The sequence below is a fragment of the Gopherus evgoodei genome, chromosome 21 (assembly GCF_007399415.2).
Source record: "Gopherus evgoodei ecotype Sinaloan lineage chromosome 21, rGopEvg1_v1.p, whole genome shotgun sequence".
NCBI classification, from domain to species: Eukaryota; Metazoa; Chordata; order Testudines; family Testudinidae; genus Gopherus; species Gopherus evgoodei.
The window spans coordinates 2472963-2598959 of record NC_044342.1 but is presented as its reverse complement, the minus strand read 5'-3'; the positions used below and the strand labels follow the sequence as shown (position 1 = coordinate 2598959).

General features: G+C 42.2%; 3 protein-coding genes and 4 pseudogenes across 3 annotated transcripts; 5 read left to right on the top strand and 2 right to left on the bottom strand.

Moving 5' to 3' along the window:
• The first annotated feature begins 8643 nt into the window (after positions 1-8643).
• Positions 8644-9632, top strand: LOC115638422 (annotated as a pseudogene).
• Positions 9633-20482: 10850 nt separating this feature from the next.
• Positions 20483-21456, bottom strand: LOC115638421 (annotated as a pseudogene).
• Positions 21457-30944: 9488 nt separating this feature from the next.
• On the top strand, positions 30945-31550 carry LOC115638420 (olfactory receptor 5A2-like). Its single transcript, XM_030540000.1, has one exon. It carries the CDS (start codon positions 30945-30947, stop codon positions 31548-31550), a length of 606 nt encoding a protein of 201 aa, XP_030395860.1.
• Positions 31551-38037: 6487 nt separating this feature from the next.
• LOC115638419 (olfactory receptor 10A7-like) lies at positions 38038-38982 on the top strand. Its single transcript, XM_030539999.1, has one exon. It carries the CDS (start codon positions 38038-38040, stop codon positions 38980-38982), a length of 945 nt encoding a protein of 314 aa, XP_030395859.1.
• A 12105-nt stretch (positions 38983-51087) lies between these two features.
• Positions 51088-67753, bottom strand: LOC115638418 (annotated as a pseudogene).
• Positions 67754-91546: 23793 nt separating this feature from the next.
• LOC115638416 (olfactory receptor 6N1-like) lies at positions 91547-97623 on the top strand. Its single transcript, XM_030539998.1, is given in 4 exon segments — positions 91547-91682; positions 96711-96898; positions 96900-96917; positions 96919-97623. Coding segments are annotated over 4 exon segments (1047 nt in total).
• Positions 97624-109018: 11395 nt separating this feature from the next.
• On the top strand, positions 109019-109963 carry LOC115638415 (annotated as a pseudogene).
• The last annotated feature ends 16034 nt before the right edge of the window (positions 109964-125997 follow it).

Here is a 125997-nt window from a genome sequence, read left to right as displayed (position 1 = left end):
TTGAGTGCTGAAACATTGGTTGATTATGTTAAACTTCATGAATCTTCACTATTCACACTGGTGTTCAAGTCAGACAGTGCTCTGGGGAGGCTGCAGTTGTTTGTGGAGATCAGTGAGATCACCCATAGGGACTTGTATTCCTAGACATGTTCTTTGGCTCACACTTATATCTGCCTGCTGAGCCACAGAAGAAATGGCCCTTTGTTCTCAAGGCAGGTGAGAAACTTTCTTGATTTTATTAGAGAACTAATAATGATATTGTCTCACGTTGTTCTTTAAGCTGTGTATTGAGAGCTAGGTGGGATGCACTGTGCTTTACAATGGAAGTAAAGACATGGTCTTTGTCCTAAGAGCCTATTGACTCAGCTGATCATGGCAAGACAAAATGCTGGGGAGATAACAACAGGCAATGGATGGATGGAGTGGGACAGAACACACACAACTGGGCAATGAGCATTGCTTGGTTAGTAGCACAGGCATCTTTCTTTCTTTCTTTCTTTCTTTCTTTCTTTCTTTCTTTCTTTCTTTCTTTCTTTCCTTCCTTCCTTGAGGACTGGAAATATTATTGGAGACATTCTAGAATAAGGTGATGGTCCGAAGACTGAAATGAAGGTGGAGAGAGATGTTTTGTGCAGAACTGGTTCAGGGAAGGCAGTTCATGGCTTTGAGTACCATTTCCACTGAAGTGTAATGGGAATGAGGTGCCCAAACTGTCAGGCAGCTTTGAAAATCTCAGCCTGGCAGCCACGGAGAAGGTGCAAAGATGCTAGTGAGAGAAGGGAATAAAGGGGGTCTGGAAAGAGGTGGAATTAATGGGGTAGGGATCTGACGAGGAGTGTATGGTGTGGCCGTGTAGACCTGGGTCCATCCAGGAGTTGGAAGAAAGGAATAGGAAAGATTGACAGGCTGGGAATATTTTATGTTTTCCCATAAAGCTAGTGTGTGTTAGCTGGTGAAAGACCTGGTTTATCTGGGAGGGGGTTGCAAAGGAAAAGTGTGGGGGAGATGCAGACCTCTTCCTATCTTTACCCATTGTTACTGAACTTTTCTTGCCCACCGGTTTCATCCTGCCCGTAAGTTCTCTGGGGCAGGTGCTGTCTCTTTAATACATGTGTGTGAAACACCCAGCACAACAGGGAAGTGATTGGTAATTGAGGCCTCTATATACAAAATTGGTACATTCTCTTTTTTTATTTACTTGAATCATCCTTTTTTGATGGAAAACTGTTATTCTGGAAAACTTTCACCCAGCTCTAGTCAAAAGACTAGAGACATTCCAGAGACTGCTGTGGTCATGATACATATAAACATCAATAACATGGCAAAGGTGAAAAGGAGGCATGGGAAGCTAAAGATACAGTACTAGGAGTTAGGGTTAAATACTTTGTTAATAGCAGTAGCCAAAAGTATTGCAGTATGCCTATTATAGGCTGCCGTGTTTTGGATAATTACTGTAAAATTATTTAAAAGGATGAAAATTATATTTGTTGTTTTTTTATTATCAATACAAAAATGAGGAGAAAAAGCATGAAAAAGAAAATTTCCTAAGACATAATGTCTATCTAGCTGTCTAGCTAATCATTAATCATTAAATTAAACAAATGGGCAAACTCTATGTGTTTGATTGCTGTAATTGTTAATCTCTTACTATCAATTCAATAAAATCTTAGTATTTTATTTTTAAATTTCTTTTATCTATAAAGGTAAGATTTTCCATTGTTGATATTTGTCAACGTTTTTAGTGGTAAATAGAGTTATGATCATTGTGAGCGTAGGGTGACCAGACAGCAAATGTGAAAAATTGGGATGGGGATGGGGGATAATAGGAACCTATACAAGAAAAAGACCCCAAAAATGGGACTGTCCCTATATAATCGAGATATCTGGTCACCCTATGTAAGAGAGATGTCTATATTATTTTATGAATATTCTTCGTTTGTCTATTTGTTGGCTTGTATTGGTGTTGGTTGATATATTGTTACAAAGAGGTTAACTCTCACACAAGTGGACCACAGATAGGCAGGAAGAAAGGTATAATTTTCAGATTGCACCCTTCACCAATACTTATCAGGACAATTTAGGTGTCAATTCCTTTGATGTTTACCTGTGACTGAGTCCGAACCTCCAGCTTGATATGGGGGTCGGGGGAGAAATTCAAGCGGGAAAACTGAATCAAACAACTTTGCAGTTGATGAAAACCAGAGCCTCGGAGCTTGGCAGAGACAGACACAGGAAGAAAGGGAAAGTAAACTGAACTCCATTCCTAGAAGCATGGGTGTTTGGTTAAACTGTAAGTGAGACAGGTACATGTAGGCCTTCTGTTGTTTAATTGTTATGCTTTGATTCCTGCTGTTGAGATTAAATGATACCTTGTTTTGAAAAGGCTGTTTTGTGGTCACTGGGTTCACCACTAGTCCCAGATCCCAAAGAGAAGCCTTGCAGGGCAGCCAAATCCAACTGGGCCTGTGGAGCAAACACAGTTGGTACCCAACGGGCTGTACCCTTGTCTGATAGTGGGAGAACTGTCGGATTTCACCCCAGAGAGGTGAAGGCAAGAAGCCTGTCACCAGAACAGGTTGCATTCAGGGAGACGCTGAGAGAGGTCAGAGGTGCTGCTAGCCCTGAACTGTGACAACCATAATTAACTGGTCATTGGTTTCATGATGATTTCCATCAATCAAAGCATCTAACTGAAGCTGTAACCCTGCTTCTGAAACAAGATTCATGCAGATGTTCCCTTATGCCCATGCAGAGTAACATCCTTCTTAGTGCTAGTTACCATGTTTTCATAGATTCTAGGGTCAGAAGGGACCAATGTGATCATCTAGTCCAACCCCCTGCACAAAGAAGGCCACAGAACCCTACCCATCCATTTCTATAACAAAACCCTAACCTATTCCTGAGTTATTGAAGTCTTCAAATTGTGGTTTGAAGACCTCAAGCTGCAGAGAATCCTCCAGCAAGTGACCCATGCCCCACGCTGCAGAGGAAGGCAAAAAACCTCCAGGGCCTCTGCCAATCTGCCCTGGAGGAAAATTCCTTCCCGACCCCAAATATGGCGATCAGCTAAACCCTGAGCATGTGGGCAAGACTCACCAGCCAGCACTCAGAAAAGAATTCTCTGCAGTAACTCAGATCCCATCCCATTCAACATCCCATCACCAACCACTGGGCATACTTATCTGGCGATAATCAGAGATCAATTGCCAAAATTAGGCTCTCCCATCATACCATCCCTTCCATAAACTTATCAAGCTTAATCTTAAAGCCAGATATGTCTTTTGCCCCCACCACTCCCCTTGGAAGGCTGTTCCAGAACTTCACTCCTCTAATGGTTAGAAACCTTCGTCTAATTTCAAGTCTAAACTTCCTAGTGTCCAGTTTATACCCATTCGTTCTTGTATCTACATTGGTACTAAGCTTAAATAATTCCTCTCCCTCCCTAATATTAATCCCTCTGATATATTTATAAAGAGCAAGCATATCCCCCCTCAGCCTTCTTTTGGCTAGACTAAACAAGCCAAGATCTTTGAGTCTCCTTTCATAAGGCAGGTTTTCCATTCCTCGGATCATCCTAGTAGCCCGTCTCTGAACCTGTTCCAGTTTGAATTCATCCTTCTTAAACATGGGAGACCAGAACTGCACACATTATTCCAGGTGGGGTCTCACCAGCGTCGTATATAACGGTACTAACACCTCTTTATCTTTGCTGGAAATACTTCGCCTGATGCATCCTAAAACCGCATTAGCTTTTTTCACGGCCATATCACATTGGCGGCTCATAGTCATCCTGTGATCTACCAATATCCCAAGGTCCTTCTCCTCCTCTGTTGCTTCCAGCTGATGCGTCCCCAATCTATACCTAAAGTTCTTATTAGTAATCCCGAAGTGCATGACCTTGCACTTTTCACTATTAAATTTCATCCTATTACTATTACTTCAGTTTACAAGGTCATCCAGATCTTCCTGTACGATATCCCGGTCCTTCTCCATGTTAGCAATACCCCCCAGCTTTGTGTCATCCGCGAACTTTATTAGCACATTCCCACTTTTTGTGCCAAGGTCGGTAATAAAAAGGTTAAATAAGATTGGTCCCAGAACCGATCCTTGAGGAACTCCACTAGTAACTTCCTTCCAGCCTGGCAGTTCACCCTTCAGTATGACCCATTGTAGTCTCCCCTTTAACCAGTTCCTTATCCACCTTTCAATTCTCATATTGATCCCCATCTTTTCCAATTTGACTAATAATTCCGCATGTGGAACTGTGTCAAATGCCTTACTGAAATCGAGGTAAATTAGGTCTACCGCATTTCCTTTGTCTAAATAGTCTGTCACCTTCTCAAAGAAGGAGATCAGGTTGGTTTGGCACAATCTACCTTTAGTAAAACCATGTTGTACTTTGTCCCAATTACCATTGACCTCAATGTCCTTAACTACTTTCTCCTTCAAAATTTTTTCCACGACCTTACATACTACAGATGTCAAACTAACAGGCCTATAGTTATTCAGATCACTCTTTCTCCCTTTCTTAAAGATAGGAACTACGTTAACAATTCTCCAGTCGTATGGTACAGCCCCAGAGTTTACGGATTCATTAGAAATTCTCGCTAACGGGCTTGCAATTTCATGCGCCAGTTCCTTTAATATTCTTGGATGAAGATTGTCCGGGCCCTCCGATTTTGTCCCATTAAGCTGTTCAAGTATGGCTTCTACCTCAGATGTGGTAATATCCACCTCCATATCCCCGTTCCCGTTTGTCATCCTTCCATTACCCCTAAGCTCCCCATTAGCCTTATTAAAGACTGAGGCAAATACTTATTTAGATATTGGGCTATGCCTAGGTTATCCCTAACCTCCTTTCCATCCTCAGTGTGTAGCGGTCCCACTTCTTCTTTCTTTGTTTTCTTCTTATTTATATGGCTATAGAACCTTTTACTATTGGTTTTAATTCCCTTTGCAAGGTTCAACTCTACTTGGCTTTTAGCCTTTCTCACTTTATCCCTACATGTTCTGACCTCACTAAGATAGCTTTCCTTGCTAATCCCACCCTTCTTCCACTCCTTGTAGGCTTTCTGCTTTTTCTTAATCACCTCTCTGAGATGCTTGCTCATCCAGCTTGGTCTACAACTCCTGCCTATGGTTTTTTTCCCCTTTCTTGGGATGTAGGCTTCTGATAGTTTCTGCAGCTGCGACTTAAAGTAATTCCAGGCCTCTTCCCCATTTAGATCCAAAGTTCTTCAGTCCAATCCACTTCCCTAACTAATTTCCTTAATTCTTTGAAGTTAGCCCTTTTGAAATCAAAAACCCTAGTCCCAGATCTATTTTTGTTTATCCTTCCATCTAGTTTGAACTGAATTAGCTCATGATCACTCGAACCAAGGTTGTCCCCTACAACCATTTCTTCTATGAGGTCCTCACTGCTCACCAAAACCAAATCTAAAATGGCATCCCCTCTTGTCGGTTCTTCAACTACTTGGTGAAGGAATCCATCAGCTATCACATCCAGAAAAATCTGATCCCTACTATTCTTGCTAGCACTTGTACTCCAGTCTATATCTGGGAAGTTAAAGTCTCCCATGATCACACCTTTCCCATTAGTGTTTACTTTCTTTAAAACATCAAAGAGGTCTCTATCCATATCCAAATCAGATCCCGGCGGTCTGTAGCACACCCCAAGCACTATCTCAGGGGAGGCTCTAGTAGCTTTCTTTCCCAGTGTGATTTTTGCCCAGACAGACTCTGTCTTGTCCATTCCATCACTTCTTATTTCTTTACAGTTAACTTCCTCATTGATGTACAATGCTACTCCACCACCTTTGCCTTTATTTCTATCTTTCCTAAACAGCACATAGTCTTCAATATCTGTATTCCAGTCATGAATACTATTCCACCACGTTTCTGTTATCCCTATAATATCTGGTTTCTCTTCCTGCACCAGTAGCTCTAGTTCCTCCATTTTGTTCCCTAGGCTCCTCGCATTAGTGTACAGACATCTTAATTTTTGCCATTTGGCTTCACTCACATTCTGTACCCTGTTAGGCACAGACATTCTACCACCAACATCACCTGTTAGTCTGTTATCTACACTACCCTTCCTCCTTATGCCAATTCTTCTGTCCATGGCTGTATCCCCTCTTACTTTGTTTACTTCCCTCTCAAGGTTAAATTCTGGCGTGGAGATCTCCCGAACATCTCCCAACCATCTCCCCCAAATTTCTAGTTTAAAGCTCTCTTAATCAGGTCGGCGAGCCTCCATCCTAGAAGCCTATTTCCCTCCTTGCTCAGGTGAAGTCCATCCCGAGAGAACAGTCTTCTGTCCGTAAATGCTTCCCATTGGCCATACATCCCAAAGCCTGAGCCATCTGTTGATCTCCATAATCTTGTCACACCTTTGTCGCCCTTCTCTAGGAACTGGCAGAATCCCACTAAAGATCACCTGAGCCTCCATTTCCTTAAGCGTCTTCTCCAGTCTGGCATAGTCTCCCTTGATACATTCCAGAGAGTATCTAGCTGTATCATTCGTTCCCACATGAAGGACAATCAATGGATTCTTCGCCGCTCCCGCTAGTATCCTTTTCAGCCTCACGTCCACATCCTGTGTCTTAGCACCCAGCATACAGCACACCCTTCTGTTTTCCCGATCAGCTCTAATCACAGGCCTGTCTATTCTTCTCAGTAAGGAGCCTCCAATCACGTAGACCTGCCTTTTCCTGGTGACAGTGCGCTTCTCTGTTCTATCTCCCGCACCCACCGGCTGCAAGTCCTCTCGATTCCTATTCCCCCTTGCAATCCTCCTGGGGCTCATATTTGGTATTGCCTCCATTGACTCCTCCCCTCCTCTTGCAGGACTATCAGCTCTTCTCTTTTTCTTTGCCCTCTCTCCTACAGCGACCACCTGCTGTGCCCCTTCTTCATTTTTCAACTCTGCAAACCTGTTCCTGAGTTCTATTTCTCCTTCACTGGCCCGTCTTTTCCTCTGCCTGGTTCTCTTAGTCACATGCTTCCACTGTCTGCTTTCCTCCCCCAGCAGTCTGTCCTCTGAATTCTTTGGTCCTGCTTCCATCTGCGCATCTGAGCTTATCCCTTCAGCCCCCTTGTGTCTGTGCTCCATTGTCTGCTCAAACCCCCTTCTGAACTCAACCAGAGTTTGCACCTGCATCTCCAGTCCTCGGATCTTCTCTTCCATCAGCTCCATCAGGCGGCACTTCATGCAGACAAAGCTCTTTTCAGGCGCCCCCTCCAGGATCATGTACATGCCGCAGCTTCCACTTCCAGTCATCCTCATTGTGTCTTTCACTGCTGCCTCTGTATCAGTCATGGCCTTCCCACCTGACGCCTGGTAGTCAACACAACACAAGCCCCCAGCAGGCACCAGACCACCACCCTATCCCTTGACTTGCTTGTCAGTTCCTCTGTCTTAGTCTCCCCTGCAGCCTCCCCCTGGAAACTCCCACTGAAACTCCCCTGTTTACAGCTCCGGTTGCTGGCTCCTGTGCTGCTGCAGCTGTCTGTGCTGCTGCCTGACTGGCTGGCTCCTTATATAGGACCCCTAATCAGGTAAGCCCCGCCCCCTAATCAGGGCTCCGCTGCTCTCCCAGCACACTGCCCCTAGCAGCCTACACACACACACAACACAATACAATCCACAAACTACACACTACACACTACAATCCACAAACTACACACTACAAACTACAAAAACCTGCTCCTCCAACAGAACTCCCACTGAAACTCTGTTCATTATGCTACTTCTAGGGGCCAACCAAGCATGGGCCTTTTAGGGCTAGGTATGGATAAACATAGAATAAAAGAAAGTCTCTGTTCCAAAGAACTTTTAACCTAAATAGAGAAGTCAGCTAAAACATAGGAGAAAGGGAGAAAACATTGATTTCAGTTATCTCCACATGGGCTGCAGGTTAATCCACATGAATCTGATTATAAAATCAGGGCCTGAGAAATGGAGTGTGAATACATTCTGTGTGAAATATTTATGACTTTCTAGTATTAAACTCAAGAAAATCATAATCCCATTTTAATGGGATTTTTGTCTCAAGTAATCTTGATTGCGCAGGTCAACATTCTTATATATGTTGAGTTAGTATCTCACTGCTTGAATGGTCATATTGAAATCAGCAGTGAGACAGGAATTTTCAAGTGCACAAAGGAATGAGGTGCCCAAATCTCACTGAAATTAAGAAGCATAAATTTTTTAGGTTCCTTTGAAAATCCCAGCCTGAGAGAAAAGGTAACAGAATTTCTCTTTTGAAATTAGGGGCATGAATTGGTGACTAAGGTATTACTGACCAAAGAGGTAAAGTCTGATGCATAGTCCTTTATTTCCTCTTCATTCAAGCCCACTCGTAATGACTGCTATTCAGAATAAATACTTTGGCCAGCTCTAGTTATGAGTTGAGTTGAGGGAGAAAAGTGATTCTGTTTCATGAAAGATTTCAATATTTTGAAACTGAGTTTCATTCTAAATGGAAACCACCATTTTTGACATTTTCTGTGGAAAGAAATAGAACCCCGTTTTCACGACTATGTGGCTGCTGGGCTTTTCTAGAGCCACAGACTTTTGGAGAAAGGCATCTAATCTTGGTTGATAGAAGGCCTGGAGATGGTGGATACACCATGTAATACCTGTCTCTGTTTGTCTTCCAGTTGAACGCTTATGAAGAAATGATGAACTTGAATCAAACAGTGGTGACTGAGTTTCTTCTTCTGGGATTTTCTACCTCGCCAGAGTGGCAGGTTTTACTCTTTGTGGCACTGTTAGCCATTTATCTGGTCACTGTGGTGGGAAACCTCCTCATTATCCTTGTAACTTTGGTGGATCCTGTCCTTCACACCTCCATGTACTTTTTCCTCTCTAATTTGTCTGCCTTAGAGATCGGTTACACCTCAGTCACTGTCCCCAAAATGCTGGTGAGCCTCATCTCAGGGGATAAACACATCTCCTTTGCTGGCTGTGCCATGCAAATGGGCTTCTTCCTTTGCTTTGGGAGCACGGAATCTTCCTTTCTGGCCACCATAGCATATGATCGCTACGTGGCAATATGCAACCCCCTGTCTTATACCATGATTATGAACAAGAAGGTGTGTGTCCTTCTGGCAGCCACTTCCTGGACTATTGGCATCCCAGCCCAGGTAGTGCAGACCGGTTTGGTGTTCACCTTACCCTCTGTAGCTCCAGAGAGATCAACCATTTCTTCTGTGACCCAGTCCCTCTGCTGTTGCTGGCCTGTGCTGACACCTCCATGAATGAAACCTTGACTTACATCATGGTCACTTTCTTTGGAATGGTGCCCTTTGCCCTGATCCTGTTGTCCTACATCCGAATCATTGCCATCATTCTCATGATGCCATCAGCTGAGGGCAAGAAGAAAACATTCTCCACCTGCTCCTCCTACCTCATTGTTGTGGCTTTATTCTATGGTTCTGGCATCCTCCTTTATTTACAACCCAGATCCAGTGAATTTCCAGACTGCGCTAAACTTCTCTCCCTGTTCTACACTGTTTTGCCTGCCATGTTGAACCCTTTTATCTACAGCCTAAGGAACCGGGATATCCAAATAACCTTGAAGAGAAATATAGAACAAAATGGTTCCTCGCTAGCACTAAGTGGGAAATAGATTTTCCAGCTTGTTCTTCCTTAGGATGAATCTAAGGCCTTCTAAAATTTTTGACAAAGAACAAGAGCAAGACCCATCCACCCCAGAATAGCCGGGTCATTAAAGCCATGGGCAGCAGGTAAAATAGGCCAGGGGAGACTAATCCCCCAGTAACCCAGGCTGTGATCCCACCCAAACTCTGCTGCAAGGCTCCACCCTCTCCCCCAAAGCCAGCAGGGGCTCAGCTCTGGGTTTCCTGGTTCAAAACAGGGAGAGCAGGGATTTGAATTCAGCTCACTCACGTCCCTTGAAGCACCAAGCTATAGCCTCCAGCTCTGTAGAGCTTTAAATATGGAATTATTTATAGAAAGCGAACAGCTCCCACCAGCACAATTGATAGACTAACCCCAGACTCCTCAGATCAGTGTCCTAACCCCAGTCTACCCTTGGAGTGGGCTCTCTTCTTTAGTTCAGATCCCATTCTAGACCAATGTAACATTCATCAAAACCAAAACTTTCCCTCCAGAATTTCCATTTCAACAAATTGAAATTTTCCATTGAGAAAAAAAATAACTTTATTTGAAAAATCCCCAATGACCTCTAGTCCTCAGAGAATGTGACTTGTCTAATAAGCACACTGTTGGGGTCCCAACTGGCAGAAATCTATTGGTTTAGGCTTGGTTTGAGACTCCTTGGGCATGATTTCTGAGGTGGGCTGGGCTCTCCCAGTGACCTCTGCTGCTGTTGTGAGCACTCAACACTTCTGAAAATCGCACTGCAGGCCTATCAAGTTGGTGGCTGCCCACAAAAGTGCTGATGGGAAGTGACTCTCCAAACATTGCTTCAGAAATCTGTAGCAGAAGCAGAGGTAGAAGCCAATTTTCCTTGGCCTGAGGCCACTAGACCATCCCTTCTCTTCTCTTAGACCTGTGCGCCATTGGCTACACACTTTCTAGCTTCTGCAATGAACAAGAGCAGGGTGTAGAGCTGCCTGGAAAACAGAATTTCCTTCCTGTGGGTGTTGGAACAAATTTTAATCCCAAGTCAACAGCCCAGGGACAAAAAGTGAAACCTTGAAAATTGTTTGCAGGCTCATGGGGCTGCTTGACTTTCTGGGATGCCCAGGGAGATGGGAAGCTGCCTATCCAGTGAACTAGCTGCTGAGGCATTGATTGTTCCAAGGGGTGAGGTTACGGCTGCCCAGGGAGTCAGCTGCTCAGGGAGTTGGGGAATGTCTGCCCAGGAAGTGCGCTACAGCGGAGCCAGTAACGCTGAGTGACCAGCAGGCTGCCTGGGACCTGTGCAGCCCTGGTCACCTGGCAGCTGGCCTTCCAATTGCTAGGCTGGCTGAATGGTGGGCAAGTTATACAATTTGCTTCCCGGCCTGGTTACATCAAAAGCTGGGACAGAATCCACCTGTTCCCAGGGAGCACGTCAGATCTGTTGAATCAGCAACACGGGTCTGTCAGGAAATTTTCAGCCTGCTCTAGCAAAGTCTCCTCATCCCTATCCACTACAGATCTTCATTCCAGTCACTGTCCATTCTGGGGTCCTCTGGACCAAATCGCCATATGCTGTAAATCAGTGCGGTTCCATTCACTTCTGTAAAATGTCACTTGTGAAATGGAGTGGCTGATACTTGTCACTCTTCAGGGACAGAGGTCTGAGATCTTGCTTGCTAATAAGGTGTTTGGAGTGCACAGATTTCCTAATAGCAGTCATTCAGAAGAATAGGATCCTGGCTCCCAATCCAGTGCACCTTCCCCTGGGCCAAAGAGTAACCTGGTGAGGGAAAAGGTGCTGATGGCCATCTGTTTTATCTTCTGAGTACAGTTCTGTGTGTCTGCTTCAGAACAATTCAGGAAGATCAATGGAGCCTAGGACAGTGGTTCCCAAACTTTTCAGGGTCATCCCTACCCTTACTCCTGTCCGGATTGCCCCTCCAGGAACCAGGGCTGTGGCTCCTGGGGTGGGGAGGGAGTGCGGATGGGGTAATGGGGCTGAGACTGGGACTGCAGTTAGGAACAGGTCTGTGGCCAGAGCTAGGGATGGGGCTGGAAGTGGAGCCGTGGCTGGGCCATGTTGAAGGCTGGCAACCGGGGCCATGGCCAGGGGTGGGGCTGAAGTTGGGGTCCAAGGCAGTGGGCCGAGCTGGGCACAAGGCCAGGAACCAGAACCACAGCTGGAGTTGGGGCTGGAGCAGAGTTGGGTGCTGCCCCCTTCCCGCCCCACATGGGGTCTGGCCTGGGCCTCACCAAGACCCCCAAACATTCCTCCACACATGCCCCACAGTTTGGGTACCACTGGCCAAGGAGCATAGTTGGGAGTTGATATTTTCAAAGGGTTGAGCATATTTTACTCTCTTAGCTTCCTCTGATAAACCCCAGCTGGAATGTTAAGAACAGTAAGTCACAAAGGTTGAATGATATTGATTGAACTAGTATAAATAGTGATTTTCCATGACTTAGACCTCAGCCAAATCAAGACACACTTTTATGGCCAACTCTGAGTTCTAGACCATCTCAAATTTCAATTTCCTACTTGAATCCTTTGAAGTATTAGAGCTGTACAAATGTCTGTCCCAGGTAATTCTCAAAGGTGGCGAATTTCCACCCATTTGTCACCACCCTGCTTCTTGGAAACAGCTGAAAAATAGAGCCAAGGCACAGGCCAAGTCGCTATTGCAGAAATTTACAGCCCACATATTTAGTGGAGCATAAAAACTCTGCCCTGGCAATCATTTTCAGATTTAGTTTAAAGTGCTGATTTTTAGGGGTGAACCTAAAATATTACAGTTAATTTAAAAAAAAATATGGGACAACTAACTCACAATTCCCCATCCACAGCACTGAATTTCAAAACAGGAGTATGCCAAACTAAAATAAAAATCTCTGTTTTATGAATTCTTCAAATTGTTATGAAATACAGAAAAATATGTATTAAAAACAAACTGTTGAGCAATGGCATTTTTATGTGAATTTTTTGTGTGTGTGTGTTTTAAGGTTTTCAAAGATTCACAAACTTTGAATAGCCATCCTTTAGTACATGAAGTTCAAATCAAATGTATGACCACTACTACTAAATTAATTTATAAATAAATAATTCAGCATTGGTCATTACATTCTGAACCAGCAGAGTAGCAGGTTGGAGGTCTAGGTTGGCTATTAGGAAAAACTATTTGACTAGGAGGGTGGTGAAGCACTGGAATGGGTTACCTAGGGAGGTGTGGAATTTCCATCCTTTGAGATTTTTAAGGCCCTCTTGACAAAGCCCTGGCTAGGATGATTTAGTTGGTCCTGCTTTGAGCAGGGGATTGGACTGAGGTCACTTCCAACCCTAATCTTCTATGATTCTATGATCAACACACAGGCCTGGTCTACACTACGAGTTTATTTCAAATTTAGCAGCATTAAACTGAATTGACGCTGCACCCGTCCACACAATGAATCCCTTTATTTCGATATAAAAGGCTTGTAATATCGATATCTGTACTTCTCCCCAACGAGGGGAGTAGCGCTGAAATCGGTATCGCCATTTCAAATTAGGTTTAGTTTGGTCACAATAGGGACTCACTACAGTGCTGCGTGAAAGTTAAGGAGCTCAGACAAGCCTACCAGACAACCAAAGAAGCAAACGGAAGGTCCGGGGCAGAGCCGCAGACATGCCGCTTATATGCTGAGCTGCATGCAACTATATGGGGGGGCCGTCACCACTACCCCATCCCTGACCGCGGATTCCAAGCAGGGGTTACTCTCAGCCATGCCTGAGGATTCTGCGGATGGGAAAGATGATGATGATAAGGAGAACGAGCTTGCAGAGAGCACACAGAACTCCATTATCCCCAACAGCCAGGATCTTTTTCTCAGCCTGACTGAAGTAGCCTCCCAACTCTCCCAAGGCATTATCCCAGACTGTGAAGCCATGGAAGGGACATTTGGTGAGTGTACCTTTGTAAATATAAAACATGGTTTAAAAGCAAGCATTTTTTTAATGATTAATTTGCCCTGAGGAATTGGGATGCATTCATTTCCAGTACAGCTACTAGAAAAGTCTGTTAATGTGTCTGGGGATGCAGCGGAAATCCTCCAGGGACATCTCCATGAAGCTCTCCTGGAGATACTCCAAAAGCCTTTCCAGAAGGTTTCTGGACAGTGCAGCCTTATTCCATCCTCCATGGTAGGACACCTGACCTCGCCATGCAAGTAGCAAGTAATCTGGTATTATTGCATGACAAAGCCTGGCAGCGTATGATCCCGGTGTTTGCTGGCATTGAAGCAACATCTGTTCTTTTTCTCGCTGTGTTATCTTCAGGAAAGTGATATCGTTCATGGTAACCTGGTTGAAATATGGGAATTTAATTAAGAGGACAGAGGTGGCCATTCCTACTGGGCTGTTTGCCTGTGACTGAAAAGAAATCCTTCCCTGCAGTTAGCCAAGGGGGGAGGAGGTGGAAATTGGCGCTGAGTTTTTTCACGTTTAGCTAGCAGGGATCTTCCCTGATACCAGCCACGGAGTGGAGGGAGTGGTAAAGCGATCATTGCAGAGAATTGGAGGGGGAGGGCTAGTTTGGTTTCTGCTGCTGCACATTAACAGGAAAGCCACAGCACTCAACGGGCTTTGCTTGGTATGTGGGAAAGGAGGGCACTGGTTTTATGAAGGCTGCAGAAGCTGAAAGACAATGACTTACCATGGCCTCATGCAAGCCGAATTCTGTTGCCCGGACCTGCATTGGTGATCTATAACACCAAAGCCACAGGCACTCAATATTAAGATGCAAAATGCTACCTTATACTGAAATCACATGTGCTATGTAATAGTGTTGTTCACCGTGAAAGAGTATAAGCATTGTTCTGTAAAATATATCTTTTAAAATATTTCTCTCCCTTTTTTTCCCTCCCTCCCTCCCACAGCTGCAAATTTTTCAAACCTCCCTCCTCCGTCCCGAAGGCTATCTCAGATAAGGTGGTGGAAAAAAAGAACGCGAGACGAAATGTTCTCTGAAATCATGGAATCAATCTGCAATGAAAGAGCTCATCTGAATGAGTGGATGGACGCGGTGTCAAAGTACAGGAAAGATGCCAGTAAACGTGAGGACAGGAGGGATGGTCGAGATGAGAGGTGTCGGCAGGAAGATCAGCGGTGGCAGGATGCAACGCTGGGGCTGCTGCGTGATCAAACTGACATGCTCCGGCGTCTAGTGGAGCTTCAGAAACGGTAGCAGGATCACAGAGTGCCACTACAGCCCCTGTATAACCACCCTCCCACCTCCCCAAGTTCCATAGCTTCCTCACCCAGATGTGTAAGAATGCAGGGGGGGGGAGGCTCTGTGCACCCGCCCACTCCACCTCAGTGGACAGCCCAAGCAAAAGCCTGTCATTATTTTCCTTTTCTATCCTCCTCCCAAACCCCACCCAGACTATCTTGTCACATCTATCCCTCCTTTTATAATCAGTTAATAAAGAATACATAATTTTTAAATGATTGTGACATTATTTCCTTAGAAAGCAAGCTGTGATTGAAGGGGAGGGTGGGTTGCTTAGAGGGAGTCAATCAAGGGGACAGGTTTTCATCAATGAGAAACAAACAGAACTTTCACACCATAGCCTGGCCAGTCATGAAACTGGTTTTCAAAACTACCTTGTCCCTGGAGTGCAGGGTCTCTCCTCTGCCCCACATGGAGAGACTGAGCCCTCATTGCTCAGTGTATAACGGAGGGGTCGCCCGGCCTCCTGTACACCACGAACAAGAGCCTTGTGTCCAGCAAGTATAAATGGGAGTGGTTCCCCCGGGCTTTGTCTGTGGGTCCGGAAGCCTGGAAGGGCACGGCCCCTCACTCCTAGGCTGGGGTGGCCGCATGGCCGGAGTGAGACTGCTGCCTAGCCCCATCCCCATGGGGGACAGGACAGAGTGGGGGGGCACGGGGGCACCACCCAAGCTCCTCACCTGTGATACAGGAGCACAAGTCGCATGGACTTTCAACAAACACCTTATTATTTTCATCTTTTCCTTTTCTATATATGTAAGCAGAGTCAGGATAAGCTCTACCCTGACATCTGGTGGTGAATTATGGTGAGTGTGGAAAAGAACTTCAGGAGCTGATCTCGTTTGCACAGGCACACCCACCCTGCCTAGCATGAGCCCATGGCAGCCCAAAATGGTCACTTTGGCAGTTGTGGAATCCCTAGTTTCTCTGTTATTGGGGCAGGAGGAATAAAGTGTTGTTACCTTGAATATGTGAATCAAGGACAATGAAACTGCTTTATGACTGCATTGTTTCCCTCCTTTATTAACAGGCTTTTGCTACACTCAGACTCTGTGCTTGTGAGAGGAGAAGTATTGCCTCCTAGAGGAGCCCAGGGGGTAGTTTGTAAGTGTCCCAGGTCACTGAGTGGGGCCTCAAGCTGGTTTTGCATTGTGTTATTGAAACAGAACCCCTAGAGACTGAACCCGGCCCTTGTTGCTGCAATTCAGAGGAGCAGAAGGGTTTATATATATATATACATATAGTTTTTTTATGTATTACATATAATACAGTATTTTTATTTTATTTTACACTTTTATATATATATATGTGTATTAGTGTTTTGTAATTTTATTTTCATTTAGGTTTGGAAGAATATTTTTTTAAAATAATTTTAGAGTAATAACTGATTTTTTAAGCGTTTTTCAAATCTATATTGGCTTTAAATGTTCACATTTGCACAAAACTATGGGTTTTAAGCATTATTTATTTCTCTTTATTGATTTTTAATGTACACAGTGGGAAGAAATAAGAGAAGGGTTGTGATGACTGGGAGGGTGGTCAGACAATCATCATTTTATGACTGGATGTTAAGATTCAAAAATTTTAAAGCTTTGTATTTGTTAACACACCCAAACTGTCAACACCACACATCTAAATTTACAAAGGAAATATCCTTAATTAGTTCTCTCAAGCAGCATTTTTCTTTGCCTATCTGGAAATTTTGATTATTGATGGCATTTTCCTCCCTGCAGTTTTGCATGGTGTATGATGAAATCATTCACTGATTAAAATCTAATCCTTACAAGCCTCTGTATATTTATGCTTTGTCTAGCAAATCCAGCATGGCTCCCACTTTGGCCAATCCCACCCAGCCAGGCCCCTCGCTTCCAGTCCTCTTCCATTATGTTCTCCCCCAGTCTAGTCATCCCCTAAAGCCAACCCTTTGCCCCACCGATCCAGGCAGTTCCTTCAACAGGCCCCCTACCCCTCTAGCCAGACTCTTCACCCCACCACTCCAGCCAGACAGTCCTCCTCGCATCCACCTAGGAAGAGGGAATTGGACTGCCTGGGCAAGGAGACTGGGACTGAGATGACAAGCCTTAAGCAGTGAAGACCTGGACTGAGTAGGCAAGTAGAATGGGACTGGGACAAGGAGCCAGGGGTGGGTTTTCTGGTCTGTTCATAGAATCATAGAACATCAGGGTTGGAAGGGACCTCAGAAGATCATCTAGTCCAACCCTTTGCTCAAAGCAGGACCAATCCCCAACTACATCATCCCAGCCAGGCCTTAAAAACCTCTAAGGATGGAGATTCCATCACCTCCCTAGGTAACCCATTCCAGTGCTTCACCACTCTCCTAGTGAAATAGTTTTTCCTAATATCCAACCTAAACCTCCCCACTGCAACTTGAGACCATTACTCCTTGTTCTGTCATCAGGTACCACTAAGAACAGCTGAGCTCCATCTTCTTTGGATCCCCCTATCAGGCAGCTGAAAGCAGCTATCAAATCCCACTTCATTCTTCTCTTCTGCAGACTAAACAATCCCAGTTCCCTCAGCCACTCCTCGTAGGTCATGTGCTCCTGCCCCTAATCTTTTTGGTTGCCCTCCGCTGGACTCTTTCCAATTTTTCCACATCCTTCTTGTAGTGTGGGGCCCAAAACTGGACACAGTACTACAGATGAGGCCTCACCAATGTCGAATAGAGGGGAATGGTCACATCCCTCGATCTGCTGGCAATGCCCCTATTTATACAGCCCAAAATGCCGGTAGCCTTCTTGGCAATAAGGGCACACTGTTGACTCATATCCAGCTTCTCGTCCACTGCAACCCCTAGGACTCCTTTTCTGCAGAACTGCTTCCTCGTCTACTGTAACCCCGAGGTCCTTTTCTGCAGAACTGCTTCCTAGCCACTCAGTCCCCAGTCTGTAAGAGTGAATGGGATTCTTCTATCCTAAGTGCAGGACTCTGCACTTGTCTTTGTTGAACCTCATCAGGTTTCTTTTGGCCCAATCCTCTAATTTGTCTAGGTCCCTCTCTATCCTATCCCTACCCTCCAGTGTGTCTACCACTCCTCCCAGTTTAGTGTCATCTGCAAACTTGCTGAGAGTGCAGTCCACACCATCCTCCAGATCATTAATGAAGATATTGAACAAAACCAGCTCCAGGACCGACCCTTGGGGCACTCCACTTGCAGTTAGCTGCCTTTGATCACTATCCTTTGAGTCCGACAATCTAGCCAGCTTTCTATCCACCTTATAGTCCAGTCATCCAGCCCATACTTCTTTAACTTACTGGCAAAAATACTGTGGGAGACCATATCAAAAGCTTTGCTAAAGTCAAGGAATAACAACACATCCACTGCTTTCCCCTCATCTGCAGACCCAGTTATCTCCTCAAAGAGGGCAATTAGGTTAGTCAGGCATGACTTGCCCTTATCTCCCAATTTTTAAGTACTCAGCCATTTAGACTTTCAGAATTACACCCCTGTCACAGCATGTGCTTTCAGCTACATTCAGCCCAGGAGTCCTAGACTGTTGTGATATCTGAGGTATTTCAACCAATCCCCTTATCCCTACAGCTAATTTGCATGCAGCAATTTCATTGGCTGTACAGAGGGTGAATTATTTGACTCAGATGCCTCAGTTCATGGCACCATGGGCTCTCAGTTGTCTGTAAGTATATCTGCAGTTACTCAGTGCAACACTTCCATTGGAGTATTAGTAATTGTAACAAATGGGGGACCTGGGGAGTGCAAGAAGTTCAAATGACTGTATTGAAATGTTCTAGACTGGCATGGACTTTCGGGACAATATAAGCTCTAAGTGGGTTGTCCTGGGGAATCTCTGGGGGGTAGGTTAATGAAAATTGAACAATCTCAGCTAAGCCCTTGATGAATAGAAGGTAATTGGCTGGTGATTACCTGCTCCAATGGGCTTGGAGATCAAAGGCCATAGCTGCATAAAGAAACAGATGAACTGTCCAGTTAGGATCTGATTTCTGGTTTAAAAACTGACTTGTAATGAAGGGGACAAAACCAGTTGTGGGGGTTGAAAAACTGATACCACAGCCTAGGCTGGAGTGTGGGGGGGTGATCTCTGGTAAACTTTTGGCATGGATACAGATCAGTGATTCTCAACCTATTTATCATTACGGGATGCATGTGGGCCACAATGTATCATCTGGGTCTCAGGTTGAGAACCACAGCATGTCCTCCCCAGCTCTGTCCCCCCCCAGGCTCCCTATGCCCAGTGCCTCTCAAAGTGGGGCCAGGAGCGCAAGCACTATGGCTCCATCAGTGCAGGGCATGGTGGCAGCCCCGACACCGGGCTTGGCCACATGGGGCTAGGGCAGCCAGGCAGCAGCCCGGATACTGACTCCATGGGTTGGCAGACAGCCTCAGTGCCGACCCTGGACCCTCTGCCAGGCAGCTGTTCCAGAATCCACCTTTCAGCACTGGCAGGGCAGCAGCCCTGGACCCTGCCATGTGGGGCTGGCCGGTGACCCTGACCCCTAGCCCTGCTCAGCCGGGCATACCAGACCCCGTGGCAGTGGGCAGCAAGGCAGCTGGTAACTTGGCCCCATGCAGCCCTGCAGCCTTTAGCACACAGCTAGGCCGCAGGTGTGTGCTAATTAGGCCGCATGCAGCCTGTGGGCAGTGGGTTGAGAACTACTGATATAGATTCTTTTATTGTTTTTTACATGTTTTCTCTGTATGCTTTTGCTCTAAGAATAAATGTATTTTGCTTTTTGAAGGCTGGTTGGCAACTGCTATACACCGTTATCGCCATTGCAGAAGGGCAAGGGACAGCTCAGTGGTTTGAGCATTGGTCTGCTAAACCCAGGGTTGTGAGCTCAATTCTTGAGGGGGGCTACTTAGGGAGCTGGGGCAAAATCAGTGCTTGGTCCTGCTAGTGAAATCAGGGGGCTGGACTCAATGATCTTTCAAGGTCCCTTCTGGTTCTAGGAGATTGGTATATCTCCAATTATTAAAATAAAAATTGTTAACCACTGGTACTGGACACCAGTCAGACCTATTGAGGTTCAGGGGACTGCAAGCTTTAAACCCCCCAGTTTAAAGAAGTGACAGCTTGAAAGCCTTAAACCTTAAGGAAGGCTGGAGGTGTGGGGGAAGAGGGCCAATGTTGCATTTAACTGTGACAACAATGATATTAATACATAATATCCTCTCTATGAAATCTAATACACAAGGATTTTAAAGCTATACATTACAGAGATTAATAACAATACATTTTACACATAAGGAAACTGAGGCACCGAGAAAGGAAGTGACTTGCAAAATGAGACTGCCAGCAGAGTCAGGACCAGCACCAAAATCTCTTAACTGTCAGTCCTCTGTTTTAGCTACAGGGCCATTCTTAATTTACAATCAACTTCCCCAGCATTTGTATAATTTCCAAGGGTTATAGGTAGCTCCAGAAATTCTTCATCACAGGTTACTCAACAAATCCCCTAACTGTCAGCTTTTTCAAGGTCATTGCAATGTTTGTGACTGATTTCAAGAGGGGTTAAAAAAGAAGGATGATCACATAGACATCATGGTGTAGGGTGTATTGGATAGATAGATAGATAGACAGATAGGTAGATTAGATAGATGCTTCTATTCTTATTTGCATAATATGATCTTGAATTTGCCACCCTTCAAAACCATTGCCCTTACGAGTTTGTGCACACACTCTCGAACTTCCTGATTTCTGAGGCTATATATGATGGGATTAAACATGGAGGTCACTGTGGTGTACAGCAGTGAGAAGGCCTTGTTAAGAGCTGGCAAGTTATTTGCTGAGAGGGCTACGTACATGACAATCAGGGTCCCGTAGAAAGTGGTGACCACAATGAGGTGGGAGGAGGAGGTGGAGAAGGCCTTTGCCTCCCAGTGGTGGAAGGAATTCTCAGGATGGCCCTGAGGATGTGAGTGTAGGACACCAGGATTAAGAGAAATGGGACCAAGGTTACAACCGAGGACAAGATGCTAACAGTGGTTTCGACTGAGTAGCAGTCCGTGCAGGAGAGTTTTACGAGAGGTTTGAAATCACAGAAAAAATGGTTAATTTCATTGGGACCACAGAATGTCAGATGGGACACCACAGATACTGTTATTATGGGTATCAGAAAACCACATGCCCAGGAACCAGCTGCTAACTGGATGCAGACTCTGGCAGTCATGACAGCTGCATAGTGCAGTGGATAGCATATAGCCAGGTACTGATCTTAAGCCATCATACCAAGGAGCAAGCACTCCGTGGTTCCCAATGAAGCAATGAAGTAGAACTGTATCATGCAGACAGGGAATAATATTATACTCTTCTCCAACAGGAAACCAAGTAGCATCGTGGGGACGATATTTGTGGTGTAGCAGATTTCCAGGAAGGACAAATTGCTGAGGAACCACTACATGGGGGTATGAAGGCAATGCTGGGACAGAACTGTTACCACAATCAAAACATTTCCTGTGATTGTTGCAATGTAAATAATGAGAAAAGATAGAAAGAGCAGCACCTGAGACTCGCATAAATTGGAGAATCCTAAGAGGATGAATCCATCAATGTCTGTTTGATTTAGCCTGTGTAGTTGGGCCATTTTTGGTTTAAGAGAGGTGTCCTTGAGCCTTTGAACCTCAGTCCTGGGAGACACTGCAAGACACACTTTTGTGATCACCCTTTCATGATCAAATAATGTTATAATCACAGAATCATAGAACTCGAAGAGACCTCGAGAGGTCATCTAGTCCAGTCCCCTGCACTCATGGCAGGACTACGTGTTATCTAGACCATTCCTGACAGGTGTTTTTCTAACCTGCTCTTAAAAATCCTCAATGATGGAGATTCCACAACCTCCCTAGGCAATCTATTCCAGTGCTTAACCTCCCTGATAGTTAGGAAGTTTTTCCTAATGTCCAATCTAAACCTCCCTTGAGCAATTTAAGTCCATTGTTTCTTGTCCTAGAGGTTAAGAAGAACAATTTTCCTCCCTCTCCTTGTAATAACATTTTATGTACTTAAAAACTGTTAACATGTCCCCTCTCAGTCTTCTCTTCTCCAGAATAAAGAAAACCAGTTTTTTTTTTCAATCTTCCCTCACAGGTCATGTTTTCTAGACCTTAAATCATTTTTGATTTTGCCACATCACCAGTTAGTAGCTCCTCAACTGGCATCCTCATTCTCTCTAATTCAGCATTGTTCTTCTAATTCTCTTATCCCTTTCTCCCTCTTTTGCTGCTTCTTCATTTTCCGCTTCTTCTTCTTCCTCCGTATCAGTTTCCATCTCATGCAGATTAAGATGTTAACCCAAAAGTGTTATCTTACACTGCAATAAGATAACCCTAGAGCTGGTTGGAAAAGTCTGACACTGGGATTTTCAATGGAGCCTCAGAGAGTTAGGTGCTCAACTCCCATTGAAATTAAGCAGAATTCCCATTGAATTCCAATGGTCAGATTTTCCAATGAGCAAGGCAAATTAGGCGTCACACTGCCCTCAAGCTCCTTTGAAAATTCCAGCTTGAATATTTCAAAATTTTGATTAAAATTAGGATAAATCCACTTTTGTTTTTACTTTTGGGAAAAAAATCACTACAAAAAATGGAGCAGAGAAGGAAATTTATATACTTTTTTTGACCAGCTCAATTTTTCTTTTTCTTTTCCATATGAAATATTGACAAAATTTTGGGAGCAATATTAATATTAAAGTCTAAACTTTTCCAGCCACTGTTGTTCATTCCTATTGATTGAAGTTTTTGAGGCTACCTGAGTATTTATGTATTGTTGTGGTATCCCTCACCCCTGCATGCACATAACATGCTTAGTCTGAGCAGGGTTGGTGAAAACTTTTCCAATAGAATTTTTTTTAAAGGAAAATTGGATCATCTCATTTCTTTGATTTTCAGCCCAAAATTTCCTGTTTTCAGTTTGAGGATGAAAAGGAAAATTTTCTTCTGAAAATGTTGATGAAATTCCTGCCCCCCGATTTTTTTTGCAGAAAAAATAAGCCATTTTTGGACAGCTTTAACCAACCTGAATAAGATCCAAATAAAGACCCCTTGGGTTTGACCCTACACATTTTCTTTCTAAGCAAAAAAATTCAGTCATATTCACTTCTCGTGCTGCTTTAGAACATCTTACACTTTTCTTCAGTATTTGCTGATCACCCACTGGTATCTTCAGGTCCCTTTTCTTGCTTTTTTTTGTGATGCCTTCAATCTCTTCCCAGGGTCATGTATTGTCTGCTTTCTGCCACCGAGAATTTAGGCAGATAATATTTTCCCAGGGTTTGGGTCTTTTATAGGTTCTGATGCATTTTCCTGTACAAGCCTCACATTCTAATTTGCTTCCTCAAAGGCTTCATTAAAATGTTTCTTTTTCTAGCATGCGCAAGTTACCTTTCAATGCTGGTCCCTCTTCAGACAATGGAGGCCAGATACATAGATGGAGTAAATCGGCATACATCCATTTACACCAGCTGGGGATCTGATCCATTGATCCAATGGAACTATGGCTGATTTAACCTATCTGAAAAAAAGATGGGGATATGTGATGGAGAGCTTAAAGCTCTACTGTCTATTTTGAATGGTAGTTAGATGCCTAGTGGGATTTTCAGAAATATCTAAGCACCTAAATCCCGTTGATATCAATGAGTTTTGGGCAGATAGATGCTTTTGAAAATCCCACTAGGTTCCAAAATACCTTTCAAAATCTGGCCCCTAACCTGTTTGTGTGCTTTTAAAGAATATATTAGGTACTTGTTTGCATCTTCAGATGCCTGAGTACCTTTGAAAGTCTGGCCCTTAGCTGCTTAAGGATAATTGGAAAAGAATGGGATTTAGATTCCTAAATCTCATAGGTAATTTTGTAAAAATTTGCTCTAAGGGGATATTTTAAGAGTATGTAAGGAACTAGTTGAAGCACTCTCAGAACCGATAGCGGTTACTGTGTTTTCTGTAGTATTTTCATTAAGCCTCTGTTTGCCTCTGTTTCTCCCATATTTTGTGTTGCTACACATTGGGTGCAAAAGGGTTACGTCTGCTCTTGGAGCAGCAAAGGAAGTAAGATGGGTGTGTGTTGTCTTGCTTTTTGGAGCAGACTGAATTGGTCATTAAAGTGCTGGCCCAGGCTAACCCCTACCAGTGGAAAATCCAAGAAGACAATGAAATCCCCAATAGCCAGAACAATGATGCCTAGCAACCAACAACCAAGAAGGAGGTTTTCTCCCACTTCTCAATAGGGAAGTCAAGGAGAGGCCCAGCCTGAGAATACAGAGGTGACAGAAGGGAGAGCAGTTGGTTTTGGGAGTGGGAAAGGAACTGATAGAGAGAGAGAGAGACAGCAATTGGAATGAGTCCATAGTAGATTGGCTGGGTGGTGGCACTGGCTATGCCAGCATGAATTATGTCTTAACCTTTCTTTCCCTATAATAACCTACGGACTTTCAGAATCTGTATGCCAGAGGACTAATACATGGTTACCTTGTTTTGGAAGGAATGCCTGCTGTCACTGCAAATACTCACTGGGAGCATTGCGCCCTGAAGGGGTGCAGTACAAGCCACTGCAGGAGTCTGGCTAGGCTGGATTCACTGAGGGGAGTCATGGACAGAGAAGGGGGTTGTTGGTCTCAAAGGCACAGCCTGACTTGGGGGACACAGGCCTCTGTGTGGAACCTTGGAGCCTGGCACAGGCTGGGGCATAGACCAGACCCTGTGGATCTGTGACACTAGGGTACTTAAGGAACTAGCTGAAGCAATCATGAAACCATTAGCAATTATCTTCTAGAACTCATGGAGGACAGATGAGGTCCCTCAGGACTGGAGAAGGGCAAACATGCTACTTATTTCTAAAAAGGGGAAGAGGACCCAGGCAATTATAGACCAATAAGCCTTCAATACCTGGAAAGATACTGATATAAATGATTAAACATTCAATTTGTAAGCACCTCGAGGATAACAGGCTTATAAACAAGAGTTAGCATGGATTTGTCATTAACAAATCATGCCAAACTGACCTAATTTCCTTCTTTGACAGGGTTACTGCCCTAGGGATTGGAGGAGGGGGAATCAGTAGAAATGCTATATCTTGTTCGACCCAGTCCCACATGACATTCTGATAAGCAAACTAGGGAAATGTGGTCTAGATAAAATCACTATAAAGTTGTTGCACAACTGGTTGACAGACTGTACTCATAGAGTAGTTATCAATGATTCACTTTCCTAGTGGGAGGGTGTGTCTAGTGGGGTCCCACAGGAGTCATTCCTGGGTCTGTTAAATATTTTTGTTAATGACTTGCATAATTGAGTGGAGAGCCTGCTTATAAGATTTTAAATTGAGACCAAGCTAGGAGGGGTTGCAAGCACTTTGGGGAACAGGATTAGAATTCAAAAGAATCTGGGCAAATTATAGAATTTGTCTGAAACCAACAGGATGAAATTTGATAAAGACAAATGCAAAGGCAATAAAATTCAATAAATTCAATAAAGAAAAATGCACTTAAGAATGAAAAATCCAATCCAAAATTACAAAATAGGGAATCAAGTATCAGAGGGGTAGCCGTGTTAGTCTGGATCTGTAAAAGCAGCAAAGAGTCCTGTGGCAACTTATAGACTAACAGACGTTTTGGAGCATGAGCCTTCGTGGGTGAATACCTACTTCGTCAGATGTACATGCATCTGACAAAGTGGGTATTCACCCACGAAGGCTCATGCTCCAAAACATCTGTTAGTCTATAAGTTGCCACAGGACTCTTTGCTGCTAAAATAGGGAATAACAGGCTAGGCGGTAGCACTGCTGAAAAGGATCTGGAGGTTATAGTGGATCACAAATTGAATATGAGTCAAGAACCTGATGCAGTTGTGAAAGAGGCTGCTATAATTCTGGGATTTAACAGAAGTATCATATGTAAGACACAGGAGGTAATTGTCCCTCATTCCACACTATTGGTCAGGACTCATTTCATATATTGTGTCCAGTTCTGAATGCCACACTTTAGGGAAAATGTGGACAAATAGGAGAGAGTCGAGAGGAGAGCAGCAAAAGTGATAAAAGGTTTAGAAAACCTGACCTATTGAGGAAAGATTAAAAAAACTGAGCATGTTTAGTCTTGAAAAAAGAAGACTGAGGAGGGACCAGATAACCATCTCCAAATATATTAAGGACTGTTATAAAGCGGACAGTGATCAATTGTTCTCCTTGTCCACTGAGGATAGGGCAATAAGTAATGGGCTTAATCTGCAGCAAGGGACACTTAGGTTAGATATTAGGAAAAACTGTCTAACGATGAGGGTAGTTGAGCTCTGGAATTGGCTTCCAAGAGAGGGTTGAGGAATCTCTGTCATTGGAGGTTTCTAAAAACAGGTTGGATGGTCAGGGATGGTTAGGTGTAGGTCAACTTGTCCCTGCCTCAGCACAAAGGGCTGGACTTGATTATCTTCTCAAAGTCCTTTCCAGCTTCACGTTACTGTGTTCTGTAACATGTGAACTACAAAGGACTCATATTGACTCTCAGATCCCCCATGAACCTGCAAGGGTAGCATTTTGGGGGTGGGGTGGGGTGAGGAACTGGAAATCTAACCCAAAGCTCATTGAAGTCAATGGAGGACTTTCTATTGACTATGTTGAGTTTTGGATAAGGGCCTGCCTTTGTGAACAGAGCCCATTTGATCTAGAATCTGAGCTACACAAAAAGACTCAGCCCCATGGTGCCATTATTCTGAAGTCCTTCTTCCAGTCACTACAGATTTGAGGTATCCTGGCTGGATACATAGTCTAAGGGAGTTAGATGCTCCCAACTTCTATTTAATTTTGCTGTGAATTAAGTGCCTAACTCACACATACCTTGGCTGCTTTGAAAATCCCAGCCTGTGATCTTTATTTTTCTCTGGGGTTGTGACTGCTGAGAAGAGAAAAGATGGTCCAAGTGGCTAGGGTGTTAGTTTAGGACTTGAAAGACCAGGCTTCAGGTTCCATGTGTGACCTTAGGCAAATCATTTTAGGTGGGACTGTGAGAGGTACTTAGGTGCGTAAATCCCAATTTTCATCTCCACTATGATTCACAAAACTCCCAATGAGCCCTATAGGCACCGAAACTCACCCAATGCCCAAGTATTCTTAGTAGCAGTTCCCTTAGCACCTAAGTTTCTCACTTTAGACATGTGCATTTCTGCCTCACCTCCCACATAAGCTCCAGGGGGGATCCATGAACTGGGGGAAGATAGGGGTTTATCTGCGCAACTTGCATATGGGACCCAATCCATCTCAAAGACCACTTTTCAGATTGGGTCCCAATCAAAACATGTCTGCTTCTGTTAGAGCATTCACTGGGGATGTGAGAGGTTCAATTCTCCCTCATCCAAGATGGCTGTATTTTAAAGAAGCCTTTTTGAAGGCACAGGAATAAATCATCCCGATGTGCAGAAAGAATATCAAATATGGCAGGTGAACAGCTTGGCTTAACAGAGAAGTCTTAGGTGAGCTTAAACACAAAAAGGAAGCTTATAAGAAGTGGAAACTTGGACAGATGACTATGGAGGAGAATAAAAATATTGCTCAAGCATGCAGTGGTATAATCAGGAAGACCCTCACATCCCACATCAGTGTTCTAACCACTGGGCTAAAAGTTATAAGGTGAGTGTAGGCTCCATCCTCTTGCTCCAGACATTTTGTGGGTAGCGAGGCAGGCACCTAGCTCAGTGTCACAAGTAACAAGTGAGGTATCCAAGCTGCCTGTTACCAGGAGAGGGGCTCTTGGCTGTGAATCTCAAGCAGAGAGAGGCACCTCCACACAGCCTGACTCAGGCAGCTATCTCCAGGAGACTAAGGGCAGAGCTAAGGAGGCTCCCACCGCTTAGCTTAGGCATCTTCCTGCCTAGCGTACGTGCTTTTTGTAGATCACTCTGTAAGGTGTCTATCTCTCTCTATACATTGTATGGACAGCCCAGGCACCTAGCTCAGACTTTGCAGAACACAGAGTTGTTCCTGTGAATTTCTAGATGCCTGGAAGTTAGGTGTTGTGAGCATCACAACACCTCTATCCCCTTGTGAAGATTGTGAGCGGCTTAGATACTACCAGGATGGGGACTATCATAAAAAGGCTTCAATAAAGTCAGTTTGCTGTTCTTCTTAGGGTATTTAATACTCAGTTCATTAGTATTTATACATTATGTAATCAGGATCATCAACCCTAACAATTCTAGGGTCATGAGACAGGCCCCCAAAATCATGAGATTTTCAAAAATAATTATTTTTAGGTGTGTATTATTTGCCTTCTAGTGTCGGAGTCATTAGGAATTACTTATTCAAGCTTTTTCTACAACCATGAAGGCTACAAATGTTTCGTTGTTTGTTTTCAGTGAAAGCTGGGATTGTCACCTAATCATGTGCCTCCAGGAGCCGGGGCTTTATGTAAATAGCATGAGACTCATGATAAAATTGCAAGAGTTGGCGACAAGGCCTAACTCTAACTCAACAGTCTCCAAGGTATACTGGTATCTGCAACCTATAGCTTCCTGCAGTCCGGAACCTACCTTCCAAAATAGCCAATGAGCTGTTATCTCGTTAACCCACCCATGACTGTAGGAGCTGCTCCACATAACCATGGGATGAATTGGGAAGGAGGCCAGTGTGGAATTGGTGTGAGGGAGTTCAAATTAGACCTTGAAGAATTCTTCTTTTCACTATAATGTTGCAGAATTTCTCTTTTCAGTCTCTGGAGAATGCATCCCAGGTGCCATGTGAAAAAAAAATTACCTGGAGAAATATATAAATCAGAGGGCACAGCCAGTTCTGTTTAAACATGGATAATAATGCTCCTTGCAGAATGAATGAAGAAAGCAAATGAAGCAAATTGAGGAGGCAAGCTTATAAAGATCTAGGAAGCCAAACCAAACCAGAATAGCATTGCATAGGGCAAGCTTTCAGGGGGGTTGTGAGGATAAAATCCATGAACAATTGTGAGGTGTTTGACTACTCCAGTAATGGGGGCCACATAGGATAGTGAGATACACTGATGTAGCCAACAATCGGCTTAATTGAATATGTACACACATTACAGGAACATGTACACACATTAAGAAGTGAAATACCTTCTTCAGTCATCTGAGATGGAAAATCTGAATGCACAGAGATTCCCAATCAGCCAGTTATAAAGGTTCTCTATCTATCTATCTATCTATCTATCTATCTATCTATCTATCTATCTATCTATCTATCTATCTATCTATCTATCTATCTATCTATCTATCATGTTACATCTAGAAACAAAAACAATGAGAAGTCCAGTGGCATCTTAAAGTCTAACAGATTTATTTGGGCATAAGCTTTCAGGGGTAAAAGCCCACTTTTTCAGATGCAAGGTTTTTTACCCAGGAAAGCTTATGCCCAAATAAATTTGTTAGTCTTTAAAGTGACACTGGACTCCTAGTTGTTTTTGTGGATACAGACTAACACGGCTACCCTTTGATACTGTAGTATTGGAGGGAGACAAGATGAGTAAGGTAATATCTGTTATTGGACTAACTTCTGTTGGTGAGAGAGAGAAGTTTTCAGCTTACACAGTGCTACCATATATATCTATCAGTTACACTCTCTATCTCTCCAACTCTCCCTCGTGTTTGCCGTCAGAGATATCTAATACACTATATAAAGCATCCTCTGTATAATTTGTATATTATTTAATTATAACTTGCAAATTAAAGGAGGGCACACACAGATTTTGTATGATTGCACTTTTATTATTTACAAATCCAAATAAAGGGCAATAAATAAAAAGCTTTAGTTGGGTTACGTTTATAACTTCTGTTATTACTATTATTTCTTGATGTAAGCAGAGTCAGGATGAGTGCTACCCTGACATCTGGTGGTGAATTGTAGGGAATGTGGAAAGAATTCCAAGAATTTCAAAGAATGGGGAAAGATTTGCATTGGCATCCACCCCCCACTTAGCATAAACCCACTGCAGACTGGGATGGTTATTTTAACAGCTCTGGGATTCCCAATTTCTTTGTTATTGGGGCAGGAGGAAAAAAAAAGTTTGTCACCCTGATTGTATGAATGGGGAGGTGTGGGACTGCTTTGTGACAGAGATGACTCAACCTCAGTTGGGTGGTACTTGCTAAACATGGGACATGGGTTCCAAAACTCCATGATGAAAGAGAGATTGGGAACTGGTGTGTGTGTACTTGATGGTATGGGTCCTTTGTGAGGGCCTGGAACACCAATTGCACATTCTTCTCTCTCCACTGTTAAAGAGTAGAGCTAATTTTGATTCCATTAGGAGTCCATCTAAAGACTGCTGAGCTGACTTCATGTTGAGCCAATAGTGCACCAACACCAAGACTCCCCTACTAAGAGCTGAAATCACTGAGTGCTGTATTAACCTGTGGGGGAGCCTGAAGACCTATTGTTAAGTTGCTGGCAGAGCGGAGCTGTTTGCAGTATGTTGGAGCAGCCCATAGAGCAGTAAGCAGAGTGAAGTGGTTTGCATAGACAGCTGGAGGAGCAGCACAGCTGGTGTGGTAGAGCTGGTAGTGATGAAGGCTGCAGCAGAACTTCATGGAAAGGTGGAGCAGTTGGCCCTGGCCCATGTAAGGTGCCCCTTAACACCCTGTGTGGACTCTCCCCCCCCCTTTCCACCTAGGCTGGTGGGGGGGGTAAAACTCAGCAGATAAATTCTTGAATTCTGGGGTGGCACTGACCAGAGACTTTTGGGTTGTTGGACTTTGGGGTAATTGGACTTAAGACCCTAAAGGGGAAAGGACATTGCCAAATGTACTTGGAGGTGGGTTTTGTTTATGGTTTGTGTTATAATCCTGTTTGTGGTGTTTCTCCAATTGGATGCCGCATTGTTTCCTTCCTTTATTAAAAGGATTTTGCTACACTCAGACTCCATGCTTGTGAGAGGGGAAGTATTGCCTCCTAAAGGCGCCCAGGAGGGTGTGGTATGTAAGTGTCCCAGGCCACTGGGGGGGGACTCGAGCCGGTTATGCATTGTGTTATTAAAACGGAACCCCTGGATACTGAACCCGGCCCTTGTTGCTGCCAACTCAGAGGAGCAGAAGGGTTACATTTATTTGCATCTAGAAATAAATAATGGAGGACCTTGGAATTAAAAATGAAACCATTGTGGGCACATTGATACTCCTGGGCTTTGACGATCTCCATGATCTGCAGATTTTCCTCTTTCCCCTCTTCTTCATGGTGTATCTAGTGACCACGGTGGGGAATATCCTCATTATAATCACAGTATCAGCTGATCGGAGTCTTCACACTCCTATGTACTTCTTCCTGGGTAACCTCTCCTTCCTGGAGATCCTGTACACCTCTAACATTGCCCCCAGGATGCTTGTGGACTTACTGAGACAGGACAAATGTATTGCCTTTACCGGCTGTATCACACAGTTATATGTCTTCTGTGAATTAGGGACTTTTGAATGTTTTCTCCTGATGCTCATGTCTTATGATCGGTACCTGGCCATTTGTCAGCCTCTGCACTATGCAGACTCAATGAACTGGAATCTTTGCATTAAGCTGGCTGCTGGCACGTGGGTTTGGGGATTTCTGTTGGCTGATGTGTTGCAATTGCTTCTGGCAAAATCTTTAACTCTTTGTGGCCCTAATGAAATTGACCATTTCTTTTGTGACTTGACGCCATTGCTGAAATTGTCCTGTTCTGACACCTACATGGGGTGGAAGTAGCGATTTTTGTCTCATGTTGCCTTGTATCACTGATCCCCTTCCTTCTGACCATCACATCCTACATTCATATCCTCCTGGCTGTCCTCAAAATCCCATCAAAGAGTGGGAAGCAGAGGACGTTCTCCACCTGTGGCTCTCACCTCATAGTAGTCACCACTTTCTATGGGACGCTGACCATTACATACATTGTGTCCACGAGATCTCAGTCCATTCGTCTCAGCAAAATCCTTTCCCTGCTCTACGTCATTGTGATTCCACTGTTCAGTCCCATTGTGTATAGTCTAAGGAACAAGGAGGTTAAAGAAGCATTGAGGAAACTCATAAGCAAGGTCATCCCTTTCCCTGACTGATCAAATATTCCTCACCAATTCTTCTTTAAAAGAAAAACCTGAATTTTTTTTCAATGAAAATGGATAGTTTTTAGGAACACATCCATTTTGACAGATATATAATTTTCACTCCGGAAAGCCTTTCAACTGAACATTTTCAGCTAGTTCAATTCACTAAGACTCACATCCACCAAAGGACTAAGGCACTAGTGTGACAGATATTGAACCCCATTTCTTTGGAGACCGTGTTAAATTAAGTTTATGGATACTCGAAGATTGAAGCTAGTTCCAGGGGAAAGGTTGCCACAGCTTCTCCAAGAACCAAAAACAGAGAGCGACAGATTAAGGTGTCATCTCAGGTTGCAAACAACCCCAGACAGATGCTTGCATATACTGATTCAGACTGGGTTTCTAGAGACCAACACACAAAGAAAGGCCATTTAGTATAAAAAGGCTGTGTTTAAACTGACTCAGCATGGTCTTTTGATTCAGAAATCAGACAGGACCCTCTTTCAAAGAGGCCCCCAACCCTTTCAGAAGGGTTGGATGAACTTTGGCCTACTAGGAACCCGTAAGTTTGATGGGTGACCTCTGGTAAGCTTTGAGCATATGTAACTCACACACCACCTGGGTGTGTTGCTCTGTCCCATGTAGTGGCACCAAGACCACTTAGAGAGAGATTAATGAGTTTGCTACAGCTTTAGCTAAGGGCCATGTGGCTTTTAGCTCATGCAGTAGAGGCTCATGCATTTAGCTCCAGAGGCCCCAGGTTCAATCCTGCCTGCTGAACATATAAAACATGAACTTCTATTGTGTTTTTTTAATGTTGTCTCTGTGATGCTTTACCCCAAGAATAAATGCATTTTGCTTCATGAAGGCTGACTGGTGCCTGGGATAAACTGTTGTAGTCTCTGGGGAAAGGCTGATCACAGGAGTTTGACCCTGATCAGTCCTGCTGGGGAAAGCCCAGTGAGGTGTAGAGGGACTGCAGGTCTAAACCCTGGGTCTGGAGGGAGACAAACATGAGACTCCACTGCAGAGAGGGCAACTGGGAGCTTGAAACTTTAAGGAGGTGCCTGTGAAGAAGACCAGGTGTGAAGTGGAGTCAAAGGTGCAGTTAACTCTGAAAGTGACACCTCGCTTCCCACCTTAGGTACCTAAGTCTAACATTTAGGTGCCACTGAGGTCCTCCAAAACCCTGCTAAGATGCTGCCTGACCCTGCAGGCCCAAAATACCCCTAGTCACCTACATTTGGCCATTAAAGTCCCTGAGGGAGCTTAAATTTTTGTCATTGGGCATGCATCCTGCTGCCTCTCTCACACCTAAGCCCCACTGGGCTCCTCAAACCAGGTGAAACTAGATGTTGCACTGCCCATCTCACCTGATCTGGTAGGTGTTCTCCACCTCACCCCTAACTCCACATAACATGTCTGTGGGGGAGGAGAAGAGGCGTAGGCAATTTCCCTTAGGGAACTCACGTGGGATATGGGCAACCCCCAGTTCAATCCCTTTCTCTGTTTGATGAAGAGTGGGGATTTGAATAGGCAACCCACCTCAAAAGAGAGTGCTTAACAGCTGGATGGACACAGAGCCATTCTCATTCTCCCTTTGGCCCAAAGCATATTTATTTATGCATAGTAAAACCATTTCAACAGGAAGGACCCACTTCATACTATCTCATAGTTCAGTGGTTACAGCACTCATCTAAGAGGTGGAAGTGCTCTAACTTCAAATTCCTTAACCACATCAGGCAAGGAAGGGAACTGAACTGGTGTCTCTCACATCTCTATGTTTGTTCCTTAACCACTAGATTAAGGGCTATAAAGGGGCAGGACTCCTCATTCATATCTGTCCCCGATCCCCAGTCACTTTGCTTGGGGTTAAATATGGGCTGAAGCCTTTCTCATAAGAAACAGCTTTGTCACCTGACTCCAGGACATGGTTCCCAGCTGGGGATCCCAAGCATAAACAGATGCCTCCCTCTAACTTGGACTTAGGTGCCTAACTCTCCAAAGGGGTGCAGTTTATGACATATCAGCATCTGTTATTGGCTAGTTTAGGGAGCGTGCTGCTCAGTGTGCTGATTTTTGTGCATAGCATTGCTAGGTGTCTCTCTTTCCTCTTGCATTGCATAGGTAGCCCAGGCACCTTAGCCACAGTTTGTGAATTCACCGGGTAGCTAGGTGCCTAAATGTTAGGCATTGCAATAGTCAATGGTGCAACACCAAAGTGCCTTTGAGGATCCAAGACTAACCCTTCTTCCTCCTCTTGCTTTGCGTTGGGTACATGAAATCCTTGTCAGGGATCTACATAATGTACTTTAATAACCTCTAGAAATGATAGAGGAGAGTCAACACCTGAGGAGGTGCATATGGAGAGACCAGAAAGAGGATATAGGTGCAAGCAACCTCGTAACTCTGACTCCAAACTGAATTGTTTTTCCAACAAAAAATTAGGTTTGGGACTAAATGAAAATGTTGTGCAAACTGTGTGCTTTCATCAAAAACATTTAAATTTTGGTTGGAAAATAGAATGCAAGGCAGCTTTTATGGAAGCTTTTGAACAACACTATTATTCTTTTCTACAATTTTTTTGTTTATTAAGTTTTCTGCCAAAAAATTGTGTTTATGACTAAGAAAAATAGGCCGACATTCAGTTTTTTGTTTTTTTGATGCAAAGTTAAAATTTTCTGCAGAACAAACTCAGCATTTTCAGACCAGCATTAATTTCAAATCAATATTTTTAACATTTTTATTTCAGAATCAAATTGAGATTAATTATCTAATATTTTAAAGTACCCAAAATATGTAAGAGTAATGATGATTATCTTAGGATGGGGAAAAAAGGGAAATTTGGAAGATGCAGTCAATTTTTCTGCTAAAAGGTAAGTTTCGGAATATAATGGGATTTTTTGTTATAAAAACATTGTGTAAAAAAAATCATCTATTTCATTCTGTTCTACTCTATTCTACTGGCTCATTTAGATGTCATTTTGTTTTCAGAGATGGAGATTTTCAAAGACACAAATGGCAACTAGTCACCTAGAAGCATTTGACTTTTCCTGGGAGTCTGGTGCTTAACTACCATTTGTGCTTTTGAAAAATCTTTCCCAGAGTTGCTGTAGCTTTTTACTGAGCAATCATACACACCGGGCTCTGTCTCTCTCTCTCATGTGAAGACATGGCTTTCATTTTTTTCCCCTTTAATCGAAACTGAAAGCCAATTTGAACAGAAGGTTCCTGGCTTGCTCTTTGTGTACGATAAGACACCTGACTCTAGGAGAGTGCTTATGGTGTGGGTGCCAAGCAGAAATAAGTGCCAACTTCCCGAAGAGGAACAGAGCCTAGGACACCCTCCTCTCATCAGCATCTGGCTTAATGGGGGATCCACCCAGGTTGCTGGGTTTTGTGGATCCCATTTTTAGGTGCCCATCTCTCTCTTTGCATTACACAGGCAGCCTGGACACCTAACTCAGGTTTTTCTATTGTCTAGGTGCCTAAAGATTAGACCTCATAATGCTCAGCAGTGTGGTTCGTAATCTATCCCCTAGTGGGTGCGGAAAATGTGGGGAATTCCCGTATGGCTTCTGTACCAGCCCCCTTGGTGTCAGTACCCCTTCGGGGAAAGAAATGATGTTCTCCTTGGGACGTGGGAGAGCAGGCTACATGTCAGAGACATAGAGCCACTAGAATTATTTGGACTGGAATCAATAAATATCAATGGAGAATCTGGAAAGACGTTGGGAAGTCTTAATTGCTGAAAGTTGGGTACTCTCCCCCTCGCAGTGAAGCAGAGTAAAAACCTTGAGCTGGGGAGTAAAGGGAGAAGGTGTCCGATGTCTGTGTTAAGAACTGGGCTCACTGAAACTCAGCCTTTCAGTGGGGACTGAGAGACAAAGGGGATGGAGAGAGATTGAGCCAAAATACATCCTCCAACAGTATGGCTCAGAGGATCCCTGACTCTGGCCAGTGTGAACTCTCTCTTAGCCTTTGCTTCATAATGCTAACCTAAGGGCTTTCAGATGCTGTAGGCTACATGAATAGTCACCTTATTCTGAAAAGGCTGCCTGTTGACACCGCAGATACTGAGAGCATTGTGCTCTGAAGGGGCAGGGCAAATCTGGCTTGGCTGCACTCACTCAGGGAGCCACACTGACAGATGGGTATTTCTGATGACTGCAGGCTGAGTTTCGAAGTGGTGGAGGCCAGAGGATTTCCCCAGTGAGCCAATGTGTGTCCTTCGGGTCCAGTACCCTAAAGGGGCACTCCCAGGAGACTGGTTAAAGATTGGGACATAGACCAGACCTTGTTAATCTATGACAGTGAGATTTTTTATAGCACCTCAGTAGGGCAGGTGCTTATCTCTCATTTGTTATGAACCCAGCAGGACCTTGAAGCAGGTAAATACCATAAAAAATCTAGTCCTAAGTCACTTAGAGGTTTTTAAATTGTACCTAAATCTAATTGAAAGACAGTGGAAGTTGGGTGCATAAACCCCTCAGATCTCTTAGGAAATCAGTCCCTACATTGACTTTAGTGGAATTGTGTCAATGGAGAAACAGTGTGAATGAGGGGACAATTAGGTCCAGTTTGTTGCAAAGCCACCTACTTCCTTCCTCAATGTTCCTCACTGCTCTGGGGTGTGGATGATGGGGAGGAATTTAGATAGATAGAGAGATAGATAGATGCAAAATTGATGCAGGCACTTTACTATTTTTAAGGACTTTCCAACATCCCTGAAGGAACAAAAGACATGGAGAGCATCTTTATTCACATCTAAGCATCTCAATCCATGTTGTAATACAGTGGGTTGGGGGAATGTAATTGCCTTAATTCCCTTCTCATAGCCCATTGTTAGGGTGCTAGCCATCTGCGCAGAGGTGAATCTGGCCTCCTGTGAGAAAGGTAGCTAGATTAAGCCAAAAGGGGCATAATTTTCACCTTTTAACCTCAACAGCTTAGTGTCTGATCCAGTGAACCATTGGGAATCATTGGGAACCATTCCAATTAGTTCAAAGGGCTTTGGACCAAGCCCTGAGATATGGTGGCTGACAGGAGAATATCCCCACAAGGCCTAGTGGTCTGGTTTAAATAACAGTGCTGATCACAGTCTATAAACAGTTTAATTAGTCCCTTTTGGGTTATCAAATGAGACATTATGTCTTTATATATTTCTGAGTTGGGACTGCTAATACACAATTCACTGTTTGAAGGTCAAAAATGGGGATGATGTATATTTTCATGTGACTCTTATTTACATTAGAAGACAACATGCTGTGAGAAGAGGGAACCAGAGAAATAAGATTCTGATTGTTGGAGAGGTGAAAGCAAGGGTTACAATTACATATAATGCCCACAGCCAAAAGGTAAAAGCGGATTCAGTTGTTGATCAGGATAAATATAATCAGACTTTTCAGGCATTTGTGAACAACAGGCAACTGAACCATAATACAAAATTACAGTAAAGCTTTTGGGCTTGATTCTCTCCAATTTCATATTCCGTGTTGTCATTTACACCTGTTCAAAGCAAATGCATCAGAAGTGTAAAGTGCAGCCAGGGGTTTAAATGGGTGGAGAACTCAGATTTGGTAGCATTTTACCCCTATTTTGTATTAATTTCTGCATTTCTGCATGGGGATAACTACCATAATAGTCTATATCATATTGAATACTATTGTCTGTATTTGTTATTCAGTTTCTACTTCATTGTACTTACTGTATCTATGATAGCTAGCTAGCTAGATAGATAGATAGATCTATCTTTTGGGTCTCTTCTTAAGCACTATTGAAGTTGACAAACAATCCTACTAAACTTCACCCATATTTTCTGATGATATTGGATGTGCGTATGGGGTATGTTGAGATTCTTTCTCTTTAATTTTTGTTATTTCTAGGGTTGGAACTGGGGGGTTGGTTCAGATGAAGCATATTCTTGTCACTTGTACTTTCTTTAAGGGGATTGTTGTTGACGAGGTTCCACTGAATAATAACATTTATGAGATACGCTCTAGTTCAAAATGAATTATATCAGTGATGTTCTCTGGCCTGTGTTAAACAAGAGGTCAGACTAGATAATCACAAAGATCTCTTATGACCTTGAAATCTATGAATCACTTAATTTTCCTTTATGTCCATTTCCTTTTCTTTAGATGGAGCATATGGGCGTAACTGAAAAAGGGAATCAAACAGCCATCACAGAATTCATTCTTCTGGGATTTGGAGACTTCCCTGAAATGCAGCCCTTACTCTTTGTGACATTTTTATTCATCTACACCATAACCATGTCCGGCAACATTGTAATTGTTCTGGTGATAGCAGCTGATCACAATCTACATACCCCCATGTACTTCTTCCTAGGTAACTTATCTTTCCTGGAGATCTGCTACACCACCACCATTGTCCCCAAGATGCTAAGAAGTTTCCTTACAGTGAGGGAAGTGATTTTATTCATGGGTTGTGTAGCGCAGTTGTACATTTTTGGATCTTTGGCAGTCACTGAGTGCCTCCTTTTATCAGTCATGTCCTATGATCGATATTTAGCGATATGCCATCCCTTGTCTTATGCATCTGTTATGAACTTTAAGGTTTGCCTTCAGCTAGCAGCTGGTTGTTGGATAACTGGCTTCCTGACCCCTATAGCAATGATGGTCTTGACTTTTACATTGCCTTTCTGTGCTTCCAAGGAGGTTGGCCATTTCTTTTGTGATTTCATGCCTCTGTTAAAACTTTCCTGTACTGACACCCATTTGGTTGAATTTCTGTCTTTCACAGTGTCTGCCTGTGTGACCCTGGTCCCATTTCTACTAACCTTGACTTCCTACTGTAGGATCATTTTGACCATCCAGAGGATCCCTTCCACCATTGGGAAGCAAAAAGCCTTCTCCACCTGCTCCTCACACCTCCTGGTTGTTTCGATTTTCTATGGCACCATCATTATTGTTTATGGAGCCCCTGTAGGTAACCAGTCACCAGTTTTAAACAAGGCCTTCTCCCTGCTCTATACAGTCATCTCTCCCATGTTCAACCCTCTCATCTACAGCCTGAGGAACAAGGAGGTCAAATGTGCCCTGCGAAGGTTGGAAGCAAAATGTTCACTTTTCTAAAGAAGAGCAACATCCCATAAGGTGACCAAGTGACTGAAATCAGAGAGCAGTTAGCATTTCAGGTGTTCTGGAGGTTCAGTGGAGAGGAAGTCAAGAAGCCCTGAAAAAGTCTGCAGGTATAAGGAATGCTTTCAGAAATTTGATGTCTCTAAAGCAAAATTAGCAATGGATGTTAGCAATCAAGTGTGAATTTCAAAAAAGAGTCAAAATGACCAGCTCATGAAAGAACAACCCATAAAAGAGATTGACCATCCAATTTATTTGGCAAAACATTAAAAGAAATCAACATAAATTCACAAATAATTCAGTGGAGGAAAACAAGAACTCATTAACAATTACCATTGGTTTGGCTCTAATGAACAGCTGCAACATGTCTACATGTCTTTTCAAGAGATCAGAAACTATCCTATGCATCTCTGAACATTTCCTTCCGTGAATACTACTAATATATTTTTCTTTTTGAAGCTTTTTATTACTGCAAAGTTGCAATAAAACATTAACTTATTTTATTATACATTACTTATTCAGGGTCAAGTTAATATTCAAAGAATCTGGCTCAAGATTCTGGCTTGCTGGTTGGGGAGCCTTTCTTCTCACAGAATCATAGAGCAATAGGGTTAGAAGGAACCACAAGGGTCATCTAGTCTAACCCTGACTAGCCTCTCTTTGGTACTTCTCTTGTGCATGTACATGGTGTGAAAGCTTTTCAATTACAAGGAAAATCCATTGACAATATCCCAGTTCCGTAGGAGAAGACATCATATTTTTTCCAATATTGTGCAATATAGAGTATTACTGCTATCAATAAAATAAAAGAAATTAACATGTTCTGTTTAAAATGTAAAGCCTTTACTGGAGAATTAAGTAAGTAGTCCAAGGGATCTCTGGGAAACTGGCATTTTGTCATAAAGTGAATCTCTTTAATAATTTCCTCCCAAAATTGGCTAATTCCTATACACAATCACAACATGTACAAGTATGTTCCCCTTTTCTTGCAACCTGTCCAACAGTGTGCCTTCCTAGTAGCAAAAATGTGGTGGATCATGACTGGAGTCAAATGCCATACGCACATTAATTCATAAGCATTTTCTTCATGAGCTACACAAATTGAAGATGTATGTCTTCTTTCCTGTGTACAGACCCACTCATCCAGGTCAATTTCTACTCAATCCAGGTCCAAATCCCTCTCCCATCATTTTATCTGGGTTGTTTTCTTATTAACACCCTTTTCAAACAAAATAGCATGTATCTTACAAATTAAACTTTTTGTTCCAGCTTGCTCTTGATTCAGCTCCTCAAATGTGGTTAAAAGGCTAAATAGACACGGATTACACAGTAAAATGTTTGACTTGTAAATGCTGAAAATACAGGATCTTTATGTTATTTACATTTTTATATAACTTTTGGTTTGATTTCAAATCAGGATTCAGGAACAGCTGTCTGAATTGAGTAATCTCAACTCTTACACATGACTGGATTAGATAACCTCTAGTTCTTTGATTCTATGAATACTCACTTTGATATATTCTAGGGATAAATTCCTGATTATTAATGAAAGCCATTAAGGGAGGGTTTCAGCATCGGCAACAGAAATTTAAAACAAAGTTGGAATTTTTCTGCTAACGTAGTCTAGATGAATGGCTGATTTTTAAAATTTTTGAATGACCTAAATTTCTTTTTAACCCAACAATTACTATAAATAGCTTAATTTCTGCACCAGCCTTGTTTGATTTTAACCCTGTTTTTGGATGGCCTATTGTTAAGCCAGATGATCACGTCTTTTAATTATGATGAGTAATAACAATAAACCAGATTAGGAAAGATAATCCACCCCTCTTTGTAGGTTTACGCAGAACTTTAGAACTCCCTCTTTGTCTTTTATGTTTCCATATGAATTTTAATAGCACACTCTGCCATCTTTTTAATGTCATTTCAGGCATACCAACAGGGATGTACTGAAACAAAAATAATAACTTATGCGGGGGGCGGGGACATTCTTCATTACTGAAGCTACCCCACCTAGCCAAAAAAAAAATCATATTTGTTTAATTCCTCCAAATCTTTTACTATTTTATTCCATAGTGGAGGGTAATTTGCCTTAAACGGATTTTTATGTTTCTTCTCAATTATATATTCCTAAATTCTTAAGGACACCTTTACCCATTTAAATGTATGTAGCTGACAATAGTTGGTTTTGACCCTTTCAGGAATATTCATTCCTAAATTTTCAGATTTCTCAGAGTTTATTTTGAAGCCTGATCTCTGACCAATTTCCAAAGTCATCTTTAACAAGGCTTCTGGATCATCCTGCAAATGTAAGACATCGGCAGCATACAGAGCTATTTTGTGTTCTATACCAGAAGATGCTTTGATATCTGTTACCAAGGGGCTATTTCTCACATCTGTTGCAAATGGCACTATTGCTAATCCAAACAATACAGTGGTAAGAGGCAATCTGGTCTTGTACACATAACCAATTGAAAGGTGGGGACTGGTGACCATTAACCAAATCAGATGCTCCAGGTTGAATTTACAGGACTAATATGCCCTTAGAAAACTGATTTCCAAAACCAGAGCTTACCAAAATATGTCTGAGATACTCCCACTCCAGACCGTCAAAGGCTTTCTCAGCAATACTTCTTTTCTTTTATCCCTCCCCCTGACTTTCCTGACATCTAGAAACTTTATCTGTGATGATTTTATGTTTTCTTCTGTTATACCAATTATAGTAGACCAGTAAAAACCAGCAGGATCTTATTAAAGGGGATAAGACATTTGTCACATTTATTGTCAATACCATAATAAAAAAAAAGATAACAGCAAACAATGTTGTTTGGCTACTTATTCCTATGATTATATATCTATATCTATATCTATATCTATATATATATCTATATATATATCTATATCCATTCACACAATCATTCATACAGGTTCTATATAGATATTATAGTTACCAGCCTAAAGTTGCTTGTGACAGAATACTGGCCAGGTACCCTGTACACAAGAGTGGAGCCGAGTCCGGGTCAGGTGCACCTGATGCTCCTGGAGGCTGGCAGCAGAACCATAGACTCAAAGTCCTCAGTCTTTAGAGTCCAGTTATATAGGGATTTTTCCCTATGTTAGTTCATGGGAGTTGTTTCATTCTGCTGTTGCTTGATCAATCAGCAGGTGGCTGGCTCCATTCTGTAGGTGCTTGGGGTGGTTTCCAGTTCGCCCTCCGGGGGTCATCTGGTTGATTCCACTTGACACCTTCTTCGGCCGACACTGAATTTTTCAGGCTGGTAACTCCCTAACCATTCATTCATCATTTAAACTAGGCACTCATTCACATACACTCTTTATCTTTTGGGGTGTTAAACTAGGCACCCATTCAAATACACTTTTTATCTTTAGATAAAAATGAATTTACAGAGGTGGGTGTCTCTATTTGTAGTAATTACACAGTTTTGCCTGAGGCATAGGGTCAATTGACGGCTTGCGCGCTGAGTCAGTTACCCAATTTAGCAGCTACAGAGTCAATTGACAGCTCCCGCGCTGAGTCAATTGACCAATTGAGCACTACAAAGTTTCACTTAGAGAACAGGCGCTTAGAGTCTATTGACATTTAACAAGTTTTATACAAAGTATCTCTTTGGCTTCACACAGACACAGCTATTTCTAACAATAAATCATTCCAATTTTACTTCTAACATAAACCTTAAGTTCTAAAGTATTAATTAACAATAAATCAATAAATCATTTCTCACATAAACCATGTTTAATATAAACCTTTAAATATCCCTACATAATCCCCCTTTTGACACTACGATATACATATACTCGTTAGTTTCACTGTCTGTGTAACCTGTTTAAAAAAAGGTACTGTGAGGCAACATGGGTTTGTGATTCTAATCTACTGGACATTCTTTTTATCCAAAAGCACATGCTAAACATTCCAATAATACAAATACAATTCAATACTAAGACAACTATCAAGGGATGTAGCATCACTGATAGGATGCCAGTAGTGGTTGGGACCCATCCAGAGAATATATCATACCAATGATAAGTTGTTATTTGTTTCTCTGCAGTGGCAATCCTTAACATGTCCCCGTTGGCATGTATAATATGAATAGTCCGATTTCCTACTTGGTTATCTGTTTGTTCTAAAAATTTGGTCACTTCTTTACTTTTAATTAGGCCATTAGTAAGGTCTTGCCATTTAATTCCAAGGTTAATTGAGAAGTCGGCCGGCTCAGCTGTTAGTGTTAGCTGAGACTTTTTTGGCCGAGACAAATAGTAAGTGTGATTTTTAGTAAAAACAGTACTAACATTGCATTTACATTCATCTACTGGGGGGCTGCTAACACTCCCATCCTCCCAAAATACTTCCTCCCACGAGTGGATACATACACATTGTCCATTGTACAATACTCTGGTGTCATTATCCAATTCATCCACATACAGGATCCCAATGAGACATCTTTACTACAAGGCTCTGGGGCAACAGGTAAGGTGAGGCATACCCACTTTTGAGGAGTCCATTGTGTACAACCTCTAGTGTCCAATAGTTCCCCTTTTTCTCCAGCCCACTGGCTTGAGGTCCGAGGCAGCCAGAATGATCCCAGGTGTAATATGGGGAGTGCACTAACCTTCCACACCTTTGCCTCTAGAGACTGTTGATGTGCTATTTTTACAATTATTTCCCCAATTAACAAGTGTGGGTTTACAGTACTGGAAACATACTGCATCCAGTTATATTGATAAGTATTGAACAGAGATCTTTTCCTTTGGTTTAACAAATGTATTAAAACCTTAATATTACCCAAAATTACCCAAAACATTTCATGTTCCAAAGTAGATAGGGCAAGTATCTGCATTTCAGTGCATCCCATAGCTATAGCCGTGTGGTTTCCAATTTGTAGATTTTTCTTATGGAGTAACCAGGTGGTAGTATTTAGCCATTGCCATAAATTCCATTTGACTTTTAGGTTACCCAGGCCAATTTGGACTAAGTCTACATTCGCGTGTACTTGTTTTTGTATAAGGCTGTCCTGTAGTTGGGCCAGGGAGCTTAATTTGTTCTTAATAGTTTCCAAGTCCACTGAGTTTGCAAGTCCCTGCTGCAAATCCACCTAGCATAGTATCCATAATGTCTCTTTTGGTTCTGGGATGTGGTGCATCTTGGGGGGGGATAGTTTGTGTGTCCTTATCCAGGCTTGTAGTATAGGGAGGGAAAAAGGCTTACATTTTGGTTCTACCTTTGAGACATTTAATCTCGTCCAGTCCATGTCAATTTTTACTTCTACCAGCAGGGGGCTCACCAAGACTTTCACCGGAGAAGTCTGAATTTTAAATAAAGCTGGTTTTGTCATTGATAATGGGGTGTTTTTCTAAACATATGTTCTTTCTCCCATTTCCAGTCATATCCATCAGGGAATGGTATCGTATGTGCATGGTTTGGGCAGTAAACTATGATTACGGTTACAAGGGTCCCTGATTTCACTAACCCGTCCCATATATAAGGGAGCGAAGGGTAGTCTGAAAGCATCATGGTATCTCCTGCATATCCTTCCATGCGCACCCCTACCATCTAATATTTTTCCCATCCTGTGGGGACTGAGATATTTGCTTGCAGTCCCAGTTCCCCATCCCCAACATATACGTGAGTTTCCCCTAAGGGTTGTTAGTTAGTTAAATTGTTAAATTAGTTTTTAAATCGATCCATCTTAGGTGAATATCTGGTTGTCGTACTGGGGTCCATGGATGTTGTATATGTGTGAGTTGCTGTGTGTCAGAAATGCGGTCAGGATTGTTTTACCTTGTTCCAGGTATGTTGAAGTATGTCTATCATTGTTAGGGATTGGTGGAGATTTGTGCATTTTTCCTTTGGGGACAGGCTGTGTCTTTATCACTGAGATTAGGGCCAATGTTGTGATCCAGACCAAGAACTTCCATGGCTCTGTGTCCCGTTTTGTGTGAGGCATCGTTCCGTCTGATCTTTTACTACCCTTGAAGCCGGTGTCCTGGATCAGTGCAAGGACGTCCTCTGTAAGTCTCTGCACCTGCGTTTCGAGCTGGCCAAAAACCAAAATATCATCCACATAGGAATAGACAAGTGGTTGATCAGAGGGACTTAACTGGTCCAGCATATCTACCACATGTTTGTGGGCAATAGCTGGAGAGTCTTGGAATCCTTGGGGCAGGCGCTGAAATGTGTACCGCTGGTCTCTGATAGTGAAGGCAAATAGGTCCTGTGAATCAGGATGTAATGGGATGGCAAAGAAACAGTTAGCCAGATCTATAACTGAAAAATACCTGGAGGTGGCTTGTACCCTTTGGATGACCTGTTTCATATCTGCCACGATGGAGGCCATGGGTATACTTCCTTTGTTGATTCTTCTATAATCAATGGTTAGTCTCCAGGATTGCCCGTCTGCCTTCATGACTGGCCAGATAGGGGAGTTAAAAGGTGAGTTAGTTTTTCTAATTACTCCCTGCTCTTCCAAGTCCTGAATGATTTGGACAAGCTGTGTTTCTGCTTCCCTGGGATACCGATATTGCTTCTGTGGGGGCACCAGTTCACCTACAATTTTAACACAAGTGTTAATTCTACCACAATCTGTTTTCTTCTGGGTCCAGACTGTGGGGAATTTAGAACGCCACTTCTCCTGCTGTTCTGCCGAGAGCGCAGCAACTAGTTTATCACTTCTGTTACTGACAAACTTATCACGGCTTGCTGTAGGGAGATAAGGGGGGAGGGTTTCCAGTCTCCACAGAGCGCTTCTGGGGAGATCAATAATAATGTTATTTTTGAACAACCAGTCCGTGCCCAGGATCACGGCGTCTGTCATGTTTTGTTTGAATTAGATTCCCAGTGATGTGGAATCCTTGTACAGAGAATGGTACCTGTACCCATTCTTGTCCGGTGCTGGGTTTTCCCTGAAAGGAGTGTAATGTCATATTTTGCCCTTTTGTTCCTGCTAGAGGAGCAGTTTTAATTAGAGAGATGGAGGCTCCAGTATCAATTAGAGCCATCATAGGAGCTTGATTTCCCTGCTGGACATAGATATAGGGTCTTCCTCCTGGATCCCAGGTTAATTCCCCTATAAACCTCCACTGTTGGGCTCCTACACCAAGTGGGGATTTCACGTCCAGTGGGCTTCCCTAAGGGTATTCCTGGTAATCTAAAGGAGCACTTGGGGTGGTTGCTTCTGATACGACTCCTCGCTGGTCCTGCAATCTAAGAATCTCTGTCATAATATTAGCCAAGGGGGCCTTATCCCATTTTTGTCCATCTCCTCCCATCTGTAATAATAGCCTCCATGCCAGGTGGCATACATTAGCTAAGGGTTTTTCCCGCTGATAATTGTTTTCTGCTCACTGAGATCTTTGAAGGTCTGGGTACAGCCGACCCCTAGAACGGTTATTCCCCCTTCCCCTGAATTTGACTTTTGAGTGCCCTCCACGGGATCCTGCAAATCCCTTTGTTCCACTTTCATTTGAATAGGTGACTGTTGGCTCCATTGCCACCACGTACGCCACTCTTTCCTTTTTAATATTGGGTTTGGATCCAGCGTGGGTAGTCATCTGTTGTACCATCCCTTTTAGTTCTCTTAAAGTGGCAGGGTGCCCGTCCTGCCAAATGGCAAGCTTGCCTGAATAATAGGGAAGTAGTGAGGCAGCGCAATCCCTGAGAGATGGTACAGAGAAGGGGATTAAATCTAAATCTGTATTAGTGGGTACGGTTACTATACCGGCCATAATCTGCATTAGGGCCCACCGAGTGAGATCATTTTCAGGATCTTCATTAGTGTCCTGAGTAGAAGCCACGGCTTGGGCAATAAAATTTTGCCTGCCTATCTGTTCTCCAAAGATGGCCATTAGGGCCAGCTCACTATCACCAGCGCCAATTCTTATGTGGTCCAGGGCTGCTCGTATTTCTGGTGCCGCACATATGCCCATAAGGCGATAAATTTCCATAGTGGTGAGTGCTTCTCTCCCTGCCAACAGGATGGCATTGGTACACCATTGGGAAAAGGTTTCTCTATTTAGTGTTCCCAAATGATCAGCCATTGCTTTTAAGTCAGAGGCTGATGCTGGAACGATAGCGACCTGTTCAATTCCCCCACCGTCTACCGGGGTGGTCACAGTGCGCCGTTCTCTGGCTGCTACCGGAGCCAAAAGACCCTCTTGTGGGTCATGCCAGATATCTCTCTGTTCAATTTCCAAGGGGTCCCAAATATCTATATCCAAATCCAATTGTATTTTACATTCGGTTGGGTTCCATTCTCCTGATGTGACAGCCGCTACTTGGCGGGTCGCAAAACCTAATTTGTGTTTCAACTGTTTGATAATAGAATCGCAGTGGGTATGGTTTCCCGAGGCTTTGCCCTGTTCTAATGTTAATTTCTTAATCATGCCTTGTAGGATTCGGTTTTCTTTGATCAAAGCCTGATTTTCTTTTTCTAATTCTGTGAAGGCTGTCATTCGGTCCGTCAGGATTCGTTCTTTACTTTTACTTTCCTGTAACGCTTGTTTTATTATTTCCATTTGGTTGTGAGAATTTGTTGCCATCACTTTCCAATTTTTCACCTCTTTTTCTAATTGGGATATTTTTTCTGTTAAAAATATTTTTTCCTCTTTACAGGCTGTTAGTCAGAGGTAGCTGTTATTACAAGCCTCCCAAGCAGCCAGATTCCTGCGGCGTCTCTTTTTGCCACAGTTAGGGGTTTGCATATGAGGATATATTGGGCCAATCTATCCTCTAGGTCCGAAATGGTGCAGGTATCTGCAAGGGCTTGTTCAGTCCAAGGACTGTGCCCATATCTTTGAAGGATGTGTTGAAAAGGCGTTATCTCTTTTATAAAAGATGAAGCTACTTTTGCCTTCATTTCTTCCTCTAGGACTATTTTCCCTTGTCTTTTCTTAAACATTTTCAGCAAGCAGCACTGTCTGGTCCCTGAGACCCTCTTGTTGCCCCTGATTTGATTTTTTTTCTTTCTTTCTGTTACCTCTTCGGAGGCCAGCAGGTTTTGTTAAAAAAAAAAAAAAAAGTTTTCTGCTACCTACGCGGAGGCCAGCAGGTTTTGTTAACAAAATATGTTTTCTGCTACCTAAGCGGAGGCCAGCAGGTTTAACAATTTTAAGAGCTCTTTATTTTCCTGCTACCCACACGGGGGCCAGCTGGTTTTTTTTGGTTAACCAAAAATAGAACCGTGCTCTGTAGAGCCGGTTGTGTGCACACAGATTGGTTTACAATAAGTGAGGCAAAAATACCAATAATCCCCCTTTCGCTATTCTCCACTAAAATGTTATACCAATTATATTAGACCAGTAAAAACCAGCAGGATCTTATTAAAGGGGATAAGACATTTGTCACATTTATTGTCAATACCATAATAAAATAAAAGATAACAGCAAACAATGTTGTTTGGCTACTTATTCCTATGATTACTTATATATATATATCCATTCACACAATCATTCATACAGGTTCTATATAGATATTATAGTTACCAGCCTAAAGTTGCTTGTGACAGAATACTGGCCAGGTACCCTGTACACAAGAGTGGAGCCGAGTCCGGGTCAGGTGCACCTGATGCTCCTGGAGGCTGGCAGCAGAACCATAGACTCAAAGTCCTCAGTCTTTAGAGTCCAGTTATATAGGGATTTTTCCCTATGTTAGTTCTTGGGAGTTGTTTCATTCTGCTGTTGCTTGATCAATCAGCAGGTGGCTGGCTTCATTCTGTAGGTGCTTGGGGTGGATTCCAGTTCGCCCTCCGGGGGTCATCTGGTTGATTCCACTTGACACCTTCTTCGGCCGACACTGAATTTTTCAGGCTGGTATCTCCCTAACCATTCATTCATCATTTAAACAAGGCACTCATTCACATACACTCTTTATCTTTTGGGGTGTTAAACTAGGCACTCATTCAAATACACTTTTAATCTTTAGATAAAAATGAATTTACAGAGGTGGGTGTCTCTATTTGTAGTAATTATACAGTTTTGCCTGAGGCATAGGGTCAATTGACGGCTTGCGCGCTGAGTCAATTACCCAATTTAGCAGCTTACAGAGTCAATTGACAGCTCCCGCGCTGAGTCAATTGACCAATTGAGCACTACAAAGTTTCACTTAGAGAACAGGCGCTTAGAGTCTATTGACATTTAACAAGTTTTATACCAAGTATCTCTTTGGCTTCACACAGACACAGCTATTTCTAACAATAAATCATTACAAATTTACTTCTAACATAAATCTTGAGTTATAAAGTATCACTTAACAATAAATGAATAAATCATTCCAATTTTACTTCTAACATAAACCTTAAGTTCTAAAGTACTAATTAACAATAAATCAATAAATCATTTTTCACATAAACCATGTTTAATATAAACCTTTAAATATCCCTACACTTCTAGATCATTGATAAAAATTTTAAATAGCATAGGGCTAAGAAGTGATGTTCTGGGGACCCCACGAGAAACACAGCCACTAGATGACAGTTCCCCATTTACAGGTTCACTTTGATACCCTACTTATCAGCCAATTTTCAATCCATTTCTCTGTCAGGTTAATTTTATATTATTCTAGTTTTTTAATCAAAATTTCTTGCTGTACCAAGTCAAACTCTTTAGAAAAGTTTAATTATATTACATTGACAATATTACTTTTGTTAACCAAACACTTTATACACATTCCAAAGGTCAAGTTGCCTTGACTGTATCTATTTGCCATAAAACCATGTAAATTAGCATTTGATTACATTACCCTCCTTTAAGTCTTTATTAATTGAGTCTCATTTCAACCACTTCATTATCTTGCCTGAGATTGGTCATGTTAATTGGCCTACAATTACCCGGGACATCCTGTTTACCCATTTAAAATTTGGCACAACTTTAGCTTTATTCTAATCTTCTAGCACTCACCCACTGCTCTGAGACTTACTGAAAATAAATTTTAAGAGTCCTAGAAGTATCTCAGCCAGCTCTTTTATAACTCCTGGGTGCAAGTTATCAGGATCTGCTGATTAAAATGTTTAACTTTAGTAGCTGCTATTTAACATCCTCCTGAAGTACCAGTGGAAGAGAAAGAGTTTTTTCATGGCCATACGAAAAGACTATATAATATGTTTTCCCCAAACAGAGAACAGAAATATTAATGGAACACTTTTGCACTTTCTGCATTATTTATTATAATTATAGCTTTTCTAGCTAGAAAGAGACAATATCTTTTTGTTCCTTATAACAAACAAACAAACAAACAAACAAACAAACAAACAAACAAACAAACAAACAAACAAACATTGTCCTAAGCTCGACTGACCAAAGATTTCTCATTCTGTCCCTTATCTTCCCATATTAATTTTATACAATTCCTTACTTCTGATTTATACCCATTGCTATCAACTTCCCCTTTCTTTTTTTTGTTATATATTATTTTTACTTTTTACTTTTTATAACTCCCTTCATTTGCCCTGTAAACCAGGTCAGTTTTTAACTGGTATGGACTTCTTCCTTGAAGTTCCATGACATCATTTAAGTTCCCACTACTGGAAAACAAGGCTTATATGGTAAACATAAGAAGGGGAGCTTGAGTGTGAATGATGGAATTTAAAGCAGCTAAGAAAGTTAGAAACCTAACTTCTATTTAAATTCAGTAAGTTCTGGGCTATTAATTCACATGGGCTACTTTGAAAATGGCAGTTTGATCTAGCTCTAACAACCAATGAGAGTTGGGAACATAATTCCTTTGGGCATAATTTAATTAACAATGGGAGCATACACAGAGATCCTGCTAAGTGACACTGAAACCTGGAATCTTGGAATCTTCAGCATAAAACAAATTGTCTCCTCCCACTTGAGCTCATCTGTGAGTGAATAGCCAGTTGTTATAGTAATTCAGGAAAACTGTAAAAACAAGCCACCGTGACGTACAGTATAAGGAAATGTTACATTTGGGTTTGAGATATTATGCAGGTGTCCACCTTCATTTGAAAAAGAAAAGGAGTAGACTGTCCTTTGAAAATCTATAACTTAATCCTTTTGCCTCATATTCAATTATATCAATGACCATCAGACATTTTATTTAAATTTTTGGTCCTTTGGATTACAATTCTACTAAATCCATGGTTTTTCAAAACCACTTAGCATCCTTCTTAATGCCTTTCGCATTGCTTCCTTCACCTCTTTGTTTCTTAAAGTGTAAATGAAAGGGTTTAATAGCGGGGTTACAACAGTGTTAAAGATGTTGATTGTTTTGTTCAAATCCAATGAGTTCTGTGCAGAAGGCTTGACATACAGAAAAATGGTGGAGCTGTACCAAATAGTCACAACGGTGAGATGGGCAGAGCAAGTGGAAAAGGCCTTTTGCCGGCCTTCAGATGATGGGATTCTCAAGATGGTGGAGATGATGTGAATGTAGGAGACCAGGGTTATCACGCATGAGATCACAACAACAATGATTGAGACAATGAACGTTGCAAGCTCAACAAATCATGTGTCTGTGCAGGACAGTGCTATCAAGGCATCAATGTCACAAAGGAAATGATTGATGACTTTAGGGCCACAGAAGAACAATCTGGATATTAAAGTTGCTAGCACAGAGATAGCCAGGAACCCACACAGCCAAGAGAGGAGGGCCAGATGAGCAGAGAAAGTTCTGTTCATGAGGGAGCTGTAATGCAATGGGTGGCATATGGCCAGATAGCGGTCATAGGCCATGACGGCCAGGAGGAAACATTCTGTGGAGCCCATGGAGAGGAGAAAAAACAATTGCAGGAGGCAGACAGTGAATGAAATGGTTTGGCTTGTGCCCAGCATGATGCCAATGGCTTTGGGGACACATGCTGTGGTGTACCAGATCTCCAGGAAAGAGAGATTGCAGAGGAAGAAATACATGGGAGTGTGCAGGCGTGGGTGGGTCCTCACTAGGGCTATGATGGACATATTCCCTATGATGGTTAGGAAGTACATAACTGAAAACACCACAATAAGGAATATCTGAAAATACCAAGTGCCAGGAAAGCCCAGGAGAATGAACTCCTGCACGCTGGTTTGGTTTCTTATATCTGTCCCAGCCATGACATCCATCTGTAAAGACATGAAAGATCATAAGACATTTAAACGTGTTGAATACATGTTTGGATGTGCTAAAGTGAAGACTCAGAAATCTGGGACTAGAACTAATAGAAGATAAGGTAAAATGGGTGCTACTGAACATCGTTCTTCCTTGTGCAACATTCCACCTCCACAATACAGATGAGAGCTCCACTCAACAGTCCTCTATGGCCCACGAGGATGCAGTGGGTGGCTGACAATATGGTATCTTTTCTGTCTTGATGATTTAGCCCATCCACCCTTCTCCACTTACCCCTGAGAAAGCTTCAGGATTTGGCCCATTCTCTTCATGCCTCACCTTGACAATAATTTTGCTCTCTGCTCAGGACAGAGTAGGCATTTTTTTTCACAAGTCCCGTTGACAGTTCTAGAATTTCTACTCCTAAGTCACATACACTCTTCTGACTTTCAGTGGGTCTTACATCACTTAGGCCTAGAGCTTGTCAATTTTTTTTTTTTTACAAAACTCTTTCCCATTGAAAAATTCCAATCTGTAGCCCAGTATCCTGTCTTCTGACAGTGGCCAATGCCATGTGCCCCAGAGGGGATTAACAGAATAGGCAATCACCAAGTGATCTATCCTCTGCTGCCCACTCCCAGCCTCTCGTAACCAGAAGTTAGGGACACCATCCCTGCCCGTGTTGGCTAATAGCCATTGATGAACCTATCCTCCATGAATTTATCTAGTTCTTTTTTTAACCCTTTATAGTGTTGTCCTTCACAACATTCTCTGGCAGGCATATCAAGGAAACATATTGGGTTTAGCTGAAAATTTCATCAGGATGGTTTCTCAGTTCCAGCATGGAATTTCTGATCAAAATGAAAACCTGAAAAAGAAATTATCTCTCTAGCCTAGTGGTTAGGGCACTTGTTTGGGATATAGATGTTATATTGTCTGGACTGGCTCACTAACATGAGGGCCAAACTCAGGGCAGACTGTGACCAACGAGGACATAACCCCCACAACTGGTTGTGTGTTCTATACTTAGATCTCTCCAACCAATTATCAAGCATGAGTGCCTCAAGCACTATTACAGCCTTACCATGGAGTCACGGACAGTCTCCTTGCACACTCCAGTCTTTCTTGCCACCCAGGTCAGCTTGTCTTACACCAAAAATCACAATAATATTCAGGTAACTCCCAGTCCCAAAGGATCAGTCACTTACACAAGGTCAATTGCACCTTAAATCTCACACCAAAGACAACACTTGTAGCCAATCCTATAATAAATTAACTATATATGTATTAACTAGGAAAAAGAAAGAAGAGAATTATTTAAAAGGTTAAGGCAGATAAACATACACTCCAAATGAGTTATAGTCCTAGGTTTCATAAGGAGATAGAAGCTGCTGTAATATGTCAGCTTTCTACATCCTTTAGGGCACTGGTTTTCAAAGCCGGTCTACTGCTTGTTCAGGGAAAGCCTCTGGTGGGTCGAGCCAGTTTGTTTACCTGCCGCATCTGCAGGTTCGGCAGATCGCAGCTCCCACTGGCCACGGTTCGCTGCTCCAGGCCAATGGGGGTGGCAGGAAGGATGGCCAGCTCATCCCTCGACCCGCACTGCTTCCTGCAGCCCCCATTGGCCTGAAGCGGCAAACCGCGGCCAGTGGGAGCTGCGATCAGCCGAATCTGTGGACACGATAGGTAAACAAATTGGCCCGGCCTGCCAGGGGCTTTCCCTGAATAAGCAGTAGACCAGCTTTGAGAACCACTGCTTCAGGGACAACCCAAGGTAAGCAGTTTGGGGATCCCTTGCTTATGTTTAGAAATATTGTCCTCTCCAAATGCCATGCAACATAATGATCCAGTCCCTTCTGGTCAGGGATTTTTATTCCCTTACTCCAAAGTTCAAACTGTGAGGGAATGAGGCTTTGTGCACGTCCCCTCTTCATGGTTGTGGAGAGAGCAATCAACAAAGTATTTTCCCCACTGATGTTACACAATGGTTCATCTGGTGTCTACAGGCCTTCTTTTGTTGGGCAGGAAATGACACCTCTTGTAGTAAACTCGTAGTTCACACATGGTAATGCTCCTCTCCTGACTGTGGGGTTTACAGATTAATTGCAAACATTTCATAGTTGCAAAGCAAAGGCTTAAATCCTTATAAGATGGGATTCAGATATTATAGGTGAGATTAAAGCATGCAGCAACTCACCAGCATTTCATAAAATCCAAACACTAAATACATTCTTATAAACTTAACATCTATTTGAACAATGTTAAAACCCAGGTGAGCAGACTGGTTTCCGGCTGTGCATTTGTCAGTGTTTAGTGAGGCCTAGGGGCCTAGGCAGAAAATAGCATCTGGTCTATGTATATGTATATGTATAGCATCTGGTCTCTTCTGCAGACTCAACAATCCCAGTTCCCTCAGCCTCTCCTCATAAGTCATGTGCTCCACTCCCCTAATCATTTTGGTTGCCCTCCGCTGGACTATTTCCAATTTTTCCACATCCTTGTTGTAGTGTGGGGCCCAAAACTGGACACAGTATTCCAGATGAGGCCTCACCAGTGTCGAATAGAGGGGAATGATCACATCCCTCAATCTGCTGGCAATGCCCCTTCTTATACAGCCCAAAATGTCGGTAGCCTTCTTGGCAATAAGGGCACACTGTTGACTCATATCCAGCTTCTTGTCCACTGCAACCCCTAGGACTCCTTTTCTGCAGAACTGCTTCCTAGCCATTTGGTCTCTAGTCTGTAGCAGTGAATGGGATTCTTCCGTCTTAAGTGCAGGACTCTGCACTTGTCCTTGTTGAACCTCATCAGGTTTCTTTTGGCCTAGTCCTCTAAAAGTCCTCTAAAAATCTCTCTGTATCCTATCCCTACCCTCCAGCGTATCTACCACTCCTCCAAGTTTAGTGTCATCTGCAAACTTGCTGAGAGTGCAGTTCACGCCATCCTCCAGATCATTAATGAAGATACTGGACAAAACCAGCACCAGGACCGGCCCCTGGGGCACTCCACTTGATACCAGCTGCCAACTATACATGGAGCCATTGATCACTACCTGTTGAGCCCGACGATCTATCCAGCTTTCTATCCACCAATCATCCAGCCCATACTTCTTTAACTTGCTGGCAAGAATACTGTGGGAGACCGTATCAAAAGCTTTGCTAAACTCAAGGAATTCTTTCCCCTCATCCACAGACCCAGTTATCTCCTCAAAGAAGGCAATTAGGTTAGTCAGGCATGACTTGCCCTTGGTGAATCCATGCTGACTCTTCCTGATCACTTTCCTGTCCTCTAAGTACTTCAGAATTGATTCCTTGAAGACCTCCTCCATGATTTTTCCAGGGACTGAAGTGAGGCCGACTGGCCTGTTGTTCCCCGGATCCTCCTTCTTCCCTTTTTTAAAGATGGGCACTACATTAGCCTTTTTCCAGTCATCCAGGACCTCCCCCAATCGCCATGAGTTTTCAGAGATAATGGACAATGGCTCTGCAATCACATCCACCAGCCCCTTTAGCACCCTCGGATGCAGCGCCCCATGGACTTGTGCTCGTCCAGTTTTTCTAAATAGTCCCAAACCACTTTGGGACTATTAGCAGCTCTTATCCCTCTTTGAAGATTCTTAGGATGTTCCCCTTCATTCTTCTTTTCTCAAACTTAAACATGCCCAGTTATTTTTTTTAACCTTTCCTCGTTGGTCAACTTTTCTAAATCTTTTATCATTTGTGTTGCTCTCCTCTGGATTGTCTCCTATTTATCCACATCTTTCCTAATGTGTGCCACCCAGAGCTAGACACATTACTCCAGCTAAGGCCTCAAGTAGAGTGAGACAATGACCTGCTATGTCTTAAGCAGCAAAGAGTGGGAGACCATGGAAAATCAGGGGATCTCTGCATTTTGCAGAGATTACACAGAAGCAAAGGCTAAGGGATGCAAATGGTGTTACTATACTGTAATAAAACATGACTAGGATACAGCAGAGAGTCGAAGTGGGGAAGGAGCGGCTATACATTATAATCAGAGGTGTAGCCGTGTGAGTCTGGATCTGTAAAAGCAGCAAAGAGTCCTGTGGCACCTTGTAGACTAACAGACGTTTTGGAACATGAGCTCTCGTGGGTGAATACTCACTTTGTTGGATGCATGTCACAGGACTCTTTGCTGCTTTTACAGATCCAGACTAACACGGCTACCCCTCTGCTGGTATGTCTTGAATACCACATTCCTGTTTATATACCCCAGAATGACATTAGCCTTTTCTGCCACTACATCACATTGTTGACTCATATTAAATTTGTGATCCACTATAACCCCCAGATCTTTTTCACCCATGCTACCACCTAGCCACTTAACTCACATTTTGTAGGTGTGCATTCAATTTTTCCTTCCTAAGCAAAGTACTTTGCACTTGTCTTTCTTGAATTTCATCCTGCTAAGTCTGGACCAATTCTCTGATTTGTCACGGACATTTTGAATTTTAATCCTGCCCTACAAATTGCTTGCAATTCCGCCCAGCTTAGTGTCATCTGCAAATTTTAGAGGAATACTCTTCACTCCATTGTCCAAGTCATTAGTAAAAACACTGAATACTACTGGACCCAAGACTGACCCTTGCAGAACCCCACTAGATACATCTTCCCTGTTTGACAGAGAACGATTCATAACTACTATTTCATGACAGTCTTTCAATCAGTTGGGCACCCACCTAATAGTAATTTCATCTAGACCACATTTCTCTAATTTGCCTATGAGAATGTCATGAGGAGCTGTGTCAAAGCCTTACTTACATCGAGATATATGACATATAATGCTTCCCTCCATCCAGTAGGCCAACAACTCTGTCATAGAAATGTTTTGATTTAAAAATGAACATTTTTAGTTTAACAAAAATGTTTTTTATGAAAACCTCAAAAATGTACATGAAAAATTGTAATGAAAACTAAAATATTTTTATTTTTAGCCACATATTTCATGAAAAAAATCAGTTGGCTCTATTAATTATTCAGAGTACAATGAACACTATTTCCTTTTGTTCTTCCTAGACTTTATGGTACATTAAACAAGAGGGGTAAGCTGTACCCATTTTAACAGAATGGGTCAGCTGACTTCTCAATGAGGAAAATTTTTGGAATGGCTGGAGGATTTCCAGTTAGCTCACATTACCAAAAAAGGCAAAGTTATTTCACAATACAGTTACTTTTAATTACAATTCCAGCTGTATCTGTCTAGCAGGTCTAACTTACCAGCTCTGTTGACGGAGCTCGTCAATAAAAACTCCCTTTGTTCCCAATCTTTTTCTCTCAAGAGGACACACAACAGTCATGGATCCTGAAAAATGGTTCATTGTATGGGGGTATATCTTGCTTTTCCCAACACTAAATATACATCCGTTATAGGAAGATTTTTCACCTGATGCTCATTTCCATGAAGCATTCACTCACAAAAGCTTATGCTCCAGTACATATGTTAGTCTTTAAGGTGCCACAGGACTCTTTGTTGCTATTTCCATGAAGGTTACTCTACACCACTGTAGCAATGTTCAGGGGGCTTAAATTGTGTGCGATGAGTCTAAATCACTTCCACTTTTTACACTGTTGGGAAAGTGTGAGCTATTGTTATTATAAAGGGGAACCTGACACTCCAAAACCAAAAGACTTTAGTAAAGTCTAGACATCTGCATTGGTTAGAATCTCTTTCGATCACCACTCACCTGCTTTAAGCCCTATCTACCATATTAATGAACTGCAGCTCAAATTGGCTGCACAAGAGGGAATGTTTTGTACTCCTCCCTCACCTACCCATCACCCTGGGGATTTCTGATCAGAACAGAATTTCACAGAATTCCCTAGAAGGTAAAACACATTCTGCTATGTCCGGCTCATCTCCTGATTAAAGCACCAGTACTAACAGCTAGGAAACAGGCACACTTTTCCAAATGCTTCCCACACTTCGTGAACGTCAGTGTCTAATCTGAGGCCTCCTTCAGCCTCATTTTCCCCATCTGTGAAATAACGAGAAATGCCATAATTTGGTTCATTCCTCTTGCTGGGCACAAAGTGTTCTCAGAAACCCCACAACTATGAGTATGGAGCAAGGATTTCTGCTGCATGTACTTGAGTGCAATCCACTAGCACCTGATTTCACCTGATAGTCACCATTTACAGATATACAGCTACAGAGCACTCCTGAAACAGGGAAAAGCACCACTTCATAAATCCATAGATTTCAAAGCCAGAAGGAGCCATTGTGATCATCTAGTTTGACTTCCTGCATAACACGGGCCATACAATGTTCCCAAAATAATTCCTACAGCAAGTCTTTTATTAAAAAATAATCCGATCTTCTTTTTAAAAAAGATTGATGGAAAACTGATGCCCTTAGTAAAAGTAGAAAAGAGTCCTGTGGCATCTTATAGACTAACAGATGTTTTGGAGCATGAGCTTTCGTGGGTGAATACCCACTTCGTCAGATGCATGTAGTGGAAATTTCCAGGGGTAGGCATATATATGCAAGCAAGCTAGAGATAACGAGGTTAGTTCAGTCAGGGAGGATGAGGCCCTGTTCTAGCAGTTGAGGTGTGAAAACCAAGGGAGGAGAAACTGGTTTGGTAGTTGGCAAGCCATTCACAGTCTTTGTTTAATCCTGAGCTGATGGTGTCAAATTTGCAGATGAACTGAAGCTCAGTAGTTTCTCTTTGAAGTCTGGTCCTGAAGTTTTTTTGCTGCAGGATGGCCACCTTAAGGTCTGCTATAGTGTGGCCAGGGAGGTTGAAGTGTTCTCCTACAGGTTTTTGTATATTGCCATTCCTAGTATCTGATTTATGACCATTTATCCTTTTCCGTAGAAACTGTCCAGTTTGGCCAATGTACATAGCAGAGGGGCATTGCTGGCATATGATGGCATATATTACATTGGTGGACATTCAGGTAAATGAACCGGTGATGGTGTGGCTGATCTGGTTAGGTCCTGTGATGGTGTCGCTGGTGTAGATATGTGGGCAGAGTTGGCATCGAGGTTTGTTGCATGGATTGGTTCCAGAGCTTGAGTTCCTATGGTGCGGTGTGCAGTTACTGGTGAGAATATGTTTCAGGTTGGCAGGTTGTCTGTGGGCGAGGACTGGCCTGCCACCCAAGGCCTGTGAAAATGTGGGATCATTGTTCAGGATGGGTTGTAGATCCCTAATGATGCATTGGAGGGGTTTTAGCTGGGGACTGTATGTGATGGCCAGTGGAGTCCTGTTGGTTTCTTTCTTGAGTTTGTCTTGCAGTAGGAGGCTTCTGGGTACACGTCTGGCTCTGTTGATCTCTTTCCTTATTTCCTCATGCGGGTATTGTAGTTTTGAGAATGCTTGGTGGAGATTTTGTAGGTGTTAGTCTCTGTCTGAGGGGTTAGAGCAGATGCAGTTGTACCTCAGTGCTTGGCTGTAGACAATGGATCATGTGATGTGCCCGGGATGGAAGCTGGAGGCATGAAGGTAGGCATAGCGGTTGGTAGGTTTTCGGTATAGGGTGATGTAAGTGTGACCATCACTTATTTGCACTGTGGTATCTAGGAAGTGGACCTCCCATGTAGATAGGTCCAGGCTGAGGTTGATGGTGGAATGGAAGCTGTTGAAATCATGGTGGAATTTTTCCAGAGTCTCCTTCCCACCCTTAGTGAATTCTTTCAATAATTAATTGAACTCATTGCAAAAATTAACACCTTATGTCCAGTCTGAATTTGTCTAAGCTTCAACCTCCAGCCATTGGATCATGTTAGAACTATCTCTACCAAACTGAAGAGCTCATTATAAATATTTGTACCCCATCTGGGAACTTAAAGACTTTGATCAAGTTACCCCTTAACCTTCTCTTTGTTAAACTAACTAGAGTGAGCTCTTTGAGTCTATCATAATAAGGCAGGTTTTCTAATCCTTTCATTTTTCGTGTGACTCTTCTCTGAACCATTTTCAGTTTATCAACATCCTTCTAGAGTTGCAAACACCAGAACTGGACACAGTATCCCAGAAGTGGTTGCACCCCTTACAAATACAAAAAAAAAAAATCTTTCTACTCCTTCCTGAGATTCCTCTGTTTATGCATCCAAGCATTGTTAGACCTTTACACCACAGCATCTCACTGAGAGCTTATGTTCTGCTGGTTATCCATCATGCCCTGCAAAACTTTTTCTAAGTCATAGCTTCTCAGGATAGAGACCCTATCCTGTAAGTATGGCCTGTTTTCTTTGTTCTGGCAGGTATACATTTAAATTTAACCACATTAAAACACATATCATTATTTGCTTACATCCAGGTTACCACACATCCATATTTCCCTATATCAGGGACCTCGCCTCTTCATTATTTACCACTCCCCCAATTTTTGCATCATCTGCAACTGTGTGATTGTTTTATGCTTTAATCTAAATTGTTTATAAAAATGTTAAAAAGTACAGTGTCAAGAACCAATGCCAGCAGGACCATAGTAAGCTATTAATCTTAATAGTTTAATAGTAAACTTTTATGTATGCAGCGCTGTTGTAGCTGTTTCAGTCCCAGGATAATAGAGGGACAAGGTTACTCAGGTAACATCTTTTGTTGGACCAATTTTTGTTGGTGGGAGAGGCAAGATTTTGAGCTTACACATATCAATTTTCTAAAATTCCTAACTTCTCATAATCAGAGTATGCCCAGTGTGCCCAGCCAGATGAAGAGCCAGTAACCCACCATTGAAATCAGTCAATGGGAACTCGTCAAGGATATGCCACATAGTCTGAAGTTGACTGCCTCTACAGTGCAGGTCATTACAGAAACTCCATTTGAAGAGCTTGGCCACACAATTGCCCTGTCATATTCAAAACCAGTTCAGGAAAGACCACATGTGCCTTGACTGGTCAAACCCCAAAGAGCAGATTGTTGGGGTCAGTGACTAGAGAGTGATTAACGACTGTCTTCACTCACCACTCGTTACACCAAGCAGATTCTGTCATCATGTCCTGTTGTTGCATAAGTGACCAGAAAGGGCATCTAAAAGACATATGAACTGGTTGAAGAGGTCTGAGTACAGAAGCGAGTCAATGTTCTCATGGATCTTGGCCAGGAGCATGTTGGAGGACCCCTCATGAAGAACATGGGAGCAGTGCTGTGTTACTAAGTATTGGCAATTAATTCCCACAGGCTCCTTTGAAAATGCCACCATGAAACTGAATCTGACATCTGTTGTGAATGCTGTTGTGTGTATTTGCTTTTCTCCTGTGCTGTGCCAGGAGCTCTGGTGTTGGCTGCACCAGTGTAGCTTGCAGCTTTTTGACTCAGCAGACCTCGATGTTAATGATTAAAAAAAAGACCAACACTCAGTTTGGTGGCAAAGGCTCAGCTAGGTTTATTGTCAACAACAAATGGTACCACACACTAAGCTACAGTTTTACTAACACGTTTCCCTGTGACAAGATTTTCACTCAGTCAACATAATATTGTCCCCTGGGCAAATTCTATTATCCCTCCTTACACTCTTCCTTTCATACGTTGATACAACCAAGTTACATATTACAGTAGGTTGTTACCAGCCTTGTACCTGGCAGTTCTAACAAAATATTCTCATCTATTACCCTGTCGTCCTATCCTTCTCTTTACAAGGGGTCTGTGTGTTCCTCTACCACCTTGTTAGCAATGTATTTATGTAGTTACTTAAGAGTTCTGTGTGTTCCTGCAACATGTTCTTTGGTCAGGAATATGTTTATTTGGTTGACTGATATTCTGACAAGGTCTACTCTGCTTAAGAACATAAGAACATTAGAACGGCCATACTGGGTCAGACCTATGACTCATCTAGTCCAGTATCCTATCTTCTGACAGTGGCTGTTGCCAGGTGCTTTAGTGGGAATGCACAGAACAGGCAACTGAGTGATCCATCCTCTGTCATTCACTCCCAGTTTCTCCAGGGGGGGAGGGATAGCTCAGTGGTTTGAACATTGGCCTGCTAAGCCCACAGCTGTAAGCTCAGTCCTCAAGGGGGATGTTTACAGATCTGGGGCAAAAAAGTAATTGGTGAGTGGCTCTGCTTTAAGCAGGGGGTTGGACTAGATGGCCTCCTGAAGTCTCTTCCAACCCTGATGTTCTATGATTCTGGCAGACAGGGACAATCAGAACATTGTGCTGCATCTCTGCTCATCCTGGCTAATAGCTATTGATGGACCTATCCTCCATGAACATATCTGTTTTTTTAACCTAGTTATATTTTTGGACTTTACAACATCCCCTGGCAAGGAATTCCACAGGCTGACTGTAGATTGTGTGAAGAAGTACTTCCTTTTGTTTGTTTTAAACCTACTGCTTATTAATTTCATTGGGTAATCCCTAGTTCTTGTGTTATGTGCAGGATTACATAACATTTTCTTATTCATTTTTTTCACACCAGTCAAGATTTTATAGACCAGTAACTCACCGTTGAAATCAATCAATGGGCACTCCCTTTAGTTTTTCTCTTCCAAGTTGAAAAGTTCCCGTCTTTTAAACCTTTTCTCATATAGAAGCTGTTCCATAGCCTTAATAATTTTTGTTGTCTTTTTCTGTACCATTCCCAATTCTAATATATCTTTTTTGAGATGGGGCAATTGAAACTGCATACAGTATTCACTGTGTCGCTGCACCACGGATTCAGATAGTGGCATTATGACATTTTCTGTCTTATTATCTGTCCCTTTCCTAATGATTCTTAACACTCTTTTTTGACAGCCTCTGCACATTGAGTGGATGTTTTCAGAGAACTATCCACAATCATTCCAAGATCTCTTTCTTGAGTGGAAGCAGCTAATTTAGATCTAACCAGTTTGTAGGTATAGTTGGGATTATGTTTTCCAATGTGCATTATTTTGCGTTTTTCAACATTGAATTTCATCTTCCATTTTGTTGCCCAGTCCCCCAGTTTTGTGAGATTCCTTTGTAACTCTTTGCAGTCAGCTTTGGACTTAACTATCTTGAGAAACTTTGTATCATCTGCAAATTTTTCTACATCAGTTTTTATGCCATTTTCCAGTTTATTTATGAATATGTTGAATGGCACTTGTCCCAATACAGATCCATGGGTGACCCTGCTACTAACATCTCTCCATTCTGAAAAATGACCATTTATTCCTACTCTTCATTTCCTGTCTTTTAACCAGTTACCGATCCATAAGAGAATCTTCCCTCTTATTCTATGACCATTTAGTTTGCTTAAGAGATTTTGTGAAGGACCTTTTCAAGAGCTTTCTGCAAGTCCAAGTATACTGTGTCCACTAGATCACCCTTATCCACATGTTCGTTAACCCCCTCAAGCAGGTCTAATAGATTGGTGAGGCATGAGCTGTATTGGCTCTTCGCAAACAAATCCTGTTCATCCACCTGTCTGATAATTCTATTATTTACTACAGTTTCAATCAAATTCCCTGGTACTGAAATTAGGCTTACCACCCTGTAATTGCCAGAATTGTCTCTGGAGCCTTAAAAATTGGTGTCACATTAGCTATGTTCCAGTTATATGGTGCAGAACCTTATTAAATAATAGGTTACATACCACACTTAGTAGTTGGGCAATGTTCTCTTTGGGATCCTTCAGAACTCTAGGTTGAATCCCATCTGAACCTGGAAACTTATGACTGCTCAATTTAGCAATGTGTTCCAACATCTGTATTGACACTATAATCAGGGAAAGTTGCTCAGATTTATCACCTAAAAAGAATGGCTCAGGTTTGGAAACCTCCCTCACATCCTCTGCAGTGAAGATTGACACAAAAAATTAATTTAGCTTCTCTGCAATGGCCTGACATTACTTGAGTGCTCCTTTAGCATCTCAATTGTGCAGTGACCCCACCAACTATTTGACAGGATTCCTGTCTGATGTACTTAAAAAAACATTTGGTGTTAGTCTTTGAGACTTTAGCTAGATGCTCTTCAAATTCTTTTTTGGTCTCCCAAATTATACTTTTACAAATGACTTGCCAGAGTCGATTCTCTTTTTTTTTTCCTCAATAGGATTTAATTTCCTATTTTCCTTTTTCTTTTTGCCTCTAGCCACTTCTTTGACTTTGTTGTTAGCCATGGTTGTACTTTTGTAGTCCTCTTACTATGCTTTTTTAAATTTGAGTTACACATTTAATTTGAACCTCTATTATGGTGTTTTTAAAAAGTCTCCATAGAGCTTGTTGGCCTTTCACTTTTGTGACTGTGCTTTTTAATTTCTGTTTAATTAAATTCCTCATTTTTGTGTAGTTTACCCTTCTGAAATTAAATGCTACTGTGGTGGGTTGCTCTAGTGTCCCTCCCTCCCCCACCTCCCCACCACACACACATATGAATGTTAGCCTGCCTAGGGCCTCAGCAAGGCTTACATCATCCAATGGAAGTTGGAAACCTCCCTCCCTTGGTTCTCATGTAATTAACAATGGATCCATCCATATAGATTCTTCTGAGTGACATTCAAACCTAACATCTTGGAATCTTAAACACAAAAATGTTTCCTCCACCCACTGGAGCTCATTTGTCAAGGTTGTTATAGTAAATGAGGAAAGCTGTAAAACAAAGACACAACAACGTGCACAAAGGAAATGTTACATTAGGATTTGGGGTAGGCTGCAGGTCTGACTGCAATTGCAAAAGAAAAGGAGTTGGCAGTCCTTTGAAAAATCGATGACTTAATCCCTTTGCTTCCTATATCAATTACCTTCAGGACATTATAATTAAAATTTTGGTCATTTTGATGAAATTTCTACTTTTCTAAAACCACTTAATATTTCACTGACTGTCTTTCCCAAGGCTTCCTTCACCTCCTTGTTTCTCAGAGTGTAAATGAAAGGGTTTAATAGTGGAGTTACGATAGTGTTAAAGATGTTGACAATTTTGTTCAAATCCATTGAGTTCTGTGCAGATGGCATGAGAAAAAGAAAAATGGCAGAGCCGTACCAGATAGTCACGATGGTGAGATGGGCCGAGCAAGTGGAAAAGGCCTTTTGCCAGCCTTGGGCTGCAGGGATTCTCAAGATGGTGGAGATAATGAAAATGTAGGAGGCCAGGGTTATTGCACATGAGACCATGACAACAATGAATGAGTCGATGAATGTTGCCAGCTCAACAAGGCGCATATCAGCACAGGAAAGGGCTATCCAGGAATCTATGTCACAAATAAAATGATTGATGACATTTGGGCCACAGAAATGCAACCTGGATATTAGAGACATGAGCACAGAGATAGCCAGGAATCCATACAGCCAAGAGGCGAGGGCCAGATGAGCAGAGAAAGTTCTGTTCATGAGGGAGCTGTAGAGCAATGGGTGGCATATGGCCAGATAGCGATCATAGGCCATGATGGCCAGGAGGAAACATTCTGTGGAGCCCATGGAGAGGAGAAAAAAAACAATTGCAGGAGGCAGACAGTGAAAGAGATGGTTTGGCTTGTGCCCAGTATGACGCCAATGGCCTTGGGGACACATGCTATGGTGTACCAGATCTCTAGGAAAGAGAGATTGCAGAGGAAGAAGTACATGGGAGTGTGGAGCCATGGGTGGGTCCTCACTAGGGCTATGATGGACACATTTCCTAGGATCATTAGGACGTACATCACAGAAAACAGCACAGCAAGGGCCATCCAGAAATACCAAGTGCCTGGTATAAACTCCTGCACACTGGTTTGATTTCTTATTTCTGTCCCAGTCATGACGTCCATCTGTCAAGACATGAGAGATCATAAGGCATTTAAATATGCTGAACACACATTTGGATGTGCAGTAGTGCAGGCACCACAATCTGTTAATGCAGCTAAGATATCAGAAGGGAAAGGGGTGCTACTCAACACCGTCTTGCCTTGTGCATCTTTCCACAATGAAGCTGAGATCTCAATTTATCATTCTTATAAGGCCCATGAGGATACATGTTCATCATATGGTATCTTTCATGTCTTAATGGTCTTGCCCATCAACTCCATTCAACTCACCCCTGAGAAAGTTTCAGGATTTGGCCCATTCTTTTCATCACTAATCTTGGAAGACAACTTTGCTCTGTACTCAGGACAGAGTTGAAGTTTTTGCACAAGTCTCATTGAAGGTTGACAGGATTTCTACTCCTAAATTCTTTACAGTCTTCTGACCTTCAACCAGGCTTGTGTTACTTGCGCCTAGAGTGGTTAAAAAAATATCTTGAAAACTGTATCCTTTTTGAAAAATGCCATTTTGTTGAAACTGGAATAGTTCATGAAAACACACTGTTTGACTGAAAATCTCATCAAGGTGGTGTCTCAGCTACAGAGTGAAATTTCTAATTAAAAAAAAAACCTGGAAAAAATAGCTTTCTATCCCATTATTTAGGGCACTTATTTGGAATGCAGGGGACCCAATTTGAGTCTCATTTTTGTTCCATATTGCAATGAAAACAAAGTGCAAAACTGTGCCATTTTTCACAAAATGGAATTCTCGTTTCCATTTTTCTTAATGTCTTTTGAAAACTCCAAATCAAATGCTCAGTAACAGGGAAAAAAATAGAAAATAGCAGTTATATTTATTATTTCTTGTTGTCTTCTGGTAGAATCTTAAGGTCTCACCTGTGGTTGGAGGCCCATTGTGCTTGGCCACCCCTACTCCAAGAAGCTTGCAATCTAAAAGGCAAGAGACACAAACCAGTAGAAACCAACACCAAAGATGCAGCTTCCAAGATTTACAGTCCAATAGCTTCCCCATTTCTCTTTCACATAATAACCCTCATCTTCTACTCAACGCCTCTGAAAATCATCTCCACTCAAACCTTACGGTCTGGAATAGACCAGAACAAGAGTTAGGAATAATGTTTCAAATACCGTCCAAGGCCAAATGCTTAAGAAACCTATAATTCACCCCACTGTTGCATGTATATTTGTCACATTTTACAATGATGATTGCTCCCAGAGCTGAGAGAGACGTGAGTTTATGGCATGAAGAATAAATGGTCGGTCATCCTTGCACCCTGGTATTTTCAGAGGGATCTAGGGGAGTCAGGTAGCCAGTTCTCCATAACATTCAGTGGAAACTGCACCAGAAACTCCCTTAGGCTCTTTGAACACCTCAGCTGCAATGTCCATTCTCTGTCTGTAGTGTTGTTTGAAATCCTCAGACAGATAATGATCCTTAGCACTTGTGTAGCTCTTTATAGCTGCATTGTGCAGAGAATGACCATTCATCCACACAACACACCGGCATGCTAGAGGCCTGATTGAAGGCACAGTGGAGTGAATAGTTGACTTGCCAAGTGTAATTGTTCCCATTGTAGAGCAGGGGCATCCAAGTCTCAAGTCTCCTAGATGTTAAGGTCAGAATGGACCATCATGACCATCTAGGCAGACCTCTTGCACATCACAGATCATAGAACCTCCCCCACCCACTCCTGTAATAAACCCCTAACCTCTGGCTGAGTTTCCAAATTCCTCAAATCATGGTTTAAACACTTCAAGTTAAAAAGAATCCACAATTTACACTAGTTTAAACCGGCAAGTGACCCATACCCCAAGCTGCAGAAGAAGGTGAAACCCCCCAAGGGTCTCTGCCAATCTGACCTTGGAGAAATTTCCTTCCTGACCCCAAATATGATGATCAATTAGACCAGTGGTTCCCACCCTTTTTAGTCTGGCAGGCTCCAGATGAAGGACCATGGTGGTGGTCGAGTATCCGCCGAAATTTGGTGGCATTTCGGCAGATGCTCGACCGCCAGTTAGTACGCGGGCATGCCCTCACAGGTGCCATGGCGCCCACATGCACTGCATTGGGTACCCCTGAGTTAGACCCGGAGCATGTGGGCAAGACTCATCAGCCAGACCCTGGGAAAGCATTCTCTGTAGTAACTCAGAGCGCTCCTGTCATAAACAAAGAGCTAAGGGTAGCATAAAATCCTTCTTTACCCTGTAAAGGGTTAATTCCTCGTTTAGCTGCAAAGAATTAAGAAGCTCAGATAACATGGGTGGCACCTAACCAAAAGAACCGATAAGGGAAAAAAGTACTTTCAAATTTGTGGGGGAAGGTTTACTGTTGGGGTCTCCCGGAGTCAACAAGGATCCAGGGCAGAGAAAATACATCTCCCTAAGACATACCTAAGATAAGCATCGAATATTGCAAAAATAGTAAGTAATAGCAAAAAAAAATGTGTTAGGTTATCTTTTGTTTCAGCTTGTGAATGTTCCCTGTGCTAAGAGGGAGGTTTATCCCTGTTTTTGTAACTTTAAAGATTTGCCTAGAGGGGAAATCCTCTGTGTTTTAAATCTTTTTGTTACCCTGTAAAGTTATCTTCCATCCTAATTTTACAGAGGTGATTCTTTTATCTTTTTTTAAATAAGCTTCTTTTACGATTGTTTTCAGTGTCCTAAGACCCAGGGGATTTGATCTGTGCTCATTTTGTAACCAACTGGTTAGGATATTATTCTCAAGCATCTCCAGGAAAGGGGATATAGGTGCTTGAGGGGGTGTATTTTGGGGGAGGTAGGGCTCCCAAAATGTTTGTTTAAATCACTTGGTGGTGGCAGCGATACCAAAGGCAAGGAAGACATTTGTCCCTTGGGAAAGTTCTTAACCTAAGCTGGTAAAAATAAGCTAATGGGGTCTTTCGTGTGGGTCCCCACATCTGTACCCTAGAGTTCAGAGTGGGGAGGAAACCCTAACACCTCCCCATCTAGTTACCCATTTCCAGCCATTGGGGATATTTGCCACTAGCAGTTGCACGTTGGCTACATGCCATTGTAGGCAGTCTCATCATACCATCCTCTCCATAAATTTATCAAGGTCAGTCTTGAAGCCAATAAGTTCCCCCCACATTCCCCTCTCTCCTTTGGAGGATGTTGCAGAACTTCACTCCACTGATGGTTAGAAACCTTTGTCTAATTTCAAGCCTAAACTTGTTGATGGACAATTATAGCTATTTGTTCTTGTGTTCACAGTGGTGCTTAACTTAAATAACTCCTTTCCCTCCCTGGTGTTTATCCCCCGATGTATTTATAGAGAGCAACCATATGTCCCTTCAGTCTTCTTTCAGTTAGGCTAACCAAGCCAAGCTCTTTGAGTCTTTTGTCACAAGGTAGGTTTTCCATTCCTCAGATCATCCTAGTGGCGCTTCTCTGCACCTGTTCCAGTTTGAATTTATCTTTCTTAAAAACGAGATACAGAATATTCCAGATGAGATAGAATAATAGAATAATAGGGTTGGAAGAGACCTCAGGAGGTATCTAGTCCAATCCCCTGCTCAAAGTAGGACCAACATCAACTAAATCATCCCACTCAAGGGATAATCATTCCAGCCAACTATTATTCCACTCTACAAGGTTGTCCAGATCTTGTATGATATTCTGGTCCTCCTCTGTATGGGCAATACCTTCCAACTTTATGTCCTCAACAAATTTTATTAGCACACTCCCACTTTTTGTGCCAAGGTCAGTATTAAACATGTTAAATAAGATTGGAACTCCGCTAGTAACCTCGCTCTAGCCTGACAGTTCACCTTTCACTATGACATGCTGTAGTCTCCTCTTTAAGTGGTTCCTTATCCGCTTTTCAATTCTCATAATAATCCCCATCTTCTCCCATTTAACTAAGAATTTCCTGTGTGGAACTGTATCAAATGCCTTACAGAAATACAGGTTGCGCAGATCTACTGCATTTCTTTTGTCTAAAGTATCAGTTGGTTTCTCAAGGAAAGAGGTGACTTTGGTCTGCCATGATTAAACTTTTTTAAAACCATGTTGTATTTTGTCCCAATTACAATTAACCTCTATGTCTTTAACTGCTTTTGCTTTCAAAATTTGTTCCAATACCTTGCATACAATTAAGGTCAAACTAACAGATTTGTAGCTTCCTAGGTCATTTTTTTGTATTTTTAAAAATAGGAGCTATATTAGCAATTTTTTCACTCATAGGTTACATCCCCCAAGTTTACAGCTTCATTAAAGAGCCTTGCTATTGGGCTTGCAATTTTATATATCAATTCCTTTAACATTGTTGGATGGAGATGATACCCTTCCTCCTGCCCCCGATTTAGTCCATTAAGCTGTTTAAATTTGATTTCCACTTCAGACATGGAAATTTTATCTCCATATGCTCATTCCCATTAGCCACTCTGCCACTACTCTTAAATTCTCCATTAGCCTTATTAAAAACTGAGGCAAAGTACTTTTTTAGGTGTAAGGCCATGCTTAAATCATCTTTGATCTTTATCCCATCCTCAGTGCTTAGCAGTCCAACTTCTTTCCTTGTTTTCTTTTTATTTATATGGCAATTGAACCTTTTACTACTGGTTTTAATTCCCTTTGCAATGTCCCACTCTGCTTGGATATTGGCAGTTTTTACTTTATCCCTTTCTGACTTCCAAGAGGTAGCCTTCCTTACTGATGGATACCATCTTCCATTTCTTGTAGGCTTTCTGCTTTCTCTTAATCACCAGTTGGAGACTCTTGCTTATCCAGCTTGGTCTGCAACGCTTCCCAACAAATTTTTTTCCCTTCCAGGGGAGTCATGGAGGTGAAGTGATTTGTCCAAATCTGAGAGACAACTGGGCATAGAACACAAGAGTTCAGATTCCTAATTCTGTGCCCTGTGCCCTGATCTCAGATATAGACATCGTGAAACCTCCGGTCGCCAGAAGATGGAACTGGACAAATGGGGTTGATCACTCCACATGGCTCTGTTCTGTTCATTCTCTCTGAAACATAGGGCACTGGCCACTATCAGAAGACAGGATACTGGGCTACATGGACCATTGGTCTGACCCAATATTGCTGTTCATATTCATTTACAGAAGAAGAAATATATAAATTCTTCTCTATTTGCCCCATCTTAATTACTAAACCAGTAAATCCAAGAGATTAATTTATTAGCACCCCCTGGAATATTTCCATTTAAACATTTTTGAGGGATTAGAGACTTTAGCAAAAAATATTTTCACTTAAAAAGTGGGATCTTCGTAAACAGAAAACTTCAATTTCTGGTTGAACCTATTTAAACAAATTTCCAGTGATGGGGATTCTACAGCCCCCCTTGGAAACTTGTTCCAGATCTTAACTACCCTTAGAGTTCAAAAGTTTATCCTAATATCTAACCTAAATATCCTTTTCTGCAGATAAAGCCCATTATTTCCTGTCATAACTTCAGCGGGCATGGCAAACAATTGATCCCTATCCTCTTGACAATGACCCTAATATATTTGATGATTGTTATAAGATTTCCCTGCTCCTCCACCAAGACTTCTTTCTTCATGATTAAACACGCCCTGTTTTTTTAAGCTTTCCTTATAGGTCAAGTTTCCTAAAGCTTTCATCATTTTTGTTGCTTTCCTCTGGACTCCATCCAGCGGGTCCACATCTTTCCTAATGTGTGGCTCCCAGAAATAAACACAGTAATCCAGCTCAGGCATCACCACTGCAAAGTAAAGTGGAACAATTACTTCTCCTGTCTTACTTGCCACACTCCTGTTTGTATCACAGAATCATAGAGTATACCTCCAAATTATATTGCCCTTTTATGCAGTTGCATCACATTGCTGACTCATAATCAATAAGGGGTTCACTATACCCCCCAGATACTTTTCAGCAGTATGACCACCTAGACAGTTATCCTCCATTTTGTAGATTTGCATTCGATTTTCCCTTCCTAAGTGTAGTAAATTGCACTTATCTTACTTGAATTTCATCTTGCTGATTGTTGACCAGTTCTCTAATTTTTCAGGGTTGTTTTGAATTCTAATCCTATCCTCCAAAGTGCTTGAAACCCTTTCTAGCTCGGCGTCATCTACAGTTTTATTAAGCATAGACTCCATTTAATTATCCAACCTATTAATGAAAATATTGGACAGGACTGGACCCAGGACTGAGCCCGGCAGGGCTCCACTATGTACGCCATCCCAGTGCAACAGTAAACCATTCATAACTACACTTTTGTGTACCTACCTGATAGTAATTTCATCTAGACCACATTTCTGTACTTTGTGTCAAAACCTGACTTACATCAAGATATATCACATCAACAGCTTCCCCCCATCCACTAGACCAATAATCCTGTCAAACAAATGTTTTAATTTAAAACTGAATGTTTTTAAACAAAAAAAATCATTTTTTCAATGAAAAAATACATTAAAATTTTGGATGAAAATTAAAATGTCTTTATGGAGTATATGTCCATCAATGGCTATTAGCAAGGGATGGTATCCCTAGCCTCCATTTTCTGGAAGCTGGGAATAGGTGACAGAGGATGATCACTTGATGATTACCTATTCTGTTAATTCCTTCTGGGGTACCTGGCATTGGCCACTGTCAGAAGACATGATCCTGGGCTAGGTGGATCTTTGGTCTGACCCAGCATGGCCATTCTGATGTTATGTGCTTATGTTCTCTAAATATTAGATGAAAAAAACCCAACTAACTTTATTAGGTACACAATTTAAAATGAACGCTATTTCCTAGACTACAAACTATATTAAAAAATAAATTTGAGCTGTACCTTAATCAGCCAGACGTTTAGAACGACAGTGGCAATTTCCAGCTGGGTCGTATTGCCCTGAAAGGTGAAGTTATTTCACAATACAGTTACTTTCTCTTACAATTTCAGATGTGTTTGGCTAGTGGATCTGTCTTACCAGCTGTGTTGATGGAGCTTGTCAATATAAACTCCCTTCATTCCCAAACTTTTTCTCTCCAGAAGACATACAGCAGCCTTGACTGCTGCTACGTGGTGCATTATAGGATGGCATATCTTGCTTTCCCCAAATACATATATATATATATACACATTGGAGGAAGATTTCATAGGTGATTCTCATTTCTGTGACAGTAATTTTATGCCACTGTAGCAGTGTCAAGCGGATTTAAAGTCTCAGTGATCATCACTTCACGTTTATGAACCTGGTACACTGCTAGAGTGGTGTGCAGGGTAGTCCATATAAAGGAGAATCTGCCACTCCACAACTAGACAACTCTCTCAAAGTCTGTAGATCTCTACATCGGTTAGAATCTCTTTCCATCACCATCCAACTGTCTTTACCCTCTACCTACCTTCCTCATGAAAGGTAGCTCCAAAGGATCGCATGAGGGGAACTGCTTTGTACTCCACCCTTATCTCCCCATCCCTCTGGGGACATGTGAACCCAGCAGAATGTCACAGACTTTCCTAGGGTTTGTAACACATTCTGCTAAGTCAGGCTGGTCTCCTGGTTAAAGCATAGGAAACGAGCATACTAGCCCTGTCTTTCCCAAGTGCTTCTTGCACTGTGAACTTCAATGTGTTACGCCAGCCCCCTCCCTCAGCCTCATTTTCCCCTTCTGTGAAATAATGATAAATACCATAATTTGACCCCTCCCAGTTGCTGGACACAGATACAGAGCTCCCAAAAGAAGTCACATATGTGAGTTTTATGGGTCCTAGAATAGTAAAGATTTATGCCGCATATACTTAAGCGCAATCCACTAGCACCTGATCTAATCACCATTTACAGATATATAGCTACTAAGCACTCTTGTAACAGGGGAAAGCACCAGTACAGAATCCATAGATTCATGGATTCCAAGGTCAGAAGAGGCCATTGTGATCATCTAGTCTGGACTCTCCAAAATAATTCCTACTGCACTTTTTTTTAGAAAATATCCAATCTTCATTTAAAAATCCCTGCCACACACCTTGGTAAATTGTTCCAATAATTAATTATACTCATTGTAAAAATTAACACCTTATGCCCAGTCTGAATTTGTCTAACTTCAACTTCCAGCCACTGGATTGTGTTAGAACTTTCTCTGCCAGACTGAAGAGTCCATTATAAATATTTGTACCCCATCTAGGAATTTAGAGACTTTGATTAAGTCAGCCCTTAACTTGCTCTTTGTTAAACTAACTAGATTGAGCTCTTTGAGTCTATCACTTTAGGGCGTGTTTTCTAAACCTTCAGTTGTTCTTGTGGTGCTTCTCTGAACCCTTTCCTGTTGATCAATATCTTTCTTGAACTGCATATACCAGAACTGGACACAGGATTCCAGCAATGTTTGCACCAGTTCCAAATACACAGACGAAATAACCTCTCTACTCCTTCATGAGATTCCCCTGTTTATGCATCCAAGCATTGCATTAGACCTTTACTCCACAGGATCTCACTGGGAGCTCATGTTCTGCTGGTTATGTGCCATGGCCCTCAAACCATTTTCTGAGTCACTGCTTCTTAGATTATAGTCCCCAATCCTGTGAGTAAGGCCTGCATCCTTTCTTCCTGTGGGTATACATTTACATTTAACCATATTAAATCATATATTATTAATTGCTTGCATCCAGTTTACCGTGCAATCCATATTTTCAGCTGGCCTTTGTCTCTTTTCTGGGCAAGGAGACCACCTGATCTCTTTGTTCTCCAACATCCTAGGTTGGCAGCTTGCGGGGGAGGGGGCCAGGCCATGAGTTGCCAGGAGTCAGGGTGGCCAACATTCTCTGTGCAGACCCCTGCCGCTCTAGGGCTTTGCAACAGTCACAGTCCCTTATCCCACCATGTAGATACTTAAAAAATGCATAGGGGAAACTGAGGCACCCACACAGTATTCAGAGAAAATATTAGTAACATTCCCACTTTGTCACAGAGTCCAAGATCTCTTTCTCAAGAGATAACATCTAATATAAATCCCATCATTTTGTATCATAGAATATCAGGGTTGAAAGGGACTCAGGAGGTCATCTAGTCCAACTCCCTGCTCAAAACAGGACCAATCCCCAACTATTTTTTTTGCCCCAGATTCCTAAATGACTGCCTCAAGGATTAAACTCACAACTGTGGGTTTAACAGGCCACTGCTCAAACCACTGAGCTATCCCTCCTCCCCATGCATGTACAGCTGGAGTTATTTTTTTCAATGTGCATTACATTGCACTTATATACCCTGAATTTCATCTATTATTTTGTTGCCTGGTCCCTGAATTTTAGTGAGATCCCTTTGTAACTATTTGCAGACAGCTTTGGATTTAACTATCATAAGTATTTTTTTATTATCTGCAAATGTTGCCACTTCACTGTTCATCTCTGGGGGAACTATACTGTATAATGGGCACTAGGGGGCAGCAGAGGGTGGGGGTGGGGAAGGGGCGGCTGTGCTGTATAATGGGCACTGGGGCAGCAGAGGTGGGGATGGGGAAGGGGCGGCTATATGTATAATGGGCACTGGGGCAGCAGAGGGTGGGGGTGGGGAAGAGGCGGCTATATTGTATAATGGGCACTATGGGCAGCAGAGGGTGAGAGGTAGGCAAGTGTGGAAGTTTTTTTAGGTTTACAGCATATACCTTTATGTGCATTTGCTTTAGTTAGCATAACCAGGAGGAAATCTGTTGGTGTGACCACCGTTACACTTTCGTAAACAAATCTGAATGGAGAATTAAATCATAAGACTACATATGCGAATTAATGTGAATGTGTGGGTGAGAAAATCAGCCTTTCTATATCTTACTGAAAGGACAGGTGTGTATTTGATGGTTTATGTATCAGAGTGATTTTCTATGTACGTATGCTTATGCCTTAGACAGACAAATAGAGATAGTGTGCATGCATTGTGTTTGAATGGCTGTGTTTGAGCGCGTGCATTTCAGGGTTTGAATCTGTATGTATGTACCTCCATATGTGTGTCTGCAGTATATACGTTGTGTGGATCTGCACTGTGCCCATGTGTGTGTGTGCATACACCTGTTTGTGTGTATATGTATAAATGAATGAATGCTTGGTTAATATGTGTGTGTGCATGAATATATTGCCTGCTCTGTGTGTGTGAACTGTGATCTGCTGCGTAGCATGGACAACTAAAGCCAGGTTCTCAGCTGGTGGATACGAATGTAGCTCTGAAAGTCAACTGAGTTCCACCCTTTCTCACCAGCTGAAGCTATGTCCTGAAGTTCCACATTACTCCTTAGTTGATTCCTTGGAGCACTGATGTCCAGGCAGAACTGTGCTCCACAGTACCACCACTGCAAATCACTGATGTTAAGTGCACCATGGCCTGATATATCAGTGAGGCCATATGCATACCTGGCAGCACTTGGATAGTGTCACTGTCTATCTTACAGCTCTGTCCTGGCCTCTTTGTGAATTTCTTAGTGGTTCTGGTCTAATTCCCAGCAGAAACAGGCTTCCTGGACTCCAGGATCTAAGAGGAAAACCTCGGATCTGAAGAATGTCAATAAATATGGTGAGTCTCAGGCCCCGGGACTGAGTTTCACAGCCCGGATCAGTCACTAGTTATGAGTTGACAGGAGGGGACATGGATCAGCATTCATGTTGCACTACCTGGCCTCAGACTGGAGAAGAAAATGATCCAATCATTGGACCAAATTTGGTGAAGAATCTTGATCACATGCTCCCTAAGGTAGCATATGCTAAGAAGCAGAAGAACTTGACAGGAAGCCACATGAAAACTACAATACTGTGTATGATATCAATTACCCTATTTACTGGTGGGCTCAGAAGTCACATTAAGGGAAGACAGACGTGGCATGTCAACTAACTTCTGGGTTCTGGCCCATACAAATTATCTCCTTTGGGTCACTTTTGAAACACATTGCCTGATGGGAGCATGAGTGTGTGTATGTGTGAGTAAGTGAGCTTGTATTCCCACTGCTCTCTCTAATTATCTATCAGTCCATCTAACTATCCATTTAATTATTCATCTGTATAATCATTTACCAATCCACCTAATTGTCTGTCTTGTTTTTTGTCTATCCATCAAGATGTCTGTCCATTTTTCCTCCTTCTGCTTTTTGTCCACCCAATTATCTATCCATCTGTCTAACTGCCCATCTATACAGGGCAAGGTAATATTTTTCACTGGTCCAACTTCTATTGGTATAAGAGACAAGCTTTCGAGGTTACAGAGAGCTCTGCTTCAGTGGAAGGTAGCTAATGTGATGCCAATTTTTAAAAAGCAGCTCCAGAGTCAATCCTGGTAATTACAGGCTAGTAAGTCTAACTTCAACACCAGGCAAATTGATTGAAACAGTAAAGAACAGAATTCTCAAACACAGAGATGAACGTGATTTATTAAGAAAGAAACAACATGGCTTTTGTACATGGAAATAATGCCTCACCAATCTGTTAGAATGCTTTGAGGTGTCAGCAAACATGTGGACAAGGGTGATCCTGTGGATATAGTGTGCTTGTATTTTCAGAAACCCTTTGACAAGTTCGCTCACCAAAGTCTCTTAAGCAAAGTAAGATGTCACGGGATAAGAGGGAAGGTCCTCTCTGTAGTAGAAAGGGAGCCTAAGATATATGCCCTTGTATCAGAGGCGTGGTAAAAGTCCTGAGTTAAAGTAGTAGGCAAGCTTTTCTAATACAAAGCAAAGTTAGCAAAAGTCAGGCTCTGCTTGCTTGCAGGTTTACAGAATTTGGCAAGAACAGGGCTCATATTGCAGAAATACACATTCCTAAAAAGTGCTAGTTAGAGAGTACTTATGCAAACACATGTGCAAGGTGATGAGTGATAACTAGCCAGGGGGCAGTAGCTAACTATGTCAGAGGCGCAGTACTAACTTGTTCGTATTGGGTATAAAAATGTACCTCAAAGGGGTTATTATTGTCTGGCATGGGAGGAATGGAAAGTCCTGCCATTCACTGAGCTGATCCATTGTTATGGGTATACATGTATTAGTGGTCCGGTAGAGTCTAAGGGATACTAGTACCGTGCTTCATTGACAATAAACCTGGCTGGGAGCCTTCATCCCTTAATGGATCTTGTGGTCATTTGGGCAGTTCGCTCAAGGTCTCCTGTGCCAGCTGTCTGCACAGGTCTAGGGTGGCAAACAGAGGGAACACACACACACAGCCAAACATCTATCAACATCTAACCAAACTCTCAGAATCGATAACTGGCTAAAAGACAGGAAACAATGGGTAGGAATAAGTGGCCAGTTTTCACAATGGAGAGAGGTAAGTAGCAGGGTCTGTACTGGAACCGGTGCTGTTTAGCATATTCATCAACAATTTGGTAAAAAGAGTAAACAGTAAGATGGCAAAGTTTGCAAATGATACAAAATTATTCAAGATAGTTAAATCCAAAGCTGACTGCAAAGAGTTACAAAGGGATCTCACTAAATTGAGTGACTGGGCAACAAAATGGCAGATGAAATTCAATGTTGATAAATGCAAAGTAATGCGCTTTGGAAAACATAATCCCAACTATACATTTAAAATGATGGAGTCTAAATTAGTTGTTTCCACTCAAGAAAGAGACCTTGGAGTCATTGTAGATAGTTCTTTGAAAACATCAACTCAAAGTGCAGCAGCAGTCAAAAAAGTGAACTTTACCTTTACGGTTCTAGTTGCCCCATCTCCAGAAAGATATATTAGAATTGGAAAAGATACAGAGAAGGTCAAAATAATTAGGGGTATGGAACAGCTTCAGTAGGAGGAGAGAGAAAAATACTGGGACTATTCAGCTAGGAAAGGAGAGTACTAAGACAGCACCTGATAGAGGTTTATAAAATCATGAATGGTGTAGGCAGGGGTTGCTATGCGGGTACATTTCACAGTCATGGACATTAAATTTAATTTAAAAATATATCATGATTTTTGGTAGCTAAAGGATATTCCTTCTGACTCTGAGGGCAACTAATGTCACAGGCAAAGCAGGTGAGAATTGGAGCTGGAAAGAGGCTTGCAGTGGGACTGTAACACTCTGCTAAGGGCAGCAGTGGCAAGGGGATAGGCTGTAACAAGGGCTTTCTCAGTCCCTGGTGGCTGACCAGACAAGTGGCAATGAACAAACGGTCCATAGGCTGTAAAGTGCTTGACCTTAAGGATGCAGCTGTTTTTATAGGTCTGATAGCAGACCTGCAGTGACAGACCCCCAGCATGAAGGAACCCTGGGCAGTGCCATTTGAAACATGTTAATTTCATTGACTTTTGTTTAGGATAAAAATAATAATTAAATAAAAAAACTTTGCTTTGTTATGTGCTCGTTAAAATCTTCCCCTTTAGCAACACAGCTACTAAAGAGAAATCTCTCCAACTAGCCACGCAGCACCTGTGGCTCTATATGGATTTGCAGGAGAACATGGAGGTCATTATAACACCTCATATCTTAATCAACACTCTGAGAAATGTTATGCCCAGCTGAGACCTGGGCACTGCCTGGGGATCTGACAAACCCCTCATGGAGTTAAGGGCCAGTGGCAGAAACAAAGTTACTTGTCATTTTAATGGGTCTCAGGGAGGCCATTAGAATGGAAACACTATTGGGAAATGCAGGTCACGGCAGCAGTCCCATTGGGGCTGATTAGAAAGAAAAGTCAGAGCCACTGATTAATGTTAGACAGAGGAAGGGGAAGGTTTGTTCCTATGGCAAGGAGCCCCCTGCTGTGTAAAGTGAAAAGGGTCAGGCCAGTTTGAGCAGCTCCTGTTAAGGGTGATCCCTTCATTCATAAATTCCACCAGAGTCTCACCTAGCTAGGGGATGCAGTGGGCTGGTGTGTGTGGGGGGGTGGTGGTGGTGGTGGATTGCAGTGAAACTGACATGTAAACAAATGAGATTCCCACTCGGTTAGCCGAGGCGCAGGGTCCAGGTGCAGTGAGTGAAAGGCAGTTCCAGGTGTCTAGGCCTCAATGACAGAGATCAGCCTAAATACCTGGATTGTGACAGGCTTTGCTGTCCTGCCCATGACACCCACTGATATCAGTGCCCCTCAGTCTTAACTCACAGCCCCTACCCACAATGCTATTCCATCTCTGGGCCCACACAAACATGGAGCCAGGGCCAGCACAACCCATTAGGCGACCTAGGCGGTTGCCTAGGGCACTGACATTTGGGGGAGGCGACTGCGGTGGCCGGGTGTTCGGCCTCCATGGACGGTGGCAGTATTTCAGGGGCGGGACCTTCTGCTGCCTCTGTTGGGGGTGCCATTTTAGGGGTGGGATCTTCCGCCGACTAGAGTGCCAAAGTACCTGGATTGTGGCAGGCTTTGCTCTCCTGCCCATGACACCCCGTGCTGCCAGTGCCCCTCAGTCCTAGCCCACAGCCCCTACCCACAATGCTATTCCATCTCTGGGCCCACACAGACACGGGGCTCGGCCAGCGCCCCTCAGTCCTGACCCACAGCCCCTACCCACAATGCTATTCCATCTCTGGGCCCACACAGACACAGATCTCAGCCAGTGCCCCTCAGTCCTAGCCCGCAGCCCCTACCCACAATGCTATTCCATCTCTGGGCCTACATGCACACACCTCAATCCTGATCCTATAGTCCCCTAGTTGTCACAGCCCTGCACTGTCCCCACCCCACAGTTCTGCCAGTGTCCCTCAGTCTCGATCTGCAGCTTCCTGCTGTCCCAGCCCTGGGCTCCTCCATGTCCCCTAAAGCTTTGTTGACGCCCATTAATGCTGATTGCAGTCCCCGCCTTCTATCCCATTTCTGGGCTAACATACACAACACACATAGCTCTGCTGCTGCTGCTGCACCTCAGTCCTGACCCACAGACACCCTGCTGTCCCAGCCCTGCCCCATGTCCCCCTCCCTCCACCTCTGCCAGTACCTGGGACTAAATTGTGCGGTTAGTTGCTTGATCACACTTTGGTTCAGTAGGAAATAGATTCAAGAGACCAACTCAGGAACAAGCGAGGTTGATTGCTATAAACCAGTGGCACTGCAATGGGCTAGGAGGGCCAGAGACCCCACTTCCTTCCCCTTCTTTTCCCCCCAAGACCCACCCACTGGCCAGGCCAGCAGCTGGTGGAACCTGACCAGGGAGCCCAGGCAATTGTGGGAGCCGTGTGGACTCCCCGTCCAGCCTGGGTTGGGGTGAGGCTGAAAATAGTCCCCCTGCCTGTGTCACCACCCTGCAGGCTCCCTGCCCAGCCCAGGGCACTTGGAGGGTCTGTGACTCTTCATCAGTTCTCTATAGCTGCCCACGCGGCTCTAACCTCGACCCGGCTCTCTCCGGCTGAGTGAGGGCCTCGGAGCCATAACCCAGCCATGATAAGAGCTGCGAGGCCAGTTGTGGGGAGATGGTGCAGACTCTCCACCTGCCCTCGGCGTAGGGCTCAGACACCAGGGATGCTTTAGGCCCCTCCCCGAGTCGGGGGGCGGAATACCTGGCCCAGCTTTGGCTTCAGGCTTGGCCAGGGTGGGGCCTCGCGGAAAAGATGAGGAGTGAGAGCGGAGCTGGGGAGCCCCTGACTCCCCCCACTTTTGAGAAGTCTCCGAAACCCATGCTATAAACTAATAATCATATAGTACAGGGCAAAAGTTCAACATGAAACCAGTGTCTAGGAAGCCATCTTGTGCAGCGTTGTTACATACACCTTCCGCAGAGGCTGTGCTCTCAAAGTTATACCCCTAAAACCATCTTTTTATACTCAACCTGTTTTGTCATCTGAAGCTACGTTTAACCAATCAGCTTTCTATCTTGTTCTTCTGGTACCACAGTGTATCTCTGTCTCCTTGTTCTGACATCATGTATTACAGGTACCAAAGGGCACGAAGGTTTGTACTAGGCATAGAACAACCATATGTCTTGTCTTCTTCCTTTGGGACATTTCAGGCCAGGGCTGTGGAGAGCAACTCCCAGTCTGCTGCTGTGATAAATCACTCATCTGTCTAGATCTTGATAGGGAGCAGGGCCAGGCTGCTTGAGGAGGCACAGCCTTCCCTACCCTAAAGCTCTTTTACCAATTTGAGGCTTGCAGACAGCTATTTAACACAAAGAGCCAAGCTGTTATCTTTTCAGTGAGGGAGGGATCACATGAGAAGAGCAATATCCTACACCACCTATCTCCTTCCCAACCCTACCAAGGGAGTCCCCCCTCCCCTGCATTTCCCGAGGCTCCAGGGGGGTTAATTCAGTGGTTCTCAATGTTTTGCACTGGCGACCCCTTTCACATAGCAAACCTATGAGTGTGACCCCCCTGCCTTAAAATTAAAAACACTTTTCAATATATTTAACACTATTATAAATGCTGGAGGCAAAGCGGGGTTTGAGGTGGTGGCTGACAGCTTGTGACACCCAGTAATAACCTCATGACCTCCTGAAGGGTCCTGACCCCCAGTTTGAGAACCTCTGGGTTAATTTAATGTTATCACCCTGTGTCCATTCACATGCATATTCTATTTTGAGCATTTCAGTTTTCGCAACATAGGCTCATTCCAGATTCTGGAACAAGCTCAAATGCTCAGTTCTGGAGTTTGTGCATAAGCTATATTAAAGACAAACCCACAGTAACCATCTCCGGTTTGTGAGGGACCCCGTGGAGCCTGTCTCTAGAAAACAGATACATTCATGGAGGTTAAGTCCTTTAATGGCTATTAGCCAGGATGGGTAAGGAATGTTGTCCCTAGCTTCTGTTTGTCAGAGAATGGAAAGGGATGGCAGGAGAGAGATCACTTGATCATTACCTGTTAGGTTCACTTCCTCTGGGGCACTTGTCATTCTCCACTGTTGGTAGACAGGATCCTGGGCTGGATGGATGGACCTTTGGTCTGACCCAGTAAGGCCATTCTTATGTTCTAAGGCTAAGCTAAATGAACTAAAAGTTGTGGAGACAGATATGAGTCAATGAAGTCAGCAAGGTATCAGAAACCTGGAAAAATCTCTGACTGGATGAGCTCAGGTGTTTGGTCACAAGCTGAGGTGCTTCAAAAGTTTGAGATTTTTTTTAAGCAGAATGTTTTTTTTTGTTTCTTTAAACAAACACAGCAAGCAGCAAATATCTGGCCATTCACTTCCGAAACCACAAACCATGTTCATGTTTTGGCAGACTAAAATTTCAGCTTTTCAATTAAAAAAACACAACACATTTTGAAGGAAAGCAGACATTGTCCATGATTTTTTTCTGCTTTTTAATAAATCCTAGTTTTCAATCAAAAAAAAATTTGACGGAAAATATTTGTCTAATCCTTTTAATGATCTTTAGTTCCTTTTAGCACTAGCTGATGCTGAGAAGCAGTGATACCTTGTAAAAGTGACTTGAAAAGAAGTTTTCTCAAAACTGGGTTTGCGTTGAGATGCGGAAGGTTTTTAAATGTTTATTCTTCCCAGGGCTTCCTGGGGGCAGAGGCAAGTGGGGCTATTTGTCTCGGGCCCCACAGGGGCCCTCACAAGAATATAGTATTCTATAGTATTGCTACATTTTTTATGGAAGGGTCCCCCAAAATTGTTTTGCCCCCGGCTTCCTGAATCCTCTGGGCAGCTTTGGTCCTGACCCACAACACCACTACTATTCCTTGCCCCAGACTACTTCCCCACTCCACCAATACACCACAGTTATGAGCTACCACCCCTTCTGTCCTGACTGTCCTGCCCCAAACACACAATGCTGACAGTTCCCCTGGATCCTGACCCTATTCTCATCATAGTCATCCCATCACACACACAGGTCTTTCAATGCATCACTGGTGTGACCTGCAGCTCCCCCTGGTGTTCCAGTCCTGGGACGGCACACAGCCTTAGTAGGGTATGTCTACACTGCAATTAGAAACCCGTGACTGTCCCGTGAAGCCAAGTCGGGCTTTGTAGAGCTGTTCCATTGCAGTGTAGATGTTCTGGTTTGGGCTGCAGCCCAAACTCTGGGATCCTTTCATCTCTTAGGATCCTAGAGCCTGGTCGTCAGCCCTAGCTCAGACGTTTACACTCCTGTTAAACATCTCCATAACCTTAGCCTTCTGAGCCCGAGTCAGCTGTCACAGGTCGGCGGTAGATTTTTAATTGCAGTGTAGATATACTCAGCAAGTCCTTGCTGGTCCAGGCCTGGCATCCTCAGAGCTCGGGTATTTCTGCTTAATTCTGATATGCAGCATGACCTACCAGCCCAGTACTGGGCCAAAACTGAGCTGTCTTAATGCATCAACAACAGTTTGCACCCCATCAATCTCCCCACCTCGACACACTAATGAGGTGTCATTCCTTCCATAAGGGGACAGCAAAAACACACCCACAAGGATTCCTTCCTTCCATAAGGGGAGAGCATGCATGCAAATGTGCATGCATGCACGCACACAAAGTTTCACTCCTTCCAGAATGGGGCAGCAGGGATATATGCACACACACATACACACAAAAGAAACAGGTCTCATTTTCTTCAGAAGAGGGTAGCAATGACAAACACACACACACAGTCTTGCTCTCTCCTGAAGAAAGGACACGTATATATATACACAAACGCACATATACACTGAACAGGGTACCTTTTTTCTCTCTTGGCAGCAGCAATCACACACAGACGTGTTTTACACACCACACACACAATTAATATGGCTAAATGTAAATGTATACATCCAGACACATGAAAGTAGGTCATGCTTACACAATGGGGGACAGTATCCTAGGAATTAATGACTCTGGGAAAGACTAGTGGAGAATCAGCTGAACATGAGCTCTCAGGGTGATGCTGTGGCCCAAAAGATCTAATGTGATCCTTGGATGCATATATGGGAATTCCAAGTAGGCACTGGTGCATCTGCTACTGGAATCCTGTGCTCAGTTCTGATGGACACAACTCAAGAAGGATGTTGATAAACTGGAGAGGGTTCAAAGAAGAGCCATGAGAATGAATTAAAGGATTAGAAAACATGTGACTCCAGAAGTTAAATCTATTTAGCTTAAGAAAGAGAAAGTTTAGTGGTGACCTGATCACAGTCTATAGGTATCTATATCGGGAACAAATATTTAATCATGGGCTTTTCAATCCAGCAGAGAAAGGTCTAACATGATCCAATAACTGGAAGTTAAAGCTAGACAAAATCAGACTGAAAATCAGGTGTCCATAACTATGAGAGTAATTAATCATTGTAACAGTTTACCATGGGTTGTGGTGGATTCTCCATCACTGGCAATTTTTTCAGATTGGATGTTTTTCTAAAAGATCTTCTCTAGGAATTATTGTGGGTGGGGGAGTGGGCATTGTCTCATCTGTGCTGCTATACACAAGGTCAGATTAGGTGATCACAATGGTTCCTTCAAGCCTTGGAATCAATGAAAACATGCACAACAGTCAGGTCCCCTTCCTTCCAGCAGTGGAAAAAAGCAACACATACACATTAATATGTAGAGGGAGCAGACTTCACACAGTCTAGCAGATGGCCAAAGCTCACCCTCTGTTCTCTCTCTTTCTCTCTCACATGCACACACACCATCAGGGCTCATTTTCTCCAGCATGAGGTAGCCAGGACACACACACTCATACAGAAACACTTGTATTCAGCACAATACATTGCCTTCAACAAGGACAGCAGAATAAGTTTATCAAACATTCAGGATTCAAGTGAGAGTGAGTAAGAAGACTGGAAACAAATGTTTACATGTAAAACAAAATCATAATACAGTTTCAAGAGACTAAACTCAACTTAAAGGAGGAGGGGGTTTAAAATGACTTTATTCTGTCATGTGCAAATTGGGGATACTCTTCATCAACCTCATTTTCGAGACAGCACTTTTCATCAATACACATCAAAATGCCTGAACAAACTAAGTATCACTATCCCCAACTTTAAATACAGAGAATGTGAGGTAGAGAGAGGCCAGTGGCAGAGCCGGGAGGGGACCCCCAGACCCTGACTCCAGTAACATGTTAGTAACATATCATTGCTAAATGAAAAGATGACAACAGATTAAAAACACAGCTGGGTGCCGTATCCTATGAAAATGAAAAGTTTTCACCCTTTCTTACAGTTTTCGGACACATACAAATGAAAACATTCGTCTCACTAACCCACTGTGAAAAACATTCTTATGCACTGGGATGTAGGTTCTGGCTTAGTAATTAGAGGAAGCGTCAGGTCTAGTGGACAGAGCAGGAATCCGGGTTGGGGAACCCCAAAGTTCATTGTACTCAGAGACAGTGTAACAGCCCATGCCTTGTTTTTGTGTTAGTTTACAAAGCTTAATTTACATCTGTCAGAGAAAGAGGTCAGTACACATCTTTTACCAGACCAAAAACCTGTTTTCTTCACTTCTGCTGGTAAGTCAGACAATGGTACAGACTCAAAGAACGTGTTTTCATGATATTTACATAATTCGTTATATAAGGTCTGTATGTACATTTCACAGTAATATTAATGACCAGTGTGATCCCAGCTTTTATATAAGGCCTCACATTATGTTCTTTGTTGATCGGAATGTACATACCAGAATAAAATCATTCCTGTAACCTTCTTGTCAATTGGCAGAATTTTTGGGTCATAACCTTATTGAATTAAGTTAGACTTTACTGAACTACAGTTAATATCTTTGGGGTCCATTGAATTACAAATGCAATTGTGTATGCATTTGTGATGGGTTGGATCACAGAAACCCCTTGGGAACTGCCAGCTGATGTGCCAAGACTGCCTCTGTCCCTGTCTTCCCTCTCCCAGTTCAGAACCCCAGCACTCTGTCTTGCTGAGCCAGACACACACGTCTGCTTTAGGGTCTGAACCAACTGCCCAAAAGCTGCAGGCTTAACTGAAAGCAACTTACTGAAGTGAAACTCCCTTGGGAACTGACAACTGATGTGTCAAGACTACTTCTGCCCCTGCTTTCCTGCCCTGCCAGCCTGGGACTTCAGTGCCCTTCCTGGTCTGAGCCAGACCTGCTAGCCTGCTGCAAACCCAGACCCAGGTCTGAACCACATCCCCTAACAGCTGTAGGCTTGACTGAAAGCAGTTTACAGAAGTGTTTTTATCTTTAACACTCAGATGCCTGTCTCCCAGTGAGGTCTAAACCCAAATAAATATGTTTTACCCTGTATAAAGCTTATACAGGGTAAATTCATAAATTGTTTGCCCTCTATAACACTGATAGAGAGATATGCACAGCTGTTTGCCCCTCCCAGGTATTAATACATACTCTGGGTTAAATAATAAGTAAAAGGTGATTTTATTAAATACAGAAAGTAGGATTTAAGTGGTTCCAAGTAGTAACAGACAGAACAAACTGAATTACCAAGTAAAATAAAATAAATAAAATAAAATAAAACACGCCAGTCTATGTCTAATCCAACTGAACACAATTCTCACCAGTTCCAGTATGGTCCCTCTTACAGACTAATCCCCTTCTAGTCTGGGTCCAGCAATCACTCACACCCCTTGCAGTGACTGTCCTTTGTTCCAGTTTCTTTCAGGACTGGGGGTGGAGAGGCTTTCTCTTTCACCAGCTGAAGATCAAATGAAGGGGTCTCTCATGGGCTTAAATAGACTTCCTTTTGTGGATGGAGACCCTGTCCTCTCTCCTATGCAAAGTCCAGCTCCAAGATGGAGTTTTGGAGTCACGTGGGCAAGTCACATGTCCATGCATGACTGAGCTCCTTACCTGCCAAGCCACATTCCTGGGAAAGCCCAGACGTGGGTTGGTGTCTCTAAGTTCATTGTTGGCTTAAGTGTTTCTTGACTGGACATTTACTGAGAATAGCCTTTTCTCAGGAAGCTGACCAACTGCTTCACTACAGCCTACTTAGAATCAAACAAGTATGCAGACAATAGTCATAACTTCGAATACAAAAATGACACATGCATACAAATAGGATTTATAGATTCAGTAGATCATGACCTTTGCAGAAATATGTTACATGGCATATGTAGCATAAAACACATTCTAGTTATGTTATATATACACATTCATTAACATATTTCCATAAATCCTTATGGGAGGTACTGTCACAGCATTATTGTAGGGTTGTATGAAACTTTTCTAGGAGACCAATGTGAAAACTGGGGAAATGTAACTTCAAAAAACTGTTTGGGACAATGCTTGTGAAGTGGGTTCCCTAGGGGATACTTGGGAGGCCTTTTGTAGTTAGGCCGTGCAAGAAAAACCCAGGTGTCTATGGAACATGTGCACCTGGAAACTCCAAATCAAAGACTCCTCCAAACTCTATAAAGGATGGACTAAACTTTTCACGCGTGTGCTAGTTCTGAGCTGAGGCTGTTGTGAATTTGTGACCATGTAAGAGACCCCCTTTGCGGGGTCAGAAGGACTAAGCACCTGCTCAAGCTCATGCTGGAGTTGGGGTGATCATGGTAAGCACAAGTGCAGATTCTTTTATTGTTTTCATGTTTTCTCTGTAATGCTTTATCTATGAACAAATGCATTAGCATAGAAAGAGCTATGCAATAATTTAACTGTGAGAAGTACATGACTATTAGTTTCTGGAGAGAAAGCAGGACGGTGTGGTTAGGCAGTCTGTCTTGCTGGTTAAAATCACAGTATAGTCACAGAACTATGCAGCCTAGGAAAAACCCTGGTCAGAAGAGAGGTTGACATATTTCCACCCCAGAGAAGGAGGGCTGGGGAGCAGGAAGCGTGGTGTGGGTGCCCTTGCTAGACTATAGAGGGGGAAAACTGGTGCAGATGCTGTGAACTGTGCCAGTAGCCATTATGAAAAATGGCAGAACTTTGAGAGTGACCTGGATTAGCCTGATAATAATAATAACAACAACAACAACAATAATAATAATTCCAGTCAACAGCAGGAAAATCATTATAATATCACAGGAATATGCAGTTAGGGTGACCAGATAGCAAGTGTGAGAAATCGGGACAGGTGTGGGGTGTAATAGATGCTTATGCAAGACAAAGTCCTTATGACACAGGGCCAGAAAGGGTTACACACTAAGAGGTTAACCGACCCAGATTCAACCTTTAGAGACATGTTAATAGATCATGATTGTGGGTTTTGTGTGTTTACATGTATCTTGTTAGAAGTTGGCAATGTAATCAAATGGGTCCTGTCTGTTGCTGTATTCTGTTAATTCAGAGATCAAAAGATGTTAACATTTAGATGAATTGTAAATGTAGTAATATCATTGACTTTATTTCTCCTTGAAGTATGTACACAGTGTTTCACCTATTATTCACTCACTGTCAAGAGGCTGCCAGGGGACTATAAAAGGAATTCCTGAGCCCTGTTCCTGTATCTCAGATCTGTTTAATCTTCATCAGGGAAGATTGTCACAGGACTGAGATTTCCAGCTGCAGTCTGGATCACCTTGATATCGGACATTGGACTACAACCTATGAAACGAATTCAGAAAGAACTTTTTGCAACTCTGAAGCTCACCATCTCTGCTATGAATCTGACTTAATCACGTAATTCATATCTGTATGTGTAATGATGTGTTAACCAATACTCTCTCTCTCTTTTCTTTTTTAATAAATCTTAGTTTAGTTAATAAGAATTGGCTGTTAGCGTGTGTTTGAATAAGATCGGAAATATTCATTGACCTGGGGGATAATGAGTCTGATCCTTTGGGATGGCTAGAACTTTTTTACATGATGAACAAGATTTTCAGTAATCCTCATCATATTTGACTTGGCTGTCTGGGTGGGAGCCCAAGGCTGGATTACTTCAAGGGAACTGTGGTTTTGGTTTCTGGGAAACCAGTAAAGTATTATAGAGAAGCTGCTTTGTTGCTGGATTGGGGAATTTAAATACTAGAATAACCACCAATCTTGGGGTTTGTCTACACCATTATTTGCAGTTTTCCCTAATTAAGCAATCTTAGCATGGGCCACCCTGGGACCCCGGTCACAGTTCCTAATATCAGGACTGTCCCTATAAAATCAGGACATCTGGTCACCATACACACAGTTCAAAGAGGGAGCTGTCCAGGGCTACATTAAGGCAATCTGGGGGGCCATAAACACACTATAACATGGATTCTCTGCCCTCCTAATCCCATCCCAAGCTGTAGCCCCATTCCTCACTTAGAGTGACTCTCCTTTCTGACACAGTTGCCAACTTTCATGCGGTAAATAAGCACTCTGACTTTCACAATAAGCCAAAAATCAAGCTAATCCCATTTCAAAACAAGGCCAAAACAAGCCAATCCCTAAGAACCTCAACACTCTAAGTGACTAGATCCCCCTGGTGTGCAGTCTGGGACTGTGATGGTCCCGCTGTGCACCCCTGACTCTCTGCCCCTCTTGCCCCTGCTTGGCAAAAGCCGATAATAAAAAAGAAGCAACAAGCTGCAACAAGCAACAAGCTACAAGCCAAAAACTAGCCAACAAGCAACTCACAAACCAATTAAGCCAAAAAGAAGCCCAGTTTCTGTGTTTTATTGCGTGTTTGGCATGTCTGTGCTTTCTGATAGGCAGGGACTGGGGTGTGAGACATACTTTTTCTTTCAGGGTCTCTTCTCTCCTCTAGAGAGGCAGAGGGGCAGTAAGAAGCCCCCAGTATTATCCCAGCAGCTGAGGTGTTTCGGACCTAGGGAACTGGAGCAGGGCCAGTGCACTTTCCCTCTTGCTGCATCCAAACTGGAGTGTCATTGGCAGAGTCCTCCCAAACAGGACTTGGAGTCAACTGCCACACTGAGATGCAAGGAGCTATGCTAGCCTCTCAGATCTTGTCAATCAGGTTTTTTACACATTCAGGAAAGCATGAGTTATACACTGGGCAGTGGCCTCTCTCTAAGCAATAGTTTCAGGCTCTCTGCAGACTCAGGCAATGTCACTGCATTGGTTACTCTGGGCTCATGGTTTCAACCTTTCTGTCACAAAATAAACCCTTTTTTCTTTTTAATGGGAGCTGAAATTCGGATGTAATCTGTTGAGTCCATGAGTCTGGGGTTTAGCATCAGTCTTTACTTACTGTGATTTAAATCAGCTCAGACTGTATCGTTCTTATTCAAGAGGAAGCTCACAACATCCTGAACCAGTGGTCTTTACTGTCTTCAGGTGGGGGTAGTATATTGGTTGGCTAGAAGCTATTTTGATTTCAATTTTGAGATGTGTGGACTCAATTTGCTTCTGGCTGGCTCCATTTGTATTACATGCATTTAAATTTTAATTCAATGTTAGGGCCCCAAGGCTGCGTATATGATTTTTTAGGACACTTAAATTTAAGTAAATTAATAAAGTTCTCAGACAAACAAAACAAAACTCTATGTTACTTTTGCTTGAAAGTTGACAGTGTATATCAGGAAACGAAGAGTAAGAAAACCTAACAAATATATTGTAATGATCTCAAAACCAACACCCTGAATTTAGAACTGTTTCCATTCAAAATAAATTCTAACATTTTAAGTAATGGACATTCACACTTGAGACAGAACGACCTTGAAATACAGCAGGCAGCAAAACCCATTAGGTGCCTGACTCTAGGAGAGGGCTGAGAGTGGAGAATTTCAAGCAGAGATTGCTCTTTTGCAAATCTGAAAATCTTCTCTTTAATGCCTACTTTAAGGGCAATGTTTAACTTAACCTAATGATGAAAACATAAATATCATCTCCATAATAAACACAGGTTATATTTCAGAAAATGGATATTGGCAAAATGTTCTCTTCACTAGAACCTCAATAAAAAAGGACAACCCCCCTGCCAGAAAAACTCATCCTGGAACAGCCAACCAACCAACCAACCAACCAACCAAACATTAACATTAATTGAGCAACTTCCATTTCCGTAGTGCATTCCTCAGAGTTGTTCTTGCTTCGTTGTTTTTCAGGGCATAGATGATGGGCTTCAACCTAGGGGTTAAGATGCTGTACTGGATGGAGAAGAGTTTGTCCAGAAATAACGGAGACCCTAAGTTTGGATTCATGTACCATAAAAAGCCTGACATGTAGAATAAACTGACCACGATGAGGTGGGAGGTGCAGATGGAGAAAGGCTTTATGTCTGTCCTCCATGGGGCATATCCTCAGTATAATGGAGATGATGTGAATGTAAGAGACCAGAGTGAGAAAGAAAGAGCTCATTCCAAATATTACAAAGGTCGTAAGAAGCACCATGCTTCTTATCATTGCAGGACAAGACCAATAGACAAGGGAGCTGACAACTAAAATGCCTGATTCAGAAGTTTAATGTTAGTACGGGAATATGTTTAACTGTGCATACAAGACACCCATTATCCATGCACTGACCACTAGCTGACTTCAGAATTGTTTGTTCATAGACCCCATGTAGTGCAATGGATCACGTATGGCAGAATATTGATCATAAGCCTCTACTGAAAGGATGAAAACTTCAGTAAAACTAGACACAATAAAAAAGAACATGTAGATGATTTCCTTAATTACTTGCTCCATTATCTTCCCTGGCACAGAAGTTAAACTAACTGGTCTGTAGTTTTCTGGTTGTTTTTATTTCCCTTTTTCTAGATGGGCACTGTATTTGCCCTTTTCCAGTCTTCTGGAATCTCTCCTGTCTCCCATGATTTCCCGAAGATCATAGCTAGGATAATTTCAAGGAAAAAAGACGTTATAGTTAACAACCCAGGGAGACTGTGATCGATTGGATCACAGAAACCCCCCTGATGCTGTTAACTTATGTGCCAAGGCTACTTCTGCCCCTGCCTTCCTTGTCAGCTTGGGATACCAGAACCCTGCCTGGTTGTGCCAGACACACTTGCCAGCCACAAACACAGACCCAGGTCTGGAGCAAGTCCCACAAACTGCAGGCTTAACTGAAAGCAGCTTAAGAAGTGTTCCTGTCTCTAAAACTCAGATGTTCAATTCTCAATGGGGTCCAATCCCCAAATAAATCTGTTTTACCCTGTATAAAGCTTATACAGGGTGAAGTCATAAATCATTCACCCACTATAACACTCCCCACCTCAGGTATTAATGCATTCTCTGGGTTAAATAATAAGTAAAAAGTGATTTTATTAAATACAGAAAGTAGGATTTAAGTAGTTCCAAGTAGTAACAGACAGAACAAAGTGAATTACTAAGCAAAATAAAATAGAATATGCAAGTCTATGCCTAATACGGTAAGAAAACTGAATACAGATGAAACCTCACCCTCAGAAGTGTTCCAGTAAGCTTCCTTTTACAGACTAGTCTCCTTCTAGTCTGAGTCTAGCAATCACTCACACCCCCTGTAGTTACTGTCCTCTGTTCCAGTTTCTTTCAGGAATCCTTGGGGTTGGAGAGGCTCTCTCTTGAGTCAGCTGAAGACAAAATGCACGGGTCTTCCAGGTCTTCCTCTGTAGAATCCCAGCTACAAGAGTGAGTTTTGGAGTCACATGGGCAAGTCACATGTTCATGACAGACTCAGAATTTACAGGTAGCAATTATAGGTCACATGCTACCTTGAATGTCCTCAAGTAGACTTTTTAGGTGGATTGATGTCTTCTTGATTGGGCACTTAATTTGCACATTCCTTTCTCAAGAAGCTGACCAAATGCTTTACTAAGGCTACTTAATATCAAGCAAGTACACAGCCTATATTCATAACCTCAAATACAAAAATGACACATGCATACAAATAGGAGAAATAGATTTAGCAGATCATAACCTTTACAGAGATATGTTACATGGCATATGTAGCATAAAACATATTCCAGTTATGTCATATGTGCATTCATAAGCATGTTTCCATAAAGCCTTATGGGGTGCAACGTCACAGGGACATTGGGTATGTCTACACTACCCGCCGGATCAGCGGGTAGTGATCAGTCTATTGGGGATCGATTTATCAATCTAGTGTAGATGGACAAAATCGATCCCTGATAGCTCTGCCATCGACTCTGGAACTTTACCACGAGCTAGAGGCAGGAAGTGGAGTCGATGGGGGAGCGGCAGCGGTCGACTAGCCGCCTGTCCTCATGGCCAGGTAAATCGACCTAAGATATGCTGACTTCAGCTACGCTATTCGCCTAGCTGAAGTCGCGTATCTTAGGTCGACACCCCCACCCAATGTAGACCTAGCCATTGTCATCTAGACTTGTATAAAACGTGATGCTGGTCATTCATATGCTGGAAGAAAGTTTCAAGCAATGTTAACTTTGTTCTCACTGATTGAAATTGATTGTATTATTTAAGCCATGAATCAACTGCACCTTCAACCATGTGATTGGGCACAGACTTCGGCCCTAAATCACAACCAACTGTTGGTCCCCATGATGCAGACTGTGTAAGTAATGGGAATTTCAAAATTAACTTTAAGGAGAACAAGATCATTTGAAAACCTCCTGTCTATTCATTCTACTTTTATTGTAAAGTTTTTGGTATAATAGATAGATAGATAGATAGATAGATAGATAGATAGATAGATAGATAGATAGATAGATAGATAATCTCTTTTTGTTTTAAATATGTTGACATCTATCTGGTCAAAATCTGTTCTCATTTTTGCCATTGTAAATCTGGAATACCCAAGTAACATCTGTAGAATTACTTTGATTTTCAACCTTTTAAGAACAGCAAAGTTTAGACCACCAGAAAAAAAGAAGCAACAATATTATTGGCACTGACCAGCTGGCTGACTTGCCTGCAAAAGAAAGCCAAATATACTGACGTTCCTTGCAAATAAGAAAAACAAGGGCAAGAGAGAAATAAATCCGGCCCATGTAGCATTCTTGGTTCCACAGTTTAGAAGCTTTTGGAGTATGGTTCACAAAAACGTCAATGCTCCTAAGAGCAGCACTCCCCTGGGTATAATCAAAGAGCAATAATAACCACACACAGGAGCTTGCTATTCAGAACAGGAAAGACCATCACCAACCTCTAAGATAAAATCTCATCAAATTTATTATGATGAACTATTGAAACCCAAGTATTTAAAACATTTTTTCTTATTTTAACCAATTTCTATAATAAATATATGTCTCTACCCCAATATAATGTGACTTGATATAACACAAATTTGGATATAATGCGGTAAAGCAGCACTCCGGGGAGGTGGGGTTGTGCACTCTGGTAGATCAAAGCAAGTTTCACCTATAACATGGTAAGATTTTTTGGCTCCCAAGGACAGCGTTATATCAAGGTACAGATGTATTTAAATGTATGTAAAATTTCTAGCATCCTCCACTTCATTGATGAACAGGATTCTAGCAATAAAGTTGGTAGGAAGTTTATTTCGGTCACTCATCTGATTTCTGAAGAGTTCTATCATGAGTAATTTTGCACACTTCCTTCTTCTATGACTCTTGGTTTCTTTTATTTTTCTATATAAATATGAGACTCTTTGATTTTAAGTAGTATTCAACTTCAGTAGAGAATTATTCTCCCAGACTGATGGTAAACTATGATCCATAGTTACTTATATTACAAGGCTCTTATAATGATGCTATCGTAGGAGATGTATTAGTTAGAGAACAGGACACAAAGATCACTTTTAGAAATGCTAGACAGACATAAATACTACACCATATGCATATACAGTAATATGGACTCACAGAAGTAATGTTATATCATAAATAGAGCAGGTATCTTCATAGCATTCATCCGAAGGACATCTGAAATGTGTGCTAGATAGATAGATAGATAGATAGATAGATAGATAGATAGATAGATAGATAGATAGATAGATAGATAGATAGATAGGCGACCGACCTGGTCAGGAAATAATTTATTTCCTAGAAAATTTTTGATGAAAACAAGCAATTTTCTCTTTCCTCAAAATATTTCATCTTGAGTTCGAAAGAAAGAAAGAAAGAAAGAAAGAAAGAAAGAAAGAAAGAAAGAAAGAAAGAAAGAAAGAAAGAAAGAAAGAAAGAGAATCTGAGAACAGATTTTTGTTCCAGTTATGGGTTTTGCAGTTTTTGATGAAAACCTGAAACATTTAATAAAATTTTCCCACAGAAATTTCATTTCAAAAAAGCAATTTTTTGTAAAAATATTTTGAATTAAATATAATGACCATCTTAGATAAATAGATATTTTTGAATGTACAACATTAGTATGGGGCAGAGGTAATAAACCTGGAGACTGAAGACTTTTATTTGTCTCAAGATAAATATTGGCGGGAAATCAGAACCCCATTCACCTCCTACTCTGAATCTCTTCTACCGACACACAACCACACACTTCCATGCCACTACATCACAGCCCAGATCTCAGGGTGACAGGACCATTCAGCCTATGCACTGTATCCTAATACTGATGGCACAATGGCTTATCAGTGACCATAGTGATGGTGATGTTTTGCTGTGTAAACACATAGCCAGTGAAGACTCAGTACCAAATTCTAATCTTAGTTGTAACTCAGTAGAAGTTAATATATTTATTTGGATTTAAACTAATGTAACTTAGATCAGAATCTGATTTCGAAATGCTTTAACCTAAACTCACTTTTTTGGGGTAGATTAATACTCATCAATTCACTTTACTTAGGTTACTGAATAGTATTACTAGATTCATTGTACCTATCAAATTCTCCTTTCATTTGTACCATTGTAATCCTTGTCCAGCTAGACTAGCTACAACTCAGAGCAGAACTTGTTCCCATGTCTTCCAGCACTTTCCAATTTGACTAGGAGACTTGGAAGTTAAAAAATATCCAAGAAAAAATCTGGTCTCAGTTACACTGCCTTAAATCTTTAGTAGGGTTTATAATTGCAAGGTTCAATCATGAGATTCTGTACCTTACTCCACAACTACTCCTACTGAGAATGAGGCAAATGAAGTGGATTTGACTGGGGAATTCAAGTGGAAAGGAGGGAGGATTGATGTATTGGGTTATAAATTTCACTGGAGGTTTAGGAATCAACATGAAGAAAAGAAAGGCACTAGTAAAAGTCAAGATATTTAAAGGTATTTAGGTACTAAACTCTCATTGAAATCAGTTAGGTGCCTAAATACCTTTACAAATCTGGTCCTAATTCCTGTTGGTAATCAAATAATGTTCCGATGCACAGATGACATGCAAACAGACAGATAGACATAGAGAGAGAGAAGCTCCTAATAATTCATTAATCCAAGATGTAATTGGTAATTTTGGGGCCAGTTGTGTTTATGCAGACGATGAGGTGCCTCGTAATTTACAGATTTATCCGGCTAATCCCATGAAACCGGACAGTGGTCATTGAGTTCATCTTCCAGAGGTTCACCAGCCTGCCACAGTTCCAGATCTTGCTCTTTGTGCTGTTCCTAATCATTTACCTCCTCTCACTTATGGGCAATGTGCTTATCATCCTCGTCATCCTGGTGGACTCCCACCTCCACACTGCCATGTACTTCTTCATCTGTGATCTTTCTTTAGTGGAAGGTCTGGTACACCACCAGTCACAGTGCCCAAGATGTTGGCCAGCTTCCTGGCGGAGCAGAGCACCATCTCTGTCTCCGGCTGCATTGCCCAGTATTACTTCTTCTTCTCCTTTGCTGCCACTGAGCTGTTCCTCCTGACAGTCATGGCTTACGACCGGTACTTGGCCATCTGCAACCCGCTGCATTACGCCACCATCATGAGCCTTAGCACCTGCCAGTACTTAGCTATGTTATGCTGGCTCACGGGGTTTGTCTGTCCCACATTTGCATCTTTCATGCTTGCCAGGATTTCCTTCTGCACCCCCAACAGGATTAACCATTTCTTCTGTGATGCCGATCAGCTGTTTAGGCTCTCATGCAATGACACCTACTCCATACAGGCAGTAGGCTATGCCTTCAGCACTGTTGTCATCATGTCTGCTGTCCTCTTCACCATGGCCTCTTACTTCCAAATTATAGCCACCATACTGAGGATGTCGTCAGCTGTCGCCCGCAAGAAGATCTTTTCCACCTGTGCTGCGCTCCTCTCTGTGGTCACCATCTATTTCGGGACCCTCATTTTCATGTATGTCCGCCCTGCAGTGAAGTATGAGTCTAACATCAATAAAGTGGTGTCAGTTTTCTACTCGGTGATAACACCACTGCTGAATCCGATCATATACACACTGAGGAATAAGGATGTGAAAATGGCCCTGAGAAAAACATTCTTGAGGAATAAGGGTTAAGTTTCAGAGCACCTATCCTTGCCTCCTCACCCCTTCTCTCAATGTCCTGTGTCTCTCCATTCCACCTTTTATTCCTATCGTCCTATACACCTTTCCCTCCAAAATGACTACTTCCACTGATGTGACAGAAAGATGTAAGACATTTTCAGATGTAACCAGCGATTTTCAGTACCTCAATTTTGGGGTGTTCTTCTTGAAACACCTTAAAAGAGCCTGATATTTAGAGGGTAGATAATAAGTTGGGCACCCCAAAAATGGAGGCAGCTGAAATCAATTAGAAAATGTAGCACATAGTATCGTATAGTGAAACGACAGCTCTGCTATAGTTAAGGTTGACACTCACTTCCTGTTTAACAGATGATGTTTCTAAGTGTTTTAATACCTACATGCTTACTGGGATTGTCCTGAAAATTGCTGAGCCTCATAGAATCCATGGGAGGGTCAGTAGTCAAAATATGGGGTTGTTAGACCAAGGGAATTTTTAGCTTAGAAAAGAGACAACCAAAGGAGGATATGATTGAGGTCTATAAAATCATGACGGGTCTGGAGAAAGTAAATAAGGAATTGTCATTTACTCCTTCTCATAATACAACAACTAGGGGTCACCACATGAAATTAAAAGCAGCAGGTATAAAACAAACAAAAGGAAGTATTTCTTCATGCAATGCACAGTCAACCTGTGGAACTACTTGTCAGAGTTTGTTGTGAAGGCCAATACTATAACAGGGATCAGAAAAGATCAAGATAAATTCATGTAGGATAGGTCCATCAATGATTATTAGCCAGGATGTGAAGGGATGGTATTGCTATCCTCTGTTCACTAGAAGCTGGGAATGGGAGACAGGGGATGGATCACTTGATGATCAGTCTGTTCTGTTCATTCCCTTTGAAACATCTGGCATTGGTCACTGTCAAAAGACAGGATACTAGGTTACATGGACCTTTGGTCTGATCCAGTATTATAAACATATAGCCAAGAGTAGCATAAAATCCCTCCTTTACCTGCAAGGGATTTCCAGTTCCATTAACCTAGTTAGCACCTGACCAGAAGGACCAATGGGGAAAGAAGATACTTTCAAATCGTGGGGGTTGTTTGTGCTTGTGGTGGGGCAAGTGCCCCACCCCTGTGTGAGAGTGGGCTAAGACTGGCCAGAGAGGCTGCACAAAGTGGAAACCAATCAGGGAGGGCCTGTTAGAGAGCCAATCAGGGTTGGGCAGAAGGCGACCAATCAGGACCAGGCTCAACCCTAGATTAGGGCTGCCCAGGAGAGCAGTAGGCAGTCTCTCCCAGATGGGAAGATCTGTCTCCTGAGTGAGGAGACTAGTACCTGGGACAGCGCAGTGCTGGGCAGACTCCTTGGGGGAGCAGAAAGGAACTCCAGCCTGGTACCTCCCAGGCTGCAGGCCCTGATAGAAGGCCACTCAAGGTGCAAAGGGACCAAGGGGAAGAGGCCCAGGGAAGAGAGATGGACAAGGAGAGTGAAGGTGGCTGGGAGACTGCTGCCAGAGGGTCCATGGGCTGGACCTAGTGTAGGGGGCAGGCCTGGGTCCCCCCTTTCCACCTTGTATTACACCTGGCTGTTGGAAGTGGCCATAGCGGACTGCATCAGACCCCTGATGGAAAGGGTTAGACTTTGAGATATGGCTGGCCACTGTGGCTGGGGTGAAGTGAAAGACTGCTGTTTTCCCCCCACACCCAGAAGGGAGTGAGAATGGACTAGGGGGCACTGCTGGAGAGCAGTGTCCTGAAGGGAATGCCGTGAGCAGAAGGGAGCAATGCAGGTCCAAGCGCCAACAAAGAGTGAGCGATGGAAGGGACACCACCAAGAGAGGGCGCTTCCCATGGACTGAACTAATTCCCAGACATGCCAGCAGGAGGTGCCAGCGGAGGTGAGTCCCAAACCCGTCACAATGCTCTTTCTTGTTCTCTCTGAGACAAAGAAAGACACCAAGCAAGTAATCCAGTTTCTATTGAAATGATACATCTAAAATTACAGAAATTGTAAGTAATAGCAAGGGAATGCGTTAGAGCAGGCATAGGCAACCTATGGCACATGTGCCGAAGGAGGCACTGGAGCTGATTTTCAGTGGCACTCACACTGCCTGGGTCCTGGCCACGGGTCCGGGAGGCTCTGTGTTTTAATTTAATTTTAAATGACACTTCTTAAACATTTTTAAAGCCCTATTTACTTTACATACAACAATAGTTTAGTTACATATTATAGACTTATAGTCTATATTTAGCTGGTATATTATTCTCAAGCCTCCCCAGGAAAAGGGATGAAGGGGTTTGGGGGGGATGTTTTGGGGAAACGGGAACTCCAAGTGGTCCTTTTCCTGAATCTTTGTCTAACTCACTTGGTGGTGGCAGCAATCCCATCCAAGGGCAAGGAAGAGTTTGTGCCTTGGGAAATTTTTAACCTAAGCTGGTAGAAATAAGCATAGAGTGTCTTTCATGTAGGTCCCCACATCTGTACTCTAGAGTTCAGAGTGGGGAATGAACCCAGACACCCAGTATGTCTGTTCTTATGTTTCTTATGAGATAAAAGCCCCTGAAAAGTCATGAGATAGAATATTTTTTCCCTACACCTGGCAATCAAATCTTTGATACACTCATTTTGTATTTCTGGTTTTCAGAGTTTTAAGTTTAGCCACTTTCCATATTCTGGAAGAGCAAGAAGCAACACTGAGAAACCTTAACTGTGTGTTAATGAAGTTTTTGGCATTTAATAAACAAAAGTGGGGAAAAGGAGCTATGGGTAAATAAACAGAGCCACACTCCAGGCTGGTGTAAAATGGTGTCACTGTATTGCAGTCTATTGAGCTACACTGCTTTATACAAGCTGAAGATCTGGCCCATAATGTAACTAATAAATGCAGAAAATAGCAACTATCATGCAGGTTTTCCAATATCTCTCTGATCCTTTGGCTTGTATGTGTGCATGTGAGGTGGGACGCTTTGTGATTAAGGGTATTACATTGGTGGACGTGCAGGTGAATGAACTGGTGATGGTGTGACTGATCTGGTTAGGTCCTGTGACGGTGTCACTGGTGTAGATATGTGGGCAGAGTAGGCAACAAATCTATGCAACAAACCTCGATGCCTACTCTGCCCACAAATCTACACCAGTGACACCGTCACAGGACCTAACCAGATCAGCCACACCATCACCAGTTCATTCACCTGCACGTCCACCAATATAATATAAGCCATCATATGCCAGCAATGCCCCTCTGCTATGTACATCGGCCAAACTGGACAGTCCCTACGGAAAAGGATAAATGGACACAAATCAGGAATTAGGAATGGCAATATACAAAAACCTGTGGGAGAACACTTTAATCTCCTTGGACACACAATAGCATATTTACAGGTAGCCATCCTGAAGCAAAAAAACTTCAGGACCAGACTTCAAAAAGGAACTGCTGAACTTCAGTTCATCTGCAAATTTGACACCATCAGCTCAGGATTAAACAAAGACTGTGTATGGCTTGCCAACTACAAAAGCAGTTTCTCCTTCCTTGTTGTTCACACCTTAACTGCTAGAAGAGGGCCTCATCCTCCCTAATTGAACTAACCTCATTATCTCTAGCCTGCTTCTTGCTTGCAGGCTAGAGACACCTGTCCCTGGAAATTTCCACTACATGCATCCGACGATGTGGGTATTCACCCACGAAAGCTCATGCTCCAATATGTCTGTTAGTCTATAAGGTGCCACAGGACTCTTTTCTGCTTTTACAAATGTTTAAAGTACAGTATGGGGTACACTGTGTATTCATTTTTAGAGATGTTCAACATTTATTGATTTCAAAATTTCATTGAAAATTAGCCCCCCCCAAAATAATTGATTTCTGTCTTTTCTTATGTTTTTGGACCAAAATCTGAATTTCAACTAAACTAGTAAAACATTATAATTTTTTTTTACAAATTTTCCTCCTCCCCCCAACTTTTCCAACTCATTATCTTTGTCGAGGAAGCTGGAGAAGAAATTTGTGAATCAAGGGAGAGAGCAAGGGATGGCCATGGGAAGTAAACTCTGTTGTTATATATAAAAGATTTTGTCAGCTGGTGCCGAAGCTTTCACCTTTTCATCCTGGATTTACAACTGATATGATGCCACATGTGGCTCACTGCATTACACAGTGGCTATAAAGACACTGTTTAGAAGACAGCTTATGGTTGGTGTATGGACAAAGGTGTTTATATATTCTCTAAGAAAACAAGGAGTCCAGTGGCACCTTAAAGACTAACAGATTTATTTAGGCATAAGCTTTCATGGGTAAAAAACCTCACTTCTTCAGATGCATGGAATGAAAGTTACAGATGCAGGAATTATATAATGACACATGAAGAGAAGGGAGTAACAAAGAGAAACAGCACAACTAAAATTCATTTGCAAATTTAACACCATTAATCTGGGCTGGAATAGGGATGGGGGGTGGCTGGCTCATTACAGAAGCAACTTTGCCTCTCCTGGAATTGACACCTCCTCATCTATTACTGGGAGTGGACTATATCCACCCTGACTGAATTGGCCCTATTAATACTGGTTCTTCACTTGTGAGCCAATCTCTTAGAAAAATATCCAATCTTCATTTAAAAATCATCAGTATGGAAAATCTACCACAACCCTTGTAAATTGTTCTAGTGGTTAATTACTCTCACTGTTAAAAAATCATGCATTATTTCCCATCTGAATTTGGCTATCTTCAACTTCCAACCTTTGGATTGTGTGATACTTTTCTCTGCTACATTGAAGATCCTATTGTCAAGCTGTCTGGAGTGATTCACAACCATGAGAGGTTCATCAACCTCAGGACAGATTGTCTAAAAGCAGGGCACACAGCCTAAATGAGTGGTTCGTTCTATAATTACATTTCACCAACCCAGTAACAAATGTAAATGCCTGTGAATCAAAGTAACAGTCTTACTATGGAGTCACACACAGTCTCGTTGGGACCTCCTGTCTATCTTGCCACCCAGGTACGCTGGACTTAATGGTTAATTACGTCAAAAAACACAAAATATTCAGGTTGACCCCAGTCCCAAGAGACCAGTCACTTACCCCAGATCAATTTGTACCTTAGATCTCACGCCAAAGTCAATACTAGTAGCTAATCCAATAATAAACTAATTAAGGAGTTATTAACTAGGAGAAAAAAGGAGAGAGTTATTTACAAGTTAAAGCAGGCAACATATAGGCACAGATGAATAATAGGTGGTTCCAAATGGTGACTGAAGTGTAGCAATCTGTTCACTGAATGAGTTTTAGGGATAACCCTGGGGATATCTGCTTTTTGTTCGTTAACACCAGCCCTTGTAAGAGTTCAAACAGCAAAGAGAGAACCATTTCTTTACATGCCCTTCCCCCAGAGTTCAAACTGATGGGATGGCAGCTCCTGCATGTAACTTCTTCGTGGATAGATGGGGCAGTCAACAAAGCTTTGTCCTACAATGGACCGTTTAGTTTTGAGAATCCTTCTTGATGGACGGGAAAACCACTCTTCCTGCTTACGTTCACAAATTCATAGCAGGCATTTTTACAATTACAAAACAAAACTTACATATTACCTTATAGCATGGGATATAGGCATCACAAATATGAATCACACATGCAGCAACTTAAACACTAAACGCATCTTTACAAGTCTAACATCTGTCTTTAAGAATATTAACATACAAGTGAGCTGGTCTCATATGTGTGGGAACTAGGGGTGTCGGGGTGCTGCAGCATCCCCAGGTTTTACTGTGAAAAGTTTGCTGGTGTTGTCTGAACAAAGCTACCATTATTTTGCGATGCTGGAGAATCCCAGAGCTGTGCTACTCCCATGTGGTGTAAGCAGGAATTGCACGTTGTTCACAATTTTGAACACACAGGGTTCAGCACCCTCACTAGAAAAAGTGCTCTCGTGCCACTGGCTGGTCTGAATTCCTATGAATTTGTCAGTGCTCCGCTAACACCTACAGACTTGGCAAGATATGGCACCTGGTTTGTCGGCATCACACTCATTATTCAATAGTTGTTCCCTAGCGAGATGCTATAGACTGTAGTCAACTCACCCTATAACCTTCTCTTTGTTAAGATAAATAGACTGAGTTCCTTGAGTCATTCACTGTAAAGCATGTTTTCTAATCCTTTAATCATTCTCATAGTTGTTTTCTCACCCCTCTCCAACTTTTCAACATCCTTCTCTAGTTATAGGCACCAGAACTGGACACACTATTCCAGCAGGGGTCTCACCAGTAACAAAGTGAGAGGTAAAATAACCTCTACCCAAGATTCCCCCTTTTTCTGCATCCTGGAATCACATTAGCTCTGTTGGCCACAATATCATATTGGGAGCTCATGTTCAGCTAATTATCCGCCATGACCCCAAATCTCCCTCTGTATATGGAAATAATAGCACTGCCCTGCCTCACAATCACTGTCCATTACCAAGAGCAGATTCACTGGGATAATGTATAATTGTTATTAGAAACCTGGCCCAATGACTCAGCTGGTATAATGCAGTGCAGTGCCATTGTTTTCACTGTAGAGGCAGTGATTCACATTATCTAAGGATCTAGTCCGTATCTAGAAATAAATAAATAAATAAATCAAAGCATATAGAGCTTTCTGGGTCTGTCATATTTCCCATTGCAAAATACTCATTCATTACTGATGCAGAACACTGTTAGCTTTCTACGCAAGAGATTCCTGTCCCAGAGGAAACCAGAAAGTGTTTGGACTCCCCAGAAGTAATTAACTCTTGCTCTTAGAGTCAGATGAATAAAGGATTTTATTTTCCAAGAGGAGAGGGATAGATTTTTCCAAGAAAAGAGAAGTATATAAATTTGATCAACACCCACATATAGCCCCCTCACCCTGCGAGAGCTGACTTTGCAGGGTAAAGTATAGCTGACTGGTGTTGCATGTTGTATTTGTGAGACACAGAGAGAAAGAGAGAGAAGGAGACAGAGAGAAGGAAGGGAGGGAGATATTCACTAGATAGATAGATAGATAAACTCTATGGGGATAGAGAGAGAGAAAGATTTTTCTTTCAAGGCTATATGGTGATAACAAAGTCACTACAACTAGTACTTTACTCCCAATTCCATTGTATATTATATACATTATTTACATATACATTATATATAGTTCCATTAACTTCAGTGGCATCATTAAGTAAAGCGCTTTTCAACTTCAGTGAGGGTGTCACAATCAATCTGTCTCTTTATCTATCTATGGCGGGGAGTATGCATTACAAGTCCGAAGGTCAATGATCTCTTTCTGGAAGCTAGGTGAGTTTGCTTTTATTTTACTCCTCTTTAGCCTGTTACATCTATAAAGATATGCTCCCTTTCAAAAGAAACTCTTATCTGCAAACACTGAACCTTATCCTCAGAATCTGTATCTCCCTGTGGAAATTAGCAGGTCAGCCCTCTTCAGGGACCAGTCAGGATTGCAAAGCTAATGTTGGCTAATATAATCCATCAGATCCAGGGGAGGTGGCACCCTGAAGATTCTTTCTCCAAAATCCTTGGCTTTATTGGCAGAGGATTTGTCATTCTGAGAGAGACCTCAGTCTCCTAGGAAGGTGAGTCTTGTGCTGAAGTTGACATTGCTATGTATCAGAGTTCCATGGCTGTGAAATAACATTTTCTTTCTCTGTTTATTGGGGCAGGTACAGACAAGCTTTCAAGGGCAAGTCCTGCATGTCGGGCAATGCCTACATGTATAACAGCATGTAGAGTACAGTACACATGTAGTTACGTACCAGAGTGAAAGACAGGCTGTGCCCATGTGTAATTGTGATGCTGCAAAGAAAGGCTCCAGCATTGGGAAGGCAAGTGGGAAAGGTTCCTGCCAGGGGGTGGGGGTGGGCAATGGGGCCATTATCTCAGTTGGGATCCCCACATGCTAATGGGATAATAAAAATAACAATAATATGAAGATTCATAAGATATCAGGAGGAGGAAGATGACAACCAGTGTCCAAAATATGGCTCTTGAAAATGAATGCATACTTGTATAATACAGGCCGTGATTTTCAGGAAGGTTAAAGGCCAAAGACTAGAAGCCATACAAAAAATAGACAGTAAAAGCAGCAAAGAATCCTGTGGCACCTTATAGACTAACAGACATTTTGGAGCATGAGCTTTCTTGGGTGCCGAAGTGGGTATTCACCCACGAAAGCTCAAGCTCCAAAACGTCTGTTAGACTTTAAGGTGCCACAGGATTCTTTGCTGCTTTTACAGATCCAGACTAACACGACTACCCCTCTGATAAAAAATTGACAGGTTATTTTATATAATCACATAGCTATAGAAAGGTTATTGTCCCAGAGAAGTAGAATATTAAACAAAGCTAGAAAAAACTTCTATAGAACACTTTGGATCAGGTTGTTTCACTGCCTATCTATTTGATTCAATTTGTTTAAAAAAATGTAGCCAAAACACAAAGCTTTGGTTGATTTTTCATCTCTTTGTAGGAAAGTTATCTTTCTGCTAACCAATTCACTCGGGCTTTCTAGCACTAGTCACCCATATTGAGGACACGTGGATAACTTCATGGAAGGCTGATAACAAGCCTAGAGAAATCATAAGGAGACTATCAACTTATCTTGGTGAGTAGACTTTTTCCACACCAATCATTTCGGTAAATGCATTGGGCTGATTCTTACAGTAGTATAAACTGTTGCAGTTGCATTGAACTGAGAATCTGAATCTCTGGGTTTGCCCTGTCTTGAAGCTTCTGCCACATGGCAGAATTTATACCTCTCCATACAAGGTGGATGGAAAATGATAACATTCAGATATGGTTTCAATTTATACACAGTTTATGTAGGTGTTGGTCACTACACAATATGCAAGACAGTATAGAAACAGGAAAAAGCTAGACAAAGACTAGTAATACCTAGATCACATCTAGAACTTGCCCCCAGCAGATGTGAAAGCACTTTACAAGAAGGCAGCTTCATGTGAACACACGGGGTCAAATTTACCCTAGTGAAGCCATGGGAATTTTGCCATGGAAGTCAATAGAATAAGGATTTAGGCCTTCTTCCCCAAAAGTTTCTATTCTAGGACAATTCAAAATGCATATTTAAAACAGTCAGCTGCCAAATTACCACCATCAAAACTAGTAATAACAGTCAGAGCTGGTCAAAAATAGCCCATAGTTTTTCAAGGGAAATTTAAAGAATGTAAGGACAGCCATACTGGATCAGAGCAAAGGTCTATCTAGCCCAGTATCATGTCTTCCAACAGTGGCCAATGACAGGTGACCCAGAGGGAATGAACAGAACAGGTAATCATCAAGTGATTCATCCCCTGTCGACCATTCCCATCTTCTGGCAAAAAAATGTATTAAAAAAATCTGATGAGGATTTGAATGTTTGCTTTGTTTTCTGTTTTTAATTTGTTTGTTTTAATTTTTCATTATTATTATTATTATTATTATTATTATTTGGCTGAAAGCTAAAATCAAACTTTAAAAAACATTTCTATGGAAAACTGATTTTCTTTTGAAATCCTTTTGTTGTTGTTTTCTGTGTTTGAAAAGATGAATAAAAAACATCTTTGGGCTTTTGAACCAGATTTTTTTGTTCATGTTTTGGAGGGTCAGATTTTCACTGTAAAAATGGGAAATTTTGAATAAAAATATTTTGTACAAAAAATACAATGCATCATCACTCCATACATTGCCTGCTTATCAGAGATGCTGAGCACTTTGAGCTCCCATTGATATCCATAGAGATTTGTGGGTGCTTTATGTCTCTGTGCATCAGGTCAGTTACTGAGTTGCCTACATGCAGATTTCAATGCCTAATTGTAGGCACTCAAGTTTAAAAGTGTTAGCCAATCATTTATTAGACATGCCAAATATTTGTGCCATTTCCTTGGTATGGCTCTAGAGACTATTCAAAAGGCAAAGGCTCTGTCCTGAAGAACGTATAGTCCATATTAGGACAGGATGAGAACTAGTGTCCTCACTTGGGAATGGAAGGGAAGACAATGGCTGTAATAAGAACACATGATTGCTTTTGTTAGTAACATGTGTGTGCTGAGGATTTCATAATCAATCAGCTAAACAGAAAGTGTGCTCTGAAAGGCATCCGTAACTGGTCACAGAACAACAGATCTTGGCCCTGGTGTGGTAATTGGATCTGTACAAATGGATTCCTGTGCCTATCCAGAACTCCATTTACCTCAGCAGGACTCCACACATGGGTGCAGGAGTCCATCCAGTAAATCCAGCTCAATGAAATGGGCTGTGAAGTGCTGTTCTATTCTGCCATTTGCTTATGTATCAAGGACACCTACTTTTCAATCAATCCCATCCTTCAGCTCACGTCATCTCCATTCTCTTCAGCATCTGTTGAGGTTACTGACCAAAAATGAGATGGAGAGACAGTGATGCTAAGGAAGTTTGAGATTCTCCTCCCTCTTGTGTGTCATCAACCAAAGTGTCTATTGGGATTGATTTTTTATGTCAATGGGGTTACACGGATTTGGTTGACGGCAGAATGTGTGTAGACAATGGAGTCAAATATGTGTCAGAATTTCAGACCAGGATACTCAGCAATTTATGAAAATCAAGCCACTTTATGGTTTCTCAAGTCAACCAGCCAAATCTGAGAAAATAAAAATCACCATCTACTTTGGCAAATCTTGGCCAATAACATTACACTAGAAAGAGAGAACACATCCTGATGTACATATCCCATGTTTAATGTTCAGGGTTGGAAACTAGTGAAAAACATCTTCGATTTGCAAACCTATCACTTATGGGGCTCAATTCACCACTGCCCATTCCACTCAAGTCATTGTAATTGTGCTGGGGAAAAGCTAGAATAACACAGGAGTTAGTGAGACTTATTTATACCAATCACTGTGCCTCTTTTACAAAGTTATCTGACAAAAAACAGCAGTGGTTGGAAGGTTATTTTCAATTTAGGTACTTTTTGTCTACCTGTAAGCCAACACAGTGCAGTGGATGGATGATATGGGATCTGGTTTAGAAAAAAGGGTTTACATGAGGTTTCTAAAAGCAGATCTTTCTTGTATGGCTCACAACATGAGAAATGGGGTCAAATAGGAGAATTAATTGGATACGATGTTGACACCAGTGTAATCAAAGAAAATATTTCTGTAAATCAACATGGAATAGGACCCACTTTATTTTTATCCAACTTAGAGTGTTCAGTTAGAAATGTGAATTTGTCGGAGTCCCCCTGGCTTTCAAAATCTCACTTGGGTTCTATCTATCTATCTATCTATCTATCTATCTATCTATCTATCTATCTATCTATCTATCTATCTATCTATCTATCTATCTATCTATCTCATTGAATTTCCATAACCTATTATGTTGGTTAATTTCATTTCTTTTTCTCTTCATACAGATCACTAAATGTGAATGGAAAACCAAACCAATGTGAATGAATTTATTCTTGTGGGACTTTCTAAATACCCAGAACTTCAATTTTTCCTCTTCTTGGTGTTTTTAGTTATTTATCTAATCACTCTGGTAGGTAACGTGATAATTATGCTGGTGATAAGGGCTGATCCTCACCTCCACACCCCCATGTACTTCTTCCTGTCTCATTTGTCCTTTGTTGATATCTGTTATTCCTCAGCCATTGTCCCTAAGATGTTGGTGAATTTCCTAGCAAAGCAAAAAACCATTTCTGTCAATGGCTGCCTTGCCCAGATGTTCTTCATCCTGCTCTCAGCTGGTACTGAAGTTTTTGTGCTCTCAGCAATGGCTTATGACAGATACGCTGCCATATGTCACCCATTGCATTATGTGGAGTCCATGAACAAACGAGTGAGTAGACATTTGGTGGGTGGTTCCTGGACAATGGGGCTATTGTATTCACTGGTCAACACTGTCCCTGTGTTAAAGTTACACTTCTGTGGGCCCAATGAAATCAGGCATTTCAGCTGTGAGCTCCCTCCGCTATTACAACTGTCTTGTACTGGGACCTTCACCAATAAAATAGCTCTTCTTTCTTCTGCTGTGATATTTGGTTTCAGCTCCTTCCTCTTCACCCTGGTGTCCTACATTCACATCATCTCCACTATACTCCGAATACGCTCCGTGGAGGGAAGACGTAAAGCCTTCTCTACATGCAGCTCCCACCTCATTGTGGTGGTTTTATTGCTTGTGACAGCTCTTTCCCAGTACATGAAACCCAGCTCAGTTGCTTCCCTGTTTCTAGATGAACTCTTTTCCATCCAGTACAGCATCTTGACCCCAATGTTGAACCCCATCATCTACAGCTTGAAAAATAAAGATGTGAAAACTGCTCTGACAAGAACACTAGGAAAAATTCAAGTTTCTCATGCAATGTAACCATTTCTAGGTTTTATCTTTTTTCAATAAAATTATAATATAAATCGAAGAATTGTGGGGACTGCACTATCTAGATATTTTGAGTTCTTTCAACTTGTTGACGCTGATACACAATTGGCAATCAATTTAGTTTAGATCAGGGATCAGCAACCTTTGGCATGTGGCCCATCAGGAAGATCTGCTGGCAGCCTGGGATGGTTTGTTTACCTTCAGCATCCGCAGGTTCAGCTAATCGCAGGCCACGGTTCGCCTTTCAAGGCCAATGGGGGCTGTGGGAAGTGGCACGGGCCCAGGGATGTACTGGCCACTGCTTCCTGCAGCCCCCATTGGCCTGAAACAGCGAACTATGGCAAGTGGGAGCTGCGATCGGCCGAATCTGTGGCCGCTGAAGGTAAACAAACTATCCCAGCCTGCCAGTGGATGTTCCTGATGGGCCGCATGCCAAAGGTTGCTTATCCCTGGTCTAGATAAAAGCACTCATGCAAACAGTTTATAGAGCCAAAATGTTAGGTGCCATAAACAGGTGTATCTCAGTTGGCTTCAGCTGAACTATTTCAGTTTACACCAGCTGAGGACCTGGCTCATTATGTTGATATCCATCCTTAATTTATTTCTACTTAAAGCAATGTAAGCTTTCGAATTTGAGTAGCATTAAATTTGAAAATCAATGTGCAATGAATCCCAACACTAGGGATTTAGACTGAACTTGAATTGGCATTGAGTATAGTTCGAGCTAATACATGCTAGGTAAATCCAAATTTTCACTTGATTTTTAGCCTGGTCCACAACTCCACGAGATAAATGAAGCTACATGATTTTGCCATGTATCTACATTAGGAAAAAAGTGTCAAAGTTAGATCAGTTATAATGATTATGTTTTACTATAGGGTCTTAACTTAAGACATCCTTCTTAAAGGGCCTAAGGGAATTAGGTACTGAAATGGGGCCCTGGATGTTATGTGAAGAAAGCAAGTGTTAGGAGTATTAGTAATGATAATGTACTATTCAGGACTGTATGTCTGCTTATATTTTGCGTCTTTTTTACCCATTTGACATTTGATATTTTTATATCCTTAAAGCACTTATATCCTGGTGAACAAAGAATAAAGACACCGTGTGTTACGTCTGCCCACAAAAAGATGAGGTGAAAAGAGATAAGAGATAGAGCTGCAGTGTTGCTGGGTAGAGTGGGAGTTCAGTATATGAGTATACACTAGAAGGACAGTCCTGCCTCAACTCCTTTTCCTAGATAAGATCAAACAACCAGTCAGAACGGGTGAGGCGGGTAGGGTGGGGATGGGGGAAGGTATAAGAAACACTAAAAGCCAAAGAAATGCTTGTCCCTGACAGAAGCACAACCTCACTCCTTAACCCCTGCTTGAGATACAAAAGAGGTGCCATATACATTAATGGATTCAGAGATTCCGAGGTCAGAAGAGACCATTGTGATCACCTAGTCATCCTGGAGTGCATAGGCCATAGAACTTCTCCATAGTAATTCCTAGAACAGATCTTTTAGAAAAAAATCCCATCTTGATTTAAAAATTTCCCTTGATGGAGAACCTACCATGACCTTTTGTAATTTCTACAGTGGTTAATTACTTTATTAAATCTTACACCTTATTTCCAGTCTGAATTTGTCTAGCTTCAACTTCCAGCCACTGGATCAAGTTAGACCTTTCTCTGCTAGACGGAATAGCCCATTATTAAATATGTGTTCTCCATGTAGATACTTATAGACTGTAACCAACTCATCCCTTAACTTTCTCTTTCTTAAACTAATAGACTGACCTCCTCAAGTCTATCTCTATAAGGCATATTTTATGATCCTTTAATCATTTTCAGGGCTTTTCTCTGAACCTTCTCCAATTTAGCAACATCCTTCTTTAATTGTGAACACCAGCAACGGACACAGTTTTCCAGCAGAATACTTAGATACATTCTTATGCTTTGTCCAGTTAGGGCCTGATCCAACTCTCAGAAAAGCTAATGAAATTATTTCCTTTGAGCTATGAATGGCCTGTCTTAAGACAGGCTTGAAGCATAGTTTATTGAGATAGAGTTTAGTCTAGTAAGTAGAATCCGGAGGACCTTGGTTCTACTCCTGAGTTCTGGTTCTTCTGCTGACCAGTCACTTCCTTTCTCTGCATCTGTTTCCCCTCTCAATCTTTGTCTATCTTGTCTATCTAGATTGACAAAAGTGTGAGATAGAGATTGTCTTTTCCTATGTGTTTGTCCAACACAATAGGGTCCTGTTCTCAACTGGGGCTTCTAGACGTGACTGTAATGCATGTAATTATGGACCATGTCCTAGTATATATTTGTATAGAGCCCAGCACAATGGGAGCCTGATTCTGATGAAGATTTTTTTGGCAATCTCATAGTGCAAAGAATAAGAGTTGAAGTAAGAGAGAGGAGAATCAGTCTCTCCATATACAGACTTCAAGGCTATCAGGATTGAGCCCAAATGTTGGTCTCTTTTCTCAGTTACTTGGATTGGAGTCCAGCTTAGACTCTGATTTGTATCAATGAAAGTAAGCGTGAGTGCAAACAAAAATGTTGCTTTAAATTTTTTCCCCTATATATTAATAATGGAAGAATTGCTAAGGAAGGACTCTGCAGTTCAGAAGATAATTGTTAGCCTGGACTGTTCAATGGGGACTAAGTGAGTTAGCCACCTTCAAGAATCCCAGCCTGTATGTCCCTTCAGGGCACCAATGATAGCAGTGTTCTCTAGCAATTATCTTGGAGGTACATGCACCCAGATTCACAAAGGGACTTAGGTGCCAATATCCCAGTTTTAGGCACTGCTGCAAGCCATGAAACCCCACATGGCTGCTGCCCCACTTTGTAGGTGCCTAAACTAACTGAGCACCTACATTTTTGCTGTGAAAGTCCCCTAGGTACTTTAGTTTCTGCTTCTGAACATGTACACTGCTGCATCAAGCAGACACCTGGACTCCAATCTCATGTTTAAGCCCCAGCATGCTGCACTCGCCTATCTGGCCTGTGGGTCCCAGTCTGGGAACACACTTAACTCCACACAAAATAGCTGGAGGGACAGGAAAGACATAATCATAACCTCCTTCATACCCTTTAGTCCAGTGATTAGGCAACTCACCCGAAGATGTTGGCTATTCCAGTTGAATTTCCCATTTGGCCTGAGGAGAAGTCATTTGAATAAGGGTTCTCTGCCTCTCTGCTGAGTGTTCTACCCACTGGGCTCTGGAATACTTGGATGTGGATATCTTTGAATTTCTCTTGTTAAAACTCTTCCACATTGGAGATATTATTAAATATGCGTTGAGCCAGAGAGATGGTGGGAATGATCCTATGGTCCAGTGCTTTATAGCCAACATGAATGTTGTTGCCCTGCTGATCTTATCTACTCAGCAATCTAACCTGTTGACACTGAACACTCATCTTTATGTTAGGAGTTCCAGATCCCATTTTATATTGTATATGGTAAAGAGTTTAGGCTGGGGTTTTCAGAGGAATCTAAGGGAGTTAGGCACCCAACAGCCATTGAATTTCAATCAGAATTGAGTCTTTGGCTTCATTAGTTACTTTGGAAAACCACAGCCTAAATAATTAATGTAAGTAACATGAGGCAAAGGTCAGAACTTTATTTAGGATCTTCCTCAATAAACTTTGTATATACATAGTTTTAAAGCCAGAAAGAACCATTATGATCGTCTTCTCTTATCTGCAGCATAACAGGGACCCAGTCATTCCTGTCCCAAGCTTAATAACATCTGCATGATAAAAGTGACCTCTTAAACTTGTCTTTAGTAAAATAAATAGATTAGGTTTCGTGTTATAAGACTAGTTTTCCAGACCTCAGTTCATTCTGGTAGCTCTTTTCTGAAGGTGGTTGACACCCGAGGAAGATCTGTCCCTCATTGTACACAAACATATGTGGCATTAAGTGTTGGTGAATGAGTGACACAGATTGTTAGGCAGAGTGAACTTCAGGGATCAAATCCTAAAGGTAACAGAATGTTACACCATCCATTCTCCTGGTATAAGTGAGTCCTCTTGGATTAAAATAAAAGAAGGCTCTTATTCATCTCAATAAAGATTAGGTCTCTCTGTCAGATCTACATCCATTCATATCCCTTTGTATTTAGCAGGATTTGCCTATTCAGAGTTAGGCTAATTTGATGTGCTTTTTTTAGGGATAGAAGGTCTTGCCACCTACATGTGTACAGAAACTGCACGTCAGTTTGAAATCCTCACATGATCTGCACTCGGCAAAAAGACTTCAGGTGAGTTTAGTTTCTTTAACATCTATATAATCTATTGCTTCTAGTTTTTTGTTTGTTTGTTTGTTTTTTTAAGCGATGTGAGTGTTCCTGCGTTGTGTTTTCTCTGTCATTCGTGCCTGTGCAAGGTGAGGGAAAATTGTGTGAGAGATTATTCCATTCGGATCCAGCAGCATTATACACCCACTCTGCACTCATGCTCTGCTGATATTGGGCACCTCAGGCTCTGAATAACTAGCTTCATACACAGGTCTCACTCACTTCTGCTAGATTCACCAGTGCTCAGATACTCTGAAAATCAGACTCACAGAACACCAAGCTGGGCACCATGCACTTGTGAATAGCTGTAAATCTGGGCCAATGCCATTGGGTTAATAGATCCCTAGTGGACCTCCCTGCACTGGGAATACATTTTGTCCATTCATATCTAATTCTCTGCTTATTGTGTGATTTCCCAGTACTTCCTGCACTCAACCTGCCACTTTTAGGTGCATATATCCCATCTCAGGAATCACCAGATGAATGGCAGCTGTGGTCATAAGAGGCATCCATTCTGGTTCCTCAGTCTAAAAAAGAGATGGGGTGCTGGCAGAGTGTTCGCTGTGAGAACTCCAAGACATTAGAACTTGCTCCTCACTTTGGACCAAAAGACCACAGATTTTGGGACCTTCAAGGCATGTTCATGAAGACACTGCTTTGTCATGTGATGAAGATATGGAGAGGCAGAGAAGTTGCTGGCTGGCTGACTTCTTGCTGAAAGGATCATTTGTTGCTGCTAAGGTTTTACTGTAGAATTAATGATCCCTTAGGGTAGCTGTTGGGTGCCTACAAGCTTTTGAAAATCCCACTGGGCTCCTAAATGTGTTGAAAAATGTGGTCCTTAGGCCCTTGGATAGGTATTGTTCTTGTGTAAATCTGAATCAATGAATTAATCAATAGCTCTGATCAACCCTAGTATCCCATTATCTAACCCTCCCTGGGAAATTATTTTATACTGCCAGGCAAAGAGCTCTGTTGAATCCCCTGATTTCAATAGGATTTGGAGACATTTGCAGCATCTAGTACCTTGTAAGAAAGGCTGGAGGTCAAGCCAACTAGAATATTAGCTTTCACCTACACCCAATGATGACACTACCTTGGCAGCTGATTGGAGTTACTGCTCCCCTGAAGGTTTCTGCCTGGAGTCACACATGCAGAGAGCTGGCAAGAAGGAAGCCAAGCAGTGGAACATGAGCTAAGATAAAGATATTTGATAGTGCTATTTCCTTGCTTTGGCACAGAGCAGTTAATTATCAAGAGAAATGAACTGGTGTCATGCATGGGATTATCAAAGGGTGCTAAAGGCTTTAGGCGCACAACTTCCTTTGACATTCAGTGGGGGTTGGGCACCTATCTCTCTTCTGCTTTGTAAGGAATCCCAGACTTCTTGCCCATTTCCCTAAATTCCTTCCTTTTTAGACATGCATCAGTTTCAGCCAGGGGCCCCAAAGCACTTGGAGCTCTAGCCAATAGCAGAATAATAGGGATTCCAGGTTGTTGCACTGAGGATTCTGCATTCTGATCTGCTGGCAAAAATATATTAGGATTAAAAAATAAGCTGTAGTTTCTAACTTTGGAGAAAAGCCAGCAAGGTATTATGAGGAAATAGATTTCTAGGCAGCCAGAATAGATTTCCATATAGATCAGACCAATAATCTATCATCTCCTCTCTGTGATATAGGCCAATAATAGATGCCTCAGATGATGGTGGGAGAAAATTTGAATTGTGTAATTATGAAAGAACTTGCACACTGGGAAAATTTAATGCTAGTCTCCATCACTCATAGGTTTATATATACTCTGAAGAACAAAGGTTTCTGTATCTTCCAGTCTAGATTCACTTATGATGTGAAGTATTTATTGGGCTTTTTTATATTTTTATTTTTTTAATTCTTATTGTCCCCTTATTCATCAAGTTATCCAGTACCATCTGAATCTCTCTAGGCTCATTGATATCTTGTTGCAAGCCGTTCCAATGGTGAATCTGGATCATTGATATTAATTTTAACTCTTTCTGGCCCAATGACTATTTAAGTATTTATCCACAGTGGAACAGTTAGTAGGTCAGAGATATAGAGAGTGAGAATGACTCTGTAGGGCCATAGTTAGGGCATACATCTGTGTGCCTATATTCTAATTATTTATCCAGAGTGCAAGAGCATCCAGAGGAGAGACTGGGGTAGGCCCACATCAGAATATTCCATAACTCACAGGTTACAGAATTTTCCTGAAAGAAGGGAGACTTGTTGGAATTGTTTCTTCTCCGATGCCTGAGGAGGGACATGAACTAGCTCTTCCACATGCCAGATCAATGCTTTGACCAAGGGGCTAAAACTTATAGGAAGGCATTGGAAGATTTAGATTTCTGTGGATAAATTTTAGTAACATTGATTCACCATAGACACAAACTGAAGAACCATTATTTCCATCAATGGCAATTAAAATGTACAAATAGGCAAAGCAAGAACAATGCTGCTTGAGAACTTCTTAGAGTTTTATTTGAGTATATTTACTTTGTATATGTTGACATGTGATATTGACCATTTGTGTTTTAACTATTTTAAAGATTTAACTCAGGGGCTCTCAAATTGGGGCTCGAGACCCCTCCAGGGGTCGTGAGGTTATTATGTGGGGAGTTGTGAGCTATCAGCCTCCACCCCAAACCCTGTGTTGTCTCTAGCATTTATAATGGTGTTAAATATATTAAAAAGTGTGTTTAATTTATAAGGGGGGAGTCACACTCAGAGGTTTGCTATGTGAAAGGAGTCACCAGTATAAACGTTTGAAAATCACTGCTTTAACTTTTTGAATCTCATTATCTACCATCATTAAATAATTATTGTCTGAGAGCACCATTTTCTGATGTCCCCATAATTCTCTTTGCAAATTTAAACAAAAATAAAAATTCTGAGAAATGCTTAAAAATAAACATTGATATTATCTGTCAAAAATATAAAAAATAGAAATTGCATGCTGCCAAGCCGAGCTATAAGGTGAGCAGGCCACATGCCTCATCTCTCATATCTGGCTTTTGAATGGGACCCAATCCCATAAGCAGCCACTGAGCACACCTACAAAATCATCTCCCACATGCCCAGCTTCCTATGAGTTTTCCATTTGACAATGCTGATGTTGAGGACACATCAATTTTCTGTTATATTTCATATTGACGCTTCTAAATCAAAATTTAGGATTTTTGATATTTCAACTTTCATATCAATTCAGGGTGAAAACAAATATTGGAATATTGGAATATGCCATGAGATGAAAACTCCATTTTCCAGCCAGCTCTATATTTATTGCAATGCTTGTATTGAGGAAAGTACTCACAAATGTCAATATAAGCAGCAAAGAGTCCTGTGGCACCTTATAGACTAACAGGCGTGTCATAAACAGATAGTAGGGGTTACTAGAACAGAAGTACTTCAAATCTCTTTTGCCTGTAAAGGATTAACAAAATCAGTGAGCCTGGCTGTCACCTGACGAGAGGACCAATCAGGGGGCAGGATACTTTCAAATCTTGAAGGAGGGAAGTTTTTGTGTGTGCTGTTAGATTTTGGTTGTTGTTCACTCTGGGGGCTTAGAGGGACCAGACGTGCAACCAGGTTTCTCTCCAATCTCTCTGATACAGGCTCTTATAAGTTCAGAATAGTGAGTACTAGGTAGATAAGGCAAGTTAGGCTTATGTTTGTTTTCTTTATTTGCAAAAGTGTATTTGGCTGGAAGGTGTTCAAAACTGTATTTTGCTGAAAGAATTTTAATTTGTACTTGTATACTGAGGCTGGGAGGGTATTCCCAGGGTCTATAGCTAAAAGACCTTGTAACATATTTCATCTTAAATTTACAAAGATAATTTTTACTGTTTTTTCTTTCTTTAATTAAAAGCTTTTCTTGTTTAAGAACCTGATTTTTTTTTATTCTAGTGAGACCCCAGGGGACTGGGTCTGGATCCACCAGGAAATTGATGGGGAGAAAGGAGGGAAGGGGGAGAGAAAGGTTAATTTTCTCTCAGTGTTAGGATTATTTTCTCTCTCAGGGAGAGTCTGGGAGGGGGAGAGAGAAGGAGGAGGGAAGGTGAATTTTCCTTTCTGTTTTAAGATTCAAGGAGTTTTAATCACAGTAATCTTCCAGGGTAATCCAGGGAGGGTAAGCCTGGGAGAGGCAACGCTGAGGGAAAGGTTTACTTTCCTTGTGTTAAGATCCAGAGGGACTGGGTCTCGGGGGTCCCCAGGCAAGGTTTTGTGGGGACCAGAGTGTACCAGGCACTGGAATTCCTGGTTGGTGGCAGCGCTACAGGTTCTAAGCTGGCAATTGAGCTTAGAGGAATTCATGCTGGTACCCCATCTTTTGGACGCTAAGGTTCAGAGTGGGGAATTATACCATGACAAAGCGTATTGGAGAATGAGCACTCGTGTCAATATAGGTTCTCTAAAGCAGCTCTTAAGAGAGGCAGAATAATTCCCACCTCTTCACCAGGTCTCTCTATTTGGAGAACATCATTCCCTTTTGTTTGAAATTGTTCTGTGTAGTTCTCTCTGCATAGTGCGCCACTAGAGTTTGCTTCAGTTGTTCGATTTAATTTTCTGTCTTTGATTCCCATTGAATGTATGTGTGTGCACATGTGTATGTCTGCTGCCACCATTGAAGGGGATGAGCCCTTTCCTGTGTGTGTGTGTGTGTGTGTGTGTGTGTGTGCGTGCGTGCGTGCGTGCGTGCGTGCGTGCGTGCGCGCTGAATTTCCGGGAGAATGGTTCTGTGGCTATGGCACAGTTTCAGGTATCAGGAGACCTCAGTTCCCACTGCTGTTAAATGGACATTTCATGTAGAGCAACAAGGAGCATGCAATTGCCTGTCGTTGTTGCCTAACAACATTTCCCTATAGAGTTAGTGCTGTAGTTTGTGTCTTTGAAAAACCACGAGATAATCACTTTTGCTCTTCTGGGGCTGTTTGGCATTGAGAGATTCCATTTGTTTGTCTTTAAGATTCACTTCTACCATATCTGTGCTTGCTTCATCCCAGACGCTTAGGGTCACATATCACTGGTGTATTCAATATCGTCAGAGAGTCACAGAGTTTAAGGGCAAAAGGGACCTCTAGATTATCTCATCTGACCTCTTCTGTCTCACATTGTATTGGGTTTCATCACACAGGCCCACAGAGCACTTTAGCCAGGCATCAATTGAACGTAAAAGAAAAATGTACCAGGTGGTCCCTGTACCAGACCACTGAAATGGAGGCACCTCTGGGATGCAGAATGTATAATGCCACGCAACAATATTAAACAGATGATTAAGGCAGGAAGGAATAAACACTTGTTGCAAAATAGAAACTCTGTGCGTGCATGTATGTGTGTGTGACTTGTAGCCCATGAAGTGAGCATATAGCCATGCAATGATGATAGTTATATAGTATGTAAAGGATAAAGGGGTGAGGAACAGATAGCAGAAACACAAAAGATCTATAGGTCTAGACTTATAAAAATTACTTAGACAGACAAGATGGGTGAGGTAATATCCATTATTGTTGGTGAGAGAAACAGAATTTGGTCCAGGAAAGGATATTACGTCACCCACTTTGTCTCTCTAGTATCCTGGGACCCAGACAGCTACATCAGCATTGCATACAAGAATAGCTTAAGCAATTAGCTTAAGTAGAAGGCCTTCTAGCCCGAACAGGAGCAGTTGCTCAATGAGTTGGCATAAGGAAGTAAACTGTAGACTCATAGACTTAAGGTCAGAAGGGACCATTATGATCGTCTAGTCTGACCTCCTGCAAATGCAGGCCACAGAATCCCACCTACTCACTCCTGTAATAACCTCTAATCTATGCTGAGGTTTTGAAGTCCTCCATATATGTTTTAAAGACTTCAAGGTGCAGAGACTCTTCCAGCAAGTGACCCGTGCCCCATGTTGCAGAGGACGGCAAAAAAACGCAGGGCCTCTGCCAATCTGCCCTGGAGGAAAATTCCTTCCCAACTCCAAATATGGTGATCAGCTAAACCCTGAGCATGTGGGCAAGACTCACCAGCCAGACACCCAGGAAAGAATTATCTGTACTAACTCAGATCCTACCCCATCTAACATCCCATCACAGACCATTGGGCGTATTTACCTACTAATAATCAAAGATGAATTAATTGCCAAAATTAGGCTATCCCATCATACCATCTCCTCCATACACTTATCAAGTTTAGTCTTGAAGCCAGGTATGTCTTTTGCCCCCACTACTTCCCTTGGAAGGCTGTTCCAGAACGTCACCCCTCTAATGGTTAGAAACCTTCATCTAATTTCAAGTCTAAACTTCCTGATGGCCAGTTTATATCCATTTATTCTTTTGTCTGCATTGGTACTAAGCTTAACTAATTCTTTTCCCTCCCTAGTGTTAACCCTCTGATATATTTATAGAGAGCAATCATGTCTCCCCTCAGCCTTCGTTTGGTTAGGCTAAACAAGCCAAGCTCTTTGAGTCTCCCTTCATAAGACAGCTTTAAGTCACAAAACATCACAAGGTTTTGTTTATAGTTTTGTCATAATGATGACAGCAGCAGATAGGTAACCACAAGGGAATGGGAAGCCCTACTCAATGTGTGTGTGTGTGTGTGTGTGTGTGTGTGTGTGTGTGTGTGTGTGTGTGTGTGTGTGTGTGACTGCCCCACCACCCTGTTGAATAGAATGAGCCATGCTCACTTTGTGTGTGCACATGCCCTTGCTGTCTCTTCTTCTTGTGAACAGCCCCAAGGATTTGTTGATGATGACAGGTGGTCAGGAAAGATCCTTAATCTACAGATCATCCAAAAGATATAACTTCAACCAGAAACAGCATGCCCTTTCACTGGGATGGGTCCTTGTGGGCCATCACCAACTCCGAGGGGAGAGCGCCCCCTGCTGATCCACCCTACTCCCTCCCTGCAGCATAAGGCGAGCACCATTCTGGGGCACTGTGGTAAGCAGCCATTCTTATGGGAGCAGGTCCACTCCTGAGCATCTCACCCAACTCCTTGCAGCACAGGGCCACGTGGTGCCTGGCTCAGGCTCAGGAGATCAACATGAACCAAGAGAAAACAGTGCCCTCCCGGAGTGAGACTCCTTTGAGCAATTTGCATTGTGTCATCCCTTGGATCTATGCTGGAGCACTGGGGTTAGTACTGACGCACAGAGAAGAATGTCCCTTAATTAGTCATCCACCCTCTTCCCTGCAGTACAGCATCCCCTACTGCTGATCTGGGACATTGAGATCCATCAACCTGAGAACATCCTCCAGGCCTGTGCCTGCTAGACTGGGATATTGCTAGCAACAGTGACTAAGGGGGAAGATTGCCCCAAACTGAGCACCCCTCCTCACTCATGGTAGCACAGCTTCAGCCCCCTATGGCTGTACTGGAGAAATGAGGTCAGAACTGTCTAAGAAATGAGAGTGCTCCCAGCTGAGCCCATCACCCCATTCCCTGAAGCACACTACCCCCTAGCACCTCTCAGCTTCCACATAAGAGTTTATTTTACTGCTCCTGTGAACTAGTCCTGATTCTGATTTCATTGCAAACTTTGTCAAAGGGAATAGTCCCAGTGAATTCTAAAGACTTTGTATCTGGTCCTCAAGAAGGGAAATGGACCCTTTGGTAAGAGCAGTAGAGTCTGAGAATGAGGAATCCTGGGTTCTGTTCCCAGCTCTGGGAGGGGAGTGGGGTATACTGTTTAGATTAGTGGGAATTAGGAATCAGATCTCCTGCATTCTAATCATGGGTCTGAGATGGGAGTGCAGCACATAATCTGAATGTCATGGAACTGGAGTCATGAGCCTTGGGTGTTGTTACTGACTCTTTGTGTTATGTTGTTACTGAGTCTTTGTGTTATGTTAGAATCATAGAATACCAGGATTGAAGGGAACTCAGGAGGTCATCTAGTCCAATCCCCTGCTCAAAGCAGTACCAATTCCCAACTAAATCATCCCAGCCAGGGCTTTGTCAAGTCGGACCTTAGAAAAACTCTAAGGAAGGAGATTCCACTACCTCCCTAGGTAACCCATTGCAGTGTTTCACCACCCTCCCAGTGAAAACGTTTTTCCTAATATCCAACCTAAACCTCCCCCACTGCAAATTGAGACCATTGCTCCTCGTTCTGTCATCTGGTACCACTGAGAACAGTCTAGATCCATCCTCTTAGGAACCCCCTTTCAGAGTAGTTGAAAGCAGCTATCAAATTCCCCTTCATTCTTCTCTTTTGCATACTAAACAATCCCAGTTGCCTCAGCCTCTCCTCGTAAGTCATGTACTCCAGCCCCCTAAACATTTTTGTTGCCACAAAATTCAGCCTAATTATTCAAGATGGATACTCGTACCATTGAGTAAGTAGTGGTGTGGTCAAATGTTTAGAGCACAGAGCTTTGAAGCAGAAAGAGCATGGTTTTCAAAGCATCTGAATCACTGAGTCAGTGTGTGGTACTGGGCAAATCACTTGAGACTTCCTTAGTAAGTGTGTTGGACAAATCATTCCTCTTTCCAGACAAAATAGTATCATACAACTTACCCCATTTAGTAAATCTCATTACAATTTTCATCTAGAAAATACATGATGATGATGATACCATCTCCTCTGAAATTATTGTCCTAGTGTATTTTTTGTTGCAGTATGATGCAGAATTGTTCTTCCTCTGAGGAATATTACAAGAAATTTCCTTCAGGGACTAGGTCCCAGAAGCCAGTGAATGAAATAAAAACACTTCTGTTTCCTTCAACACATTTTGTGCTTGTAGCTAGGAGATAGAACTACTCTTCTTAAACAAGGTAGGTTATAAATGAATTAATTAAGGCCCCAACCATCCTCCCACTGAAGTGCCCCAGTCTGCAATGTGAGCAAGATCATGTCATTGGTTTCTTCATTTGAATTTTCCATATATGGGCAGAGAATCTTAATGTATGTCTGAGCACATGGGTTGTGTCCATGTTCATATCTATCTAGCTATAAATATATAAATTGATCTAGTCATGTCTGAATCTATTATTCTGAATACATCTAGTTTAATAATCATGGGTCAGGTTGTGAGCTTGACTTCAGTGGTGTTATGCTAATTTACACCAGGTGAAGTTCTGGTCCCGTAATTCCATAGTGTCCACCCAAGTGATAAATAAGCACCAAACATGCTCATCATCATGCCATGACTGTATTTATTTTTGTTGTGGTTCTGTTATCACTGATGTTTTTGCTTCTCCCTCCTCTCGTCCTTACTCCCCTCTATTCCTCAAGTGTTATCATTACCCAGTGAGTGTGTGTGGAAATGTTGTTTCTTGAAGCGGTTCTTGTGTTTGAATCTGAATATAGTTGGCTGGGAAGATTCAGTCAGATCTCTTCTAATAAGAAAGTCCACTCTCAGCATCCGACCATGGCACATGCTCTGCACCTGCTGCCCAAGAGTTAAATGGCAGTATCTTTTAGCTGAATTTTTCTCAAACCTTCTTCCACATAATGTATGCTTCTTTAATTGCTTTCATGTCCTCCTGTATACTAATGGAGAGTCCAGATGCCTTGAAGAGCTCAAAAAATATTACTCAACTGCCAGTGACAAGCATCTTTATAGACCTTATTCCTAATGGTGAGTAAATTTCTACATTTATTTAGAGCCGCTCCAAACGTCAGCCATTAAATAAAGAAATAAATCCAAATTCCTTCTGAGAAAATAGTTTATTCAATATTGATGTTTTCCATGATAAACATTGATGTTAATGGCAGTTTTCAATTTTCCATTCAATTTCATGTGGACTCTTTCAATCGAAATTAAGGTTTTCACTATTTCAACTTTTCGTATAAATTCAGAATGAAAATATATATTGGAATATTGGAATTTCCCATGAGATGGAAATTCCATTTTCCAGCCAGCTCTACATGTACTACAATGGTCGTGCTGAGGAAAATATTCACAAACACCAATAGAGGTTCCCCAAAGTAGGTCTTAAGAGAGGCTGAAGAATTCCCACCTCTTCTCCAAGGCTCCCTATTTAGGGAAAAACATTCTCTTTTGTTTTAAATTGTGCACTCTGCATAGTGCGCACTACATTGTGCTTTGGTTGTTGGATTTAATTTTCTCTATTTCATTGGATGTGTGTAAGTGTTTGAGTGTGTTCAGTTTCCAGGAGAATGGTTCTGTGGTTATGGTAGAGTTTCAGGTATCAGGAATGATGACTCGCTGTGTAAACCCAGTCTCTTCACCCCAATCATTCCCAGTTTCCCCCTTAGTAGCTCACTATTCTTTGGCACGTTGCTTTGAGAGCAACATATTAAAGGTGCTAAGGGTATGCAAAATACAATATTTGTTATTGCTCATTTTTATTTCAACTCTGTCATTTCAGTGTCATGCCTTTATTAGGAAGTTTCTTGTCAACAAACAACCTAGAAGTAATACATCTGTGGAAATTGTCTCTTTGTACATTGTAGGATCTTTTTTCTTCTAAAATTCTTTGTAGCAAGGTGATTAGACAAAGATCCTCCACTGGTTTAAAGCAGTATAGAACTTTTTTATACTCATGAATCTGTTAAGATTTACCCCAGCAAAGGAACTGGCCCGAGCTCTTATTTTGTATGTTGAGAGAAACAAATGCATTTCGGATGCTGTGATGATAAAGGCAGGGAATTATTGAAATTGTTCTCTAATATTTAGGGAAGAATAACATTTAATAGTACACAAAAGGCCAAAATCCCCCATAATTTTCAGCATTTATCATGCTTCTCATTCTTCAAAGGGCTTCAATGATATTGGGCTCAGCAGCACCAGTTTACTCATTTGAGTAGTCCTCATTTATGCGAATTGTAAGTGCAGTTGGAATATTTGCATTCGTGTAAGAATTCCTGTGTTTAAGATCCGAATGAGCTCAGAATTTGGCCTCATTTGAGAAATCTTATTTGATAAATGTGGCTGTAGAAAGAAAGAAAGAAAGAAAGAAGAAAGAAAAGAAAGAAAGAAGAAAGAAAGAAAGAAAAGCATTGATCCCCTTTTGAATTTTCATGTAGACAGAAAATAAATGTTTTTGAAGAGGAAGAACAGAACCCCTGATGCTGGAAACTGGTATGCCTCCATTGCTGGTATAAACTGATGCAGCTCCTTTAGAGTAAATTTATCAGACCCCCATCTGTTGGAAATCAGTTGTATTTCCACTGGTGTCAAAGTGGACATTGTGATGGGTTGCCCCCCCCACCCCAGGGGTACCACCTGATGCACTGGGGTAACACTCAGCCCACCTGTTCCACCAGCCTGGGCTCCCTTACACTGTGCTGGTGAGCCGGACCCTCAAGCCTCCTCCAGCACACACGCAGGTTGGGCCCCACCCAGCTGTGGAATGAAACAGACACTGAAATCTGACCTACATGGGAAACTTCAGCTAGGGAATTGCCCAGCACTCAAGTACACCCCCCCAAAGTGTAAACCCAAAATTGAAAGAAAACACAGAGAACTGTACAGCATAAGCTCACTGAAATTCACCCCCTCCCTCGATGCAGAGGAAGATATGCACAACTTTTTGCCCCCCAGTTATGAATTCCACAAACTGGTTTTAGAGACATCATAATCAAGTTTATTAACTACAAAAGATTTTAAATGATTATGAGGGATAGCAAACAGACCAAAGCACTATTTTAGAAAAAGCTAGAAACGTACAAGTCCATGAGTCCGGATCTAATGCATCCGAGGGTGCTGAGGGAATTGGCTGATGTGACTGCAGAGCAATTGGCCATTATCTTTGAAAA

Excerpts from the sequence above, each read along its gene's own strand:
- LOC115638420 (XM_030540000.1), top strand. The coding sequence starts at position 30,945 with ATGGAGGACCTTGGAATTAAAAATGAAACCATTGTGGGCACATTGATA.
- LOC115638419 (XM_030539999.1), top strand. The coding sequence starts at position 38,038 with ATGGGCGTAACTGAAAAAGGGAATCAAACAGCCATCACAGAATTCATT.